Raw genomic sequence first — 144179 nt, 5'->3', positions numbered from 1 at the left:
TAAATCTGAATTATTTTCAGCGGCATGTTCTTTATTGATGTACATGCAGGTAGGCATTAATTTTGTGTGTGTGTGTGTGTTTATCACTATCATGTGTGTGGTACTGTCTTTCTTCCTATGTACATTGTTTTAAAGTGTTTTTATGTATTAAGTACTAGTAATTTTTGCTACAATTATGTGTATGCACCTTCTTCCAACAAATCCTTCCATATTTCCTCTCAGATGTTGTCCACATTTACAAAATCATGTATCATCCTCAGGGCTGCCAACTCTCACTCATTGAGAGTGAGACTCACTCATTTTGGTCCTTTCTCACTCTAAAACTTTATTTCATTTGCATGCATTTCTATTGATCTCACTCATTTTGACTCCGAAATTATAGCATTGGCCTATGGGAGTCTCACTCTCAAGTAGTTTCCAATGTTGGCAGCCCTGCATCCTTCTCACACATTCCAATAGCAGCATCACTTTCCTCAATGATTGCCTCTTCCAACTCGGTGCACATCAATCGTACAGAAACGCATAAACAGAAGTATGCATCCCACTGAAACTACGGTCACAGAAGTCCTTACGAACACTGTAAAAATGACCGATTTGTACAGCCCCAAATGGACAAAAATCTTTGTACGGCATTTGCAGGGATATCTGTGACCGTAGCTCTAATTCCGAGAGAAGTAATATTAGATTCTAGTTCACAAGTTAACAGAGGGATGATCTGCATGATTGAGTGCTTTGATTTCTACTTGAATTTTATTATAATTTAGAGTTTAAATGTTAGTGTTACTTAAATACGGTGTTATTCATTCAGCTTTGCTGGCCATGGTCATTGCTGAATTCATAACTAGGAATAGAAAATTTCATAACAAACACATTCCTGCTTATGATTTTTATGAAGAAGTTAATCGCATGTGCTACCAAAATCGCAAAAACAACGCGCAAAATCACAAGCTTCACACCCGGGCCTCACACATTCACAAACACAATCACAGGCTCCGCTCAGCTTTCTACCAACTGCTATGGTCCACCGCCCGGGCCGACCTGGCCGGGCCGAACCTCGAGCTCGGCCTCGACAGAGACGCGCCGCAGAGTCCAATCAAAACCACATCATGTCAGACCGTTACATTGTTATGATTATTTTACTCATTTAAACAAAACATTAAGATGTTTGTAAGAAATACAACATTCAAATATGATTATCACGAATGAAATTTCATCAAACTTCCTACTTACCAAATCACACAGCACGAGAATCCCAGCTGGCAAAATTGACTGCGGCCGCACAGCGTCACATGCAAACCAACAACAACGCACGAAATCCTGAATCTCACGTATCCACGCACGCATCCCCATGTTACGGGAAAAGAAATGACGTCATTTTCAAATGTTTCGCTGACTACAATTTTCTATTCCAAACCCTGTAGAAACAAGTTGATTTCTCAAAAAGTACAGGTGGAATCAAGCGAAAACTTTCACCATACATGGATTGAGGCCTGATGAACTTATGTTGCCAATTTCGGACACATTGGAGCCCGGCCATGGTCCAGTCGTAAAAAAACAGAGAGCATGTTTTGCGAGAGGTGATTTTCAAAAAGCTTTAATATCTCAAGTTCTAGTGCAGCAAATTTCATAATTTTTTCATCAAAAGGAAGATTTTTAAAAACTTAGATAGTGTGGGAAGTTTGAATTTACTAGCGGCACGCATAGCGGCACAAGGAGAAGGTAAAGATTTGACTTTTTCATGCACTCAGTTTCGGGCAGCCGTGGATGCCCGTTGGAAATTCAAATAGAACGGGGCGATAATGAGATGCAAATTGGGGTGCTCCACCGCGCCTGGTTGATACATGGCACCATTATCCCTGGATATTTATATTACTCTTTTTCGGAAATTTTTCATGTTTGCCACCTAAAATATGCATTCATCATTGGTGTAATTGTCAACTTGCGCAAAAAAAAATGTTTATTGTCTTCTTCCGGCATTAGGACATCTTCATAAAAGAAAAATGACAACTATGACAGCCATTTTGGAAAATGGCTGCAATTACCGTTATTAGCAATTTTTTCTTCTTGAAAATTTGCGAAGGAACAATTTCTACAGTTAATGCAACCTAGATATTATATTGTTTGATTTTAAATATGATTTTCAATTTATGTACACATTTGTTGACTTTTTTTCTGAAATTACCATTTTTTAAAACAAAAATGATTACGACAATGGCAGCCATTTTGGAATATGGCGGTAATGGCCGTTGAGGGCAGTATTATAATTATCTAATACAAATATTTATTATAATAATCTAATACAAATATTTATTTCAAACATGATTTTCAAATTGTCTGCAAAATCTTATTGACTTTTCCTTTTGTGAAATCAGGAAATAAGAAATAATGGAATCCATGGTGGCCATTTTGAAAAATGGCTGCAATTGCCATTGAAGGCGCTATTTACAATAATGTAATACATAGGCGCAAGATATATTTCAAACGAAATTTTTAAATTGAGTGCAAGATCTTATTGACTTTTCTTGTGGAATTAGTAAATTCAGAGAAAAAAAAATTGCATTTATGGCCAATATGGCCCAATATTTAAATCTATTTTAAATGTTATTTCCCACTCGTTTGCAAAATCTTATCGATTTTTTATTCTGAAATTTGTAAATTTTTACGAAAAATGGCATTTATGGCAGCCATTTTTAAAAATGGCTGCCATGGCCGCTGAGGGCGCTATTTACGATGGCCCAATATCTCAATTTATTTCAAATGTCATTGTCAACATGTGTGCGAAATTTGGTGCTTTTATCATAAAATGCACAATTCCTCTAATTTTTCAAGCTATGCCGCTCCACTAATCTAAATAAATGAACAAACGCCAAACATGCCGTAATCATTTTGCCGATCCACTGAGGCTCGCAGCCGCTTTGGAGAATAATACAGTGTATTTAACCTCCAAATGACGTACACTTCAGCTTTAATTCCGCAGTTGTCTTTTAAAAGGCACCATAAAACGCAAGCCAAGTGTGACGTTATTACAACTGGAGATTGCTAAAAAAAAAAAAAAAAGCGTGGCGTTTTATTATTATTTAGCGGTAGTAACTCGTGTCATGTGCATGACCACAAATTAGGTCTAATCACCAGTCCGAATCACATACAGGGCACTGGGTTGGGAAACTGACCCGCTACACAACAAACACTCAGTTTACACATTATTTGTTTGGCATCATACATGCAGGCCAGCGTTATGGTCAACAATCATGACCTGTATATCCCTTTCTGTGCCAGTGGGTCAAATGTGCACATATTATTTCACACACAAACCTATGGACTTCAAATAACCGTGGCACACAAAGGGATCACAGATAGGTCAGATTGGGTTTGAAGACAGGGTTCCACAGAGCCGAACACGCTGTGTTCTGTACAATTCAACATCGTATTCAAGTTTGCTTTGATAAACTGTGTAAATAGTGTAAAAACTGAACGGCAGAACTTTACATCAGAATCGGACCGTTTAATAGGCAACCTATAGGTACATGGAAGAGTAATGTTTACCCCAATTAATGATATCAGTGGCAAAATTGGTTAACCGACTCTTCTCCCATGGGTTAGCAATGAAAAATTTATCAATATCATGAAAATCATACTTCGGTCAATAATCTAGTAGTTTCTTATCAAGAAGTCACTATACTGCCACCTTATTGCAACGTAACAACATCGTTGCAAAGGTTGCCCGTTTGCCTGTTTATGTTTTCTTATTTCGATCCTGCACAAGGACATATTTTAGTAATGATGGCCATGTTACATCATTGTCTTCTTTTGTTTGCATACTTACATGTCATTTCTGTTACTTCCGCTAAAAGGTGAAAAATCAGAATTTCGCACTTTCTTATATCTTTACTTCCGATTTTGACGGAACCACTCCCATTTTGATCTTATACTCTACTTACTATTAAAGCCATACAAACTTGAACATGTTTTGGTTTACCAGGTATACATTACTGTGGATGCCGGAGGGGGGGTGGTGGGGGCTGACTATCGTCGATAGAGGGCCCCACGAATAACAACTCGGGGAGTGTAAAACATGACAGTCCACTCCATTATTCAAGTTGACTCTAATAAATGCACCTAAATGTAATACAAATTAAAACAATACAATGTAAAAGGTAGAAGTTTGATTGAAATCGGACATTGGATAGAGGATTATGGGATTTTTTTTAGCTTCACGAAATAGACAGCTATTCCTCTCAGCTCTCATATTTGGTTACGTATAAACATCAGGGGCGTATCCAGGAATTCCGTATAAAGGGGAGGCGCCTGTGCAAAATTAAAGGGGAGGCGCCTGTGCAAAATTTAAGGGGAGGGGCGCACGTGCCCCACATTTTTCTTTCTATTTCTTTTGTTTTAACCAAAAAATAAAAAATAAAGAGGGGGCGCGCGCCCGGTGCGCCCCCTCTGGATCCGCTACTGAGCATCAAAGTTATCCAAAACAAATCTTGTTTTGGTCGATGTTTTATAGAACCCTACTTATAGCAAGTAAGATATATACTGCTCCTGAAAGAAAGAGAAATTGTTATTGATATATCATTACGACACTACATTTTAGTTAGATTTAAGGCACAAGACACTCTTTACGATTGAAGCTCAGAAAACTTATGTAGGTATGCAGATGAATGATTGACTTATGAGGCAATACGGCATACCACAAAATGGATGGGACCAATACCAGCGGGAAAAAAGTGAAACTTGCAGATAACATTCAATCCTGTGCTTTGTCCGTTTTTTTATAAAGCTATCATTTATATCCTTTTTCATCTCAATTTTTAAAAGCCAAAGGTTAACGTGCAGAGATATTCCCTTTAAATGACTGAGACCACCTTAAAGAGAGTTCATGCTGCCCATATTGTTCAATTCTAATATTGAGGTATAAAAAAAGTATTACACTCCTCAACAGACCACTCACACAAATGACGTAGGGCCAGGAATGCTCTTTCTTTGTTTTGTTTTTGTTTTCTTGTTTTGCTTTGTTTTCTTTCTTTTTTTTTTTTTAACGGAAGAGCGTCTGTCGCGTGTGTGCGAAGTTGCCAAATATACTCGCTCTCAACCAGGGCCATATTATACTCACGCCACATTGTTCCTCTTATTTTCTTCTTTTTGAGTAATGACAATTCAAAGTAGAACCAACACATTATTCAATAGGAAATCCATTCAGCATCCACCAAGCACATCTTCCAGGCAATTTACTTCAAACAATGAAAGGTATCGATCCCTCTGTGTGGGGCATACTGCAGACGAAGACAAACATAATGGGAAGAAAATCAATCGATTGATCGCTGCGTAATGATTCCCTTGTGATCGCGCTTCTCTGGTCTGAACCATATTGTGCGAAGGGGTGTTTTAGGGAACTGATCTTCATAATAGTGTATAGATATGTCTTAATTCAAAAGAAGCATAAACCCAAAGCGGAAACCAAAACATTAATGCTTATCATAAAAGCATACAATCCCGGCATACAATTTACCCTTTCCGTGTGTCATTTTAAACACCTGAATAACATCACTGCAATATAACGTCCCTTTTAAAATGGATGCTACTTTTTTTGCTTGACTAAGGATTCATTGTTACTTATTTTTACTCTTCTCAAGACACATGCACGGTAGTGCATTAATCTACTGAGGGAGAAGTGTAGATAATAGATATTATCTAGGTTCGCCGATAGGCTTCTTATACAGCGAACCTGATGCCGACTCGAATGATGGATTCTTACTTTCTTCTGTGCAAGTGAGAATGATTGGATATTCAGAATGGCATACTCTCAACAACTATAGCAAGCTGAAGAAACGTCTAACCCAGGTAAGACTCAAAGGCATTGGTTTTTTTTTTTCTCGTTAGAGATACGCAGATGCTATATAACACGTCAAGTTGAATTTCAATGTTTTCCTTAAAAGACAAATACTATAATTAATGAAAAAAAAATCATCAAGAGGGCATGATGAAAACACGTTTCATTGCCGGTATACTAGTGAAGAAATTTTCCAAAATTTTGTGAAAAGTTAGAAACCTGCAGGAATTCATGTTTCGATAATATCATATCGACTTGCAGTATAGTCCTTTAAACTGCAACCTCATCAATTCTGTTTCTGATTGTTTTTTATTGAATAAGGACTTAGGTTTATTAGATGGAGAAATAGAAGTTGTCTATATGAAAATTATCATCAGGATCAAGTCCTTCATGCTGAAGTCAGGTGTGATCATAGTCGACTGGTTCTGAGATTACTGATTTTTAAAAAAAAAAAAAATCTAAATGCTGTTTCTCTATAACAATGTCTCGAGAAACAAGATCAATTAGAAGAATGACAAATATTATACCCGGTTTCAATATATCTTGTTTGATACTTTGTAATGTTTCCGAAGACTAACATGAAAATGATCATCACTCAGGATAACCAATTTGTACGATACCTCCATGCACGTTTTGATTTGGCTTTTTCGCAAAAATCCTGAAAGTGTAAGACTACTCAACCCACGTTTAGGTTGATTTAAACGAAAAAAAAAAACAAAAACAATCAGTAAGTTTGCACATTAAAGGGGATGGCTAGTAACCGATCGGTGGGAATCAGTGGGAATGCCGAGGGATGATTGTTCCAATCCTTGTGGGATTCATTTAAGAGTACATTATATACCTACTGTTGTGTGAAAATTATTTGCTTCAGAACGGTCTCATATTCAAGTAATGTGCAGATTAATGCCCCGTCACTGACCAGGGACGCTTACCTGGAAACATTAAACTGCACATTACTTGAATATGAGACCATTCTGAAGCAAATAATTTTCACACAAGAATAGATATATAATGTACTCTTAAATGAACCCCACAAGGATTGGAACAATCATCCTCCAGCATTCCCATTGATTCCCACTGATCAGTTACTAGCCATCCCCTTTAAATGTGTAAATCACAGAATTTCAAAATTCTATTATTTTCACGGAAAAGTGGCAACCATGTGTGCAAATTAGTCACGTGTGCAAATTGGAAGAGGTATTAAGTCATCCAGTCATAACTCTTCTATTGATTTCAGCACAAATATTATTTATTGTAAAATCGTGTTTTTGACCTATACAGAAACTGGAAGTTTTCCACTTTAAGACTCAGTTACTGCTTGATCATTTCAACACATACACACACAAAGAAGATAATTTTATTTTGATGGAGAATTTATGTCTTTTTTTTTCTTTTTCGTACAAAAAAGAGGCAACTTAAGGACGATTTTTGTGAATATAACAGACTTGTGAAACTATAACATTGTGTCCTCATCCGATATAATTATGTCGTTGCTACTAATTTCACTGTTTCCGGAAAACGCGTGAAATTTGCAATTACAATTACAAATAACTTTTAATTTCATTCTTTTTTTTTTGCGGTTTTTTCGAAATTTCTACTTTCAGTATGAAAATCCGACTTTGATGCATATTCTAACATTGGGTTTACTTTATTTTATTCATATGTAAATATCGAAGCCTACTTTAATATGCTGTGGGATTGAACTACAAGGGTATATACCAGATTGCAGCTGTTCTGCCCTGACGTTTGCAACTATCTATGTTGAGTACTGGGATTACCTTGAATTACCTTGGCTACAATTATGTGTAAATGTAGGCAGTGCATCATCTGTAAAATCTGTAGGGAATTATCACTGAAGGCCTGAATCAAAGCCCCATTAGTGACAGATACACAACTATAGATAACAGCAATGAACAGAAACAAATGTGATCTTTCAAACAATCAAGTTTGTTTCGATGTGGTTCTAGCTATATCGGGAGCCTGTAAACTGGACTCTGCTTTCTAATGCATTACGAGAAACGGCACCAGTTGCAGGGCCGCCCCGGGTGTGTGTGCATGGGTGTGTATGGGGCTAAAGCCACCATTTGCCAACCTTCGATAACCTTGCAATCGATAGCCGTATATCTGGATCTTTGTGATGGTAACAAGGGGAACTGAGTTGCCGTAGGAAAGAATGCCCAGGGTTTTTCTGTCGATCATGGATCGATATCCGAGCAGATCTCACCCAAACGAGTTTCGGGGGAGGGTGGGAAAATAGCCGTAGTCTGTAAATACTGCCCCCAAGCCATCATGCCTCGAGGCGTTACCCCCTCGACTCTCAGCCCTAATGTAGTCTGAAAGGACGATTCGATAGATTGTTGTTTTGTTTTGCTCGTGTTTTCGCGTTTTCTCCCTATTTACAATTATCTCTGAATGCGACCGATCGAGGTGTCGATGCAAACGTTAAAGTGTATCGAGGGTACGGCGTCTCTTTATATATCATACAATGTCACAAACAGAAACAAGAGATGGGGAGGAAGATGAGAAGAAGAGGAATGCGACATTCAATAGACATAGGGGAATTGAGATGAAATGGGCGGGACGAAATGGGGATGAGGAACAAGAAACTGTACAGTAAACTTCCGTCAGCTATTCGTAGTTTTGCAATTTCTAATGATCACTTCATCACCAAGAGAACGAGACAAAAAAAGCAACAACAACAAACATAACAAGTGCATTCTTCGAAGATGTTTGATAAAATAAGATGCAATGATCAGTGATACTATTTTCCATAGTAATTAATGATTATGGTATCATCGTCTGCCAGAGTTATGATGATGGTAAATATGATCAACATTAATGAAATTGTTATGATAACACCTCAGTACTGCATATGTGTAAAAAGGCTCGAAATTTCTAAGCATGCAGTGATAGCTTTTGAAATCAGCCATATGCGATCTTAACTCTATCAAGAAAGAATAGGCCCTACTGCAAACATAATCAATAAGATTTTAAGCGTTTTGTAAAGATAAGTTTAAAACATCTTGTTATGACTTATCTAAGTAACGTCATTTGTCATAATGTATATACGATATGTATATTATACACTGAACTTTGGTGTATATATATATATATATATATATATACACCTCTACTTGGGGTCATGAAGTTGGGGAAGACAATTACTCTTGATGTCTATATTCATTTCCACGCTTAGGCATGTCATAAGACCAAAGAAATGTTAGAAAAGTGTCTACTATGCTGTCTTGGTGAAAAGAAAAGCGCGTTATAATCTATCCATCTGTAATGACATTTATTTTTGTGTTGTCTTATGCAGGACATCAAAAGAATACTTGCTCCATCCCAAAGTCGTAAGCAGTGGAGGATAAATTGTCAAGAGGTGGTGTGACTTACCCTAATATAACAGAGAAATGTCGACAAAACCTAGTTAAAGAAGGGGAGAATGTCTCGGGCGTCCTCTTCAAAACACGATTCATCGTCCCAACTTGTCGATCCCTCGCCTTACATCATGCTCCGCCGTTCGTGTCGTTTCATAACTTGAAAACATTACTTTGGGAAGCACCTCAGGTCTTGCTCTAATTAAGATGTAGGTGGAATCCTTTGAGGTCCAATGACTATGGACTAAAAATAGAATGTTTATAATCTTAACGCTTATATGGCTTCACACATCACATTAATACTGTTATGACGACTTTTCTCCAGCGCGTTTAATAGTGCCTGCTGTCGCGTCTCGTGAAGTCTCCTTCGCGTATCGCTATCCGACATCATCATTCGTGAGGACCCGTTTTCTCGTGCGCACCTGAACTCCCTAAAACAACTTCTGGTTTCTTCAGGGACTGAAGATACTCGTCACTACGTGTAAATAAGACATAGTTTTTGACATCTCTCGCAGAGATTGTCTCGCCAAAACTGTAGAGTTGGTTCTTCAAGCTGCGTATTGACAGCTTTCTTGTCACACGAGTTAGACCCCTCCGACAACGCCAGAACTATCACTCTGTCTTTCCGGCTGCAGAAAGCATCATATAAAGTAAGCCATCGCCACAGCTATTCAAGCTCATAGTGTGTCAATATGACTTCATTTAAGGGCAAAATTCTTGTAGATCAGGAGACAGGTGAGAGTAGACTGAACTACAATAATAATAAGAATGGAATGGCGCGAAGATTTCACCTTGCTGGCGCCAAAAGTAAGGCAGACGACGCGCAGGTGGAAGACCACGCCAAGAACGTCGAGCTGGAAAGCATTTCCAACTTCAAGCCGAGGTTCGGAACGGTCGGAGGTGAAGTGTCCTCGAGGTCGCCGAAGTCGTTGAGCGACGTGACGCTCGGTGAGGTAGACGGACTACCTTCGACGCGGCTCGGGAGGGATGCAAAGTTTCTCGGCAACTACTCGCACAATTTCCGCAATGATGAGTCAAAGAAACAAAAGGACTGGTGGTCTCCAAAGTAAGTTCTTAATACCATCGTGACCACAGGATGGGACCATGCTCCTTCGAGAGCCTTGGGATGCGACAGAGGTGGTTTCTGGATATCAGTCTATTGTTTTGTTCAGGGTCATTAATTTACGTGAGGAATATTCAGAATGCTCCTTGGTTCTGGTCAATGGAAAGTTCAGTGGAAAGCTTTTGACTTATAGGGAGGTGCTAACGTTATACAGAATCGTTGGATACCATGGGAATATTGAATGGAGAAGCGACACTTTGTCGGGGCGTAGTTTGCAGCCATTGCTTCCTCTAACACCTTAATCAGTCATGTTTCAGACAGTACTTACGTCTAGAAAATCCCAACTTTATATAACTTATATAGGTTCTATCTTTGATAAAATGTGTAATGATCCTGAGCAATCTAAATAGATTCTGGACAATGTTGAAAACAAAATTAACTCCCCAAAATTGACGGAGTTAGAAATGAAACCAGCATCCCTTTTGAGATATTATCTCCTGAGCTGCAAACTGTGGTAAATAGTGCCTTTGTATGGTGGATGTGGTGAGGAAGTCATTGAATGCAACGGAAATGTATGTACTGAAAGAAAAAAAAAATGTGGTCGCAACGTCATTGCATTGAATAGACCTATATCATACCCAACCAATGCAGCGTCGATCTCTGGACAGTGACTGACATAGTATTACGATTAAATTTTTTTTTTTTGCAACTAACGCTACTAGTTTTATATCAACAAATGAAAGTCATTTGATTTGCTGTAATGCCCTTATATGGTAATTACAGTATCCATGATCATAGCGTGTCTCACTATAGGTACATGCATATACAAAGTCTTAAAAGTTAATAGAATTATAAAATCTGCGTACAAATTAGCTTACGCACAATTGAGAGGCAACTAAATAACAAAATAGTATCGATTTATTGAAATGTTTCCTTTAATTTGTTTTTATTTTCCCGGAGCCTGTGACCTTCGTCTTGTCACATTGATCATGACGATGGCCAAAAAAAAAAAAAAAAAAAAAAAAAAAAAAAGCTCACACAAAAACGTTCTACTAGTATTCTCAAGTTTGTGCGTCCCCTTTGCACCCTGAAAATTAGATTCCTATCATAAACTTAGAATATTGTATATAAAACTCTGAGGTGTACTATATAGCAACTGACTGACAAATGCCCTTCATCGACAAAAGCATTGAATAAATTGATCAGTGTTTCAGTAGTGATGATAAAAGAAATCATAGGCATACATACTCGAGCAGGATCGAGCAGTCGATGTAGGGCACTTTATCAATCAGATGCAATAAAAACATCTCGACGAGAGAATTTCATCAATCTTAGGTGTATTCACATTATTCTTCAACCATGCAAAATTCTGATGACGATTGCAAAAGGGACGTAAATATTACGATCTTTAACTCTCGTGTATGTTTACTGCACAGACAAGCATGATTGCATTTGTATACAATTAGCATATTTGCTGCACGACTTTTCTGCTCGGTTTTGTTCAGTAGTGTTTTCAGTCTTTTTAATGAGCGTGGTCTCAATGGTGTTGAAAACAGACAGAATATAACGAATCATGCTCTGTCTCGATTCAGGTTTGGTTATTTTGAAATATTACATGGCTAGGCTACATGATAGTGAAGATGATATGTCTCATTGTGGAAATCGATTGCCAGTTAACCTCTTTCTTGCGAGTTCTACGTTAGATTCTCATAGTGAATTAAATGATAAGGTCACCCAAATATGCAGCAGCTTAGAAAGCATCAGTGAAAGTTTGAGGAAAATCGCACAATCCGTTCAAGAGTTATGAATTTTTGAAATTTAAGTGCCGCGTCATTAATGGACGAGAAAACTGCGACAGTTTATTACGTCAGCAAAGAAATAATATGAGATAATTCAACACTATAATTTTCATATTTCTGACAAAATGCAGAACCTCTTGACTTACCTCTTTCAGAAAGCATGAGGGGGAACAATACTATCCTTAACATGTATGTGTCAATAGCAAGTCAAGGGAATGTGATTTTCATTAAAAAATGAAAGTTTATGAAATTTAAAAAATGTTTGATGATGAAGATGATGGTGATGATGATGATGGTTAATATTATTAGTACTGTTACTGTCATTATAACAACAATATTATTGTCACTTGATAATGGCACCTAGGTTAATCTGGGAGAGTTTGCATGTGTGTAGAATCTTGCCACCATAGTTCACCAAAAATGTATCTGTTCTAGTTACGACTTAATTGTGTTATAAGAACGTTTGTATAATGAGGGTATAGCAAGGAATTACTGTACTTGTATTTTTCTCAAAAGTGCTATTTATGTTCGTTTGTGTATGACAAATATTTGCCAAAAGTGTACTTTGTAAAAATTATGATTTCAAGAATTTCACATGTGATGTACGATATTGTAAATTACTTTGTGTACATCATACTGTAACTTCGTGTGTTTTTTTTTAAGTTGATTATGGTGCAGTCTTATGTTTCACCGGATCCTTACCCCTAAACAATGTTGAATCATGAGTGGATCAATTTCTATGACCCGAAGACCAGAATAAAATGATAAGAGGAGAAGAAGAAGAAAAAAACAATATTCTAAGAAAAAAAAAGAAGAGTAAAAAGGTAGAAGCAGCAGATGAAGGAGGAGACGGAGGGAAGAATAAAAAAAATATAAGAGGAAATTATGATGATGTGGTAGACAGAATATTATGGAAAGAAGAGAGATGAGAAGGGGAGCAAATTTAAGTCATATCCTATGTGTAGCATCATACTTTGATGACGTGTATTACAATGAAACGACCCAATGCTGACGACGGTGTCATGTTAAGATAATGTTTGTTGTTTGTCTTTGTTATCATTCGTGATTGTCGAGACGAAATGTGAATAAAGTCAGTGTAATCATTATGTGGTCATGTTGAAATGTTGCAAGATAAAAGGAAAATGAAGTATAGCTTTCCATTACGAAAACGAGGGAAAGAGAGAGGAGAACCTTTCCGTCTATTAGCACACACACACACACACACACACACAAGCACACACACACACACACACACACATATATATATATATATATATATATATATATATAAACATACATGTATATAACAAACAATCCAGAAATAAACTAGTAATGAATTTTCTTTGCCAATAAAGAATGAGTTTATTGTACTCGAATTTTCGGTGGCCTCCACCTTCTTTAGGAGTCTCCAAGAAAATACATTACTAGTTTATATTCTCAACATGTTTATATATATATATATATATATATTGTTACGACCAAAATCACTCTGAGAATGATCGCACAAAAGAAACAATCAACTGATGTTCAGGCGGTTTATTAACAGTGATATTGTGGGTACAGACTCGTAATCGGTTTTCACATCAGTACAATAATGATCAATAGAAACAATTACAAATCGGTAATAGAATCACTTACATATTCTGTTATCAAGTAGTCCTTTGAAAATGTTCAGATACGATGTTCGATGCACCGATGAATGATCCTTGACGCACCGATGAATGATTCCTCCGACGTAACTCCAAAGGCACAGGTTGCATTAATCCACAGTATAAATCCGGGGTAAAATCCACGATAGATGTCCACAGCAAAACGTGTAGAATCCAAACGTTATGACGACCACGTCCAGTTGCGGCGTTGAATGATGATTCACTTTATAATGTCCAGCAAGGACTCCAGCCCGTCACAGCTTTGCCGTAACAATGTCCATTGACACTAAAATATGGAGTCTATCTCCAATGTAGGCAAATTAATTCTCTGCAGGCAAAATGTCTCCCAGGCCTTATCTCCACAAACACAGTTTGTATGGCAGGTCAGCAGGTAACACAGGACTGACTAACAAGTCGCTTCAGAGCCAGAAGTGACGTAACTCTCAGAGCAGAGGTGTTGGGTACTCTGCCTACTGCAGAATTTCTCCGGCTTATATACTATCCATTCACCCCTTTCTAGTACATTCTGTAATTTTCTCCAACCTGGGGCCACATACCTGAACATACTAGCAAGTCCAAGTTCCAGGAATCCTGGATGACTCACTGCCTAATATGTGCATAACATCATTGCCAAAATTAACTACCAATCACATTGGGTTACAAGGGCAGTGCCTCACTCAGCCAGCACTTCCTAGAATTTTCTGGAATGGGTTAAATCATTCTAGATTGAGTGAGCTATAATGTATTTCCTGTCACATGCATACATGTACTGTAGCTACATTGTATACCACGTAGAAAATTCTCCACTGATCTGGTCAGCCTGTATGCACTATATCTATATCATATAGAATGTTCTCCATTATTCTGGTCTACCTGTATACATACAATGTACACATTAAAACAACCATGCATACAGCCATGATACATGTACATAACTACTTGTGTGTACATTTGTGACAATATATATATATATATATATACATATGGGCATTTCCACGGTAACTCACGTTACATTTTGAACTCAAAATTAGGTCGTTGAGATCAATATCCTTAAAACCTAATTAGTGATATGAGTTACTATATGTGAATGAGTATCATGCACCTCCATCCTACCTCACAGCAACATTACATCCACAGACTCTTATGAGAACTATGAGAAAAAAACACTACAAATGTTGGTAACTCACGTTACATAATTTAGACATGCAAAAAATTTGGCATGTCTTATATTCAAAAGTTTCCTCAAACAAGAAACAGAGAGACTTTAAAGTCTATTGTGTCAAAGTCATGGACTAACAACATACATCACCGAGTATGGTAAAAATTCAAATTGTCTTACATTCTCCAGGTATCGTCATGTGAAGCGGTAACTCACGTTACGGTAACTCACGTTACAGTTTGTCCACATGATCACAAGACGATTTTTTTGTCTTAATAATCCAAAGAAAACTTACCAAGACAACTTTTTTTCACAAACAAACTCCATGAATAAAGAATCTAAATTGATTTGAACATTGATCTGACAGTAATTAATCCCATTTTATCCATGAGATTACCAAAAGGCAGGAAACTTTACATTTAGAATACCAACTTGAAGATAAATTTCATTTTTAATTGAGTCGTGTTCCAAGCTTTCATTTGTACTGAGACAAAAATTGTATTCAACAAAATGATATAAAACAGAGTCTATTTCATTAAATTACACTCTTTTCCAGTTAACAAATGCATCAGAAATTGAAGATTTGATTGAGAATTTGATTTGATTGTGTTTTTTTTTATTTTACTAAATGGATTTCAGGCTATCTAGATAAAACAAGTCATCCATAAACTATTCCATTTAATACACTGAGTCACGAGACTAGAGACCTGTACATGTAGTCTGTGGAGAGTTTAAAGGTTCAGAAATGAATATTTCAATAAATCTTTTAACTTTTAAACAATGCAATTTATATTCCAATTATTTGATAATTGTTTGAATTACTCAATAATCAATTGTTTGTATGTTTGATTTGTTTACAAATTCTTATACTAAACTGGTACAGAAATTAGAATTGAATTACAGAAACTGCAGATAAATTTTAGTTATCTGCTACCAGTATTGATCAGTTTAATAAAACATGTTCATAAATGTTTAAGCCTTAAAAAACAATGGTTTTGGTCTATGAAATGTCAAGTACCCATTATTTAAATTGTACATACATGTAAAAAGTATACCAGTATCTTCTAGAGTAATCAAGCAGACTGAAGCAGTAAATCCCAATGAAAAACATGAATCAATAGTAAATATTTTGTGATCAGGAGGCTAACTATTAATATCACAAAATGTTGATAGTTTGCTTTAAGGTACATTTTTGTACATGACTGTCCAGCTCTTAAAGAAAATGTCTGATAATGAGGTTCACATTCAACAAGTTTTTGGTAATAGATCAGCATGTAAAGTAAATTACAGAAAACATGGAAAAGTTTCATTGTAGGATTTTGCAACAATATAGCTAAAACCTCAGAGTAGAATAGTATAAAACACATTTAAAAGCGTGTCAAATTCACAATGTTCAGTTCTCAAAAATCTCAGAAAAAACAGCAGGAAGCGAGCTCCAATCTTAAAATTCTGTTCATACATGTAAATGTTTCAGCCTCATAAACAATGGCTTTGGTCTATATAGGTAGGTATAAACTATGAAATGTCAAATAGTAATCACTTGAATTACAAAAACTTTTCAAGAATAATCATGCAGTGATTATCCCAATCAGGAGGCTATTAATAGTTATCACAAAATTTTGATAATTTGCTGGAACAAGGTCCATGCAGCTTTAGAAGAATTGCAGGCTTTCAAGTGGCCCTACTTTTCCTACTTTTTCCTACTTTTTTACTGCTGTCCCTACTTTTCCTACTTTTTTGCTCAAAATCCTACTTTTTCCTACTTTTTTGGTGAAAAATCCCGCCAAAAAAAAAAAAAAAAAAAAATGTGCAAGGCTACCCGGTACTTGAATAGTTTATATTCAGAAATGATGAGTAGACTCCAGTTGCAGATTCTTACTGGTGGGGAGAGCCTCTTCAGCATGAAAGAGGGATAACACAAACCAATCAACCACAAGACTGCTGCCAGCCTCAGTTTTTGCTCCTGTGCAGATGTGATTGATCCCACTTATATTGCAGCCTAGGACTTGGAGCAGCGCTCAACAAGCTCTCATCATCGCTCAAAATTACCAGGTAAGCTTGCCATATACTTAAAAGTAGAATTTGACATGTGACTTCCAAAGAATACAACTGAGGGAAAAATGCTGCCTACAGCCACTTTTAATGGATGTAGAGTTCAAGCATATCATGTCTAATGCATGTGCTGGAATGCAAATCCTCAGAAACCAGAAATTTCCTTTGCTAAAATATGGTTTACTACGTAAATCGTAAAGGTCATGTCAAAACAAGAAATGACACCTTCAGATCCCCTTTGCCTGAAATCCTTCAATAATATATGTTTTGATAATAATTAACAGTGATTGCAATATGAAAAACTTAATATAAAAGTAAGTGTTTCACCACAGAAACTAGATCTGGTTGATGTGAGGATGAGTTATTCCCAAGAAAGCATGGATTGGTAGGGACCCATTTGTATGAAACTTGCATATTACTGAGGCTAAATCAAAAGCACTGCTCCCAAAGGTAAACTGGACCTTTAACATGAGACATATGACTTGTGATATCTATTTGAATCATGGGCAGATGGTAGATATGACTACTAAAAACCTTAATTCATCTGAAGGTAAACAGCTGAGGAAAGTTAGTTGCTGAAAAATCAGATGAACAAAAAAGAAATGTTTAATTAACAGATCCCACAAATTGTTAACAAGGAGTGAGAACAACAGTAATTACTTAGCCATCGTGAAAGATAAAGACTAATAGAGCAGAAACCTCTTTATGGACAATCTTAAAAGTTGATGGCGTGTATACATCTTGCAAGTATTGTTTAAGAGGTTGAATTGTATCATAGGTAAGACATATACATTACCTCGAAGAACTTAAAAGAAAGTAGGAAATGGAGGAACTTCACAGAAAACGAACACAAAAATAATAATTCAGTAACGTTTAAAGATTGATTGAAGTTTAAACCATGAGACTTTGAAGTTCACTTCCTGACGACACTTACAAACTATCAGGAATATGTAGAGAGAAAAACCATCTAGAGCATTTAGGAAAGATAATGAATGCATATTCCACAAATAAGAGCAAGTGTGTGGATGTTTTAAGTTGAACCGCCAAGAACAGTTTGTTAAGTTTGGAGGAAACAACTTGCAGAAAAAGTAGAAGCCATGATGTCTTTTTATTCCACAGATCTTGCAAATTTTAGTTAACGCTGAACATCTTTTTATTACCCAGCTAGTTTGAACAAGATGTGAGAAAATGGTAGAACAGAAATCTCGTAATGAAAGTAGTCAAAGTGTGATGAGTCATTTGAAGTGACATATCCAAAATATTGAACCGTCTGAAAGAGTCTTGGTAAAATGTGAGACAGGGAAACTTTTTAAAGAAGAAAAAAGTGAATGGATGGATGTGTATGCCAATTGTGTCAACATACAAAACTGCAAGTTGAAGGTGAAAACCAACAGAACAGTGGAGAGTATCAAAATTGAAAGGGCACAAATACACTGTATTTAAGGGGGGGGGGGAATGGGAACTGCATGGTAAATATACAGATTTTCTAGAGTGTATTTGCTCTCAAACAACCAGAGAAATCAGAGAAGCTAGCAAGGACTGAAATGATAATGACAGTCACTGTTTATTTATTCTCCAGATCTTGCAAAGAGTAGTTTATAAGATTAACATGCTGAAATACTGAGCCAGCAAAATATCTGGAGAATGAAAAGCAGAATCTCAACCATGCAAAATTTCAAAGGCGGAAGGATGTAATATTCTCAAAATATATGAAGAAGTTTGATTTCAAGAATATTGAATGAACTTAAAAGTGCCTGGAATAATTGCAAAATGGAGAATCTTCTTGAAAAGGTCAAATAGCTGTATGTGTATTCACGGTCATGATGAGCTGAAAAAACAGTTGAATGTAAAGAACTATTAACTATCTCCAGTAAATGTGGCAAATATTGCAAACAGTACAGGTAGTAAGTCATTGGAAAGTACAGAATGATTATTTTCTACACCTCTTTCTAAATTAACAAATGTAAGTTGATTCAAAAATTGATGGAATCTAGCATCAACAGAACACCAAAGAAATGAAAACATATTTATTTGTTATCTACAGAAAATTATCAAAAAATAGAGTCATTTTTGCTCCCTATAAAGTCGGTAAGACTACAGATAGTGAGAAACAAAAAGCAGTATGTACATGTATGCTCCTCACATCTTGTAAAGTGGAGTCATTTGGTTATATTGCAGTGTTATGTTACTCTACATGCAAGAATACTACATTTCCCTGATGCTGAAATGTAAAGTATTTACTTTTTTTCTCTCTCTCTCTTTGGATATTTTGTGTTCTATTGGTTTAAGTGTTTTAAATTGAGCTTGCCTTGTGTTTCCATCTATATCATATGATTATGAAGATAATCTATATCACTTGAAATTCAGTTGTGGACACTGTGCCATAAACTCACAGTATCTGAGTGTGTAGATTTGTAGTGGGCCAGGATTTGCAAAATAAAGATGTCAATGCATTGGTAGATCTTTCACTTCGTAAGGCCTCACTGTCATGAGACAACCCATTCTTCATGCATGTCTTGCTAGAAATGTAATATGATAACACATGCTCTCAGAGACTAATACTGAGTGCTACATATAAGTAGTTTAAATTATCCTGTTATTTTGAAATGTTTGAACACATGTTAAGTGCTTACATGTATTTGAAATTGAATGTCTCTTGGAAAGATATAATTTCACTTCATAAGGCCTCACTGTCATGAGACAACCCATTCTTCATGCATGTCTTGCTAGAAATGTAATATGATAACACATGCTCTCAGCATGGAGCTACTGTTAGTAGCTCCATGCTCTCAGAGACTAATACTGAGTGCTACATATAAGTAGTTTACATTATCCTGTTATTTTGAAATGTTTGAACACATGTTAAGTGCTTACATGTATTTGAAATTGAAAGTCTCTTGGAAAGTAAGTATATTTCTTATCTCATGGTCATTCAGCTGGAACTTGAAAGCATACTAAGTTGTTGTGAGCATCACTTAATAGCTTTGTCAAACATCCTTATATCCTTATATCCATTATATCCACACTTTTAAAGGAAACATATCTCCACAACTTCAAATGAATGTAGATAAAAGTGTCATCTTTTTTAAAATTGCTTTTGTCAAATATCCTTATTTCCAATCTTTTTTACATTTTGGAATGAAACACATATCTTCACAACTTCAAAACATTCAAATGAATGTAGATAAAAGATGCCATCTTTTAATTATGGAAGTGTATAACATACCTTTGGCATAAATGTATAACTTACACATCATGGAATGTTTATGTCATATTTTGTGGGATGATATGTGACCGTCCATCACAAAACCAACAAAAAGTCGCATGCACTGATTTTGTATTAGGACTGAAAATAGATGATATGGGCCAATCCAGCCAGTCTTGAGTTTTTCATATTTTCTGAAAGGGCAAGTCTTCTTATATATTATAATAAAGTTTGGGATCATAAAACGAAAAGGAAATTGTGTTTTTTAGCAGTTTTTTTTTTTTTTTTCTGGAACATGCACTTTTTGGTAGAATAATGTGATTAGGTGTTTCTCATAGTCATTTTTTCATTTCTTAAAAACCCTGTCCATACTTTTAACTTTCAACTCCAATAACTTTAGAAAGGACGATGCTTCTGCTTTGAAAGTTGGCATTGATCACCTACAGAATGTGTTAATAAAGCATGCACAGCTTAATCTGATAATCTCTTCATTGTTGTAGCTCCAGTGGTTAACATTCTGTTATTTGTTCCATTCATTGCACAGCTAGCACGGCTTGATAAAGATTGAGCGCTTGAATAAACGCTATACTTCAGGAGCCCCTTTTCTCAGTTCACATTTTCTGGAGTGTGTGCTTTCATTCCAATATTAGGATCGGTTAGGAGAGTCCATTTGAATCGAGATATACATCATTTTCATCTTTAAGTTTGTTCTTTCAGAATCTGCTCTTAATTAAAAATCCATGTTTGGCAACTTTTTGTTGGTGTTGCGATGCAGGATCACATATATGGTAGGTGTTCATGTCAATCACAAAATTATGTCTTTTCTATACATGTACCAAAAGTATTGTAATAAGTGATCAAGATTCATACTGACTGTACGGTTGAACATGCATTTGTGCTTGTTACCTGACATTGTTCTAACGAACGTCTGCCTTTGTTGTATTTTTCAGGCTCTCCCAGGAGCAATAGTGAGGCTGAGGCAGCAGGGTTGTGAGTACAAATTAAGATTTACATGTAACATCAAGAGTTCTGGTGAGTATTGACGAAAACTACTCCAAAAAGCCTGCACATGTCCTCATTTATTCCTACTTTTTTTCTTTAATGCCCTACTTTTTTCCTCTCATGTCCTACTTTTTCCTACTTTTTGAAAGATTTTGTTCCTACTTTATTCCTACTTTTTTACGTTATCCTGCTTGAAAGCCTGGAATTGTCTTTTAACAACTTTCGTAACAGATCAGTATACATGCACTGTAATATTAAATAGTAAATATGGAACAGTTTCTTTCGGAAGTTAACATGTGATGAACAAGTGATGTGTAATTAATACATTGTACATGTAGACCAGTTGGTTTGGTGACAGAGAGAGAGACCAAGAGAATAACAATCTACTGGAAATAGACCACAAGAGTTCAGTAATCATGTACTCATTGGTTACTTACAATCACAACCTTCATATCATTTCTTGGTATTAAAGAAAAATCATGTCGGTAACTCACATTACATTGTGGTAACTCACGTTACATGGTACTGAGTAACTCACGTTACAATTTTAAGACCTCTGTTATGAGAATTTGAAGCAAAGACTATAAGTCCCATCATATTTCTTGGATGTGTGCTGCATAGTCATTTGATAATCCAAAATACCATGTCTCAGTTGGGCATAGTAAAATTGCTAGGTTAAAAAGTTCATGTTTCGGTAACTCACGTTACAGCAGCTTCTCGAGCTATGTAAGAGCACGCTGGTGTCCGAAGTAATATCTTATATCGAGGTCTCCACTTTATTTACTGCTAGATTAATATATTTTTGATTTGTAAAACCAAACAAAGTTTGATTTGAGCCTCAAATATAAAAATTAATTGCAAAGAGCAACAAAAATGCATTTTTAGGGATTTTTAGGTCAAAAAATGCTTTCTGGTTTCAAAAGGTATGAAAATGCACAAAAGAGAACTTTTCTTAAATGTAAAGTTGGTTTCACACACTTCAAACTATGGCTAACAAAGTAAGATCATCAGTTGTCCTGAAATATGTGGGTAAAATTTTGGTGGTCATGTCGCACAACTCACGGAAATGCCCATATATATATATATATATTGAGTAAGTATAGTCCATGTATTGGTGCAATAATTAAGAAAAAAAAAAAAGAAGTTCATGGTGTTATTACCAAGAGTTTATTTTGGCATATATAAATTATATATTATATATAATATATAGTATATATATATATATATATAATTGGCAGCAAAACTTGCACATGCATAGACGTGGCTGATGTTGGGTTGCACCCCTTTATTCAAGCTTTCGGGCGAGATGCCCTTCTTCAGGATCTAAACAGTCAATGACAACAACGTATAAACACAATCAACCTAAATATTGGATCATACTAATCTTAACTAACCTTCAATATTATACATTCCAAAATATTCAATAAATACAATAAATACAAAACATACATAATTACAACACATTTTTAACAAAAAACAAACGATCATACTATTACTATATACAATCTCGGAACAAAACTTACTGTATTGGTGCTGAGTGCGGTCTTGTGATGTCTGTGTAAAAGTTATGGTCGGGTGTATCTTATATGTGTTTGTGTGTATGGGGGGGGGGGCGTTTCTATACTGAGGCTCGTTCTCAATTAATCAATCAAAAACTACCAATACTCAATTTTCCAACCATGCGGCAATATAAAAACTTCCAAATTGCGGTTACAATTTCTACATATTCATACACTTCTGATAATACATACATACATACATACATACATACACATCCGCGTACATAAATAATTCATACACGTAAATCTGTTTGACCAAATACCTACTTACATCCACATTACTTTAACAATTCAACCTTCCCAATAATACATATATCATTATTACATTACATATTATATCTACATATGTTTACAATTCCAATCTACATTTATAACGTTCTTACCATCTCAAATACAAAATATTTTTATGTACATTTAAGTTATCTCTACTCATCTATATCTATATGATATACATTCATACAATATCTACTCAATACTTCCCAATAATTCAAATAATTAGTTACAACACACAATATATTTACATACATCCATACTTACATCTACTTCTACAATTACTCATACATATCAATTTCTGACAATCAATTGTGGTGAATGAGGTAATGTGAAGTGGTGTATATCGGTGCCCTTTCAAACAAAAATAAATTCTTATACGTTTGGTGAAAATCTGTCATAGGCAAAAAGGAACTGAAAATGTGAGTTTTGCTTCAACCCCCTTCCCCCTCCACGTGCAGGGCACCCCTGGAGCCGCCATATGTAAACGTGAAACTAATAATCATACATCGTATCTTGTATAGCTATTTAGCTCTAGTCTTTTTTTATGTGTGTGTGTGTGTGTCTACAGAGAAATATAAAAACTCCATAGTTTAGATTTAAAAAATAAAAAAAATAATTTAGGGACTGTGAGGAGCGATTCCCCCTCCCCTCATGATGGTCCGGGGGGGGGGGGGTGCTCATGTAAACATTTTCTATCCAACACCCTATATTATGACATGCTATCTTCTAAGTTGGTGAAAAAGTAGAACCGTCATAGGGTTTTCAATAAGGAGCTGAAAGTGTGAAGGTTTTGCCCTATCGATCCTCGACGCCCCCTCCCCCCCCCCCCCCCCCCAACAACACAGGGCACCCCTGGATCCACCATAAGCAATCTTGCGAAACTATACGGCCTACAGTCATTTTACATCTTAATAGAACTAACTTAGTTTTAACTTCTTTTTTTTTTTGTTCTAAAGAACAAGATAAAAACAATCCATAGTTTAGGGACTTTTAAGTGAGGCTCCATTTCCACCCCCCCCCCCTCCTCCGTACTCACTGTAATTTCAAACAAATTGCGAATGATGAGATCCTAAGGATATGCTAACAAGTTTGGTGAAGACCGGGGATGAAAATCCGTTAGGGGGAGAAAAATGAAAACGGTTAAAGGTTCATGCGCAGTTTGATACAGATCTGATCAAGATTTCATACAGTTTTTTACATTTCCCGTTATCACTGAACGTTTGTACATTTTCCGTTGATGCAATTATAGAGATTTGTACTTTTCCGGCGAGACGTTTGTACATTTCCAGCTCCACATACTCCACCCCCCCCCCCCCCGCCCCCGCCCCGTCCCCGCCCCCATCCTGTATCGCTATGAGCGATCATGATAATGCTGGTAGATTACTCTGCACCCCTAATAATGTACCTGGTAGTGGATGAGCAGTAAGCCGTACCGATGTCGTTTTTCACATCCTGAATCGTCGACGCACGCAGCTACCTGTCGACTAAAGCCACAGTACATCTGCAGCATGCTGCATGCTATTTACAGTACTTCGACTCATGAACCTGTTTATACATTCATTACTCGATCAACCGTAAGTACATGTTCTACTACTGGAATCGCCTTCCACCGCCGCCAGCTTACAAAGAGAATTTGGTCGCTGATCACTGGAAAAAATGGTGAGTCCATCCCTTGATATTATTTGTGTATAAAATTGAGATTGCTCTTGATCAATCGTTTGGAGAGCACAATTCTGAACCGAGTCTTATCTCATCACGGATTCTCTGGGAAGCCGAGAGTTAATATGCACTCGGATTCTTGTTAATTATGTTAGTCTACAGCTAGCGAGGAGGAAGATTTTCCTAGCACTACAACTAAAAAAGGCAATCTGCACTTGCAGGAACTAGAGGACGGACTTCGTCGCTTGCCTCTACGGGGCTGTCCCACTTCACTATTATAGTACTCCACATCACAGTGAATAGCTAAAAAAAACACGCAACCCGGAAACACGGAGTCACCGACACTGGTATCGGTTGGTAGTACACACTACAGATTGAAGTACAAACCAAGTACAGTTCGTGGTATCAGGCAGGAGTGTAGCTGCATTCTGTCTTTGCTGCATGTTTTGTAATCGTTCCGATGTCGAAGTGCTTCCAGTTGGATAGACTTATGACCCTTGTGGGCTAAGCCTCTACTTGGGTGATCTACTATGGTGTAGACATCTCAAGGCCATATGCATTTTGTATGACGTTGTAGTAACTTATTGTGATTCATAATAATACTTATAGACCTATGTGATGCCGTCTATTACAATACTCAGTAAGTTACTTGGCATTCCGATCACCGCAACGGTATAGATTTACCGTGTAGGCCTGCTTATAATAACCCTGTGTAGTCACTGTTCCAATCTTCAGCATGTGAGTTTATGAAAAATTGATAATCACTGTATTGTACCATGGTGTATGAATGTCCATTTACTTAGAGTGAACAGCAAGAGTAATACAGGTTATGCAATTTGGAAACTAGCCATTTGAGGCACTCTAACCATTACTATGAGTTGTTTGTTTCTTTGGTTGGTTGGTTGATTTTCACTGAAAAGTACAATCTGCAGAGGCAAACCAAATCTGAAAATAATTGTATATTCATATGAAGTTGGTGCACAACAGTTTTCCTTTCTGTACCCCTGTGCCACACGCTTGGCATAAAAAAAAAGAATGGGCAGTTTTATTGGGCACAATGTACTACAGGGAAGAAAAAAAGTTTTGACCCAATATCTAATCTCTTCCCTTTACTAGCTAGTATATAAGGGATTTTTTTTTTTTTTTGGTTGAAAATAAAACACCACAGCTGTCTGGTAAACAATAGAGATATGACATTTCTAATTGTTTGAGCTAAGATCTCTGCAGTATTGCAAAAATAGACATATGAAACCTACATGTACATAATTATGCACCCACTAATACACTCAATTCACTGCTAACAACATTATGTAGCAACATTTTTGCAAATGCTATTATTATTATTATTATTAGTAGTAGTAGTAGTATCATTGTTATTATTATTATTATTATTATTATTATTATTATCATTATTTTCATCATCATCATCATCATTTATATTCAGCCAGATGAAAATGACAATAACAGTTACATAACTTACATCCACATGGCACAGTTGACATACGGTACAACACAAAGCATGAACAGGGAAGCAAACCTTATTATGCATATGTGTATGTCAAGTTTGTGGTCATATATAGTACTGTATATCTAATATTCAATGTTTAATGATTCACCTGTATAAATTTGCTGTGTGCATCCATCAATTATTCAGATGCTATGTTGGAGGTTCTTGCTACCTTCTGGCTGCTGGTGACAGTCGCCGCTCCTTGCTGTTTGGCAAAATGTCCCTTTCAGTCGGCCGAGTGTAATAAAGACTTCCCTCAACTGACTTGTGATGGTAAGTGTGGAAGGGTATGATTGGTACAATTTTTATATCGCGTTTAAATACAGTTTTTTGTTGTATTTTATGTTGAAATGCCAATGAATAGATAAATAGATTAATTGATAATAATAATAATAATAATAATAATAATAATAATAATAATAATAATAATTATTATTATTATTATTATTATTATTATTATATTGTTATAATTATAATAATCATTATTATTATCATTATTATATTATTATTATTATTATTATTATTATTAATATTATTGGTTTACATGAGAGATATAGAATAGAAAGGTGCATAAACAGAGTCATATGAAGAAATACCAGGTATATAGTATGTTCTTGACTGTAGGAGGTCTACAGAATTTGTTTCAGCACCATGTGGTTTGACAGCTTCACATCCAGATATGTAAATGTCCACTTAGGAGTTTGAATAATCTGAAAGCATGTGCATACATGACAATTTCCATGTGTGTTTCCATACTTTAATACTATTTTGGACCCACTGTTCACTTTCAACACATGGACCATGATTGAAAAATAAGAGCATGTACAGTACAGATCTCTTTATCATTTGTAAGCAAAAGACAGAATTATTATTGTTCACATAACATTATTATAAAATTTTTCTGTGATTTGCAGAGCTCAACCATAAAAATGCAGCAATATAGCATAATGTAATATTGTTGCTTTTGACTTTTGAAGTTTTTAAATGTCTTTTACGAATTGTTACCAGTACTGCTATCAGTAGCAATGTTTTTGTAAAGCACATAGGAAACATTGATTTGCTATATGTACTATACCAAAGCTCAGCTAGTACTATTATTCATGTCACTGTGAAGATATTCGTGTTGAATATTAGGTCAAATATATGAAGTACAGTCAAACCTGTCTATAGCGGCCACCCAAGGGAGATGGAAAAAGTGGCTGTTATAGACAGGTGGCTGCTATAGACAGGTAATCCAACTTTGTGTGCCTTGCTTACATATAGTGTACATGTATCATCGTTGTATCAATCCTTACATGTACACGTATGTGTGTACGTATGCGCACACCGTGTGTTTCGTGCATTTAACCATGCCGGTGTACATTAAATTGTTGCACAGTAGTATGTGTACTGCCGTGAAGAAAGCTTAACACTTGTGCATTATTATGACTGAATGAGGGATGAATGCAGCGGTGGCGATCACTGAACGTTGCCCGCACGGCTTACAAAACAGACAAACACCCTGAATTATCGGCTCGGCTGTGGCTACAATAGTGTACATTTGGTTTTTGGCCGCTATAGACGGGTTAAAATGTACCGCGGGAAACAAAATTTGTGGCCGCTGCCGCGTTAGACAGGTGGCCGCTATACACAGGGTCTTTAACAGGGCTTTTCTCTCGGGGGATTTTGCAGTGGCCGCTATAGACAGGTGGTCGCTATAGACAGGTGGCCGATAAGGCAGATTTGACTGTATATTAATTATGTAGCAGTTGTACATGTATTAAGCAATATTTATAGAATACAGGTTGTATAGTATCAATTGTTTTATGTATTCATTAACTCCTCTTGTAGTGATGTGTTGATTATCATCACCAGTTGTCATAGTTTTCACACATCTCATTTTCAGCCTCCAGATCTCCTAAATTCTGCCATTCCTCATACAACGCAGAGGTCGGTGTTGAAGTTGGGGGATTTCTCTTGCTGGATTGCTCGGCAAATAACTTCTGCACCATTGAATGGAGAAAGGAAGGGTAATTATTATGTGTTCCTAAATCCATGCCAAAACATTTTGAACCATGTTTCCAGGTTAACGTGTCTGGTCAGTGACAGGGCTTTAATCTGCACATTACTTGAATATGAGACTGTTCTGAAGCAAATAATTTTCACACAACAGTAGATATATAATGTACTCTTAAGTGGATCCCACAAGGATTGGAACAATCATCCCTCAGCATTCCCACTGATTCCCACTAATCGGTTACTAGCCATCTCCTTTAAAGCACTAATGCTGGGTTTTTGTTTCATCTCCAAATGGTAAATTATGCCTTTAAGTGTGTACATAATTCAGGAAGTCAAAGCCCAAAGTAAAAGTGGCTTGAGTGAAAGCTGCAATATGAATAGCAGAACACAGCAATGAAAGTTTGAGGAAAATCGACAATCAATTCAAAAGTTGTGAAATTTTAAAGTTTCAGTGCTGTCATTGTTGGATAAGGAGACTGCTACTCTTCATGATGTCTCTTTGGACAACAATATGAAGAAAATATAAGAAAAAGTCCGCAAAATTGCATTTTTCATGAAAAGTAAACATTCCATTGATTTGTTACTGACTGCTCTCTGAAATTGGTAAGTCAATTGCTCTTTTATGGGAGTCTTCCATTATGCTAGAAAAGTGAAAACATGATTTTCTTCATATTGTTGTCCATAATGAACTTCAGTAGTCTCATTATCCAGTGATAATGACACCTAAATTTTAAAACTGCATAAGTTTTGAAATCAGTTGTCTGATTTTCCTCCAATTCACACTGATTTGTTCTACTGATGTGACTGTCCATTTAAAATCCACAAAAAGTAGGCCAAATGAATTTCCACTTTCACATTTTTTAAAGAGCATAAGCTCTTTGCTTTAGGATTATATATAACTTATTGAAATTTGCAGTTCCATAAGAAAAGGGAGAAAAGAGGATGTAAGATTAGGGTCAGTTAAGCCCGCCGCACACTGTACGACTCACGACCTTACGACTGACAGACTTTGGATCTGAAATAAACAAGCGGTGTTTATTCTGAGGATACTGTGATTTATTTCGGATCTAAAGTCTGTCAGTCGTAAGGTCGTGAGTCGTATAGTGTGTGGCGGGCTTTAGACGTGCTGTGCAGAAGCAACAATGAAGGTCAAGGATCAGAATGAAAGCAGTGCTTGTCAAAAAAGAAAAATAGTCCGCGATAACTGCTAGTATCTTGATTTTTGGATTTGATTTCTAGAGGAGATGACTCTCTCAAGGAAGACAAACTTTAAAAAAATTGATTCATTCCACCCAAATGACTATTTTGGTCCATTAATGAGAATCCCAATCTGCACCTTTTTTTTATGGGTTTTAAGCCGGATGGTCAGTACATATGGCTGCTTTCACTCAATCCTTATTTTTATGTGGGCTTTGCATGGTTTCCTTTTGTGTTTTCTGTCCATTGTTTAATGTTTGTATAGAATCCACATTAGGTTTTCTTGTCATTGCACAGAATGTGCATGGCAGCAGAAAGACTTAGCATACTTTGAAGCATGCAAAATGAGAATTTTCCAAATCCTATTGAAATTAAATGTTTCTCTTTGAAAACTTGAAAAATGGGATTTCTGCTACCATCTTTATCAGTTGGTATGAGACATTACTGCCTTTCAATAAGACAATGTGTATTTATGTTTCATGCATTTTGTATGGTTGATTATGGCTATTTCTATTTGTTCCAGACTTTTTTCTCAAAACAGAACTGTGTCATAATCCAAAAACTCGCTAAAGACAATTTTCACCTGAACATGCTAACAGGGATGTGGATTCATGGGACTACATCAGTTATTAGTGAGGTTCGGTGGTACACTTTTCTAGGAAAACAAAAAACAAAAAAACAGGAAGCAAAACTGGAACTACATGTAGTGACTTCATTAATTGTCAAAATGTATGTGGAAGTGCTCTTGTGGAATACCAGTTTCTGTAGTTTTACAGTATTCAGATGTAATAAAGGATGAATGTTTTCTAAAGGACTGAAATATTTGTAAAACTTTAAAGGGATGGTGTAGTGTTGGTTGAGAAGATGATTCAGCTTTTAGTTTTTTGCAAGATGCTTAGAAACCATTTTATGAAATGCTGAAGAGCTTACATTTCTCTGAGGAATTCAGATTTTATTTGGTGAAAATCAGTTTTAAATGACAGATATATTCAAAAGCAAACTAAAACAAAGCAATTCTAATAAAACATGGGTCCCACCTTCTATTAGGGTCACTTTGTTTTGGATATCTCAGCCATTTCAAAATCAGTTTTTATCAAATAAACTTTTAATTCCTCGTAGAATTATATGCTCTTTCATATTTCTTAAATGGATTCTCATTACTGAAAAAAATGATCATAAAAAAGTTAAAAACTCAAAGTCCCATCCCATCCAGGACTATACCATCCCTTTAAATATTCTTGTTACCATGGGTTCTCCACCCCCCCCCCCCCATCACATCATCAAACTTGCCTGCTAGGTCAGATGTGGACTTACGATCTCTTTGCATTTTGCCTCCTTTATGGCTGTGCATTTCATCATGGATAAACATAACATCATGTATGTATATGTGTATTTTTTGCCCGCCAGCATTCTGTACCCGTTTAATCTTACTATATACGGTAGTTTACTTGAGCTGGAATTGTCAGAGTGCAACCAGACGCTCAGGTTTAGTCAAACATGGAGGGATGCTGCGGGGAATTACACCTGCATCGTGTCCAATGGGGTGCAGTCTGTTCAGAGACACTTTCATGTCAAAGTGCAAGGTTGGTATTGTGGTTTCTCTATTCTAAGTGCTTGCTGTGTGCTAGAAGCTTGAATACAAAGATGTGTGGCAGATCGTGATTGAAGCTTGACAAGGGTTCTGTTTCATAAAACTTGTTATCAGTAACAACTGCCACATTTCTGTGACAAATTTGCTCTCAGTCAATCAGATACAAGGATTTTTGTAGCTTATTGGAACTATCATAACTTGTTATTGATAACACGTTTATGAAATCCGGGGCTCTGGAGTCCAGATGCTCTCAGCATTATCCCTTTTTGCACCCAGGCACTCAGCATTAATAGCTTGCCATCGTGTTCAAATATCCACCTTAACTTGACCTAAGTTGTAGATTAGGAAGCCCACTCGGGTGTAGCAATATTCCTCTATCCAACAGGAAGGCCAAGGTGACAAAATTAACTAGTTGAAGACTAGTCCCAAGTGGTATTGACCGATTCGGGTTCGTTGAGGGCAGCAGACATTTTATGGCACTGGGCGCAGCCATGAGCTCAAATTGCGGTGTCTCAGTCGACCCCCCCTGCTCTCCCCCACCCCACGGGCAACATGTTTATCGCGCACTTGTAACAAAGGTTCGCGCACTAAGCAAGCATTCGCGCACTCAGTACGAGATGCCCATTGGCTAAAACAACCATGCATCAGTTTTTCATTCTGCGCGCGTGAGAGGGGTGGGGAGAGAGGAGGGGGGGTCGGCTGAGACACCGCAGTAATGGCGCTGCCCATGCCAAAAATACACATAGCGCGTCACAGAATCGGTCAATACTTGGGCAGGAGTCTATTGGAAATGCGTGTTGTAGCAAAATCAGCCCGTCCTCGAGGGGTTTAAAGGATTAGCAGAACTAGATACTGGCAATCTCTATTAATCTTTATGCATCATGGTGTAAGCCCCCTGTGTGCTGCATTATTCTGAGACTGCAATGCAGGTGTGCTATAGGAAAACATTCTGTTTTTCATTTCATATAACTATTTATAGATCTTTGATTTGATTAATATGAAATAAGCAGACATACTTTTTTCAATATATTCCAATCATTTGAGTGAATGTGTATTGTATGACTACAGTTTGTGACTTATCAACTTTCCAACTTACAAAAGTGCATGTGTTGCTTGTTTTGCTGAAACCCCTCCCCCTCCCCCCTCCCCCCCCCCAAAAAAAAAAAAAACATATAGAGAAGCCATATACAGGCAATTTCATCATACCCAGAACCCCAAACTGCACTGACAAGGCAGTGGCGCCAGGCCAGAATGTCCACTTCTTCTGCGAGTTCTGTGCAGGTGACAAAGCGCAGCAGTCTGATGTGCAGTGGTTCTTCAACAACAGTGGAACCCTTGTACCGATTCCAGAACTTTCTATGAGAAGCCGAGAGAATGATTACAGCAACAACTACACAACCCAGCTGGAGTATGGTCATAGCTGCTTTACAGATAAGTGAGTTGATGGCCATGTTACAGAAGCATTAAGTGGGTAAAAGGGTAATGAAACCCAAATATTCAATCATGTGGAATGAGTGAATGCAACACTATCAATTCTTCATGTGCCATGTTCGCATGGCTGACTTCTTATATTCTGCTCAAATCGCACAAAGCCGCCCAAACCAATCAATAAATCACCAAATGCCACAGGACAATGGAAGCGTTTCTCTTGATTCCATTCCTGTCACAGGTAGCTGGATTTTATGTGGTGATTGGCTAACAAGTGGTGTTTCCTACTGGATTTGCAAGTAAATTCTAAGTTTTTGGCACTGTTTTGTGTGCCAAAAGTCATACCTCTACAATAATTCAGCTACTGGTCATTTGAAAGAAAAAAGATCATAAATTTGTCATACAATGTACATCAGAGCAAAGCTTGGCATTTTCTCTACAACTTTGCTCATTACATGTCCAGGGTAACAAAGATTAATTTAACCTACAGAGTTTTCAAAAGCAGAAAAGCAAACCTCTCAAATTAAGGAATATTTACAAATCTTCTTCCCTAATAACCAGAAGTGATAAAGCTACTTGTAAGTTGATACTATGAGTTAGTACATGAATGACTGTAATTTCAAGTTTGTTCATTGCAGAGCCTGGGGGAAGAATGGGGAGAGAGGGGGAGGGATCCAAATATGTGCCAAAATGTGCATTTTAATCCTTGAAATCCCTTGATGGATTTTCACCAAACTTGGCAAGTGGCATTCCTAGGGAAATAGGATCTCAATTTGTTCGAATAGATATCATGCTCCCTTTGGAAGCCCCAGGGGGCCCAAACCTCCCAAATTAGGGAATATTAAAAAATATTCTTCTCTAGAATAAGATTTTATGAGCTTTAAATCTTTTTCTTCTTTATTTTTCAAACTGCATTGTCAAACTTTGCAAGTTACCATTGTGATGGAGTATGCAAGTGGACACCATGCCCCTAGCTCTCAAAGCTGCCCCCTGCCCAAGAATGTGTGGAAGGTGAACTTGTGATACTCAAGTGAGCGCGAGATCCCCGTTCTCTTGTTTTAGTTCCATCTTCTCAATGTTCACTGCGATCATCAAATGTAATGATTACGAGCCTGGCTTCCTCTCTCTCTCTTCATTCCACAGCATTGGAGTGCAGTCTGTTGGTATACACCTTTTCATCGGAAACATAACTGAAGAAGCTCTAGGAAAGTATGTCATTGCTGCAAATTACACCCTGGATGGAAGAATCATAGCCAACAGCACAAGTGTCAACCTGTCTTTTAGTAAGAGAATAATAATATCCATGGTTCTATGACAAATACTCCCCCCCCCCCCCCTCCTTGACAATTACCCCAGAGGGGTATAAATGTCCTTGGAGGGTTATTGTCCTGATACAGTGGACTCCTGTTATAACGAAGTTCTCGGAAGCGGCAGTTTTCTTTCTTTTTATCAAAATTTCGTTATCACCGAACAAATAAACAATTAAAAAACATAGAGCTGAGAATGTTGCGGTCTGGATTTTCACTTCGTTGTAACCAGAATTTCATGTTAACCATGTTTGTTGTAACAGAAGTACACTGTACGCCTATTCATGTCAGGTTCGTGTTTATGTCTATCTTTGTAATTTCTTTCCATTTCAAAACAACTTTCATTAAGTAATTTTTTGTTGCAAGCAATCTATCTGATATAGTACACGTGGCACATCCCATCTTAACCCATGAATTGAAAAGTTATATGATATATCATTACAATAAAAAAGATGAAGTTACTGTGCATATATTGGTAACAAGATTAGTGCAGTCTGCATCAGTGATTTTCAAAAGGCTTTCTGACTACTGTCGCAGTAAGCAAACCTGAACTTGGCACACTGCTCTGCATGAGAAAAGTATGAGTGTGGCAAATCAAGCCTTATTGAAATTTGATTGCAACTTTCGTAAGGCGCCCAGTCCATGCTTCTTGTTCCTCTCTCTTTAGAGTGCATTGAAAGCTGTTTCACTGTTATGTGCATGTTCATATGCTCTTCTGTAATATTAATAGCTTCACTAATTTTCCAGTGTTGAATGCAGTGTTGAATGCAGTAGAGGTTTTTGTAATACTTTCCTTGATGCATGCAAAAACTTACAGAATTATGACCATTTCTGTTACTCCTTCCTGATGCTATCATTGATTGCAGGCATTACCACAAGATGATATCAAAAAGATTCTCCCCACCCAAATATCCATTAGTATGTACTGTTGATGATTAATTGATTAGTATATTGGACTCTACAAGAATATACAAGACTGGGTCAATTTATCGCATTGCTGTTGCCCTCACAATGAACAACTGAAATGAAATATGGCTTCAGAAAAAAAAAAATTGAACCATTTGCCGTACATTTTTAAACCAGATTAAAACATTACATAGAGACAAAATGCAAGAGGGTAAAAAATGTAAACATTTTTTTAGGCCACTCCCTTTATGTATCCACCACCTGTGACAATATTGTAAGGCTTTTGACAAAACCATCAGACCCAATCACTTGTGAAAAAACGAAATGATTGAAGATTAAACATATTTCATGTATCTCATTTGTTGTTTTCCATGGCAGAGCCTGGTCCAATTATCAGTGTGAGGCTGACCATTGCCATAGTGATGTCACTGGTCTCTGTGGTTGCCCTGGTAGCCACGGTAACCATCACATGCTATATGCATCATCTGACTCTTCAGCTGTGGTGGAAGAATCGGTATGGCAAGCTGGAGGAAAATGGTACGTCTGTGTGATGCTGGTGTAGGGGTAGTTTGGATGTTGCATGTTGAATCTGAAACAAGGATTTTACTTTCCACTGTAGTGCAGTTCTTTCATGAGTCTATATCAACCTGGAAAAGACTTTTATACTTTCAGTTAAAGCTTCCAGTGTTATTCAGGATGAAAATTGAAGATTGTTGCATGTTGATTCTGAAACAAGGATTTTACTTTTCACTGTAAGTGCAGTTCTTTCACGAGTCTATTTTAACCTGAAGAATATGGGAAAATTTTTACTTTCAGTTAAAGCTTCAAGTGTTATTTAGGATGAAAATTGAAGATTGTGTATTTTAACTAATGTTTTCTAGAAGTATTTTCACTTCGTATACTCGGATGGTTATTTCTCTTTCATTCTTATTCTAATGGCATATAAATGCACTCGGTAAACATGTTGTACATAAACCTGTACTATATGTAACATTACATGTATATCCATACCAGCGTTCATAATTGACGCCTTATACATATGTATATGAAGTTTTTTCATTATAACACTGCCTTTTCTTTGATATTGTTACGACCAAAATCACTCTGAGAATGATCGCACAAAAGAAACAATCAACTAATGTTCAGGCGGTTTATTAACAGTAATATTGTGGGTACAGACTCGTAATCGGTTTTCACATTGGGATCAGTACAATAATGATCAATACAACAATTATAAATCGGTAGTGAAATCACTTACAGCCAAATTTGAAAGCAAGTAATCCTTTGACAGTGTCCAGATACGATGTTCGATGCACCGATGAATGATCCTTGACGCACCGATGAATGGTTCCTCCGACGAAACTCCAAAGGCACTGGTTGCAATAATCCACTTTATAAATCCGGGGTAAAGTCCACGATAAACAAGGTGTATGTCCACGGCGAAACGTGCAAAATCCAAACGTTATGACGACCACGTCCAGTTGATGCGTTGAATGATGATTCACTTTATAATGTCCAGCAAGGAATCCAGCCCGTCACAGCTTTGCCGTAATAATGTTCGTTGACACTAAAATATGGAGTCTATCTCCAACGTAGGCAAATTAATTCTCTGCAGGCAAAATGTCTCCCAGGCCTTATCTCCACAAACACAGTTTGTATAGCAGGTCAGCAGGTAACACAGGACTGACTATAACAAGTCGCTTCAGAGCCAGAAGTGACGTAACTCTCAGAGCAGAGGTGTTGGGTACTCTGCCTACTGCAGAATTTCTCCAGCTTATATACTATCCATTCACCCCTTTCTAGTACATTCTGTAATTTTCTCCAACCTGGGGCCACATACCTGAACATACTAGCAAGTCCAAATTCCAGGAATCCTGGATTACTTGTACTGCCTAATATGTGCATAACATCATTGCCAAAATTAACTACCAATCACATTGGGCTACAAGGGCAGTGCCTCACTCAGCCAGCACTTCCTAGAATTTTCTGGAATGGGTGAAATCATTCTAGATTGAATGAGCTATAATGTATTTCCTGTCACATGCATACATGTACTGTAGCTACATTGTATACCACATAGAAAATTCTCCACTGATCTGGTCAGCCTGTATGTACTATATCTATATCATATGGAACGTTCTCCATTATTCTGGTCCACCTGTGTACATACACATTAAACAACCATGCATACAGCCTTGATACATGTACATAACTACTTGTGTGTACATTTGTGACAATATTTTATTTGTCTGTATTCCGTAGGAGGTCTACATTTTACAAGCAGTGCTTCTTAGTAGTCCCCTTGACATTTGTGATTATATTAAAAAAAAGTCACAATATTTTTTATATTTTACTCTGTATATTAATGATATAATGACCACTATGTGGAATATGAATTTCAGTACATTTCACTGAAAAAAAAATACCAATAACCTTTTTAGGCTGCCGTATACAATTATTTCACACTCTATCATGCACTGTACTGGATTTATTGTAGAACGATAAATACAAAATTATCCTGAGTCACGTTTTATTTCACACTGGCTGCAGGCTGAGGTGAAATAGAACTGCAATAGGGATAATTTAGTATTTGGAGTTCTATAGTCCAGTACTGGTGATCAATAGAACATGCACTAATTGTTATAGTAAATAGGTCCCTCGATCTACATGTATTTTCCGTAGGTCTAGGCCCTAGATCTAACATTAGACTCACCGTACCAGCACTGATTTCTTGCACGCAGAGTTAACTGCAACCTTGTTTACCTACACATCCACAGCGCGCGACACTAGTACAGCCGCGTATGTGATTGCACATCACAGAGCAGACTCGCGTATAATAAACTGCTGCATTCTGCGTAGTGCTCTACGCGTGCATACATTGAAATGCTTGGCCTTGTCCTACTATGTCCCTCCCTGCGCGAATCTCTGCGTACATAAAGCGTAGGCGCGCACTGTAAGCGTTCGGTATAGTGGCACGGCCGTTCACTATACCAAAGTTTTTACACAATCATGTGATGCAATCCAACCAGTCACAATGCAAATTTTACTCTACCTATTTACTAGTAATATGATGTGATGTGATGTGATGTGAAGTGATGTGGCGTGACGTGACGTGACGTGACGTGATATTATACAAATAGTGCATGCTCTATAATGCACTATACTGGATTATAGCATGAAAAATTCTAAATTATCCAGAGTGCCATTTTGTTTCACACTGGCTGCAGGCTGAGGTGAAATAGAACTGCAAGAGGGATAATTTAGTATTTGGAGTTCTATTGTCCAGTGCTTGTGCATCAGTAGAACATGGCCTAACTGTTGTAGTAAATGAACCCTTTGATCTACATGTATTTTTCATAGGTCTAGGCCCTACAAGATCTGCTATTGATTTCATGCAGGCAGAGTATAAGAATAATCTTGTGTGCTTATGAACAGTGGTGTAGTGCAGTGCTGAGCAAACTTGGGTATGAACTCATACTTTCTGTGTCTTGTGCTCTATGCATTATATGCTGAAAGTATTGTAGACTTTGCCCTACGTCCCCCACTGCATAGTATTGCTGCAAAGTATTTCTGCGAAGGCACGCCTTAAAGGGATTGTACAGTTATGGTTGAGACCTATACTTTCAGGTTTCTAATATTTTTTGGGGAGATAATGAGAAACCTCTTATAAAATGTGAAGGAGCATGTAATTCTATGAGGAATTCAACGTTTATTTGATGAAAATTGGTTTTGAAATGGCTGAGATATCAAAAACAGTGATTCTAACAAAGTGTGTGACCCACACTTTATTACGATCACTTTGTTTTACTTTGTTTTTGGATGTTTCAGTCATTCCAAACCTGATTTTCGTCAAATAAACTTTGAATTCCTCTTAAAATGGTATGTTCCGTACTATATCATAGGTGTTTTCTTAGTATCTCGCAAAAAGTTAAAAACCCAATTCTCATCTTCACCAAAACTGTACTATCCCTTTAAACGTTTCAGTATAGGGCATGACCGTGCACCATACTGAGTTTTTCACAAGATTACGCAATGCAATCTAACCAATCACAGCACATATTATACTTGACCTATTTACAAGGCCATGATGACACGGGAGGGATAAGGAGGAATAGGTAATCTCTATTCATTGGTGATTTGTTTCCAAGACACTAGTAACAATAGGTGTAAAAAAACTTAGAAAGGGCTAATGTATGTTACATCATTACGATAATTAACATGACTCTTTGAAAATGTAGAAGTAGTTTATTGACCTGTATGTTTATTGTCACAGATGGACATCGGTGTGACGCATTCATCAGCTACAGTGACACAGCAGATGACTTGCAGTTTGCCATATTCCTGAAGACCTTTCTAGAGGGCAAGAACTACACAGTCTGGCTTAAAGATATTGATGCTGCTGTGAGCAATGGTGAGAAATGCCCCTCAAAAATGATTTATTAACGAAATCCAATTCCTTTTCTTAGATTGGGCCAACTTGTCACTTTTCTAATGAAGTGAACATGGAAAATTTCAGATTTTATCTGTGCAGATGTCCATATGTATGAATATATATATATATATATATATATATATATATATATATATATGATATATGAATGGCTGTGCATTGTGTATGCATGTACAAACATAGTATGTTCAAATCAATGAAATTCTTGCATTGAGTTGTTTAAATTGCAACTGATTGACAAATTGTCCTACAATGACGTAAATTAGCACCAGATTAATCAGTGTTCAGTAGTAGCCACAATGACATTTTGGTGGCCTGAAATAAATGGAAATATAGAAATTTATTCTGAAGCCATAGCTGCCTGATCGGGCCACGGAGAGACAGTCTTTTTAAAAATTTGATGGCCCGATGCTAAGTTTTAGTTGCGCTCAGCCACCGGACAATCGCTTATGTTGAGCCTTGTATAATACAATATATATATGCATGCTTGTGTATAATACAATATATATATGCATGCTTGTGTATGATAATGTGTTCATATACGTACGCCTCCTATGTATCATCTTACAAGTGAAAGTTGGATACACCTACTTCAATTTCACACTTTTCATCTCAAAATACTACAAAACAACTCAATATCCTGGCAAATCCTGTCAGCCAGACAAGTTTCTTTGGTAGGGCCTTCCAATATATTGCAAGCAAATTCTAAATGATGGAAGATGAATTTTGAGTCCTGAGTACTATGCTTTAGCTTTAATAATGCCATGGTCATGAGAGTATTTCAAATGAATCCCTTTTACTTTTTATATGCAGCCCTCATAACTGAAGAGATAGACTACATGAAACAGAGTAGGCGGTGTGTTCTCATTATCTCCAAAGAGTACTCAAACTCCAGACACAGTCGGTTGCTGGTAAGTTACGTTCAAACTAATTTAAATTTATAGGCAAAGTGGGTACAGGCATCACACACACTCTCGAAAACTTGCAAACATAAGTGTTTGGGCTGGAGATCTGTTTTCAGTTATTGATATATCATAATCCTTCAACTAAATATGAAAACTGGAAACCTAATTTCAGTTTCAGTGATTTTTTTTTCACAAGTTTTGTAGATTGATGTCTGTTTGATCCAAATTTGGTTTTCTCTTACTTTTGGGTCCTCTGTTTTGACCTACAGAAGGTACATGCATTGCATAAGATTGTGTGTGTGAAACCCTTCAAATGCCTTTTCAGAACAGTTGGCAGTGCAATACTTTTAATCCGTTGAGGACAAGTCCCGAGTATACGCGGGCAGGGGTCTATGGAAAATGCGTGTTGTAGCAAAATCAGCCCCTCCTCAACGGGTTTAAAAAAAACAAGAAAAAAAGTAGAATGTGTTTTATGAGTATGCCAAGTTTGAGAATAATCTTATCCCTCATAGGAGTTGCTATGGAGTTCAAAGTGAGAATCCTTGCAAGTGCCAAGTAGACTGTTTACGCTGTATATTTCACTGTGTTTTTATTCTTTGCGAATTTTGTGACTCGACTGATATTTGTGATAGTAACAACTGGTGAAAATGTTGCCTACCAGTAATGTAAAACAAATGCATTGAATATCATACCCATGGTGGAAATTTGCCAACTTTTCCCTTCATATGTGATAATACATGTACTTCTTTCTCATACCGTCAATGCGATTCTTGATCCGGAATTCAACCTCTCAGGAAATTGTCCTGCAAGTCACATTTTTTGAAATAAATGTTGCAAAAAAAGATTGCAGGAAAAAAATAAAATCTCCAAATATTATACCTGTGGAATAGGTGGCATTTACAGTAGAATACATACAAATCAACAAACAAAACTGTGACAATTCAGCTACTTTAGAGCTTGTTGAATATTTTCTGCACTTTGCTTTTGTGTTCACATCAAAATGTATGCCAGTTGTACAAATTGAAAATTAAATAAACAGCATCAAATTAGTGCTATGTCTAGGTTAGGTTTACTTTTTTTTGTCCCCAGTTCTGTTTTTCTTTTTCTTTTTCTTTTTCAGCAATTGAATATCTTCAGGTGTTCCAAAGCAAACTTGCACCTAGAGTTCACATGTTGAAGTTTGATGCATGTTCACTCCAAATATTGGCCTGTATTAGCCCTGCTGTTACATATATTATATCTATCTATATATATATATATCTATATCTATCTATTTATCTATCTATCTATCTATCTATATATATATATATATATATATATATATATATATATATATATATATATGTGTGTGTGTGTGTGTATATATGTGTATATATATATATATATATATATATATCTTAATTTAGACTTTGCAGAGGCAGAGAAGTCTGTTGAATAAGAGAAAATGACCAAGTTTGTTTTGCACACTGATATTTCAAGTTTGCACTGATGTTGTTGTTCAGCTTGTCAAATTTTGTTGATGACTCTTTGATGGGAATTACAGAATGAACTTGCCACGGATCAGATCCTGAGAGGAGAGATCAAAGTCATACCCATTCTCTATGGGAACGTCACTAATGCCGACCTGAAGACAGACCAGCAGCTCACCAGAATCGTCCAACTGTCTCCCTGCATCATCTGGAAGGAGAAACCTCAGGGGGATAACAATGCCCCCCAGAGGGCGGGGGGAGAGGGAGAGCCACACCCTGGAGTGGAAGAGGAGGGGAGCGGCAGACTGGAGGACCATCTCGTAGCCGAGGACACAGCGAAGAGCAGGAGGCAGAAAAAATTGCAAGCAAAATGTGAGAAGAAACTTCTGCTCCAGATGCCGGCCACTCGCACAGAAAACGCTAGAAATAGAGTGGTCTAGCCCAGTCTGTGAGACCTCAAACTAACAATTTTAGAAGTTGTTATAGAATTCACTTACTAAACTGCGCTCAAACATGCAGAACTTTTGAAAACTATGCAGTCACAATCAAGTATAACATCCTAGTAGCCATTTTACATGAAAAACCTGTTCAAGGTAGGAAAAGAAAAGTGTATAGGGTCAGCTATGTTTAATTCATGTTTTTGGAGATTTTCTGGAGGATTTATCCTGCTGCTTGCAAGTTTGGAGAATATAGATCTAAGGATAGGCAGTGTTTGAAGCCCCATCTTATGAGGAAAATTGTTGGTGCTCTGGTGCTGTGGGGTCACATTATGGCATTATAATACTCAAGTCTCTTTCGCAACCCCTCCCAATATCAGTGGGAGCTTGTCTTCAGATGACATCATGATGCACATTCAGCAGTGAGTTTTGTTTGTTTTTTGTTTGTTTGTTCATATCCATCTGAGAAGATGGCTGGATAGCCCATATTCAGTCTTCCATGGTGTCCAGTTGGATGTGAGGTGGGACCACTTTACCCTCTTTGCGATGAATAAATGAAGCGGGATCTTTTACGTGCATGAGTTGTGACTTTCTTATACACGGGACCTCCATTTTATGTCCTATCCAAGGGACAGAGTGTTTTGCCTCTTGCTAGAGGGGACGGTATGATTACACACAACATTGCTCAGTCCAGACTCGGGTTTGAACCCGGGCCGTTAGGATTGTAAGGCAGACGCGCTACCGACTGAGCCAACTCACAGCACACTGTGGATTCTTTCTTGGATGTGAGTGTGGTCCTGATAAGAACCTACTCAGTTTCAGTGTTTCATTAAGCATGGTCCTGTTGTCCTCAGGAGAATTTGCATCTATGTAGGTCCTGTATGCCCAGTTATAATCATGTCTTATTGATATCTCAGGACCACTCTTGCATCCAAGAATGAATAAATGGTGTACAACATGTACCATGAAACCATCTACCACTACACGTCCTGCTGCAATGGAAATCCTCAATACATCATAAATCACACTTATGTCACAACTGTAAGTGCACAGTTCATTCAAGGGTCAGCAGAAAGAGAAGGCAATTTTCTGAGTCCACTTTGCTCTTAGTTTAGAATCATTAAGTTTCCTCCAACTTCCTTCAAACCGAAGGGCTTGATTTACAGGGTGAATACATGTACTCACTATTTTAGCAATAAGTAGCCATTGGTGTGTAACAAATTGAGCATTCAATGCTGAAGTTAGGCACTGGAGCAAAGGGAAATGTTTCCACAGAGACTATCTTGTTATCATGCTTCTCAATATCTAGCAATAAATGCACATGTGACTTTTGGTGTGTGAAAAGGAAAAGTATGTTCTTTTGTCATCTCAGGAATCCCACATGCTGTCAGTGGGAATATCATATATCTCTGAAGATGTCCTGTATGTCTCTTTGAAAATGCTTTGCGTTGTTTCAAATCATGTATTAGACTGTTTTTATCATTGTTATTATTATTATTATTATTGTGATCATTAATGTCATTGTATCATTGTCATTATGACGAGTATGATGATTGAGATAGATAGATAGTCATGATTAGTATTTGTATGAACATTATCACAGTTATTATTATCTATTATATAATGCCTGAAGAGATCCTTGTCATTTGTTTGGTTGTTTGACATTGATCATTCAGCCCATTTCACTATGATGTCATCACCCGTTCAACTGCGGCTCCATCTACCGTGCAATTTTGGATCCATACGATTTGCTCCATTGCACGCTCGCTGAGAGCCCGGCACACTTACTACGCGTTTGCAGTGTGTGTATATGTGACAGCGCGCTAGCGTAAGCGTAAAGCGCTAGCACTCTCGCGATCTCAGATTCTCTCTTGTTTCTAGATTAATAAAACATCAAATGAGAAGGATCTATTTTAGGCGTTATCTAAAACAAATAATAAATGTTTTTCATTCGTGCTAAGGACAGAATATTTCATTCGGTGAAAGATGAAATGTAGAACCATTCAATGGATCATTTCATCTTTCACCTCATGAAATATTCTGTCCATTGCACTCATAAACATTCATTATTTGTATACTGTTGTTATCATCACCTCTGCAATTTCATTTATCTATTTTTGCTGGTGTGTGTGTGTGTATGTGTGTGTGTGGGTTTTTTTTTTTTAGCAAGAAAAGGCATGTACTACTGTAGATGTTCTTTTTTGACATTCTTCTTGTCATGGTGCTGGTCAGTCAATGAACTCTGGTAGTACATTGACTTTCACTGGGGCATGTAGTAATGGGCAGGTGTACACTGTAGATGAATTGTGAGTTATGTAGGCCTACATGGATCTAATGCGTAGAATTGGGTAGAAGCCTTTTGTATTTGTGTAGAGAGCCAAAGCTGGATATTCATATTGTAAGTACATTGTACTGATCGACTCTTCCTTTGTTCCTTGGGGAGTAAACTATGAAATTGATTGATCTTGTTTGTAGACGTGGCAACTGTTATGCAGTACTGCTGGATGCAAAGAGCTAGGGCACTGTTATGACTGATATGAATTCGTATTTGTTGATAACTTGATTATGGGTAGTCTTTAATCCAGGCTGCTGATGAGAGTGAAGCATCCCATCCAATCACTCCAATATCTGCACTGCCAACATGATCTCACTGGTATGTTGGTGCTATAAGTAGCAAAGTATCTCTTAACTTCATCTTTACCTGTCATTACTAGTAACCATGCTTAGATACAGACATTATTCAAAATAATGATGTTCATATGCCAGTGTAAAAGACACACATGCTAACTTTGTTGCATACTTCTTTCATCAACATGATCTATGCCAGGCAACCTCTATATCAGCACCAGGGGTCTGTTTCATGAAGTCATCACATAAGAGTCTTTACATAAATCTCAGAAAGGCCAAAGGTGCTCATATGTAGCTATATGAAAGACTTTCAAAGAGATGTACATTCCATTTCATCAAGTCTCTCATAAGTGTGTCTTATGACCGAAAAGTCTCTCATAAGATTGTCATGAAATGGACTCCAAAGCTTTGCATGACTCATTTGAAGGTGGTGTCTACAAAAGCTTTCCAGCTGAAGAAAAGACTTAACGAACTTGAAAGACAGCTTAACACTCGCAATCAAATCAGTGAAATGGGTTAAATCACTAAACTAGTCTGTAGTTAGCATAGAATTCTGCAATTTCCTGTTTAAACGAATTGTCCAACTTTCCTCTTTCTCTGGGGGGCATTTCATGAAGGAACTTGTCGGATAAAATGTCCGACAAGTCAATTATATCCGACAAGTTTTGAGAAATCAGCCAATCAGACTAAAGAGTTTCTCAAAACATGTCGGATATAATTGACTTGTCAGATATTTTATCCGACAAGTTCGTTCATGAAATGCCCCCCAGATGTGTTCTACTAATATTGCTACATTCACTCAATCCACATGAGTTGAACTTGTCCTTTAAGTACTCTTTGCATACTTTGATGAGAACATTGTCATTGACTTGTCAAAATGAATTAATTTGTACAAGTAGAGAAATAGATATGAACTCAGTGAAACTGAAAGTGTAGCTTCCTCAAGGCTTGTCCAGGGTGGCAATGACTGACTCGTACAAATGAAACTGAATTGCAAGTGTGAAAATGGGTCTAATAATTTGCATACTGTAAAACAAGGAATGTTTGCGTGCATTTTAATCTCGCGAGCGCCAAGATTCGCGAAATTAAAATGCATGCGAAAGTTCTCGTGTACACTACATGCATTAAATGCCACTGGCAATTTGCGAAAATTTCATACCGCAAAAAAGGCCGTCTTCTCCAATTTGCGAAAATTTCATGCTGCAAATATATTATGTTTTACAGCATATTAGTAAAAATGGCTTGTTCTTGTCAGGGCAGTGGTAACTACTGGTACATGTATTGTTTTTCAAGCAGGATTGTGGTCTTTGTCGTAGGCCTAGATAATGTAAAATCAAGGTGATTTTTACTGAAATGTATATCTCTTGTCTATGTTGATGATATTTTGTTTGTAGAATGATTGACTCGTTTGCCATATGCCTATAGTGTCTTTACTATGAATTCTTTAAACAATGTGAAAATCATGTGAAATAGAGAGTACATTGTACCTGTTTCATTTATTTGTATACATATGTATGTATGTCATCATGCTGAGTGTTAGAGGACCTCTGCAATGCAAATGCATATTGAATTTTGTTGATGTATCCAACCCTGATCATCACTTATATGACCAAAATGGTACCTAAATATGTGTCATATATTTTATGATTTTTGTATTGCTTTTCTTAAGATTGCTCGGATACGTCCACAAATGGATTCCATCGACTGTCGATCACAGCTTGACCACTATTTTAAATACAAACATTAAAATGCACTTCCTTCTAAACTAAGAGTTATTTGCATGTTTCCATAGCACAAATAATGATTAACAAAAAGGCACTGTATAGAAGCATGTAAGTTATGCTCAGTTCAGGGAAGGTGCATTCCAATGGCTTTTTGTGAATCAAATCATTAATTGATTTTGACAGATGATGTCATAGACAGAATCTTTATTTGAAAAGTTTATGTGTGGGCATATCCAGGTAATTTGAGAGAACACTAGCAGAAAAATTGTCATAAGATATATGGGACATATTTGTGTACCATGCATTCTCTTGTATATTAGTAATGATCAGAGAGTTCCATAAATCAACACGAGGCAACATGTATTTGCATTGCATGTCTTTTAAGTCAATTGGATGAAACAACATGCGCAGTGAAAAATGTGTTTTGTGTTGGAGAGTAAACCTGATAAGTGTTATTTCTGAAGAATGCGCATAATAGGTAACATTGCGATCGGCAAGTACTGCAAGACTGAATGCTGAGTTTACTTCAGCTGCAGGCTACATAACAGTAATAGAAACAACCAGGAAATAAGAGCAGATGCAATCAAATATGCAGACATTTGAATTATTTTATTTTTTGAATCATTTCAATGACGGTCAGATGACTAGGGTCTCACAATTCTTGCATTCTCAATTTTCTCTGTGGGTTATAGATTTGCTCACCTATACAATATAGTATAATGTATTTTCTATATCGAATTTTGTTGTTTAACACAATTCTGTCCAGGTAAGCCGAATTAAAGCCGGGTCTTTCCCGCGCTGATAGGTACATGTCATGATGATAAGAGTTTATATAATCTCCCTCAAAGGGCACAATACTGCAAGGTATACATATAATCCTTGTCTCCACAAAGTCAGATGTTAGAAAAAACAAAGACAATAAATAAATAAGTGATGACAATCGTACACACTTTTGTTTATGATCTCTTCCCTGCCTTGCAGTTTCTGAATTTCTCTGCGCAAGACTGAAGGATCAAATCCGAGATAATCTGATGAAGAATTGGGATGACATCATGGCATGATTCACTAAGCTACAATTGAACGTCCCTGATTATTATCTCTCTTTTTTTTTTCTCTCATGCGTCGTTTTGTTATATCTTTCCGTTTGTTGTTGCTCCGGTTTGACCACGTAGATTAGGCATATTTCACAATGTCTCTTAGCATTTTATTCATTCCTCTGGCTTGATAGTAGACCCATACTCCATAGCCATGTCTGCCACCCAGGCCCGGGTTCGCTGCTCATTCCCCATGTTCTTGTAGTAGCTGGCCCCTCTCACGGTGTCACTAACCTTCCGCTCCAGTCGGTAGGCCACACCCCAACTCTCCTAACACGAACACGAATGATAATGATAATAAAAATGATAATGATAATGATGATAATGATAGTAATAATAATAATAATAATGATAATGATAATAATAATAATAATAATGATAATGATGATAATGATAATAACGATAATGATAAAATGATAATGAAAATAATAACATGACAGCCATTTTACATCCCTTCGAAAATATCCATACCTGTGGACTAATTCTTGCATGCAGTTAGCAAACTTACATAGCAAACTTTGTTCATTCCCTTACAGCAAGTGTAGTAGGCCTACACATCAACAACCAAATATCTTAATCGTATAGCAAAAACGTCTGTGAGGTAACCAGATTCCATTTCTTTTTTTCAGTACACTCATTCAGTAGGGACCTTAAAGACAATCTTGAGCAAGCGTTGTACATGTACATGAGGAGGAGTTCTGGCTCTTTGGATAAGACCACAGATTGTCAAATGTGAGGTTTGCGGTTCGATTCCCATTGGCAGCAGCGGTTGTGTTCCTAGGCAGGGCTAGTTTGCAGGCACAAACCCTTGTTGGTTGTAAAGGAGTCTGCGCCAAGACTACTACATGCACCACTTTGGCACTGTCCCATAGGCCCTGTGTTGAAGCTTCTTGGGAGAGGCTGCAGTGTACAGTTGTAGTGGTGCGTGTATCAGTCTTGGCGCATGCAGACTCCTATACGACCAACAAGGGTTTGTACCTGGATCTGGATCTGGATCTGGTGATCTGGATCTGGATCTGGATCTGGATCTGGTGAGATACTGCACAAACTCCACATCAGGGATATAAACGTGCAGGCGTGGTCGAGTGAGCGGAGTGTTTATATTTTGTAATGTGCTTTTTGGATAATTTTCCCCAAGTCAAATAAGTGTAACTTCCGTTTGAATGAGTTTAGACTGGGAGCTTCTCTGATATCCGGTGGAAGGAGATTCCATTCAGCACAGGTTCACCTGCAAACTAAGGCAGGGCACTGTGTCCTAATTGCCTAGTATGAGGGGGGGGGGGGGGATTTAAAGCCAGACTTAGGTTACGTAAGCCCTGTTTTAACAGACCTTACCCCGACACACGTCGGGACAACGTCCGGAGAACAAAATGCCTCGACTCGGGCAATATTAAAAACCGCAGGAGAGGGCGAGGGGTGTGTTACGGCACATTTTGGTGAATTGCCTATTTTGGTAAATTACCAAAATGTGCAGTTACCAAAATGTGCCGTAACTGTGTTACGGCACATTTTGGTAACTGCACATTTTGGTGAATTTACCAAAATGTGCAGGACATTGACGGCACATTTGGGTAACTTTCTGCTCCTCCACAATCATCACAAAAACAAATTGTAAGTGCAGTTGGTTTTTGTCCCACCGATTGAGTTCGGCAGCCTGAAGACCGTGTCACACGTTTCCGGGCAAGCTACGCGGGCTTGTTGCGAATAAGGTTTTCCCAGCGCGCAGGAAAGCTATCTCGCCTGTAGTTGCCCGGAGCTGCGCACGCAAGTCCGATTTACCCGCAGCCAAAGTTTGAGCAGCACCTCGCAGGTAACTCCCACGCAGGTACTTCGCAGTCCCCGTATGCGGTCAACGCGGCCAAGATAATGACATTCTGTCATTTTTGTTGGACTTCTGTCATTCCTTCAGATGAATTTCTGAGTTGTCAGCCCCCACGCGCCGGGCACGCAGGTCACACAGAATACCTGCAAGAAGAACATAAGTAGCACGCATCCAGCAAGTAAGACACATAATATGCACAACTCGCGCAAATCCTTGTCCGCCCTCAGAAATTGTGCGGTATGCTGGAAAATCCCCACACGCAACAAGCCCGCGTAGCTTGCTCGGAAAGGTGTGACAAGACCTTGACATGGGACATGGTTACGGGTAAAAAAAAAAAAAAAAAAAAAAGGATTTGCGTGCGCACCTCCGGGCGACTACGGGTGAGATACGTGCTAGGTACTGTTACGTGCAGGTCATCTTCGGGGACCTCTGGGTAGTAAAAACTGTTCTTCGCAAGTCGCACGCAAGGCTTGCCCGGAAAGACGTGACACGGCTATGGCTAAGGCCGTGTCACGCCTTTCCGGGCAAGCTTGTTGCGAGTAGGGACTTTTTCAGCAAGCAGGAAAATTTTCAGCGGGCGGACAAGAATGTTTACGAGTTTCGTACAGTTTCGTACTTGTGTCTTATTTGCTAGACGTGTGCTACTTACCTTCTACTTGCGTGTGTTCCGTTTGACCTGCGTGAGAACTTAGAAACCGATCCGTTTTCTGTTACAGGCGACTTACGGGTACTGCGAAGTACCTGCGTTGGAGTTGTCTGCAAGATGCTGCCGGTAAGGGTCTCCTACTGGTGTTCTGCGTGTACCCCCGTAACTCACTCGGAACATATTCTGAACATGCTCAAGGCCTTGTCATACCGTATCTGGGGAAGTTTGACTTGCGGGGAAGCAAATTTGCTACCCGGAGCTCTCCGCAGTTGGTCCGCACCTGACAGTACCTAGCGCGTATCTCGCCTGTATTTGCCCGGAGGTGCGCACGCAAGTCCGATTTACCAGCAGCTAAGTTTACAGAATGACCAAAACTTTTTCCGGGTGAGGACAGTCGGAATTGCCCGCAGAGGTACACGCAGAACGCCAGTATAGGAGGCCCTTAGCGGCAGCACCTCGCAGGCAGCTCACACGCATGTATTTCGCAGTCCCCGTATGCGGCCAAATTAATGACATTCTGTGGTACTTCTGCCATTCCTTCAGAGGAATTCCTTCACTGAGTTGTCGGCCCCACGCACCTGGCACGCAGGTCACACAGCATACCCGCACGAAAAGCAATCGCAATAGCTTACTCGAGCCTTCAGCTCGAGTGAGCTAAATAAGTGTCTTACCTGTCTTTACTGCTGCAGCAGGACCATATCACCTTAACTCCTTGACCGTATTATAAATCTCAAGCCCATCCATGGGTTTGCCCATCCATGGGTTTTTAGTTCAGTTACCAAAATGTGCAGATTGTCCAAAATGTGCAGGCAAATCCACTTTTAACTGCACATTTTGTTAACAGTTGATCCCGTCAGGTATAGGTGCACTATCGGCACATTTTGGTAAATTACCAAAATGTGCAGTTACCAAAATGTGCCGTCACATAGTGATGGCACATTTTGGTAATTTGCACATTTTGTTAATTTACCAAAATGTGCCGATTTACCAAAATGTGCTGTAACAAGGTGCCGTTTTAATAGACACACACCGAAAACCTCCGGATAGGTTTCCATAACAACCTACCCGTTCATGCGTGAAGGGAGTGTGGTTACAATCCATGAACGTGATCGGCGAGCGGTGGGTTACTCTTTTTGGACTATTGCGCATGCGTGTTGAGTGTATCAAAGGAATGTTGCCGCGAGAACAGAAGAGTTTAATACATGTAGAAGAGTTGAACAGAAGAGTTGTCGGGATAATGTCTGAGTAATTACCCAAGCTACTTAGAGTAGAATTTGGCAAAAGTTACCGCGACTTACGTCCGAGCAACATTTTGCGGGGACCATTTTAACAGGCAGGGTAAAAAAAGATTGCCCAGACGTTGTCGTGGTGACTCTTGTTTGAAAGGCTCTACTAAATCGGGGCTTTAGCTTCCTCGGTGGCAACGAAACGCCTCCCTGGTGGCCGCATTAAATTTAAACGCTGCTCAGTGGCGGACAAAATGACATTGTATATAATACCTCTATGATAGGGACAGGTTTAACTGAAAGGATCATTTCTAGATCATCGGGGAAGAAAATCTCAAATTGTAACCATGAGCACGGCGGGCTATAGAATCTATTGTACACGCCTATAATGACAGTGTTGCAGAGGATCGCCTAGAATTGCTGCAAGCCTGCTTGCCACAGCACATGGCTTCAAAATGAATGACTATGATAATCAATTTGGTACCATTAAGCTCTGAATGCGTGAAACTTACGTCATCCACCTGGGTGTGCGTTCCGTTCTTCACGCGCGTCGCGGTTGCCTCTCCACCACCACGCCCACTACCAACTCCTCCTCCGCCACCACTACCTCCGCCTCCTCCTCCTCTCCTTTCATCACCGATTCCTTCCACTCCTTTCCGTTCTCTTACTCCCGCTGGGTCCTTACTGGAAGCAGGAGAAGCAGGAGAAGTTGGGTTGTGGAAAGCTGTTGGTGGAATGGTCTCAAGGATGTTGAACAAGTTTTCTTTCGGCGTGTCGATTCGGGGCACCGGGCTTGTATTCGGGACGATCAAGGCTGTTCGGACCAGACACGAGTAAAATGTGATAAACTGACTGACAGAAACTGACCTTGAAAACAGATTTAAAAAATAGTTCGTTTCATCATCAAAACCCTTGCATTTGCCTAATGCGATCGCAGAAGGCAGCGTCACATTGTCCAGAAATAGACACAAGATGGACACACGATAACGGAAATGTTCAAATTAGGCTTTGATCGTATAAACATTGGTCTATTCGTGAGGGCATCTTAATCCGTCGTATGACCGCCGATGGAGTTTCTCAGGCTCCATGCAACAAATTTGTATGCAGCGGCAAAATTCGTGGCAAGCCAACAAATCACCCCCAAATCTTGCAATGGTTCAATTTATGATAAAGATTCACATCTTTATGCAGTCTTCTATTGTTGTTCGGATGTCGTCGCGTTTCCTTATGTAGGTATCGACTTTGCTTCGGCTGTTGATTGGCTTTTAAAATAAGATCGGCGCCAACTTAGTTCGATATTAAAAATTCCATATTCTTCTTATATATTGCTATCTTGTGACAATTTCGGGACAGTGTGACGCCATCTTTAATCATTTAATACACGAACTTTAATTTGCTCCTTCCTCCATCTTTTATTTTGTCATTCTTTCTTCTTGCGACTTATTCCTTGGTCTACTTCCCCTCAAGTCTTACCGCGTACACGACTTCTACTTCTCACCCCTAGCACACGCAGAAATAACGAGCAATTATGAAACGCAAAATGTTTCAGGTGTAGTCCGATTGCTTTTAAAAAATGTGGATTTATGACGTCTGTATTTCTGATGTCAGAGTCAGCAAATTTGGTTTTGGAGGAGGGGAAAAGACACTAAATAACAAATCCAAGAGTGAAAATCAAGCGACTGAGAACAACAAAGTTGATCGAAATGGCAATGAATGTAGAGATGGATAGAAAAAGATGGAAGATAAAGAAATAGGAAGGACTGAAAGGGAAAGGAGGAGGATGAAGAGGAAGAGTAGCCAGACAGACGAGGCAAAGAGGAATAGAAGCAAGAGTTCTTCGTACTTGTGCCTTTATCTTCATGTCGGATTGAATGGATGGGGACGTAGCGCGTGTACGTCTCGTAGGCTGGTGACCGCCGCTGCGTGCTGCTCTTCTCGCTAAAGTGACGCTGAGCGGTCTTGAGAAGGTCTCCACCCAACTCGAAATCCTTGCCCTTCTGTGAAATAATGACGAAAACACGACAGTCACTTCATAGTCAACGACTGTAATTAACAAAAATAGAAATGACAGGGCCTTGTAGAAGAGTAGTACCAACATTGAAGAAGTCACGACAATGTATTGATAAATCAGACCTGTCACTATTTCCATTATTATTTATACCGGTGTATCATAATTTATCATGTTATTATCATCAATAGTAATCCCTAGGGCAAAGGGCTGTTATTGATTCATCACCTTCCTTAAGTTACTAACGTATTTTAGTCAGTATTTTATGAAAGAATTACTTCATCAGGAGAGTTCATGAATATAGCTGTTAATATAGTTATGATTTATGGTGGCTGCAAGAGTGTATTTAAATTCAGAATGATCCCGTTTTATTACTATTTCAGACCTCTTCCAATTGTGTTAGGCGCTTGTTAAAAAGAGGCTTTAATTTTATTGCTTTATAAATTTATTTAAGGTCTGAATACAAACCTAGTCAACACTTTGGTCTGAATGTGATAAAGAGAAGACAATAAACAAAACAGACTTGTTCAAGTGTGAGAAAGAGTTAGAGTTAGTTTGAATTATTGCACCCGATTGGATGTTACAAGACGTAACGCAATCACGAACCGCTTCGTCGTTAAAGTACAGTTTCACCCGATGTGCAAGTTGGATTTGATATGATATTATAGAGAGTGACGTCATCAAATTAATAAAATGGAAGAAGTTTCATGAAAGTCGGACATTTAATATTAAAGTCTGTGGGATTTTCACATTTTCTAGCGATTTGACGGACCAATACTTAAAGTTACAACGATATGTTATACATAAAAGATGAGGTGACACTGTTATCGCCCCAAATGTTTCCTTCTCCGTACTTGTACAGAAATTATTACTCATCCTCGTCATACTTTTTTTTTTCTTAATTAGACTGAAACTTGACGGAAACTGAAACTTGAATCTTTCGTATTTACCAGTTACTAAATTGTAGTATTATTACCTTTTCTCTACTCGGTTTATTAACCAAACTGTTCATAGCTTGTTCGGATATGTCGACAATGCGTCTAAGTGGACTCGTCGACTTGGAAGGAGGGGTGCGCAGCCTGCCAGGACTGGGCGAACGACCCACTGGCGGGTAAGTAAAAAAGAAGAATGATGGTTGACTGTGCACACTCATGAAATAGAAAAGAAGATTGGTGTAAGAGATTAAGCATTGATAACGTCATGTATTATGCAGAGTTGTGTAATGCGAGCACGAGCAAGCAGACAGTGACGTTAGAAAAAAAGAAAAGAAAAGAAAGATAATGGATAGGGGAAGAAGCGCAAGGTTCCTCGATAGTCTCAGACTTTTAGAATGATAAGGAAAATATTTCCAATACGACACTATTTCAAGGAATAAGATTAACGGACAGAGAAACATAAACATACCACTACAAAAATGTGAGGCATGGAATGAACGATACACAGGTCTATAAGCGGAAATTGGTACAAATAGTTAAGGGAAATTAAAATGGAAGAGAAGAAATGATTTGGGGAAAGGTGGATCAATCGGAAAACATAATGAATGTTATTCGCCATGATGGAAAGATGAATGTGTAAATAATAGCTGAGAAGTAGAGATAGTGAGCAGTGATGGGGTCAGATGACGAAACACTGAGGCAGTAGTACTTTAATCTTAAAACAATTTGATCAGCATTGGTTGAAGTCTTCACCTCGCCCCCCCCCCCTTCCCGTCCGAAAGGACCGTACCACACTGATATTTCTGTTACTGTAGTCTTTGAGCTCTAAAAGCGCCCAACGTTCACGCCATCTTGGGCATGTACAGCAGCTCGCACATAATTGAATACCGCGACGCGTTAGTCTCTCAATTTCCATCCTATGTCCGCAAGATATTCCCTATAAATGCGGTCTCCGCAAGCAAAGTTAAAACACAGTCCTTCAATTTTCCATCGACAAATAGGCGTTAAAATCCCAGTGAAATTCGAATCAAATGATACCGGGTGATTGCTCAGTAATCTCATCAGTCGACCTTACCCCAATCGACTGTGAAAGGAATACCTGAAAATTTATCCTTGGTGTAGCTGAAGGCTGATGGCACACGACATTCCCTGTGGCTGTCCCTGCTGACCGGTGACTGCCTTCTGGCGCCAAATTTCTGGATGAACTTGGAAGGTCCGTCATCCGTTTTCAGTACGCGCGCATTGACACGAGAAGAGCGCGTGTCGCGTGATTGGCCCTGCGCGTTAGATTTGGCGGAGGATTTCGGTGACCATCTGCAAGAATATTGGTGAAATTAATATAAAACCGTAGAGAGGCATGGAAATCGCAACAGATGGGAAGGCGCATAGTACAGGTGCGTTGATATAATCTTATGACGTAAGAAAGGAATGAAGGTAATTTTCAACAGTGGGATTAGTGGGACTAAGTAAAAAAGAAAGAAAGAAAGAAAATTAATGTTGAAATGGGTAGTAGTAATGATGTAACTAAGAAGTACCTCGTGAATCTCTTGTGATGCATCCTCTGCGGCATGCCACTAAACATAGCAAACCTTTGACCTCTGACCGAAGCTCCGCTTCGCATGAACTCGACGTTGGTGCTCCTGCATACTCTAGCTTCGGCCGACTTCGCGGGAACCTTCGCTTTGTCACTCTCCTTCTGCTTATCCGAGTCACAAGCTTTTACTCGCGGTGGGATATTCTTTGGTTTCTTCGAGATATCAGCTTTGTCAGTGCATCGCAGTTGGGTAAGATGACTCAAGATGGCGGCGGATTCAGTTTGACCGTGAATGGAAGCGATGGACGGATGCAGTATCGGTCGAGGAGACGAGACCACCGTTGCTGACGATGTTATACTCGTTGAGTCGACGGAACGACGTGATGCAGTCTTTGATTGGAAAGCTGGTCTGTGCGCGTGGGTATATCGCTTCAAAGGCGACTGAGAGGTGACGTTATCCGTTCCAGCCTTACTCTCCCCACTCTCGTCTGAGCATGGATATCGCTTGGCAACCAACGAGAATTTGTTACCCGCTATGTTTGTATGTCTTGCGCCGTATGGTGAAGAAGCGGAACGACTCGTAGTTGGCGCTCGGCTGTCTCGCAGGAATTCTCGATGGGCTATGCATAGACGAACTTCCTTCGTTTTACATCTCTGTGCATCTGATTTCCCTGAAACCTGTAGGCAGTTTTCAAGCTGTGCTGGCTCTGTTATCGCTGTCTCCTTTGTGTGGTAACCATGGTAATTCTGTTTCGTTGTCAAAGACGTTGCCATGTCAACGATTTTAAGCTCCCGTGAATCCTGGACGTTGTGGTCCGTGTGCGCCGAAATGCTGTCTACCTCCGAAGGCGGCCGCGATTCCTTCTCTTCATGTTTGGCTGGAGTCAAGAAAGAAACTCGAACATTCTTGATAGGTTTTGGCGTTTTTTGTCTGTTTGCGCAGCCGGCGGATTTGGCTTTCCCGCCATTGCTGACACGTTTTGGAGGATGTACTTTTTCAACGGGCTGCTCACAGGCGCCCAGCGCAAATTCAGGCTGACTGGTCGGCTGGCTTTCGAAAGACGGCGCCGGCACGAGAATGTGAATGGCAGACGTGTGGACCAAATCGACGTTCGTGTAGTCCTGGCTGTGGTCTGATGTTGGGAGATACACATTTGGCGAGCTTTTCTTGGACGCCCGCGCCTTGACGCGATTTACGGTCGTGGCGTTACCAAGCTGTCGGCTCTTCTGCAGAGAAGAGAAAGTAGCAGGAGGCATAGTATAGATCATATTCCAAATAAGGTTTGCACAATTTCATAATGTTGTAGGCATTTTGATTGGCTGATCGTTTTGTTCTCGTAACCGAAGAATGGCCCTACATGGGATACACATTTTTATTTCAAACAAAGCTGTTGGTATAGTTTTTCTTATCATGTATGAAATCCCCCGAACGACTTAATACAACTCAACACTTGATTATCTTATTTCATTCTCAATGAAGGCACGAATAAATGAGGAAACAAAATAAAAAGATAAGTCAATTGGAAACCAAAGGGACTTAATCTAAACAACATTTATGACGCTCAGGGACGTTGGTAGTAATATTACATCGATCCGTCGATATGTTAATCTTGAACTTATGATGTCGTGGTCTCGTTGCTATACCAAATGCTTCTGATATATCAAATATATTTTACAGTTTTCTAGTGTCGCTGGTTTCTTTGGTCCAAGTTATGTCCTTATACACGGCCTTGAAAAATTATATTCACACTGTGCGAATTTATCTAGCATATACAATATTGTGACAATATCAAAATCCTTTCAAGTACGGGTTGTAAAAGCGTTCTTGCGCCATCTACTGTCCTATGAGATGCTGCCTGTTACTTACTTTGGCCCATGCTGGTGGAAACGTAGGTTTCACCCTGTGGGGGAAAAAAGAAGTCAAAATCACGAGCTAAATACAATAACCATGGTCACATTTTTCCGTTTTGTTGATCGTGGAAACGTAATAGAAGATACTAAAGCAAAAGCAATGTTCTTGCCGGTATAATATGCCAAAGGGAATGAAAGCAAGAAAAGAAACTGATGGAATATCATTTCTGCTTTTTCTTTCTATCAATGCTGCCACATCTACGACCGTTCACTTTTGGTATACTTCTATATACATCTACTACTGATACGATGGCAATTTACACATGTCATCATTTTATATAAGTTATAGTGAAAATACGATAAGGAGATATCTCACCCCGTCCTGTCACTCGATGAGTCGTCAACCTTCTCAACGACATCCAGTTCGAAGTCGACTGTCTCAGGCTTTTTCCTACAAGGAGAGAATATTATGTTATCACTCTTTTTTTAAGTCTTACACTTAACTCTTAATTGGCGTGGTCCTCTTCGGGCAATTTACACTTTGGCATACCAAAAATGCTCAATTTTTATAACAGCTACTTGGCTGTGGTTGGTTTGAATCTCGTATAAATTTCATCACATTCTATTTGGAGGGCGGAGGTATCTTTCTGCATATTAAAGGTGTATTCCAACGTACAGTATAACTTCTACGCATTCAGCAGCCTCTGTCCTGCTGAAACAATCCAGAGATTTGAAATTGCGATGTTTTAATTCTATCTTGTCTGTGCATTACCAGGGGCATAAGTATGTGGACAACCTGTCGTGCGCTTAAGCACGTAGGATTTGCAGACAGGTCATATTTTTCTGTTTTACCTCATCTTCAAGAAGTAATATTATACGGGGGGGGGGTATGACTACTGCTAAGACAGTGTGTTGATAAAACTTGATTCTAGGACCTCGTAACGTAAACGTAAAAGCCATTCAAAGGTAAGCTCAATCTGACCAATGAGTATTTGGGGCTAAGATAGAATTAATGTGATCAAGTTTTAATCATGTCCAACAAGCTAGTTCGACGTTACATTTTGCGCATGAGCAGAATGTCCTCAAGAAAAAAAGAAACCAACATAATGAGACACAGAGTTTATAATAAACAACATGTCACGGACAACGCGTGAACGGTTTCTTCACGTTACAGTGAAAGAACATTTTCTAACTAATCAAGAGAGCTTGTTGACCTATAAATGCAAGTTAGATCACGCAAGTGGGTAATATCTGATTTTACTACTACTGTTTTGTTTCGTGGTATAAAATTCGGAGCCATTATTTGAACCATCACTAACTGTGAACTGGTCTATTATTCGTCAACTTACTTCTCAGGGGATTTCATACTTGGGCGTACCATAGATACGATAGTCGGCGTTCTGGCGCCCTCTGTGGTGTCTGTACGATGAAAAATAAGAATCGGAAAGACAGAAGTTATGTCAAGCAAAGAGCTTTCATGAGTGTATTTGATGCACGTGTATCTATTTAGCCATAACGATAATAGTGATGACGGTAGAAGGTAGAGGAAAGGTAGAGGATAATATGGAAATGCTACTTGGTCGTGTACTTCAGAGCTAAACGTGAAAAACAAGACAGTAATACTATAGTGAAACCCACCATCCACTTGGCATCAGGTAGCAATGAAGCTCGCTCGCTCTTTCTCAATTGTAACATCGGCAATAAATATTTCAGCGAAATATCAGATCAGTATAATTATGAACGCACGTGGAAAGGTTTAAGCGTCTGGCCATCGTGAGGCAATGCCATAATGTGAACCATCGTGGAGTGTTCTGCCTCTAAATGACGTAACGACCGCGAACATGGAGGACGCATGAGTCTTGAGCTCTCCCACCACCACTGGTTCTTCGCCAACTTTAAGAAGCCAGCAACAACAAACGTATGTACTGAACGTATATACTGAACTGTCTTTACTTCAACTTCAGGCGTAAGAACATTTGAAACCAAATTTTTGCTCGCTTCTGATGGAAAACTCCTACAACTTGAGAAGTAAATCTCACCAAACAGCTATGCCGAACGATAACCAACGCCCTGCACAGCAACGCGCAGCTACCACTGCAGCAGTCGGTGACAAAGGCACGTTCACACTCGCTGATGTCATGAGCTCACTCAAGGATTCGGAAACCAGAGTGTGTGCCAAAATCGAGCAAATGCATGCGGACATAACTGCGGTCAACCAGAAGGTAAACGATCTACAAGTGGCTGTGCAAGACAACTCGGCAAGAGTCCTAGAGATTGAAAACGGCAAGATACCGGAGGTAGAAGCTAAGCTTCAAGCCAGAATTGCTGACCTGGAAAAGAAGATCATGGCTGCCGAGATTTACCAGCGGAAGGCCAATCTCCTCTTCTATGGTGTGCAGACCACGGCCAACGAGGATGTCGACATCGTTATTCGACACACGTTCACTCACCTCGGCATTCCCAAGGATGACGCCGATACCATCAGCCTTGTGAACGTCCATCGACTTCCGCAGCGCGAGGGAGACGACAGACCCCCACCGATCATCGCCAAATTTGTTTACATGTCTCAGCGTAACCTCGTCCTCACGGCATTCGAATCTGCTAGCAAGACGGGTGGAAACGCGCCTACCACCGGAAAGAGGATCACCGTCCGAACTGACCTCCCCCCAGCCCTAAAAGCCAAACGGAGCAAGCTCGCCAACACTGCGTTCACACTTCGCAGGGAAAAAAACCTGTCAACGAAGATAGCAGTCGTCGGCACCAACGTGGTCTTGTTTTGCAAGGAAAAAGGTACGAGGAAATGGGAACCATACAGAGATTAGTTCTCTTAAACTTGTCTAATGTGTATGGTAGTGAATAATACAAATCTGTTTTTTTTTTTCATCTGGTATAAATTCATTTGATAATCTAAATTCAGGTTCAGTATTATCCTTTTTATTATTATTTTTTGCTTGTTGGCATTGATAACCTCCTTTACGAGAGAAATTTTGTGAGTAAACCATGCGTTTGTATATTCGGTTAAAATCCTGCTCCGAATTTGTCGTCTGAATATCATTGCCGACTTTTCTCTTTTCTCAATGTCAGAACATGTTTCATACGTACATGTTTTATAGAACAAGCGGAAAGAGAATGTAAATCAATGTAAATCAATGCATTTCCCTGGTATGTGGTTTGGTCCCATGTCAGTGAACGTGGTGGTGGTGGGATTTCATTCCAGCCCAACTCAGGTCCTGTAGTTCTGTTTACGTTATTATATCAGTCACACCAGATGTGCGTTCACAGTTCCATTATTCTGTAGCTCTTGCTTTCATCATATTGTTCCATTTATTCGTAGCGTTAGTCAGTGTATACACAACACCGAGTCTGTTTCTCTGTAAACTGAGAATTCATGAAAGTTGTACGCCACATTTTTCTCATGCCTCCCTTTTTGTATCACGTCTTGTCGAGAGCATTGTTCTTGAGCTTTGGTATTCCCAAGTCACCCGTGCGACGCATCATGCGACTTATCATGTACTAAGTATTCAATTGTATGCCATGTCTCTTCAGCACAAACCATATCCAGTCTTTTCTCCTTACATAGTGATTGTTGTCTTGTTAATGAAATGGATGGTGGTGGAGTTCTGTTCCTTTTCCCCCCAAATCCAATGTTGTAGCTTTTCATCGATCACACCAAACAAATGGTTACTATTCCTTAATCTTGTCGCCTTCGGCTTCTTTAAAAAGTCCTATGTATTCACAGCTACTGTATTCTTAAAACTGAGTTTATGTTTGTGGAAATCGAGTCGTCAGTTCAGTGATAGTGCAAAGTTGCATTTTTCTCATGCTTTCTCTTTTGGAACATGTGCATACTGTCGTGTGCATTGCCCTACGGCTCTGATGGTGCCAAGTCACCCTTGCGATACTCGTACTATGTGCGTCTTCATAGGCATTTCAGATTGTAACAAATTGGTTGAGCAAACTGAGATATCTGATGTTATTGTATTCTCTTCTGAGGATGATCCCAAGTTACACCACCTTATTACCTTACCCATGTATGTCTGTTAAAAATGTTAGGTAGTGTATCCAACGATATTGATGATATCAATACTCTTAATGATGATATGCCTAATCTTGACCTCATTCATGATGACCATGACGCTTCATTCCATCCGAAACTAACAACATCTTGTTATATTCTACCGCAACACGTAGCACAGCTTAAGTCTTTCAGAGCGGAGTATACTTTCTCAGTTTTGCATTATAATACAAGGAGTTTGATTAAAAATTTTGACCAGTTACAATTATTTCTTGACACTTTGAATGTAAAACTGTCAGTTTTGGGATTATGTGAAACTTGGCTGACTGAAAATTTCACTTCCCTTGTACAATTAGATGGTTACACACTGGTAACAAATAACAGAGTTTGTAAACGAGGTGGAGGCGTGGCATTTTATGTGAAGAATAATTTGAAATTTGAAATGATAACCCAGTTAAATTATATGTCTGATTCAATTGAAAGTATTTTCATTGACATAAGTATGCCAGGTGGTAAAAAAGTAGTGATAGGAGAAATTTACAAGCCCCCAAATTGTAATTATTCTGATTTCATCTCAAACGTAGAAATTATTTTAGATTCGCCCTATCTCCGCAACAAACAAGTGTACATAATGGGAGATTTTAATTTAGACTTACTTGATTATGGTAAGCCACAAACACGTGATTTTCTTGATACTATGGTATCATCCTCTTTCACTCCTTGTATCACTAAGCCTACAAGATTATTTGGAGCCTCCGCAACACTGATTGATAACATATTTTTAAACAGCTATGATTATGATGATCAATGTATCGCTGTTTCGGACATATCAGATCATTTTCCCGTTATAGTTTCTTCCATTTCTTCCATTTCTTCCATTTCTTCCCGTTATAGTTTCTTCCATACCTGAATCGCATAAACAAAAGGTGTGTAAAGATTTATCGCAATTACGAGTGTTCTCCGATCATAATATCCAGCTGTTCAAACAAAGTTTATCCGAAATTGATTGGAATGAGGTTTTAAACTCCACTGATCCGAATGATGCGTACGACAGATTTATGAATATTTTGGTACCTTTATATCACTTGCATTTCCCTTTGAGAAATCAAAGAGGAAACTGCAAAACAGTTCCGCGCTCACCCTGGATAACAAAAGCTTTACTTAGATCCATAAACAGAAAAAATACTTTATTTTACAGATATAAATCATGTAATACAGTTTTAAATAAATCAAAGTACATTAAATATCGGAATGCTCTCACGTCCCTGTTACGTAAAGCAAAGAAAGATTATTTTTGTTCTCTGTTTGAACAGCACAAGTCAGATGCAAAATCTACCTGGCATGTAATAAATAGTGTTATTCATAAACGTGCAAATAAGGGTAGTATTGATAATATCCTTTGTGAAGGGAAGAATTTAACAGATGATGTGGAAATTGCGGAAGCATTCAACTCTTTTTTTGTTAATATTGGTCCGAATCTGGCCCGCAATATTTCATCTGTACACAGACCCTTTCATTCTTACCTTTTAAATTCCAATCCACAGTCCTTATTTTTTCTCCCAGTACTTGAAACAGAGGTCGTAGATATTGTCAATTCTTTTAGCCCCAAGAAGAGTACAGGTCATGATGGGATTTCTAATCACCTCATGAAAAGTATTGTAAACGAAATACTATCACCCTTAGTTCACATCTTGAATTTATCTTTATTGACTGGTATTGTGCCCATTAAAATGAAAATTGCTAAAGTTATCCCAATCTATAAGAAAGGCAGAGAGGATGAGTTGGGAAATTATCGACCAATATCGCTTCTGTCATCCTTTTCTAAATGACTTGAGAAGGTGATTTATAATCGTTTAATCAAATTTGTAAACGATTGTGATATTTTAGCTGATAATCAATTCGGATTCCGGAAAAAACATGCAACCACCCATGCTATATTACTTCTGGTTGAGAAAGTTGTAAGAGCTATAGACACAAAGTCGCATACAGTCGGTCTGTTTCTGGACTACTCCAAGGCCTTTGACACAATAGATCACGAAATTCTTTTGTATAAACTAAATCATTACGGTATTCGTGGAAAGGCCTTGGAGTGGTTCAGAAGTTATCTTACCGGTCGATCTCAATTTGTTTCCGTAAATAATCATGAATCTGATACAAACTCGATTTGTTGTGGTGTTCCACAGGGCTCCCTCTTAGGTCCTCTTTTATTCATTTTATACATCAATGACTTCCGTAACTCATCCTCTCTGCTGTCTTTTCTTCTGTTCGCAGATGATACAAGTCTCTTTTATTCTCACTCAGATCCTTATGTTTTGCTCGATTCTCTGAATAATGAATTTAAGTTGGTGTTTGAGTGGATTCAGGCAAATAAATTGTCGCTTAACATAAATAAGACCAATTATATGGTTTTCAGTAGCACAATAACATCTCTTCCAGGTTTAGTTTTAATGAACGGTTTACAATTAAATCAAATAGATTCAACAAAATTTTTAGGCATTTATATTGACAGTAACCTTTCTTGGAAGGTACATGTTGATTATTTATGTAAATTGTTGTGCAAGAATGTTGGAATTATTCACAAACTGAAATATCTCTTCCCAAAGCCAATATTGCATTCTCTTTATACAACTTTATTATTACCTTACTTGAATTACGGAATATTAGCCTGGGGGAATTGCTCAAAGACTAAAATTGATTCGTTATTTTTGGTTCAGAAAAAGGCCTTGCGGATTATAAATCGAGCACAATTTTTTGATCATACTGATGAATTGTTTGTTTCAAGTAAATTGTTAAAAATTTCTGATTTGTATTTATATCATGTTGGAATTTTTATGTATAAGTTGAATACTGGTGACCTTCCTAGTATATTTTCCTCAATGTTTGTGAAAAACAGTGATATTCATACTTACCCTACAAGACACAGTGAATCCTATCATTTTTCTCCTGTTCGTACAGTTTTAGCCCTTAAGACAATTACATCTACCGGCCCTTCTTTCTGGAATGAGTTAGATTCGGTTCGGTTGCACTCAAGTTCTTTAAGCTCTTTTAAGAAAAATCTCAAAGCCAATTTTCTAAAATCCTATGTGTAATTATTTCGCCGTAATCGCTTAATTTTTTTTTTTTTTTTTTTTTTGCATATACATTGTACTTAAATGATGCCTCGCTCGGATGACCTCACCAGTTTGATTAACTTGCTACTATTTTAAGCATTTATACCATAAGTTAATCATAAAACATTATATACTATACTTTGTACATCCCGTAAACATTGTAATATTCTCGATATCTTGAATTTTGCATGTTACGTCACTTCTGACTTTGATACACTGTACTAAAACCGTATGTTATATTTTTGGAACCCACATCCTACAAGCTTTGCTTTTTAGTGGGTTCCTCATATTACACGTTAATTATATGTCCTTATACATTTGTGCATTATTGGTTCAAACTGACCATTGTGTGAAAAAAAACTTTTCTGCTTCAAATCAAATGGAATATAAAACTTGTACGAAATGTGGAATATGGAACGTGAATAAAAAAAAAAATCCCTATGTCCATGAGATAATTATGTCCAAATCATCATCCATGTATCTTCTTCTTTATACACTTCAAACAAAAGGTTAATGTGACTTGTGATTGGTTTTGACTGATGAATGTTCGGTAATGAATCAGTGAGACATCTATTTGCTCTTAAAGCCTTAAACCACAGGTGACTCCGTTATATTCGACAACTTTATACCTTTTTTTCTCTGAAAATAGATTATTAAATTTTGTACTTTTTCATCGACAGAAGTGTGAAATATTTTTGAGTATACCTGAATAGGCACTATTCGGGCGGTGATCAGCAGTCCGGCTTGGTGTCCGTTCATCCTTACTGCGCCGCGCGCTGGCGGGCAAAGTGACATCTGGATCTGGTGGTTGTCTTGTATGGTCGCCGTCCCAAAGGCCTTGTTCGGCCAGCTCCTGGTCGAGGAGGATGTTGAAGATGGCGCTGATGTTGTCGAGACGGTCTTCCCTCACCACGTCCTGGATCTGGTCGGGACTGACCTTGAGGCGCACGGCCATGTCCTCAATCACCTGAGGAGAGGTTTTATGACGTGGAGTTGGTGTTCTATTTCTGTCTCTATCATTATCTCATGTTGTTTGGAGTGGTTCTGAAAGGACCATTCACGTGATTTTCAGGAATAAATGGAAAAACAAAACCAACAAAACACACACACACACACACAACAACAGCAACTACAACCCACCAACTTTTGAAACCTCTCTCAAAGACTGATACATAGAATAGAACTATAATAGGTAATGCACACATTGCGTATAATGTCATGATGATGCATACACTTTAAGAATTAAGCGTCAGCTTTTATCCATACACATGACTTTTACAGAAAATGGAAAAAGTCGTCTTCTAAACAAGTATAATTTTCAAGTGGAGGATAAATTACTTGATTTCGCGGATAGATAATTGATCAGATAATTTTCGATAGTCACACTTGTCCTGCAAACGAAATGTGCAGGTGGTATAATAATTAAGTTTTAAAAGCCTGCAATAATAGATGTGAGACAACTAGAGTGAAGTTTTGAAGAGTGACAGAATCAGGTGCTCCTCTCATGAAGATTACGAACTTCCCACTCTCGTACCTGAGCGCGTAGTGTCAGGTCCTGGGATAGGCCCCGGAACGGAGTAAACTGTTCCTGGCCCTCGCTGGTGATCCACGAATGCGTCTCGATGTCCAGGAGTGGTGATCGATCTTCTGGTACAGGATCGATACATCGACGCAGGAGATCTTTACAATCTGCAGACAACACAAGCGAGAGAGAGAGAGAGAAGGTTGAGTATATTTCCACTCTGTAAATTTTACCCAGATGAAATACGCAGTGAATAAAACAAATATGTCAAGGATACAATTATGAAATGCAAAACTTTGCTTTTCAGTATAAATAAATTGGGAGGAGATCGAGGGGGAGGAAAGGAGGGGGAGGAAACAGAAACTCGGAATTTTGATAGAATACACAACACATTTAATATAATATCTCATTCGCGTACTAGTATTTCCTCCTTTCGTTTCATCGAATTCAGCAGTGCCGTATATTATACGGCACTGGAATTCAGGAGGTAAGGACGCCCCCTACCGTCAGTGAGGTGCTCCATCTCCTTGTCGTGCACCTCCAGAAGTCCCTTCCTGATCTGTCGGAGCAGGTGCTGTCGGCGGTTCTCGGAGTAGGGCGTGGTGAAGGGCAGTTTCCCCGTTACCATGGCAAACATGCACACGCCCCTTTGAGTGGGTCAATATGGAAAATGATGAAGAGAAACAGAGAACCTCATGCATCAATGAGATTTGTTGGCCAATATAATCTTATCATAAACTTTGATTGACGTTTTACATCCAGTAAGCCTGAAACGACGTTAATCAGAAGTTTTAATCAAATTTTGGTTGAGAGTTTATTATGCTGCGTGCACGCCAAGATGTGAGTAAGGGACATAATGTAGTGCGTTTCCTCGAATTTGAATTGTTATGTGCTATCGCGTCGCTCCTCTTCACGTTCGAGAGAATACATGTAACAAAACTTCACTCTGTTAAACAAGCCACTTGCTTTTCTGTACTGTACGTACAAGCTCCAGATGTCCACCTCGGGCCCATAGTCCCTGCCAGCGATGTAGAGTTCTGGCGCCGCGTACTCTGGCGACCCGCAGTGCGTCTTGTACAGCTCGTCAGGGTCACACTGGTTGCTGAGTCCGAAGTCTGGTGGGTCGAGTAAACAGAGGACGATACAAAACACTAACGACAGTTGACATTTCGCTGTGCCTCAAAACTCTAGCAAGCTAATGAGAAATATATCGTATTGAACCCTGTTTTGTAAAAACGATCCTGCGACTTCGCACAATGGTAATTTCAACTTCGGTTCAGGTGACAGTATAATGAAAATTTGTAATCATGGTTTCTAGCATGGACCTTAAAAAAACTATTTGAATATCAATATTCTCAGGGGAATATACCATTATGGCATCAGCATCATTTTAGTTTGTATCGAATCAATGTGTGCTAAGGAGTACGTGTATGATACATTGTATCGTGTGTGCATGTGGAGGGGGATAAAGTTTTGACGAGATTTTCCTTTTTTTCTCCTCAGATACACAAACAAACAGACTAACAAAACAAACGGGCAACCACACATCGAATCACACCAAAATAAAAAGAACAAGAAAAAAAAAAAGCTTACCAATAATTTTGACAGTTTCATGCTTGTGGTCGAGCATGATGTTTTCCATTTTAAGATCCCTGCATGTGGGGAAAACAGACAGATAAACGTTTATAGTTAAAAGCTATATGAATTCACTGTGGTCTGTGAATAAGACGGTTTCAGTTCGTTATTCCGAAGGTTCGTTAATCCGAAAACGAGATGAGATTCGTAATTCCAAACGTTCGGTAGAATGCTTTTTAGGCCCTGTGGAGAACCTGTGTACTTCGGAATAACGAACCTCCGGAATAGCGGACATCACACACTATATACATGTGCTATAATCATAGGACGAGATGTTTTCCAACAGTTCTTAGTCCGTTCGACCCTGGTGTATACATGGCTATCTGGCAAGGCTAAAGTCAATGACCAGGGCTCTATGGCAATAGCCCTGGGCAATAGCAGGGCTAACACTGAAGAGGTATACCTGAGGGTGAGTGAGATTGCATTATAAGAAGTAGGCTTACATCCAGTCAGAAGCTACAAGCTTTTACACCCCAAAGAGTATAACATATACTTTATAGAACAAACACCATAAATTATTTTCTACAATAATCTTGCCATATCGCTCTCCGTGATGAGATAATATGATATTGCGCTTGTCTAACGACAAATTAAAAGCAGGTGAAAATTTGTGGACAGAAGAGCACACATTATACTGGTTCCATACAGTGTTAAACTGATTAAAGAAGATTCCTGCAATTAGCTACAATCTCGATCATTTCTTCTTGATTATTTAGACTGTTTTCATTCATATCTGACTTTTTTTTTTACCATGGTGAAATCTGCAGCTGAATTTTTGTATCAAAATTGTAGCGTGTACATTTCTACCACAGTATTGCTTGCATCTGAGGACTTTGATGTAGATCAGCATGCTAATCGATCTATCCTGAAGATATTTTGATAGGTGAAATAAATAAATTTGTGTTCTGACTATAATAGCATATTTATTCAAGCAACATCAGGGAATGACCAAACATACTGACTGATTATTGGTGGATCTCTACCAGACGGTAAATGATCAACACTGGACGAAAGGTGTGCAGGAGCCTAAATACTGATTGAGGTTAAAAGATAATTATACCGTCCAAGCACCGTTAAGACTTGTGAAGTATGAAAATATTTTTGTTTCAATGTATCAATATTTTTGCAGTTGAGCTAACCTGCGAGTCTTCACAAACGGTAGGTCGCAAGCAATAGTCCAAATTCTTCAAGCAAACACCGACATGAATACTTCGTAGAGTGGGCTGTTATATTTTGATGTGTGATTTACACGGATATCTATTTTCCTAGTCCAAACAGACCGCCGCAGATACACCCCGCTAATCACTCGAGGCATTGGTATTGAATTTGTTGCGATCGTGGAACGTATTCTATCGCAATTAGCTTTCATATCTGACAAAGACCGTAGTCGCATTCGGTAGGATAGATGGATATAAACCACACGTGATACATTACACACAATTGCACAGATTTATGGACGCCCAGGCTACATGAAGTGAGGTAGAATTGCGAAGACGATTTATTATTTATTTATTTATTTATTTATTTATTTATTCATTTATTTATTTATTTATTTATTTATTTATTCATTCATTTATTTATTTATTTATTTATTTATTTATTTATTTATTTATTTATTTATTAACTTATGCAAAGCATTTTTGTACTTCTGAGTAGGCCAGTCCTGCAGGATAATATTAAGAAAACAAATGGATGAGTTTTAATGTATGTATCAGATAAGTTTCAGAATGGGGCCATAAAACACTGCATATAAGTGAACACGAGAGGACGTGAATATTAGATGGCTGAAGTCAAGGGGATATACGGATAAGAAGTCAAAACAACCCCTTGATTTGAAATGCTAATGAGGTAAACATTGAAAACACTTAATATGATGGGGAAAGTTACAGGATTACATTAGAAATGTCAAATAAAAATATATAATAGGGCGTACAAAAGGCAGTTAAAATAATTTATATAACAGTTGGATGATACAGCTCTGGATCATTGAACCGCATGCGTTAATATTAAAGCGATGAGAGCATTCACTCTGTTGTCAAGTTAACTTAAAGGCATAGTTTACCATTTGCAGATGAAACAAAAACCCAGCATTAGTGCTTTAAACTAGTTCTAAATGCGAGTTAGGGATAGAAACAACCACTGTAAAAAAATGAATCCGTATAATCGATGTTAAGTATTGTTGAATACACAAAATGGGAACAATAATTATAATGAGAATACTTCCAGATTAAACCGTCTACAGTTACGGTTTACTGAGAAAAATACTGATATCTACTTATATTTTAGGCTTTATTGCAAAAATGTTATATGGTAGGTCGTTTTGTGATACAACAGACCTACACATGCATCAAATGTGATATCTTGAACATTTTTAAAATCATTGCTCCCAAAGGTAAACTGGACCTTTAATTGGACGCATGACACTGACAACGTGATTAAATAAACAGAAAGGCGGAAGTCTCGTTAAAATTAATCCATCGTGTTCTCACGGAGCAATGGTAATGGTCACAGCTAGATACTTATAATCAAATCATAGAAGAGCGAATGATGTCATTACCTCACACGTCTTTCTACTCCCTGATCCTCTTCTACTGTGCTGTTTGTTTCATTTTACTAATTCGCCAGTCAATTTTTTTAAAATGGAGTGGTAGTTTATTTGTAAACATGGAGTAATGATGAGGACAAAAAAAAAAAAAAATATGCTAAAAGCATGCCCTAAACATTCCTGGACATGATTTCCGTGCCCAAAAAGTGTCAACCGTGAGCAATCTCGCGAAAAAAAGAAAATCAGAGCTTTAAAATCTACCACAAGTGAAAATAATAGGGACAAACAGTAAACAGTAGATAGGAAATATTTCCTTCTTTTAGCCTGCATCATTAACACTGCTGCTGATCTCTGTTATAACTTCATTTGATGGTTCATTTATAACTTCAAAAAGGAAAACAAACTGTAACTTCAATATTTTGTTGTTGTTGTCGCAAGGAATGTCGTATAGTCACCTACAACTGGCTTCAGATTTCAGAAAGTGCCTGCATATTTTACATGAATACAACCTTTGAATGCTTTATGAGAAATTATATTTCCTTTATGCGCATTACGAAAACATTCGTGGACAACTTTAAGCAGTCGGCCAAATTACGCTCCAAAGTTGTCAAACTTTTCACCACAATGTTGCGACAGCTATATCGCGACATGATTACTCATTATTTAATCCCTTGATCCATGCGTTATGCATTCGAAGAAACATAGAGTCAGGAAAGGTTAGAGAATTACATCTTTCCCAAAAAACTGCACTTTTCGTCGTGCCGCGTGAAATACCATCATGCCCTGCACCCGCTAAGCAGCCAGAGGGCGCAAGTCAAAAGTTCAAGCGTTGCTCATCGACAGTTGTCGGACCCAAACCTCAGGCCGTCGTGGTTTTGTTAGCGACAGAACAGAGCTGTCAAAATACGGATGTCTCGTGGGACAAACAACCACCCCAGGGTGGGGCACTCGTCGATTCAGGCCCTGGGAATGTTAAAGAGTCACCAGTCCCTATGAAAACACAAAACGAGAACGAAATATTAAAACTATCCATTTCACTTTTTGTTACAGATGGAAAACGGTCCTGGCGATGACGACGATCAAAGCATAATAAGTTGTACTGTTACTTATGTTGGTGTTGCTGCTTTCCTATTAAAGTCGATGCTAAACATAATAATTGTAGAAGTGTTGACGGGATTGTGGTTGTTGCTGCTGCTGGATGTCATAATGACGACTGGAGACGTCGACGATTAAAGTTGTTGGTGGTGACGGAACTGACAATGCATAGAGTAGTGATGGCATTTCACACAAAAAAAAAAGAAAAAAAAAAACCAAGCCGATATATTTTTATTGTATTTGTATTATCAAACCAGTGACCGAAAAGGTGAAATCTAAAAAGACAAAATTTTGGTTTAAAGACAGAATCGTGCTCCGAGTGACGGGAATTCCGTCCTTTGTTTAATATGGTATATGGTTGCAGATTTGTAGATGTCATCATCATTTTATACGGAACATCCACACTCGTGACAAGTCCCCTGCTGAAATATTCATATGAAATAGTCAATTATTAATCCTCCATATGCTATTTGACTCTAACATTCTTTGGTAGAGCGTGCATGGCACACCCTGGTGGTCAAAATCTTATTTGTCTGGCGTAAATTTGCGGTTACTTCTCTTCATACTGATTATAACAATGCCAACGAAATGTGGTTTATCATGATTTGTAGAACAACTCTCTTCAGACGTCATCGGTCATGAATGAGAAAGATGACTTGGACGAGTTTAACCCTTCTTTTTCGTGCCACAACCGTTCCTCGTTTGACGGTGGCGGTGCAGAACATACATTCGGAATGTCCTTTAATTCTGGAGGATGTTTTTCAGGGAAGGGCGTGAGCGAGCCTCGAAAAAAAAAAAGTGGAGTAAGAGTGAGGAGAAACAGCCACCGGCGGAGGGGTGTAGTTGCGATATAATATGATGGCATAAGTGTCGTGCAGCAGAGGTCGCAGAGCTTGCCATACATGAGTGACGTGAATGACCGGGAAAAATTCGGAAGAATGTGGGGTAAGGTACTGGCAAGCGGGATTGCTCCACGGGCTCCTCCTAAAACTTACTCTCTTACTCCAATACAAAGTGCTAAATCCAGAGACGATTCCTACTGATAGGTGTAAAACGAATTTGTTCAGACCAATTTATCCGTAGGCACTCCTACGGAGATAAGCTAATTGTGTTGAATCTTCCAACCCGTTGAGACTACACACAACATCCATTCACCTGAGATGAGCAGGTCGTGGCTACACGTACGAACTCAAGGGAGTGGCGTGGAATATCAACCTGTGACACGGGTGTCGATGGGCAAGTTTGGGCGTTTAGATTGTTAGGATGAGCGTTACCATAAAGGCTGGTTTAGTGTTGACGCCTTAGCCATAAGACTTAAGTGACAACATTCCTCACTCTAAGTACACATGACACATTTTAAACGTGCCCTCTTGAGACAATGCGCAATACAATTCAATATAACAAGACAACCGACTTTCTGAACTAATAATATGTTGTACTTATCCCCAGCCTTTAAATCCTTCTGGGAGTTAACGCCCTGAAAATATCAACAGATTACTAAGCATCATTTTATGGATACTGAACCGATATAATATCTTTGACAACGAATAAAAGTGAGGCGTACAACACCGGGCTTTGGACTTGTAACCTAGCGTCAATACTCTTTAAAAAAGCACTGGTGGCGTCGAAATTTATCAACAGCTAGGATAAATATTGATTCTTCCGTAATTCCAATGAGGTATCGTGTGCGATAACTCCTTGGTGATTCTATTCAGGTTTTATTGATGTTGCTAAATAGATTGTACGCGCAATAGAATATGCGCCATAATTAGATACTTATTTTTACAAGATTTATCTTCAGTATTACATGCAATCGTCATGAACATTACAATGTCACATTAATCGTCATCATGACACTAGTCATGCGCTTCATCATCTGCTTCTCCTCCCTTGCTTTTATCACCATCATCACTATCGTCATCACAGTAATTATCGTCACCATAACCTTTCTCGGCGTCGACGTTACTGTCACCATCACTGTAGTCGTCAACAAAATCCTCGACATCACCGTAGCCATCGGCATAAGCATGTCGTCATCATTGTCAGCATTATCAAAGGCGTCGTCACAGTCCCCTTCGTCATCAGTAACGACTCAGTCCTCTTCTTCAAAATGCTGTCATTGTCATCAGGGTCGACATTATCGGCAACGTTATCATTATAATTGTAACAAACATCGTCATCCTCGTCACTGATGGCCTCATCGTCGCCTATGTCATCATCATCGTCGTCATAGATATTGTAACCATTATCTGTGTCGTCATAGTCACCACCTGTCATGATCATTGTCGTCACTGTTATCTTCGTCGACATCCTCATCACCATCATCGCCGTCCACCTAGTCGTCGCCATTCTAATTTTCGTCACCGTCATTATTGTCGACATCAAAGACATCCACATCTTTTTCGACATCTTGCTCATCATTGCCGTCATCATCTTCATCATCGTTATCACACAGTCATCATCATCACTACCTATACCACCACCATTAATTAAAGTCACCTTCATCGCCACTTGATACACAGGAAACTGAATGATATCCAGACGCCCACTGACTAAACCATCGGTTACAAACTTTGAGAAGGCACTAGGAGGGTTTGGAGTGGGGAAGGGAATGATGTGGAAGTGGGAAGAATGCTAAGCTCGTGAAAGGAAATAGAAAATGCGTTTATTCTCATCTTTGGCCAACTCAACATTTGGAAGACCTGGCTCCCATTTCATAGAACTTGTTATCAGTAACAACTGCCACATTTCTATGACAAATTTGCTCTCAGCCAACCAGATGCAAGGATTTCAGTAGCTCATAACAACTATCGTAACTTGTCATTGATAACAAGTTTTATGAAACGGGTCCCAGATATTTCTGATGAATATATTTGCTGTGGTTTTGCTTGCCTAACACGCCTTTTCTTCATGCGCATTTTTGTTGAAACTCGTTCTAAGAAATTCGTTGATCCAAGAAAATATACTGGCGAGACCTTTGCTTGTGGTACTTAATATTATTGGTGAGAAATAGAAGATTTGCGTCACAATGATAATACATTAAGAAAATAGCAACACAATTTCATCAAGATGAAACAAATGAGAAGCAAAAAAAGAAAAAAAAAGAAAAAAGGACACACAGGACACACAATAGGGCCTACATGGAGTGGAGCTGTCGGCCTCATTCTACTTGACTCACTTTTTGAACAGTTGGAATTACAAGTGAGCAATGTCGAGACTTAACATGAACTTTAAGACCAATTTATATCCGTGGAGCGGGGGCCTCGCGATCTGCCCCCAAACCGCTTCTTATCAACATTACAGCACGAATTACTTCTCCGTTACCATGACAACGATTCCGAGGGAGGTCTCGCTGGCTGCCACACTATATCTATCAAGAATGTGAATTTCAGTTTCGGGTTCGACGCAATATTGCGTGAGGTCAGCAGCGGCGATTTTCCGTCACCTTTCGGGCGAGATCTGATGGCGGGAAAAGTATGCCCGTTTGTCACGTATGCCTCCGCGTCCTGACGGCTTCAGCGGGGGCCGAGAAATTGGGGCGAATCTCTCGCGCCCTATTGGGATCGCCGGGGAAACTGACAGCTAACAGTTATGATTTGGATGATTTACACCTAAAAGGCATACTTCTATTTTTTGAGGTTGGCGCGAATGATACGTCTGAGAAACATTTCGAGACCAGCCCGGGCTATAATCTTGTCGAAGGAGGTAAATAGGCACTAGCTGCGCTTCATATCACGTCGAGAATGACTTCTGAAATAGATTTCAAGTCATTACTGAAAGTGGAATTGCAAGATTTTTTTTTTTTTTTTGTGTGTGTGTGATACTATTTCTCGGGTTCCTTACACCTTATAATTTAATGAAAGAAAAAAATCACATTGTCGGGACACTATATAGTAAATGGTGATCATCATGTACATTCCACTAAGGCAAAAAACAACAACAACAAAACAAAACCAACAAACAACAACAACAACAAAATCATATGATTTGCCCAGCAATTACACTTTTAGAATGTAATACATCTATACTGAATCTAATCAATGAATATTTACGAACAAACAACACATATACCATGATGGGTAAGGAGGCAAGCGAACAATAATTTAAAGGGAGTGAAGATGCTTAAAATGCGACTGTTGAACAGAGGATAAATAGATAGCAAGACATACCCACATACATACATGTGTACATGCATATTCTAGAAACAGACAGTGTGATAGAAAGGAATCGTGAAGATAAAAATATCGCTAGGATAGAGGGTAATTAGGGGAAAAGAAAGCCCTAAAGAAATACATAAGCATCTGTTTAAGTAATTTCTCAGAACGATATAGTATCAGATCAAGTAATCGAGAATTTCAACGTCGCCGTTTGTTAATCTTCATAATGAATGTAGCTCGTTTAAGAGTGGAAAGTATTCTCATCTCAGTTTACGCAGTCATCTGATACATTTTCCATTCCTCCTCTTTCATGTCATTCGTGAAGTGAATATTCAAACGGATGACAAATTTCCATGGTATGTGCAGATTTGCATATATTCCCGCCATAAACCATTTGAGCACTTGTACTTTCTTCTGCAACTTTATGTCCTGTGCACCAGCTCATAGAGGAAGTTCCAAAGTAAGGCGTTCTTGTCAGTTGTCTGTAGAATTTAACTCTCAAAATTACGAGCTTCATAATTGCTCTGCCAGCAGCATTAGCTAATTACAGGATGTGTTGATAAGAAAATAAACCGAAGTAGAATACCACTGGGAACTGAAAATTTGCTATTATAAGGCCCCTTGACAATAGAAATTCACATTTGATTATAAATTTGATAGCCTCGTAACTCAGTAGCTAACAGCGAATTGAATGATTTTATGCTCAATTCAAGTCGTTATTGTTCAGGGCCTTGGACTGACCTTTCGTCACGATCATTAACAAACTTTAATGTCTTTCGTAAATGTTGCACAATGTCGTGTCATTTTACCATGCATTCAAACAAGAGAATCGTGTTACACCTTTAGCACAGGATAACATGTAATGTACTTGAAACAATTAATTCCTCGTGTTACTGGATTCAAAATGATGTAGCCTAGCTTCAGATTATAGCGCATCGAATTTGCTGGTAAGTTTAGTTACTGCGATCACGAAGTTTACACAGAATTGCCAGCCTTCTTTCAATCAGCCTTTATGAAGGTTTCCCGATGACTTTCTGATGAAGGGGAAAAGATCCATGAACCATCTGTAGCGATACCGCGAGTTCATGTCCCACATATGCGAACAATTAAAATTCTGTTTGAGCCAATGTCATCACGATTCATTAAAATCTCCTCTCTTAATTAGATCACGAGGGTTTCTTTTAATTCTACATAATACACATGGTCACTGCCTCAGCCGTTTATAAACAGTGGACACGAAAACTTTGATACCCGTAGACAATCAGTGGCGCTGTATGCTCCTAGTCTCTACTTTCACTGTCCATTGATAGCGCGTCAACCTGGACCGTAAATGACAAGGGACATTAATGAGTCTGCGATAGCTGCGCCGGGTCAAAATGTGAGCGCAGACGACCGACGTGGCTCGCCAGCTGCGAAAATGAAATCGATTAGCCCGATTTACGCCGATCGTGAGATTGACGGGCTGTCTGGTTGCTGGCCATGTCGCTCCGTTGTCGAAGATCGCTTTCCCCCTGCAGTTTCCTGGACGTTCAGATTTAGGCGTGATCATGATAGCATAATCTGTACCTCCCTTGATGGCTAAGCTCCCAAAGTCTAGTGCAGTCACCATCACTCCTAGTGCTATCAACACGACAACCAGCATTACTTTCCTTGATTTGATTACTGACAACTGACTGACGTCTGCATCCATCTCCACCGTATTCCAAACCTTATGTCTATTTCATTGGCGTAACGACACAAACTTTCAAGTATCATCATTGTCATCACCACCACCATTACTAACATCATCATCATCATCATCATTATCATCATCATTATCATCATCATCATTATTATCGTCTTCATCACCACCATTACTGACATCAACATCATTACCATCATCATCATCACCATCATTCTGAGCGGGATTCATCTAATAGCCATGAAAAACAATCCATTCTCCTTGGAGTTTTTCAAATGACTTCTTTTGTATCGCGATCACCATTATCGATAACACCTGCAGTACCGGCGAGTGCAGCGCACGGGCGCGCGCACACACACACACACACACACACACACTCACACACAAATAAATATCTTAAACTTTACAATGTCATCAACCATCATCTTTAAGCCCTCAGTGACTAAAGGGTCCAATGCACAAAACCTCCGATTCAGCATTTTCTGTAAGGCCTTGTTCTCTCCATTTAGCTATCACATTATTATTATTATTATTATTATTATTCATTCGGCTTTCATTCACAAATATCATAATACATATTTCGAAATCAGAACATACACCCGAGTGGTAAGGGTGCACCAGGTTGGGTAGCCCGGGTCTGGCATTCATGTAAAGGAGCCGTTGTGAATTAGAGGATAAAAGATCACCATTTGTCAATCTATAGTTCTTTGGTTCAAGTTCGCGGTTTTTGCATAATGTACTCCTTCGGAGGGTAGCTTCGTAGCTTGCTCGTAAGCATAGAAGTGGCTCCTTCGGGTATACAGAAATTAAATCCGAACACACATAGACCAGGGAGGTGTCTCACCTCCCTGCATAGACACTACTAAAGTCCTGGCAATGGTCTCAATCGGAGAACTACCTGATTGCCGAATAGACTGTTTTATGACCTGATTTTGAAGTTTTGAAAACATAGTAAACGAACAATAATCGATTAATTAAAAAAATCATATTTGATTAAACAAATAAAACAAGCGAAATGATAAAGAAAAAAGAACCGGATCCCTGTTACCTCGAACATGTACCTTGTAACACACACACACACACACAAACACACACACACACACACACAAACACACACACAAACAAACAAACAAACACACACACACTCACTCAACAAGTGATGAAGCGTAGGTCCTAGTAGAAGAATGGACTCGGCTGACTCTTGGCGTCTATTCTCGCCAGTATATTTTCCGGTCTAGCGCCCTCTCATGGGCACTACATCTCTCCCTCCCTTGCCAAGTCTTTATACATGATACGCACGCAATGGACCTTTCTGGATCAAAGACACGAAAATTAGTAAGGCAGGGAATGTAATTGCGTTACAAAATGTTGTATTCACTAGTTCAACTACTATACAGTAAATGACCTTAGGTCTACATTCAGCGGGTTGCAGTGATTGCTTTGTTTTTGTTTTGTTTTTCCCAAAAAAAATATAACTGCATGATATAGAACGTCTTTCAGGGCGCACCTGAACGACAGTCATGGCTGCAAAGTTAGCTAGAGGCAGGGAAGTGTATAGTAGGATATCCGCTACATAATTTGGACGACTGACAACTGAACTTCTGGAAGCTAGACTAACAGGACCGAGACCACTCCTCTTAGACCACTTCGACCCCCTTTTGCTCGGTTGATATTTCATTTGAAATCTGCCTCTGCCTGGCCAGGGGAGTACAGGAATCAGTGGGGCGTCCATACAGTGTCCTATACCTATCACCACCCTCGGGCAGTTCATACCACGAGTCTGTTTGATGAAAGAAGGCCGATATATAATATTGTAATGCTGAAAGTGTCGGAATTTTGATCCGTAAAAAAAAAAAAGGAGGAGAAATATTTGCCACTCCCGCCTGTCCGCTTATCGTGTTTATCTCAAAGTAGGAATACTACTAATAGGTAATCAGACGTAGTGTATATAATAGATGAGAAAATACTAACACGAATAAAGACTAATTCCGACTAGCATTGGGCATTATGTCCAGGTCCAGGACGACCATATACTTTAGTTCTAGTCGGACTGGACGACGCATTACTCAGTTTCAACGGGTCTTTTGTGAGACTAATTGCAAGAAAATTATGTGGTGTGAGTTTGGGCTCTAACAAGCGCATTGTGTTTTGTGACATGAAATGACAAATTATTGCACTAATGACGTGTTTAATTATTGGAAACATGACGACATGGATAGAATTTCCTAGGACAGACTCCGCTCCCTCTCCAATTCCCTCCTCCTCCCCCCCCCCCCCCCCCCCCCGCGCGGAAGAATCTCCGGACGGAACTCTCGGAGAGTCGTGGGTTTGCAATTCGATGTTGTTGTTGTTGTTGTTGTTGTTGTTGTTGTTGTTGTTGTTGTTGTTGTTGTTGTTGTTGTTGTTGTTTGAAGAGCCAAAACTGTTTGGGGCAGCAGCCCCCTCTCCACCCCCCCCCCCATTCCGTTTTATCGGCCCCTGTAAAGTACAATCCCCAATACTAAACACTAGTGACACAAGCGTTTCTTTATTACCGTTATCATTATCATTGACTATTTTTGCCAGTTTAGGGTTGAATTGTATCAATGAGAAAGGGAATCTACTACTAGTATTCCGTTTAGTGTTTGTGTGGCAACGCGATTCTCGTACGCCATTGTAGTGCATTGGGCTGAAGGCTAGACGTGACATGATGAAGGAGAGTACAACGGAGCTATAAATGCATAAATGCCAAGTTTACGGGTGAATGACAGTAACACAACCCTACATGAATTGTTATTTTCGAGAAAGATAACGAACGGGTTGACAGCGAGAGGAGAACTTGGTGTTCTGCTTTGCTCTCTACGAGAATCAATTCTTCTTTTTCCGATACAAGGTCATGATAGGGACTGGGATCGGCGAGCTCAGGAGCTGCCAACTGACCTCGAGCAAGTAGGACTTTCCAACTCCCTCCCCCTGGATCTGGGGTGCGAATCACTTGACATATCGCTACGGTTCAGCTGCTTTAAAGCGCGTGTCTACGGCCTACTATAGGCGCTCGTGCGCGCGTGCGTACGTGCCCTTTGACCATGGATCTAGAGGGTAGCTCCATCACTGTCGCGACGTTCCGGCAGGTCCGACCAACGAAGTACATTACTAGACCAAATCTTTCATACGGTGGACAACAATATTACTGGAGAAAGAAGTGATGCAAAGATGTCTTTATGACCGTTTTCATGTAGGCCTAAACAGTTCTGGTGCAGGACACTGAATTTTGGTAGAATGTGCCAAAAAACGGAATATCGAACCAAATGGAGAACAGCGGTAGATTTCGGCTGGTTAGAGACTTGCTGAATGGTTAACGGGAACTCAAGTCAAATCCATGATTGAGATGACGTTTATAAATGAAATAAAAAAGCAAAGTAACAAAAGTTTCACTAATATACCAGTCAAGAAAAACCAAAGTGATGTGATATAAGAGTTCAAAGCCAAAACATAGTTCTCTTGTGCCATGCAGAATTGTCGATTTTGCTCTATTACACATGCCTACAAGAAGTATGTTGGACAACGCTGTCATAATACGATTTCAAGTAGGTAACGGCGAAAATGCGAGGTATTAGGCAGCAAAAAGCTTCGCCGGAAGTACTACAATCTCAGAACTTACCCGATCGTGGTTGCGACGTGATTTTTACATTCGATTACATTGATTGCAATACATCTGGCCACAGCACACCGCGCGCGAGTCTGTAGGCAATTCAATACCACTGCCACTGACTGCGTTGACACGGTTCGGTCATCACGTAGTATACTATACCTCATAATGAAGATTAATATCACTGATTGGTAAAAAGTATATCATGTGATATGATATCCTTTAAGAACTTGGGGTGATAGAAGGGTCGGTATGAAAAGCACCTTGGGAGTGATAATTTCCACCAAAATTCTTACAAGCAGTCAATATTGTATACAAGCACCGTTCTACATTTTAATACGCACTGCTGAACGGGGAGGGCGCTTCAGGAATAAAAGTCGGTGTACCGACTTTTATCATTTCACATTTGTGATCTCAAAATACTACAAGACAACTCATCATCGGCAAATCGGTGTGTGCAGTTCTGGTCGAGGTGAGGATTTAGCTTTTTCGTTTTGCAAGATATTCAGAAACCACTCTATGAGATGTCAAAGAGCATGCAGTTCTCAGGGGTATCAAAAGTTTATTCGATGAAAATCGGTTTTGAAATGGCTGAGATATTCAAACACAAGGTGAAACAAAGAGATCCTGATTAAGTTGTGGCATGTCGCCTTTTATTATTAGCACTTTTTTGGATATCTCAGCCATTTGAAAACCAATTTTCATCAAATTTTCATCTAATAATTAATTACCAAACAACTTAATTTTTGCCCAAGCTTGATGTTCATAGTCTGCAACTTCACACGCGACTACTTTGGTGCATTCATCCCTCCCCCCCCCCCACATCTCTCTCTATGTCTCTCTTTCTAATGTGGCTAATAACAGTGTGTCAGACGCTGAACTTTACCCCACCTAGGCAAAGATATGTGTCGTTGAACTCTTCTATTGGGTGGGGGCAGGTGCAACCGTGTGCCGAGTTTTTATTCTGCACCATGGTTGGTGGTCGGTTCAGTCCAAGTTTAAAGGTCACTTCGTTCTCACCCGCCTCTTTCTTTATACGAGAGTGAATAGCCGTCTCTCTCCTCCACATGAAAATATGATGTCTTCATGTTGTGCATGTACGGAATGGCAGGAGGATGAACGCAATAGTAGTTCGAGAAAGCCTCCAGCTTTCTGCCTTATTTCCCCCCTGACATCGTAATTTGGAACGTCAACAATACATTTTGCTGCCAGGTGTGTCTGTAGTATGCAGACATGTTGGCTAAATGGATAACTTTCCGTTCGACGGAGGAATAAGGGGAAAAGAGTGAGAAATGGGACTCCAAGAAGAAGAAGAAGAAGAAAACAAGAAGAAGAAGAAGAAGAAGAAGAAGAAGAAGAAGAAGAAGAAGAATGAGGAGGAGGAGGAGGAGGAGGAGGAGGATGAAGAGGGGAAGAAGAAAAAGGAGGAGAAGAAGAGAGAGTAGAACGTGAAGAGGAATATAGCAAGGAGAAAACGAAAAGAAAAAAAGCAGAAGAAACAGATAGGAAAAGAAGCAGAGTGAAAAGAAGAAAGAAGAGGAAGAAGGCGAAAAAGAAGAAGAAAAAGAAGACGAAAATTTAGGGAAAAGAAGGAGAAGGAGTAGAAAAGGATGAAAACGTGTAAAACGAAGAAGAACAAGAAGAGCACATGGAGTAAAAGAAGAAGAAGAAGAAGACGGAGAAGAATGAGAAGGTATTAATAATAAGAAGGAGAAAACGACGATGCAAGGGAAGATAAGGAAGAGGAGGAGGAGGAGCAGGAGAAGGATAAGGGTTGTAGGAAGTGGAAGAAAGGTAACGAGTACCTTTCAATGAAACCGCACAGAGAAATACAATACCGCAAATAACAAGCACGGGCGGGCGGTATTCTTCGTTAAAATGTCACAGTAAGTTCAAGGCTTTGCATGAAAGGAGGAAGAAAGAATAATACTTTTGCAAGAGCTAAGGCGCTATTATAATGTAGGGTTTGCTGGGCCAAACGGCACAATAGGTCACTGAAATGCAGAGAGAGAGAGAAAAGAGAAAAAGCCAGGAAAATTCAGAAAGATAAAGAGAGGAGGGGAGGAGGACGGAACGAGAGCTACAATGATGCCAATAAATGAATGATAAGAAAGATGGTAGAAACCATTTTTACCAGATTGCAATTTAAGTGTAAAAATTCCACATTGAAGAGTGGTAAACCTTTGGAAAGGGCTATAATGCCAAATTCGATCAATGCCTCGTCACTGCGAAGATGTCGCGGTGCCGTTTCTTTCCTTTAGAGACACCGCTCCGCGAAATGACCTATGACCCCGCAAATGGGGATGACACGCGACGAGTTTCAACCGTGGTTTTAACTTTAAGCTATCGTGACGCATATGATCATAATCATCTAGTTCTTCGTTCATTGTAAGTTGATCTTGGAATTGCTAGTTTCGTCGTTCCAGAGCACAACTCAGATCTTATTAGAGGCTATTTTAAAGATTCTACAATTTTCATATTCAATTTTAAAGGACAAGTTCACCTTCATTAACATAAGGATTGAGAGAATGTAGCAATATTAGTAGAACACATCATTGAAAGTTTGAGGAAAATCGGACATTCCGTTCAAAAGTTATGAATTTTTGAAGTTTTTGTGCAGTCACCGCTGGATGAGAAGACTACTGCGTGCGTACAACAATATAAGGAAAATATAAAGAGAATTTCACAAAATGTCATCTTTTGAAAAAAGTACACATTCCCTCGACTCGTTACTGACAGAATGTTATGGGTAATATTCCCATTGCCTTTAGAAAGAGGCAAGTCAAGTGTTCCTTTATTATGCGAAAAAAAGTGAAAATATGTTGAATTTTCTTAACATTTTCTTTATACTGTTGTACTCATATGACATCGCGTGCCTTAGTCTCCTCATCCAGCGGTTCCAACACAACAATTTTAAAAATTCATAACTTTTGCATCGATTGTCCAATTTCCCTCAAACTTTCACTGATGTGTTCTGCTAATATACATATGAAGGTGAACCTGTCCTTTAACCTCTCTGTGGTACTGAACTTCAGTAAAATCTCACTGGCAATGTTTATGAGAGGGCGAATGTACAACATGGTGGTGGATGATTCTTATTGATCAGAGTGTGGTGAAATGAAATGATAATGAAATGAAATGAAATTTACTTATCAATCTACAACATCGTTAACAAGCATGATAGCAATCACAAAATGGTAAGAAGTAAGCGAGCATAATACTATATAGCTGGTTAAAAAAAAAAAGAATCAGGAAAGCAAGCATACTACCCGAGGCCAGTCTTTTCACAATACAATAATGATATACATGTCATTATATATCATTTTAAGGAGCATTTGCAGTATTTACATTAGTGATATTTCAACATTTATAATTATTAGCAATCATTTTTTTTTAATGTGGAATCATGATGGACTTGATGGCAAAGGGCAATATGGATGAACCTTTAGTAACAGCCTGATAGGTAAGAAAGAAGAAAGTTTACGGAAGCTACTTCTGAGCGATGTGACGGTTATAAACTCCCATCCACAACCGGTTCGACAAGAAAAGAAACTGCCTTGATCAGAGGCTAAGCGGTATGGACGATAAACTTTTATCATCGCCCTTCCGTCGGCATGAAAATACAGATCGAAAAAAGCAAGATGATTAGTGATGATGATATTAAACATACGTACACATTTAGCCTAATGATAAACATACTCGCAAAAGGCAAGTGAAGACGGGCCGGACGAAACGTAACTTCAATGCCCTTTTGAAATTGACGGTTTGCATGCACTTTTTGACGCAACCGCAAACCTTGGAAACGGTTTTAATGGCACAATGTTTCCCCCTTCTGATAAATCGCATCCCATTCACCAATCGTCTTCAAATTCTCTTTCGGAACTACGGAAGGACACGAAAATAACTTCTGAAATTATTAGCGTACCATTGTACACCGCCATAAAATACCATCTCATGGTCTAAACATCCCATCAAATAGCAAATAACCCCCTCCAGTCAAATAGAATCGCCAGAGGAAGATCCACGGAGATTGCGAATGATGACAAAAGCACGCTCGCTCGCGTGGTTGCGTTTCACAATTCGCGTGCCGATAATAATAGGGTGCGAAGAAATCTCTCTTTAGTAGAAATCAAAGTTGGACCTCTGATAATGGCTTCAGGCCGGAGGGCGGCGATTTCAGAGTCTATCTACTCCAAGAGCAACCTCTTTGTTATTTTATATTTGTTATCTAGTCATAGGACAGATATTTACATTTGCAAAAGTGCCATCACTATAATTTCATATACATGCGTCATCTATCAGAGCTCATCTCAAGACTGACAGAGCGTCGGGCGGGGTCAAGTAAAGTTTGGGGGTCAACCGGAAGAATGATAGTAAAGAACACGAGGAAATCGTTGTATCGCCGTCTCCATGCTGAACCTGTCCTGTTGTTATTTCAATGAGCAAAACTTGAAAAGTTGTAGCGTGAATATGACAAGGCCATTTGGCATCGAAAGACGGCAGCATAATCTTTTGCTTCCTCAAAAACAGAGCAGATACGGTTTGGAACGAGGTATTATCAGAAAATAGTCAACTAAGATCAGCTCATAGGCCTATATTATTATCAAATCTTTGGCGTCTAATCAAAGTTTCTAAACCTTCAGTTAGTTGTATTGCTTTTTGTTTTGTATTGCTTTGTTGTGTTTGTTTGTTTTTTAGTTATCTGAGTATTTAAGCATTATTATCACCGTATCATGATTCTGATAAAAACCAAGGGAAGTATCGATACCTCTTTGTGGAAAAAAGTGTGTATCGCGTATTTCCTCGGCAAAATACAAAACTATGTATGTTTTAATATGACATTAACAAGGACCCATCAAAATTGAGAATGACTGTTGTATTTCTACATCGAAGGTTCCGTGTGAAATCTTTCCTACATTTGAAAGTTTACTATGGCTCAAGTACCCTTTCTTTTTTTTTTTTCACTTGTAAAAGGCATCATCGTCACTTGCGACATAGCTAGAGCATCCCGAACTGAATTTGGTTTCATACAAAATCTTTTTATTACTTTCATACAAAGACTCGAGAGGCAGGCAAAACATTATTGCTTCAAAATCCAACTAATGGTTTTGGATAATGATTGTAAACCGATTACATCAGACCAAAACCACGATGTCCTGAATACGTAGAAACGTCAGCATTTTTTTTTTCCTGATTCTGGAATGACTTGTCCGCCTACCACTAAATGTTGTGAATATGAGCTGAAAGGTTTTGCACAGGGACGGCTTCTGGCCTCAGTAGTCTTCATTACCCAGATATAAATAACGGACATAGTCCTTACACTTTTTCTCAGATATCATAGCCATAGATCAATCAAAATGATGATTATTTCTACCTAATGAGTAATCTCTCTCGATTGCCAAGACTCCCCACATGAGTTTGCTAATACCCTGTTCCTCACCTGAACCCCCCCCCCCCCCCACACACACACACACGCTCCGAAGCCTAGGGACCAGGGAGTGGGTTCAAATCCCAAGCTCGCGCTGATCGAGATCGAAATGTCGGCAGAACCCTGCGACATGTTTGACGGGTTGACAAATGCGGGCAGATGTAGGAAGATTCGAGACAAAAAAAAAAAGGAAAAGAAAGATATGGACTAAACTCCGTACCACAGTGTCTCGTGTGTTCGTAAAAATAACCAATCTTATCTCGTTCTCGCAGCTTGAACACACAAACAGGAAACGACGTCGTCAATGACGTCATACCCGTGTTACCACTAGGCGCCCTTTGACCCCGAGGTCTTACTCCGGGTTCATCATGCTCTATCAAAATAGGCGATACACGGTAAGAGACTGTGATAAGGAATTTGATTATGATATACGACAACACCACTGATTTCTCTCTTTTTTATTTAGAGGGAGGGGAGGGGGGGGGGAAGGATTATAGTGAAAACAAATGCGGACATGACAGTAGCGACATACGAAGGACATCACATTATTTTTTTATACGTATGAGGACATCATATAATGTGAACAAATAACCATTATTGTTTGTTCAGATATTGGTCATAACTTGTAAACGCTTGAGGGGATAGGTACATCTTGATTGGATAAGTCGTTCGCACTAAGGAAACAGTTGGGCAAATAAACAACCTGTGAACGATTGGGATCGTTATTCCAGAATGCGTAAAATTTCTTCATAATAATAATAATAATAATGATAATAATAATAATAATAATAATAATAATAATAATGATAATAATAATAATAATAATAATAATAATAATAATAATAATAATAATAATGATAATGATAATAATAACAATAATAATAATAATAATAATAATAGTAAGAATAATAATTATGATAATAATAATAATAGTGTTGAATATCACTCGATATCCGCTTTAAGCAAACATGTTGAATAATTTAGGTGTCTTTAGGCTTCTAGTCAGTGAATGAGACGAAACGAACGTTGGTCGATCATCTTGGCTGGGAAATTATGTCAGCGTATTATGGCTAGATTCGACAGTGGTTAATCTACGCATGGATTAATATGATATAATGACATTAACATCACAATTGTCACTCCTAAACGTAAAAAGAAGTAACACGTCAGGGCAAGTGGAAGGTACTTTGAAGCCGTTGAGGAAATCAATAAGAAGGTCAATTTGAATGAATCTTGAACACCTGTTACCAAGTGTCAATATCAAGACAGTGCCAATGCTAAAAATACAATTTTGTGGATCTAGAAAGGCTCGCCCACGACCGAACGAGAGTGATTTCTCCCCAGTGATATAGTCTCCTTTCTCTACCTGTGAATGATTGATATACTGACGGAATTAGGAAATAAAGATAATGTTTGAATCCCTTACACTCGGGTAACGGGATTGTGTCATGAGGAATTTCGTGCTATCATTTAATCTCACATTTATTTCTGCGAATTCCGACAAGGAAGTAGGACACCTGAATGACCTCCGAGGGGAAAATACCTTGTTTGTTTGTTTCTGTGTTGTTGTTTTAGTGGCAGACGCGACATTCACTCATTATTGTTTCTCCAGAGAAAATATTGCTTAGCTAGCAATCCGTCAGGTCACCCGACGCTGCTTTGAGTGAAAAACGGGGAAAATCTTTGCGTTAATTGACCCTTGACCTTGGCACGCGACTCGCGTGTCATCCGTGGCTGCCGTCTGCCTCCTATCGCGCTACATGTGGGGGAGAGGTCGTGGAGATGGGAAAGGTCACGCTATCAACTATCAAAGGATGCCTGATATAGGTGTTATCAGAGTTTATTGCTGTGTTAGTTATTCCTCGTCACACTTACCTGCCTCAAGGCCGAGTAGAGCTGGGGGAAAACTGCAGAAGAGCAAGTTTCAATGATTTTTTTTTTCATATTTTTTTTTTCTCAAAACTACTTCGCTGTCTTCTGATTTCTTCTTAGAAACGAAGTACGGGCATCAATTCAACATGTAAGAAAATCTTTTTCAATGTCAACATTTTGGACAGTAACAAATATTCCCTGTTGCTTTTTTTCGGGGGTGGGGGTAGGGGAGGGGGTATTGTGCCATCTCACGTATCAAAATCCGTCTCGGTACCTTCTTATTGCTCGCACAAAGTGATTCATGCCATTTCTTTCTTTTTATGTTGTCTTTCATCAATTAATATCAATCAAAAATTGTGAAAAATCACGACTATATTATATGGCAATGTCATTCCCGGTCTAAACTTAACAAGACGGGAAAACTGAAATTGAAAGGCATACGTGACTACGTCGATATTTTGATGTAAAAGACTTAGTCATGTTTTTTTAAAAGAAACTTTACAGTGAATATACTATTTGTACATGGTACTGAAATGCCCGCTGGTGGTCTGAGCATCATACTCCTCCACGCGAGCCTGACCCCTCCCAAAAACTCGGTGAACCTGTTCCTGTAATCATATCAACGGAGCGACCCGCTCTTTTGCTTGTGATCTTGAACTTTTATGGCCACGTGTCATTTCTAGTTTGATGGCATTCCTTTACATGGCCCCCTTAATCATCACCTCCCCCACTCATCTTCAGTTTTCATTGGACGTCTCGGTAGAGGGCGTGCTCTCACAGGTTCACGTGTGGCTAGCTTGTGACATTATTTTATGGTTGTAGGGGGGACATGTTCTGAGGCGGTACCTATGAGTTAGTATTAATAATCTACGAAAATTTTGTACCACTGTGCACTCAACAAAATTCCCTATGTCATCGCATACAAAATTCAAATCTCAATGCTTACTTGATGGCTTTAAAAGTAATGTTTGGCAATCTTTCACAATAGAATGCTTGTTTAATCATTGTGCATGTTTATGCTGGCATGTGACATAGAATGGAACTCCTGTTATGTATATCAACAAACTAGATGTAAACAAGTTAGCAAGTTGGTGGAACTTAGACCAAAAGACTGTAGAGACTGTAGACCAAAACACAATTAGACAGACATATAGATAGAGACAAATAATTGTATAAAGGGGTAAAAGGTAGACAGATTGACATATAAATATGTAGCTGAAAAATAGGCATAATATCGAAGGACAGGTGGATAGAAATATAGAGGAATAAACAGAGATTAAGATAGATAGACAAGGCTAGATAGAATGTAGACAGAGAGAGAGAGAGAGAGAGAGAACAGCCACAAACATTAAAGGTTAGAAAAGCATCTACTGTTTTTGTCCTCTGACGGATTTGCGAAAAAACAAAAGACGTCGAAAGATCAAAATTCAACTTTTATGTCATTCCGACTGAACTTCACAAGGTGCTCAGTTTGACCACTTATGACTCAGGTTAGTATTCCTCTGTAAAACAATCTTTGGCAATGCTGGAATGAAGGAATAGGCTATGACGCCGAGACTCCCAAATTTATCAGGAGACTACAAGAAGAAATGAAGAGCTAATAACCACAAAAAGTTGACAAGAAAATGAATGGCCCTCACGGACCGGCGTTTTCACATGTTTGCTTAGACAATCTGCCTTGTAAATCGATCCAGCGCCTATATTGGAATCGTTACGGATAGCGCTGTGATTGATCGATACGTAAAATGAAATCATGGTATCGTATTTCCGCGCGCGTTTGGTAATACATCAGTTTTACACCTTAGTCACGTCGTTAATATTCTCTACTCAACACCAGTATGCAGTCTTAATGTCTGTCTCTTTTTCCCAATACGAAATTGGCGACATTTTTTTTCTTTCTTTTCTTCTAAGACCTGGCTGATTAATTTAGCTAATGTGTGAAAGTGCCGTCTGATTGTCTCTTACCATGTCAGTCTCGACGTCGCCTGCTGTTACGAGTAATATTGTCGGTTAATTCGGTTTGTGTCAATGCATGATCTTAGGTTTGCGTTATGAATGCTGTTCTATCAAGAGGTAAAATCACAAGTCGGGGGTAGGAAAGTGTCGGAATCTGTTTTGGAGTTCGCTGTTTCTTTGATTTTGCCTTTTTTGTCCTTTTGTCCCTTTCACTGTTGCGAATGTTGCTATCAGTGCCAACAGTCCTCTTCTAAGCATTCTGTTGTAGCCTCAAACACACAACGGAGAATCAGAAAAAAAAAGCCACAACAAATCACAACAAAACAAAAGAAAAACATAGAACATAGCCTAAGGCCTGTTTTATAGGATATAAACCACCTAGATAAACAGCTAAATCTCGCCTGAACCCATTTTGTATGTCTTCCTAATACATGATTTGGCTGTTGTTGTTGTTGTTGTTGTTGTTGTTGTTGTTGTTGCTGTTGTTTTGTTGTTGTTTTTTTGTTGTTGTTTTTTTTTTGTTTTCCCAGGGGCCTTTTACATGGCGTGTCCGGACAATTTCCTCTACAAGCAGGACTTCGCTGGACAAGTATCGCGGGTTGGGACAACCCGCTGTCACAGCATATAGGGAACGATGTAAATGAATTATGAAGAATTGTCCACGAGTAATTTGTTCAAAGGCAATTTTCCAGGACCCTTGGGCCCAGGACCACGGTTCTCGTCTGTGATATGTGCCCTTCCCGAAGGAACTTGGTCTACTAATGACCTTAATTGGCAGACTCTTTGCATTTATTGATAACCGGTAACTATACCATCCCATTTGCTCATTTCCTATCCCAGAAAGTTTGTCAAAGTTTATTCTCCTGTTGTCAAGCTGAGATGTGACCTAACACGATATGAGATAAATGTTGTCATCTTATTATTTGTAACAGTTAAACATGAATTTTGATAAGAATATAATGAATGAATGAAATAATAGAGTAACACTTGAAATAGCACGTCTTAGCTTAGCAAGACGGGTGATTGTAAGGATCAGTGATCCCCGTGTGCTAAAAACGGGGAATATCTCAAACGGAAAAAGGTTCATTTCGCTGAAAGCACACAAAAACCAATACATTGTATTTGGCTATCAGAGAAAAACCGAAAAAAAAATCTAAGGATGGTTTGATATTTCACGTCAAGAGCGCCCATGGTTCGGTAAACAGCGAGACGTATATACTTGTTTAGAATGCGGATCCCGAGCGCCATCATTAACTAAACTGATGCACAGTAGATGTTGGACAATTTTTCAAAGTAGGGCAAGTTATTTTCCACAAAAGAATAAAAATAAAAAGAATGTATATAAACTATATATTTCAAAGCGAGATTATTGATTGGAGGAATAAACTGCACTAATACAAGCGATCAGAGAGAGAGAGAGAGAGAGAGACAGACAGACAGACAGACAGACCATATTGCAGACAGATAAGCTGAAAATCATTCAGAATAATAATCATCCATAGAGTATACTATAATTAGAAGATTGGTTGGTTTCTGTGGTTTCTGTGTACTTTTCAGTCATTCTTACAATATAGGCCTACATTATTCGATTGTTCTTTGTTTTGCGTGTAAAATATGATTTCGTTTCCCGTAACATGACAGAGGCACATTATGAGCTGTAAGTTGCTCGTGTTTGATTTTCACCGCGCTAGAAAGAAAGAAAGAAAGAAAGAATAACAGCCAAAAAAAAAAAATGGTTTAAGAATAACGTGTTAAGTGCAATTACGAACGAACAGATCAATGAAAGACGCTACGGATTGGTTCGTCTTGATGTAGGTGATACAAGACATAAATAAAACCGCGACTGTATGGCTGACGCCACAGGGCAGCGCCATGTCGCATCTTCCAAATGCAGCTCCCAGGGGGTCGCAAAGTCTTCGCGCCTTTAAACTCGCGCCATCATTTTCGCTGACACCTACTCCACAGTTTCGCAATTGTCGCGCCGTTAACGGATACGTTCAACCCCGCGACGCGCAGCCAAGAAATTGGCGTCTAAACTCGCTACTCTGCATATCAAGAAGGAATTAAAAAAAAGATAAAGAAAAGACAGAAAGCATCTGATTAAGTCGAGATTTTTCTTGCAAATAGAGATATTGACTGTCTCGCTCCTGCCCTACACTCTCTCTTCACTCGTTGGTCACCCCCAATCTGCGGTGATCCGACAGTAGCCGCAGAGCTGGCGATATTGATCACCAAACCTTTACGGCCCAGGGGGATGCAATCGGTATGGATTGAACATCAAGCCCCGTTTCTTAATCAGCGAGATGCAACTATAGCGATGATTTTGTTACACGTTCCTTAGCTCAATATTTTGCTTCTGAGATTTCGGAATAAAATGAAACGTGCTCCGAATGGGCAATGTATGAATTGTTATAAGACCGGAAGAGGGGAAAAAATGCCGCGAAGAAGCGGAAACTCGAAACTGCTTGTAGACGGAAATTTTACCGTCGGGATTTTCTCGCCACGGTGACTTCGCCAACGAGTGCCGGGTGTCTACGGGAGGAAAGCCGGTGCCGCCGGGGGCTAAAAATGTCCCAGCGTCCGACTGTCTGATAGCCTGTCATTAGACCTGACATTGATACTTATTGGCTAGAGAGGGGAGCAAGAGACATCGGGGAATGACGCTATTCATGCAGAAAGACACTATATGTGTCGTAACGACAACGAGAATAAAGAAACAACAACAGCAACAACTCTGGCACGATCGAGGAGGTCGATACGAATCGATGTTGGGTGGAAGTTGGAGTTTTCATCTTGGCAAAATGTTTCAAAATGTAAAACAAAGGTGGAGCTAAATGAGGTATGGGGAACTAGATGACAAGCACGAAAACGTTGTGGGATGGGAAAAGAGTATGGCATCTTTCAGCAAAAATTGTTTCCTTTTTAAGTTTGTTTTAGTTTTTCATGCACGATCGATATCATAATTGGACTTTGCGTAATCGACTATCCGGAACGAAATTTCTGGTTTGATTTCTCCAGTTTCGCTCAATTTTGTTATCAGAGCCGCGTGACCCGGACCTCACTGTACTGCCAATTTATCCTATCATTCCTATACCAATTCAAAATCAGAATTGAAATTGAATCACGAGATGGGGAATACTTTGTCCTATCAACGTCTGTGTGAAAATATTGGTTTTTCATGTCACTCGTTGTAATTGAAACCGATGATATTGATCTATATTATAGCTCGATATTGCGTGATATTTTATTGGATGTAAGATGAATATACCTCTGCTGAAACTACGGATGGACCGTTACTAACGTTCTGTCTTTCCGGTTTTTTTTTTTCGAGGACATTATAAGCATGAAATATCAGTAGGTATGCATTTTCTTTGACAGATCACTCTCGGGCAAATTAGTTTTATCAGTAGTTCTGACGTTATGCGGATCAAGATCCCCCTTTTTCGTTTTCATGCTGAACAGAAGCTGTCTATATACCCCATAGATACATTCAATATCCACGGTAATAGAGAATGCGGAAGAATAATAAATGGGGGGTTTAGGAAGTAACAAATTTCGCGACAATGCTTACAATGCTTACAACGTTATCTATGAAGATTCTTCGAAAAATAAATCAAACATGATCATTCAAAATACAATAAGCTTTAAGTTTAGTTTACATGCCCATAGATGCGGCAATGTTTTTTACCCTGTATATCTAAAGACCAAACTTCCTGCATGGGTCGAGGTGGCAAACATTCGTCAATGCAGAAAGTTGACAACTGAAATTATGCTTAGGACATTCCGTTTTATCTATGGCTGACAGTCTCAAGAAGTCTCAACAAGTGTCAAGTACACTGTATGATATTTTACCAGTGGAAAAAATGAGCAATGAAAATGGGATTCCATCAGGATATATTGTAAGTATATATTTTCGTGGTTTTGTTTGAAATGAAAATGAATGAATTCGAGTTGAATGACAAGAAAAAGAGCGACAATATTATGTGACAATTGTTCGTCCACTCTTCCCGCCTATTTGACGACATGCAGAGCAGCAGACGATAGCCGACATCTTCTCCTAGAAGGCAGCGTTGTCCCCATGGCGACACTCTCCAAGCTACGATTTGTTTTTCATGCAGAAAAACCCGTTTCCATCCATAGAACTGATCATTCTGGAGGGAAGTTTTCTGTTCAAAAGCCACACAATAGTCTTGAGATCATCTACGATATGCTTGTATGTCAGTTATCATAATAATTATGCACGTGTATAGTGAAGACACCTCCCTGGTGAAGGTAAGCAGACCATTGCTGAGACTTCTTGCCTCCAGCTCGGGTAAAGTTTGCGGAGCAACGCGCCCCAATCATCCATGGCTTTCCCGCTGTCATCAACCAGATTATTTTTGATGTTATATCTTCTTTTTAATATCATGGTATATTTGGCACAACATTTTTGAAAAGATCTGGAACGGATGCATAACTGCATGTCCATGTGACACTGTACGTTGCGCGCCTGCGCAGTTTATTCCTGAATGTCATGACGCAAACATCTAAGCAGAGTGTCACAACCATCCAATCACCTCCTTCCTCTTTCAAATTTTAAGCTTGAAGTGAAAACATTTAGTATAGTCAGACAGTTGGATGGGATATTGCAAAAGAAGCATAGTCTTATTGAATATATTGTGTATTGTAGATACGTGGTGTTTTTTAATAACTTTTCAAAACCTTTTTCTGACACATCTCTATGTGTGAGACCACCTTGCAACATTGTGGAAGCATGCCACCTCTTGTATATAGCGAAAGACGCATTGGTAGATCTGGGCCCCATTTCATAAAAGATGTTAGGAAAGCAACTCTTGCTGAAATGGCAACTTCCCATAGCAACAGCCAATCAGGAAGCTGGATTCTTGTCGTTATCATGACAATTGCCATTCCAGCAAGAGTTGCTATCATATCAACTTTTTTTTTAATGAAATGTGTCCGGGTCCACTCGATCCTCTCTTCAATTCTCATCGAAAACTGAGTATCTGTGGGCTGTAAGTGGGATGATCGCTCTATTCAGGAGTCAGGTCATCAATGAAAGCCAACTTGTAGAGTCATGAAAATATACGTTACAGAATGTATACACCGGATTAAAGGTAGCATACCTGCCAGTATGTCGCTCCCCCTCCCCCTCCCTCCCCCCTCTCTCTCTAGGCCTACATGCGTGTGAAAAGTATACGAATGCTGTTAATTGAATGAATACTTGCGAAATCAGTGACAAAAGAGTGTCTCCAGCAACACGTGCCTTCACAACACACACAAGACATATAAAAAAAAGAAACAGCCATAGTGTGCAGTTGGATGAAACAGCGAATTCTACTCAGGGAATACAATCGTTCTTGCTCGCTTTTTATGATGTGGATAAGTTGCGGTTTTCCAGCCGCTCTTGCAGATTTACCCCCGGTACGCAATTCATCTATAGATGCTGTCATTAGCCAACGCCCCCTTAAAGCTCCAAGGTTGAATGACACTGTGTGTTCACATTGCGTGTGGCCTTGTTACATCCGTCCAAAGGTGCTAGAGGGTTAAAGTCTCTTATTTCATAGTCATTTCTATGACAAAGCACCATGGAATACACGAGAATATAAAGCTCTGTATGGCCGTGACAAAAACCAACACAACAACAACAACAACAACAACAACAATAACAAACAACATTAAAAACAAAGCCAGGAGATTGGGATCATATTACATAACTTACATAAATCGTGAACAAAAGATGTAAACACAAACTATGGCGCGTTGTCATCAAAAACACAAACGTTCGTAGTATGTAGGCCTTCATATCAGTAGGCCTACGTCGTCAGACAGATCAATATCTGAGTAGACTCCACATACTGTCAGACATTCAACAACTTCTGTTGAGTACTGCTGACTCTTTCCGGTTTCAAATCTTATTTTCGTACATTCTGGACATTGACATCACAAACATTACAAACGGACTTTAAAAAAAAAATTGTTTATCAACACCGTTTCCGGACTTTAAAACCGTACGTAATAATATGACCTCAGTCCGAAGAGGTCACAGCTCACTCATCTAATCGGAAGACTGCGGTATTCCCGCCCTGAGATTTCCACGAAAATTACCTTGACAGGAACAAATCAAGTCTTGTCCGAGCGATAATCACCCTGGTCAATCGCATTTGCCAGACACTTAAGTGATAAATATAGAGTTAAGCAGACCGTGTGGTCAGAAAAAGTCTAACTCATCGGTAACACTGTGACTGTAAATCTCTCCACGAGTAGATTGACTCAAGTCAATCAATACGAGACCTCTCCCCCACCCCCCCCCCCTCCACCCCGTCAAAAAATAAACAAAATCAGGAACAACACAAAACAGTGCATGATCTCTCATGATGAAGGATCCATTGTCAAATTATTGTAGTCGACTTGTCGGACATTTAATGTCGCTCAAGAACAACGTAGACTCCTTTTAAAGAGGAGATCCATCCCAAAAATACATTGTAAATAAACTCTAAAAGAAGGAAAATAATCACACAGAAGGTTACAAAAATGACAAAAATTGGTTAAAAATAAGGAAGATATGACATTTCACATTTATTCGGAAAACATTTCTTGACCAGTCCTTATGAATATCCAAATGAGCAAGTTGATGATGTCATACCCTTACAATTTTCCATTTATGCTATATCATTTATATGAAATCCAGAAAAAAATATATATATTCTTACCTAATACAGGTAAACGTATATGAACTCCCACACCAAATTATATCAGAGTTAACATTTTATATTCATACTGCTGAAATATGAGATTTTTGTCATTTCTGTATATGAAATGAATAAGAAAATTGTGAGAGCATGATATCATAAACTTGCTGATTTTGATATGCATAACAACTGGTCAAGAGGTGTTTTCAGACAAAAAAATGAAATTCCAGAATGTCATAACTTCCTTATTTCTTATCCGACTATGATTTGTTCTGCAGGGAATGCTTTTCTTTTTCTAATGAAATTGATAAAATTCTTGAATGGATTTCTTCTTTAGCATTGTGGTGGCTATATTCTCCCCCCCCCCTGCAAAAAAAAAACCAAAACAAAACAAAAAAACAAAACAAAAAAACAAAAAACAAACAAACCTAACTTAGCTGTGGAATGATTGCAGAAACGATTAGAAGACAGTTACGTAACTGTGTTGCTCGGGTGACAAGGAGTCTTGTAAACGCGTTACAGGTGGCTACTTTGTATTTCGCTATGCTTTCGTATATTTTATTCCTTTCTTTTGCTCTTTTTGCTCTCTTTTCTTTTACGTCCCTTTCCTTCCTTTCATAGTTTTCGTTTCTAGGTTGTTTAAGAAGACCAACACTTTCATATATACAGGGACCTATACATTACAAGCTTTGCTTTTTAGTAGGTCCCCACATTTCATGTTTGTTAAATTGTCTTCTCTTGTATTTTTTGTAATTTACGACGCTATGTTCAATCTTATGTTCAATCGATCGTATCATGTTTGATGTTTTGAAATGTGGAACAATAAAATCAAATCAATCAAATCAAATCAAGACTTGCAGGCATACTAGATTTAATCTTATAGGTAATGCTGTCACCGCCACTGTAAAAATATAAGATATGAACAAAATCAATACCACTATACGCTTTAACAGACCGTCAGAAATCGTCTGTCCAGTGAGATGGGAAGCCACCTCCCTGGTATGTTTCTGGGAAACTGGACTATGGTATAATCACTGGTGACACCAAGTCATTGATTTTTCACATGTTTGAAGAATTTAGCGATCATGTTCTTAAAACAGCATAACGCTTACACAACATCAGAGAGACGTCGTAGCATGTGGTTGTAGGATCATTTAAATCATAGATAGGCCTACAGTATTTGTGTGTCTTGGACTGGGGCAAATGTGAAACAGCTCCTTTAGAGTTAGATCATAATATTGTGATGAGTATTTTTCCCTCACACACTATCTCCAAAGGACAGGGGAGATGGACAGCGTGTGTGTGTGTGTGTGTGTGTGTGTGTGTGTGTGTGTGTGTGGTTCTGATAAATAGAGATAGATAGATAGATAGAGAGAGAGAGAGAGAGAGAGAGAGAGAGAGAGAGAGAGAGATGGATGGATAATCAGGATAAACAAAAAAGGAAAAAGACAGAGCTAGAATAAGATATCGAATGACGGGAGAGGGAGGGAGAGCGGAAGAGATGGAAAAGGAGAAAGAGAGGTAAAAGAATCTACCTTCTGAACCGATCGATTGCAACCAAATCCGAACTCGAAGTAGTCTAGATTCTACACTGTTTTATATTGTTCCTCCCCGTTGGAATAGGGAGACATACTAATTACTATCCCAAGAATCTGTCCATCCGAGAAACGGGCACAATACCGGGATTACAAGAGCTCGTCGCATTTTAACTACGGAAAAAAATTAAATGAAACACGTTCAGAATCGAAGTAAACTCGAAGGTGTGATGTCGCATTTCGGTGCACGGGCAAAAGTCGTTGCCAAGGGCAACTAAGTGATGACACGTCTTCGTGAACGCGTTGGTCACCGCTGGTATGGGGAGCAGTGACCACTAATCCGTCTGGTATGACTTACGAAGACCGAGAGAGAATGGCAAGGTGATGAAAGAGGGACTTGCTTGGATTGGCCAGACCAGAAAATCTCAATTTCTCTACAAACTTCAAGATGCATCTTCCTATTCATCAACCACATCCTTATCGATATCGTCGAAGAGATTCAATTCCGAATTACTCTAAAAAGAATATAAGAACAAATATTTTGAAGTAATCCTTTTTTTTTTGGTCCAAGTCAGTGCGACATCACTGACTTGGACAACAGTGATGTGTAGATATTTCAGCTAGTTAATGACAAGCATGCTGGTATTAGTTTCTGTGCATAAAATATAAATCTTGTATTAAGTGCAAGCTAACATCTTTGATGTACCCACACCGCTTTATTACTCAAAAGATTCAGTTATCTAAAGTACACATAATTTTCATCAAGTTTGATGGCTTTTGTTTATTTGTTCGTTGCTGTTTTCTGTTTGTTTTGGTGTTTGAAACTCAATGTCGGGTAACTAAACAAGAAAAGAGATGTCTTATTAGTGATAGTGCGTAGTTTCATGATAAATCGAAAGGATATTAACGTAAATCTAGACATTTCTGAGCGATATCTGTGTGTTATTTACATGTAAGATTCAAATTGTGTTATATTAATACGTGGAGAATCCAACATCTTCCAGGGACTCCATGAGAAAAGCGTGTAAACCCATTGGGGCGTGCCTTAGAATATTCCACGCAATTACTGCTTTTTCTTCACTTTCAGAAAGGAAAGTTGAGAAAACTTCTTTGATCTATCTTTGCTTTGAGAGGCAGTGATAAATTTGATTGGATTATTTTGGATGCTTTTGGAGCAAGTTGGCCCATTATGCTGGCATTCCAGCAGTCAAATAACGTATACAATGATACTTCGATGTATTCAGATTGTTCACAATCGCATCTTGTTTACCTTCACCAATATTGGCAAAGAACAGTCTACTACACAATTCCACGTAAGGCGATGCCCTCAAGAAAAGACAAAAAACAAACAAACAAACAAGCAAACAAACAAACAAACAAACAAACAAACCGAGTCGATCAAACGCAATCAAGGTTGTTGGGAATGCTCGTTTTTCTACAGATTATCAAGTTTGGAGTATTTCGAAAACCCGTCGATAAGTGACTCACTTCTCTTGGAATTCTCACCACACTGATAAATGCTCCTTGGTTCATTTTATGTCCCTGACACATCACCAAACTGCTCCACGTTTTACAAGCAAAACCTTGATAACTATCTACGAGAGTACTCGAATAATCACCAAGTTTGGCGGTTTTAAGGCGCGGTTTTCACAACAAAACGCCCTAATATTATCGTTTCTCATCACGGAATTACGTGAGTGACTGGCAGTTTGATGGACAGAGCAGTCAACGTCTACTTCTGCGTGATTTATGATGGCGTGCGTACGAGCTTTTCTCATCTACCATGACTTGTGTCAACCATGCGGGTCCATTTCCCACCTAGTCCTGGGGCAAGAAATTTATCTTCGACGCCGGTGAGTAGCGTGAGATGAATGTTTGATTGTCCGTCAAGCATGAGATACTATGCAAACTATGCTATCCATATCATTTAGTCTGTGCCTCTGCAGGTGCTCATGACGCCCTCCCCGTCTTACAAGTTGTAAGAATAAGAAGTCCAATCCAAAAGTACGAAAGTTGGCACGTATATTCATTAGGTAGTATCGTGCTGGCCAAAGCTGCAAATATGGCCATAAACTGTACGAGCAACAGCACTGAAAGACTGATCTTAAGTGTCAAGAACACGAATATAGAATATGAGTATGATAACAGTTTTGATAGCACTGGAGCAATAATGAATACTGTACAACAAAGCTGGTATTTTTATCAAAATATGACACCCAAACCATGATAGGAGGAGCAATTAAGAGGGACAACATTGATTTTGAATGTTCATTTTGATATGATATAAATGTATTTGTTGTACATGACCGAGAAGGAAACAGTAAATGCTCATAAGCAAGAAACCACGAGAGTGGTATCCTTTCCGAAGGGCTAGTAAATGAGTATACAGTGTCTTGCCTCGGAGCACAACAGGTGCAGCCATGTTACTCGAACCATAAACCCCATGGTCTTACCATTGAACAACAACTATAGCTCCTTATATACGACAAGATGGATTGTTGTGATGGTAATTACGGTTTAACGGCTGAAAAGAACAATGTTTTTAGACACATAATTTTAAAACTGATAGACCGAATATGAAATCTATTCTCAGAGGAAAAGCAATAAGGGGGAGATAGAGAGATAGCAGATCAAATGCCGCTAAAAGGCGAGATGGAAAGGAAACGTAATATCCCCGCAAGAAGACGTCAAACCATCAAATACAATCCAGGGGAAATACTGGACAATATTTTGAGAGCAGACACATGTCATTTTCTGTGACTCCGAAATGAGTGAGAGTTCACAGGGCAAAATGCGGTTATCTCTTGACGAGTGGGATGCCTTTTTCTAGGTCATTTAAGCCCATGTCAACACAGAGAGGTCGAGCGCGTTACGACCTTCTGCGCAGCCAGGAGAAATGTTATATCATACACGAGATCCCTTCATCTGATTCGGAACATGAGGTGATATATAAATCGCCTTCCCTTGCCAACAGCATGATGTATTTCTTGAAGAGCTCCATCGTCCCGTTGCTATGGATACTGCGTGCGCCGCCAACGCGGAGCGACGGAGTCATTCGATGACATAAATCTAGACGCTTTGACGGTTGATTGACGGCTGCTTATCACAAGTGACTGACAAGCCAGCAATTTTCCTGTCGTCAGCCGACCACAGGGGGCGCGATGATTTTCTTTACCCTCCTTCCCTTTACTTCTTTTTTTTTTTTCAAATCAAGAAGCAATCGCACCGTGACTCCAAAACCTTGACATTACCACGATATCCTCTTATTTCATTCTGTCTGTCTGTCTGTCTGTCCGTCTGTCTGTCTATCTCTCCATCTCTATCTATCTATATATGTCTGTCTCTCTGTGTGTCTAATTTTATCCTCCCCTCTCCCCCTCTCACCCGCACACACACTCTGAAGTTCACAGTCTGGCAGCCAAGACAAGCTTTTCTACCACCATTTATACATTTTGGCTTAATAATTGCAACAGGATGACATAAATTGAGAGTACAAGCAGCGAATATCCCTCTGCATTCATACCAGTACCATTTGTCACCGACTTTCTTCCTACCACTCATCAGCATTTCCTATACTTGGATCATAAGGAGAAGGAACGAGGCTGAGCGTAAAGTTGGAAGAAGGGAGGAGGAACAGAAAAAGAAAAGAGCGATGAAATATCGAATACGAAGAAAAAGGACGGAGAAGGAGAAGAAGGAGGAAAAGAAGTGAAAACAACCTCAGAGCGAGTATCGAGAAGCTAAAGCAAAAAATTTGTTGGTGTTTTTACTTCAAGGAATCATACTTGAAATGGGAAAGATAAACCACAAACGAACAAACAGACAACGATAAAGGATTGATTGCTTTGGACATTTCACTTGGGTGGTAGCAAAATCATAAAATAAGATGTAATGTCAAAACAGAAACTAAGCCCCTGGTTATTGGTAGTTTTCGAACGTTGTTTTCCGTTGACACACCCCTCGACGACAGAGAGAGATGGGGGGGGGGGGGCAAAACTAATCCCGCAAAGCATAACATTCCTTCACAAAGATTTACTTCCAAGAAAATAATATCCCTCGAGTTGTCAATAAAGTCAGCGATAAAAGAATATTCTAAAATCCTGATCGAATGGAGGGCCCCCTCTGTTGAACGCGCGGTACAGACTTATCCAAAGACATCATACAAGGGGATCATACTATGCTCGTAGGGGTCGGCATGAGTCATATTTTTCAGATCTTTTCAAATGTCAGCATTAGTCAGAGGAATGAAAATAGAACAAATTACAAATTCATACTCATATGCTTAGATCAAAGTTACCTACTGAAATTCCAGGATTTTGGCTATTTTTTTCGCCTCAGATTAAACGGCAAGAACGAAGATACGTACGTATTTTGATTTGAATTTTGCTTGCGCTTAATTTTAATAGATTAGTACTGGAGATGCACATTATTGCACTTTATATTTCATAATCAAGATAAACGAATGTAGAACAGAAATATTAATAGAGACAGATAGAAATATAAGTAGAGAGATATAGATTAAAACAGAGAGGGAGATAATTTTCAATAAACAGAAGCAGAATGCAGAACCCAGAGAAGCATTATTACGAGAAAAAAGAAAAGAAAGAGGGGTAGGAGGAGGAGAAGGACGAAGAGGAAGAAAAGGAGGTGGAGAAGCAGGAGGAAGATGAGGAAGATGAGGAAGAAGAAGAAGAGGAGGAGGAGGAAGAAGAGGCGGAGGAGGAAGAAGAAGAGGGGGAGGAAGAGGAGGAGGAGGAGGAGGAAGAAGAAGAGGAGGAGGAAGAGGAGAGAGAGAGGGGGGGGGGGGGGAGGACATAGAGGACATGGACACAAGAAGAAAAGCGATGGGGAAACCGAGATGATAATGTAGCTTGAAAGGATGAGGAGGAGAGGGAGGAAGAAGAGGAGGAGGAGGAAGAAGAAGAGGAGGAGGAGGAAGAAGAAGAGGAGGAAGAAGAGGTGGAGGAGGAAGAAGAAGAAGAGGAGGAGGAAGAGGAGGAGGAGGAAGAAGAAGAAGAGGAGGAAGAAGAAGTGGAGGAGGAGGAGGAGAGGGAGAAAGAAGAGGAAGAGGAAGAGGCGGAAGTGGAGGAAGAAGAGGAGGAGGAAGAGGAGAAGGAGGAGGAAGAAGAAGAGGAGGAGGAAGAAAAAGAGGAGGAAGAGGAGGAAGAAGAGGAGGAGGAGGAAGAGGAGGAAGAAGAAGAGGAGGAGGAGGAAGAAGAAGAGGAGGAGGAGGAAAAAGAAGAAAAGGAGGAGAAGGAAGAGGAGGAGGAGGAAGAGGAGACAGAGAGGGGGGAGGACATATAGAGGACATGGACACAAGAAGAAAAGCGATGGGGAAACTGAGATGATAATGTAGCTTGAAAGTAAGAACGCGCCACCCAGTTTGCCATACCAAGAATCATTCAAGAGATTCTTGACGTGAAATGACCATAACCAAGGCAGCTCGTGCATGGGCTGCACATTTTCATTCGTGCTGGCTATAGTCGTTTGATAGTGGGAATTCTCTCCATCACCGCCCCGTCTCACAAAAAAGAGGAAAACAAAGAAAAACAACAAAGGTGATGTCGGCCCCTGGTGAGCAGTAAGTTCAATGCAAGATTTTAGAACATTAACTTGGTACACGAGGGTTGAGGGTTAAAAACGCATGGCTACGCCCACGTATAGCACTTATGACGGATGAACATCAAACCAAATTTACACTGAAACAAAACACTCTTCTGTATAATCATAATGTGCTCAGAGGTAGATAAATTGATCAATCGATAGATAGATAGATAGATAGATGGATAGATAGATAGATGGATGGATGGATAGATAGATAGACAGATAAATAAATAGATGGGTACATAGATAGCTAGGTATAGATAGACAGATACAGATATATTGATACATCAATACTTGATTAGATAGGTAGATAAGTATAAAGAAAGAAAGAGAAAGAATAAAAAAAAGAGTAAGATCAATAATCATCAACATAACCAAGGAGTGTACGTGTCTCCTTGGTACAAACATTTAAATATGCCAGGAAATTCATCCAAACAAAATTCTTCTCCTCAGAAAGCCTTTACGAAATAAATTCTTTTCCATCCTTTCAGTGAAAGATGGGTAAATGTAAGAATGAGGAGATTTCTACTTACAGAAACCTGCGAGATATGTTAATTCTTGCACAAAATGTACATTTTCTTTCGCTTTCCATCACGAATCAGGGTTGAAATAAGCGTGTCATTGTTTTAATCAAACGTGATGGTTGAAAAGCCCATGACAGATTTCATTCATCGTGACTGATGAGGAGGAAAAATTTCTTTTAGTCGAGCAATGCAGCAGCTTTAGCATGGCTGCCTGAGTTGTAGATATCGAATTAATACCGACAATAAACTGCTATTCACTTTGTTTGAAAGCGTGATGTCCACACACGAACGTGTCTATGCTATAAAGTGTCTGCTTTATTTCACTAGAGGGGATTATTTACAACTGGTGTGCAAACCACACCATGCACGTTTCGTTCTATCATTCGTCGCAATTGAATTGAAAGAGAACATTAGGCATTAGTTTACTAGATGCTTTTAATCGGAGCACCTGCCGCTGCCTCAAACAACGTTAACAATTCCAACGGCAGTGCTGCTTGTGTCACTGTTCGCTTGTATTTCATTCCCTGTATTCACAGGCGTTGAAAAAAAAGGAAACCTTTTCCCCCTTCTCTTCCTCTCTTTTGAATGACTTTCAGACAACATTTGAACACGGTGCAACATTAATGATATATCTAAGGGTGTCATTTACGGCAGTGCTTATGATGTTTTCTCGGTAGATAACGATTTTTGTATATATTCGTGTCGAACTCGTGGGCTTCGTTTGCCTAATGTCGAATTTGTAGGCCTTGTTTGTTTAGTGTCGAAATCGTGGCCCTTGTTTGCCTAGTGTCGGATTCAAGGACCTCATTGCCTAGTGTCGAACTCATGGGATGTATGACTTGTGGGCTGTATGACACACAGACCTTTATTCAATGTCGAAGTCGTGGGCCGTATGACTCGTTTTTGGTGTCGGTCTCGTGGGATGACCCCAAATCAATCTTGGAATGTAAGACATAAGTTCGAGATTGATTGATGGTATGAAAAATTGACGTTTCAGGTATGAATATTCATCGAGATGGGAGTAAAGATTCAATAGATTAATTGTATCCACTAGCCATGCTTAGAGCGAAACTTTGAATGACGTCACTGAGTTGTGAATAAGTCATACATGCTTACTATTTGTTCATTAAGCATGTTAAGCAAAATCTACAATAGAAACATTCTTTCTGCCTCATGATTCTTTGATACAGTTGTATAAGGATGGTGTTCGTAGCCTTTATGTCTCTGACATCTGCAAATCATTCTACGCACACCCTATATTGGCCCAGACTAGCTGGAGGCAGCAGTAAGCAGTACATTTGCCCCGCCGTGTATCTTTACTCTATTTTTGAAATTTTATGTTTTCAGACGCCATATCCAACAGCTGCATTTGGACAGGAACCTGACATCATTGTTTGCTAACACATGGATAGATTGTTTGTTTCCACTTTTGCCATTTGCGGTTAGGGTGGATAGCGAACCTCCCACAACGCGAGGCACTGTATGGGCATCAACGAGACGCGAACTGGAGTACGTATTGTCTCCAGAATGATTGTTTTTCAGTCCCGTAATTCAAGTCCGACGAGAGATTTAGCAAAACAACATGGAATGTGCAGAGAAAGCATAGGATTTGGAGTTTGCAAGGCTCAGCGACCAGATAGTGCGACGACATCGTCGCATAACAATAGTTATGTCATGTTTATCTACCTGTGAACATTCGAAATGACAGGTGCTAGGAATCTCTATATGACTACGTTTATTTAGTGTCGCTTGCATCAAACCCTTTTCTATGAGCATTGCATTGATATGGTGGTTACTACAGTAACAAGAACCTCTCAGTTTTCGGAATTAACAACTTAATCATTGACACATCCTAAAGAGACACCACTACAACAATGACAAAAAAAAAAAAAAAAAATCGCGTAACTAATACAAGACAGACAAGGTTTCGGGTACACGGGATATCTACGGGAGATGTGTAGGTCGCCAGAATGTATTGATCGTAACACCTGATCAAAAGAGGGCGTCTTTGTTTTTTTTTCAACACTCATCCTGTGACCATGGGGCTCCATGCTCCATGCTCGAACACGGGAAGCGTGAATCTCACGCCTCAACTTGCTGGAATGACACCGACATCGCACTCGGCTATCGTCCTTTCAGTAGTATTGTTATATTCAAATTATTGTTGAACTTGTTTTAGCACTATGGCCTCTACCTTTGAAGACTTTTGAGGAGTTTGCAGCTAAATGCGTTCAGCAGATGAAACAGTGTTCTCAAAACTCGGTCTGTCCACAGCTACAGCGACGTAATAAACTTGAAATGCAGTTGACGAAAATATGTTGTACGTAAAGACACTACACTTCCTTCCAGGCACTTCGCATGAATTTGAGTTAAGTAGAACACCTTCTGGTACTTTCAGTAGAAATTAATATTTGTATCTTTTCCTGTACGTTATGGAATTGAGAATGGTAATCTTTTCTTCTTTTTTTTTCGTTATAAACCAAAACTCATAACTAATTTCCTGTGGTGGCTCGTATGATATTTTAATGAAGCCAGTGAGAGAGGCCACTTCTCCAGGCAATAATTAATGTCATAAGACTAAAGATGTAAGAGAAATGCAAAAAGTCTTGAAACGAATTATGGATAAGAAATCAAGTGCCATGAAAGGCAAAAATATGAAATTTCCACTACAGACATTACTTGTTGCATTATTTTGATCTTAAACATTCTGTCATAGAGTCTGGAACTGAGACGAATCTGTTGCCAAACTTTCAAAGTTTAACGACAACAGGATAGGGAAAGTCATTAAAACGCGATTGCATGTAGCGGATGTCTTTCATTTTCTGCCAATAAATTGCGGTCGTGGCGAACGACTTCGATATATCAAGCTTTTATTAATCTTGATCGCTTTTGCATGGCTGCATTTACAAACAACTATAAACAAACAAGCACAAAAACTGATATCTATGCTGCAATCATGTTATCTCAAGGATGAAAAACAATTGACTTTCGACCCGACTTTCGAATGCTACCAATTACCTTTTAACCTGATTTCAGGTATAATGTTGGTATAGGGGAAGCTTTTGTTTTCCTTAATTACTCATTTATCTGTTTATGTTTTCTGTAATTTTTTTGAAAAAAAAAGACTTCTGTTGTTCTCTTCTCTCTAGAGTGGAAGTGCACTTTTAAAGGGATCCGAAAGTTTTGGTTGAGACCAACTTTAGGTTTCTAACATTTTTGGTGAGATAATGAGAAGCCTCTTATGGAATATGAATGAATATATAATTCCTAAAGAAATTCAACGTTTATTTGATGAACATTGGTTTTGAAATGACCGACATATCCAAAACAGAGCAATCCTAATAAAAGGTGGGACCCACCTTTTATTGCGATCGCTTTGTCTTACTTTGTTTTTGGATATCCCAGTCTTTCCAAAACCGATTTTTCATCAAATAAACTTTGAATTCCTCTTAGAATGGTATGTTCTGTACTATTTCATAGTCATGTGGTTTTTTGGTACAGTATCTTGCAAAGAGCAAGTTCAATCCTCATCTCCACCAAAACTATCAATCCCTTTAACATTTTAGTCCAATCGCCAAGGATTTATCCTTCTATAGGAGCACTCTAACAGAGTTTTTCTGTCGTTCATGTAGTTCGAGCAAGTGAGATATTTCTTTCCACTCTGCAATATCTCCATCGCATCCCTGATATATATCAAAATCCGGCTTAATACTATGTTTGATCTACCGACAGAATATACAGATCTATACGAAAGAGGAAAAAAGAATAGGAGGTGTTAGTGTCGGGGTCAGTCAGAGGAGACGGGATTTTTGTTTTCTCATTCAACAGTCATCAAAAAATAAGATTTTTTACTGAATCATCCGACGGGAAGGAGCTTAAAGAAGAAATCTACCCCAAAATTTTATCAATTTCATAAGAAGAAGAAAAAATTTCCTTGCAGAACAGTGCAAAAAAAATGATCAAAATGGGATAGAAATAAGGGAGATATGACATTCCGAAATTTCACAATTTTTAGGAAGACACTTCTTGACCAGTTGTTATGGATATTCAAATTAGTAAGTTGATGATGTCATGCTGTCATAACTTCTAATCAATTTCGTATACAGAAATTACAAAAATCTCATATTTCAACTGCATGAATACAAAACTTGCCTTAAACATGTTAAAAGCACCCAAACTAAAAGAGGAACAAGTGTTAACTTAGAATGGGAACATGCTCTTACTTGTATTAGCTAAAAATAACAATTTTTCCAATTTTCATATATGACGTATTTCAAAAATTTTGAGGGTATGATATCATCATCTCGCTCAGTTGAATATTCATAAGGACTGGTCAAGAAATATTTTCCGAAAAAGTGTGAAATTTCAAAATGTCATATCTTCCTCATTTCTTATCCGATTTTTTTTTGTCATTTCTGTATCGTTCTGTAGGGAACACTTTTCTCTTTCCTTTGAAGTTTATTCATTTTTGGGGTGGATTTCCTCTTTAAAAGAATAGGAGATGTTATTTTATTGTGATTGTATGATTCTTTCCCTCGCTTCCCTGCCTTTTCTTAAAAGTGTTGTTGACGTTAATCGAATATTGGTGAGCGTGCTTTTAAGTTCATTCCTCGCCGAGCTCCCAACATTGGTCTTTCTGGGGAGTGGTGGACGGTCGCTGTGAAGCAGCTGTTTTTCAACATGTTTCTGTTCTCACAAAAGGTCAGTAAATATACCTTACTTCGCATCCGGCTCAATATTCCGGCCAACAATTTCATAAACAAACCTTCAAATACCGAAGGGTTATACGATCAAATAATGAAGAAATATTGGTCCGTCCTCGTGAAAGCTTCCTCAAGCCCCCACGCAATGCTAAAGTGGAATGCCTTTGTCGGCTCTACACTATATTGCTTGCTGATATTTGGACGTAAGAAGATAAGTAAAGGCGGAGACCTGGGCGATGACATGCGGAACGAGTGGACAGGACAAATTTCAGTTTTGATTTAGAGCGGAATGGGGCAGTGTAATAACCGCATGTGTCCGTTCGACGCCCTCTGAGGTAGCAGCGGAGAGGAGGAGGAGGAGGAGGAGGAGGAAAAGGAGGAGGAGGTGGAGGAGGTGGAGGAGGTGGAGGAGGAGGAAGGGGAGGAGGAGAAGGAGGAGGAGGAGGAGAAGGTGGAAGATGAGGAGGAAGAGGAGTAGGAGGAGGAGAAGGAGGTGGTGGTGGAGGAAGTGGTGGAAGAGGAGGAGGAAGAGGAAGAGGAGGAGGAGGAGGAAGGGGAGGAGGAAGAGAAGGAGGAGGTGGTGGTGGCGGAGGAGGTGGAGGAGGAGGAGGAGGAGGAGGAGGAGGAGGGAGAGGATTGGAGGAAGAGAAGGAAGAGGAGGAAGAGATGGAAAAGGAGAAAATAAAGGAGGAAGTCAAGAGGAAGATGGAGAAGATGGCGAGGAGGAAGGAGGGATCGAGGAAAGAGAAAGATAAAGGAATGGGAAAAGAGAACGTTAACATCGTTACAAGTCGAATGGGTGGACGACTGTGAGCTTTAGGAGGAAGATGGGGAATATGAGGAGGGTGAAGATAGGAGGATGGGAGAAAGAGATCGTAGGGGATTAGAAGTAGGAGATGAAAGAGGGCAGTAGACTTTGGTAAACGAGGATGAAGATATTATGGGAGTTCAGACAAGGGTCGTCGATCAAGATGAAAAGAGGAGTGACAAAAAAAAAAAAAAAAAGAGAGACCATGGTACATAACAGATATTTTGGAAGTCTATAGGGAGAAAGTGATTAGTACCAGCTGATAAGAGGAATTATTTCCTAACAAAGGTCGAAAACGAAGATGACTAATAGCCAGATGGAAGTAGCAAATTGTGAGTGGAGAACGCAGACAAGAAAAGGACGTTTACTATGCTGCTGGGTTTTAGTCTTTCCCGATTACGAGCAATCCATTTGTCTCACCGTCGCGGCACGCTGTAATTGACAACTTGATTGCTCAGAAGTCAACCCGGATGAAAGGTTTACTTCACACTGGCTTGAGACAGCTAGAAACTGACTTTGACGAGGCAATGACCTGTGTTGCGAGTTCGAGTCAGTTGGTTTGTCCTTCCCCAGCTTTTAACGTCCTTCTCTGATTCGGAGAACCGAAAATTCCCTGACCCGCCGTAATAATCTTTTCCCGGGCACGGATCATTACACTGATCATATTTTCTACAGTGATACCTCACCCCGTCCCTGGACATCAATTTGTGCGCATGCGTTACATTGTCATCTCGACCAATCGAGCTGTCGGAAATGGACATTCGTACCTGTGAACGATGCCGAGTTGGTGCATATGGTGCAAGGCCGAAACCAGCTGCCGGACGAACTTCCTTGCGATCCCTTCCTTCAGCTTGCCTCCCGTCTGACCCCGAACGAACTGCAAGAGGTCACCACCGGGCACAAATTCCATGACCAGGCAGTAGAGTGATGACGACTACTCCACGCGAATGGTCGAAAACAGAAATAGTTTATTCACTTTATGAAGGAAAAGATAACAGTTTTATTTATGAAGAAACAAACAAAAATTCAGCTTTTGATTATACTTATGCTATCATAAAATCATTATGATATAATTATACGATACTGTTGTCTGCTTGGATGCAGTCGTCCTCAACAATCATGATCATCACGATGGCGACACGATTATATTCATGTTACTACATTGTACGTGTATTATAATTGACTAATATAATGATAAACATAATGTCCATAACAGCAGTAATAATAAAACAGCAATGATAATAAATTGTTAGCAATACTATCATCCCTACTGGTAATAATGATAACAATAATAGTAATAGTAGTACTAATGATCATGACAGCAATAACCATGTCCAGGATAGCTACTTCGTTTACAACTTTTATTCTCTATAATCATCTCATGTGTATTCGGTTATGAGTACCTGATAACGCTACAGGGTAATGATAAAAAGATAGGGCCCTCTGATAGAACAATATTAGAGAGGCTAACCTGGATAAAGAAGACCATTTTTATTATTATCATTATTATTTTATATCATCATTATTATTATTGTTGTTATTGTTATGATCACCATCATCATCATCATCATCATATAGAACCATATAACATTCTCACTACCCTCGGCAATGTCAGGCCCCATTCTTACACCTGGATCAAGAGTGACATTGTTGGACAAACATCTGGTGCCAGGATCTTTGTATCGGAAAGGATTCGAACCCATGACCTTCCATCCATGTATCCATCCTCCATACCACAGACCTCATTAACTATAATTAAAACAATGACGACAGTTTTGACATTATAAGTAATGAAAATAACATTTTGTACTGAAAACGTGAGTTGAGATAACACCCAACAGCAAGCAAGATCTTCACGACAAGAATGACTTACCGCAATAGTTTCGTAGAGACGAGCAATGTTTGGATGTTGTAATTGTGACATCATGCGTGCCTCCCTGGTGAGATTCTTCTTGATGTAAGACTTTGTAATCTTCCGTTTGTCGATAACCTTGAGCGCGACCTTTGACATTGAAAGAAGAAAAAGCACAAAATGTTGGTTATCGCAATATCCCTTTGGCAGAGAATCTTGAGACTTTGATGTTTACTTTTATAGGAAACATTGATTTTTCCAGTACTTTTTTTTCAAGGCACATATGCATGTTGTAGTGTATATATTGGGGCATTATTTACAAGGACAGAAGAAGTCTATGTCTTTATGTAAATAAAAAAAAATATCAGAGTTTGATAATTTTCTGTACAATAAGCAGGTAACGTCAAATTTGCGGGGCTATTTCACATGAGTAATGTTCAAACCGAATACTTTTTTTGAGTTTTTTTTTTTTATGAAAAGGGTTTCATTTTGATTTTCACTGATTCATTGCATTTTTTACTGCACCGTCATGTAAAATAATTATCCATTTAATTAAACCTCCTGCAAGGCTAAAGTAACGAAGAGAAATGGAAGTTTTATTACAAGGAAAGCAGGCTATATTCAATTCTGAATATTTGAGTTTTAGCCATTGAATAGAAGAGATTAAAGCGACATCCCATATAACTGCGGAAGACCGCGAATACTAGATACAAAGGGTGTGCAGAGATTCAGTAAATCCAGAGTCACCGCATTTTTCGCAAATTTTACTGTCTGAATCTAAACTTGTTTTAATAATGAATTGTGTCGTCTTAGATATCACTGTACAACATAATATTTCCAACACTCTTCGGCACCGAGGCATAAAAACGTACAAATGACTTTTTTTTTTTTAAATGAAACGGCTGTCAGTATCTGATGACGTCACGGTTTGATAAATTCTTAAAACTTCATAATATATGCACGTATATGCAGGTGATCATGTTTGATAACAATGCAAAGATCATTGTACATCTAGATTGTCCTGAAAATGCCGATCGATCATATATTTCGTCGTGTACAATGTTCGCCAGATCTGGGTTGTGTGTCAGACAGTATACTCTTCTTCGTCGTCTTCTTCTTCTTCTTGGGAAGTACAGTCCATTCTTGTTTTCGACAGACCTAGATGAAAAATAGCGGTGCTGATGATGACGATGGAGAAGAGGAGGAGGAGGATGTCGGTGTTGTTGGTAGTGGAAGTGTTGATTAAATCTGTACTATTTGTGCGAGAGATGACACTGCCAAAACACCAGTCTAAACTTTGATGCCTACACCAGGTGACAAGAGTATATCCTCATGGTGTCCTAAATTGACACCAAGCACTATTGATGGTATTGCAGCCGCTAGGAACAAGCATTGGTCGCCCAAATACAACCCCAGGAAAAAGAAAAAGCTAAAGAAGAAAACGAAATAACGGCACGCTCCATCATGCCCAAACATGGGCAAAGGACCAAAGAGTGGAACACGGGATAGACCTCCTTCAAGGACAACCTCCTAGCGAGGACCCCCTCCGTACATTTTTCGACTGGTGTCACAAAAATCACTCACCAAATCTCTGTTTTTCACCACTCCCACTCATCGAATTAAAGGGAAAATTTGACTTTGACCTCTCACTGGGAAAAAAAAAGTTTGCCTCACAGGAAGCAAAAGTTCTCCCATTTTGCAGAATGGTAGTTCACTACCATTATTTCGCCCTCCCATAGATTTGGCACGTGGGGTCAGAATGACTCGTGAAACTAGTGACATGTTCAGCATCACAAACTTTAAATGGCTGATGGGTCTGATGCTACCAATGATGGATTCTTTGTACACATTATCAATCACTCTCTATGGATGGTGGTGTGGAGGGGGTTATCTGATTGCTCAAAGCGACATCCAGTTGCATTTTACTAGGTATAAGAGGCTATACATCGAATGACTAGTCAAACAGTACGCACATCTATATTTGTAATTTGAACTCCTAAACAGGCCATCGATTTCCATCCGCAGTGAACCCATTTACGATATGTTTGCGATTCTCAAGAATGTTTCGGTTATGACGGATGCGACAATTAACTCTCTTGGCAGAACCAGTGTAAAAATACCACGTACATCTTATGCAGAATGGGTTCCAGTGTTAATGAAAGGGTTAAGTGACAAGCATAGTACAGTCAACAGGAACCAAAACATATCTTGTTGCTGCTCTTGACTGCTTCCGTCTCACCATGAATGACTCAAATCCGTAAATCATATTTTGGGCGGCACAGCTCAAGGAAGTGAGAAAGTGTTGGCATTGCTCTCAATGCAGCGCAACGTTGGGTTCTCACACAGAACAAGCCTTAATTTCTCTGGTTTAAAGGGACACTTCAGACTTAATGAATAAATGTGACATTTTACCTTTAATTATATTTTAGGGGGATTCAAATTGCATTGTCATTTTCATCTGCTGGAGAAACCTTCCGGATGAAATAAATGAAGAAGGGTGTATGTGGTGAAGGAGGAGAAGACGATATTGGTTTGGAAGATTTTCCACAAAAACAAAAAACAAAACTGCACATGTGTATTGAGAACCCTCAAGTAAATGGGAGTTAACGAGTGAAGGTACCAGGACTTTCCAACAAGCTTTCACTGATAGATAGAAAGGTACACAACCTCATTTACTTGCATGCGGGATGGATTTACATTGTTCAAAACGGGATCTGAAAGAAAACATTTTTTTTTTCTCTCATCAAGGTTGTTACCAGGTTGAAGGCAGGAAACACTTTCACTCTTTTCATTAGCTTTGTGTACTTTCTTGATGCTGTATTGCACTTAAAGTGAAGACTCACGTATAAGCATGTTGTGACGCCGAAAATGCAGGGCATCTCACCATATATCTGTCAATCCTCTGGTAGTTTGAACGGTTTTCATGGCAGCATGGGTGCTATGATTATTAAGATGTGTAGGAGAACAAAGGATTAAACAGAAAGAACAAGATGACTGATAAAAGTTACCAGGAAGAAGGGAAAATGTTGATTTTTAAATGTTTTATCTGGCATAAAGCAAGATTATGTACAGGAAATTAACCCCCCAAAAACACAACAACCCACACTTATAGGTCAAAACAATAATACGGGTATGAATATAATCGCAAATACAAATTTCTTTGCTCAGAAGTAGATTAGATTTCTCTAGGAAGTACAAGATCATCGTCGAGTGACGGGAAGTGTATGAGATGCTCAAAGGAAGGGATAGGAGGAGAGAAGGAAGGAGGAAGGTAATAGCCACTTGGATACGGTCACGTGATGCTATGGGCCACGGGCTGGGGAGAAGCTTCAACACAGGGCCTATGGGACAGTGCCAAAGTGGTGCATGTAGTAGTCTTGGCGCAGACTCCTTTACGACCAACAAGGGTTTGTGCCTGCAAACTACGTTGACCCTGGGACGGAGGCACGAGCGGGCGATCGAACGTTCAAGTTATAGAGCCCTGAAAATAATCCCATATATTATGAGCTGTATGCAGTAGTACCTGAGCTTAGGCAGCCGGTAAGTGAAGCCCTAGTTGTTCTGAAATTATATTCCACAACGTGCGTCTTTCTACTACACATGTAGTACTTGTACAATTTGTATTCGAGACTCATGGCGAGGCAATGGGCTAAGAGGCGAAATATTCCAGCTACTCGGTTGCCCGTTCACTCCTTTCCTGGCCGTTCTACAAGTCGCGCGGAGTGGAATAAACCTGAGCCAGGTCTGACAAGAGGTTAGAAAGGAGAGGGATCTGTCCTTCCTCCCTGGGAGACCAACAAGAGTGACAACAAGTTCATGTCTATCTTCGGAAGTATCGCATGGAGTCCTGCCTATCCTCACCAAGATAGGCAAAACTCAGAAGGATATCCGGATGTCGACTTTGGTGCTGCGCCGTTGTCGCAATGTGAAGCAATACTTTGTTGTATTGATTCTTTATTTTCTTGTTTGACAACGTAGACCCTCATGTTATCGCAACCAGATCCAAACTTGAACCAAAAAAACTGGTGTGTTTCCTGTTCCACTTACTATTCTTCTAGACATCATGAAAGTGCATTCTCCTTTCGGTATTCAAATTTTCTATTGTTTGTTTCTGTTCTAAACAAATTATTTTCGATGAAGTGGTACACTGGAGTAATGATAGCATGAGCTCATCACCGAGAGTTGTGGTCCATTTGATGTGACAAGCCCCCCCCCCCCCCCCCCCCCCCCCTCTTGCAAAGTGAACGAAAATCTAAGAGAGTGCGGACATGAGATTTTGGAAAGCAGTGCATGATGGTGAAACCAAAGATGGCAGCAAGATGAATAAACAGTCATCCTCAAATTCGCCATCTCGCTTTTCTTCCTAACAGATAACACTATGTAGACTGCACAAAACGAACATCGGTGATCTACGATTAGTATGTCAAGTGTGAGTACCGAGTGTACTGACGTTGTCTTCACTTACTGATCACATGTAAAATAATGAATTACGCTGTATTTTTATTTCATTTACTTATCTTTATTATTTTTTTTTTTTGCTTTGGTGAGCACGTTTGTAAAGTTAACAATTAACAAGGAACATTTTTCACCAAGTTTACAAAATATGTTTCGACTTCCATACAAGGAATTATACCCATTTTTATGTCAGTGATACGAGAGAAACTCAAAGTCCTTGAGGCGATATCATACATCGAAATAAATACAAACTACCACAAAATATTGCTTGCCATATCCAATCCGCATATTAATCTACTGAAGGGGCAGAAACTTGATACATGGTATAAAGTGCGGCGTCGCTAAACATTTCTACACCCGTGGTATCGCTCTCCGTGGACCATAAACTCGCGGAAAAGTTACAACATGTTCTTTTAGCGTCAGAGTTTCGATGGCTCTCCTGTTTGCTGTGATTTTGAATTAGGAAGGAAATACAGGCTAACAGTCATGCTGAAGTGGTTTGCTCCAGGACAGCTGCATGACTTTTTTTTTCTTTCCCAATTTTCATATTCAAAATAGCAGGAACACCAAAGAGCGTCCTCAAAACACTCAATATCCCACATCTCTCGCATGTATCTTTCACTTTCAACAGTATATACGCGTCAATAATTTTCTCACGACTCATCAACGGGGCAACGATTAAAAACAAAAACAAAACATAATGTATCTTCTTCAAACACGTAACTATTACTCATAACGTTCATTATAATATAATGCAGGTTCTTATGATGCAGTACAACAATAAAGCCACATAGAGGGTTAAGTTACAACAATGAAGATTGATGCTTAGTTGCTCATCATCGTGATGTAGGCCTAAGTAGGCCTACTTTAGAGCAACCCATCCTTGGAAAACTTGAAAACGAATTTAAAAAGAATATATCAAAATGTCTTTCTTTTAGGTAGTAGAGTATAAACTTATTCCTCCCCCCCCCCGAAAAAAAAGTAATCAGTACAACTTTTGTAATTTCTTCCCTTGTTTTTTTTTTGTTTGTTTGTTTTAATCAATCCATATTGCAGTTCATAATGAAGCGATAATATATCCGTGATTAAACTACTTGTGTAAAAAGCAGCCCATCCTTTGAAAGCTTGAAAAGTCTTCTTTTTTTATATACGCATATAAAATGAATCATGATATTATGCTTTCCTTCTGGGTAATTTAGCATCTGTATCTCCACCATATATAGAGAAAAATATTAGGCTGCTAGTAAGGTCTTCTTTTTTAGAGATTAAATCCAAAGAAATTGAATTTAGTGAAGATTTGTGCAGAAGTCGGAGTGATGCATATGTATACAAAAAAAAAAATACAATTACGCTTTCTTCATTTTGTTACTCTTTATCACATGTATTTTGTTAATTTACATTTTTACCATTATTACAGATATGTTCTGCTTATATATTGTATTTTATGATTTTTTTTTGTTTATTTGATGGCAATGAAAATAAATTTGAACTTTGAACTTTGAGAGAGACTCGATGATACTCAGTGGAGGATGACGTCATTGCTTCATAAAATTGCCTTTGAGATTGTGACCGGTATCACTTTCTATGAAAATACGAGGAACTTAACAATGCCCAAGTTTTCTCACTTTCATCTCAGTTTTGCTGAATAAAGCCATCTTTAAATCAAAATGGATTTTACCCTTTTGGTGTCATCATAAATAGTTGGATTTTACTAAATTTATCAGAGTCGCATAGTGTCACCGTGATTCAGCACATTCGAAGGCAACAATGAAATATACATAAGGGCTTTACAGAATCTAATCTCACGTACATGTCATGGTATCTAAGCTTTGTTCAAGCCCATTACTGATAGACACGCCTATGTGAAATCCTTCTCAACCGTACACACGCCCCCCCCCCCACAAACTCACACACACATGTTTACACTCCCATTTCACTATCATGATGGGGATTGCTTTCTTACAGATAATTACAATCATGCACACTCTCTTGTTCTTTTCTTACCTTAGGATTTTCCTGGTACATTTTCATTTTGTTTCATTTTGTTTCGAGGCGAATATCCTAGTGAAGTATAGCTTGTGACTTTAGTCTCCTACATTTTAATTACATGTATTTTGTTCTCCCTTGGCAGGATACAATGAATTTGTTGCAATATTGTTATAAAGTGTCTTAGAATATTCGTCTCATGAAGTTACCCGCCATATTCTAAGTTTAGATGATAATTCTTCTGTTACTATAAAGTTTATTCACATCATCAAGTTGTATGCAACTTCATTATGTTTTGTTCATGTGTTTGGAGAATACTGCTGAAAGAAGACAGAAGACTGAAGAAAGAAACAAGAAAAATAGAACAAACAGTCTTTTCAGAAAGTACGCGCACGTTTCGTGATCTTCCTTACAGGCCATGAATTGAGTGGTAGAGGGCTAAACGGTGCACCACGTATTCTTTTTAGGGTATGTGTTTGGCCCTGAACGAGGGCCTACCCAGTCCCGACGTTTCAGCAAGCATGTTCTCGCCGTTCTCAAGGAAACGTCGGGACTGGGTAGGCCCTTTTCAGGGCCAAACACATACCCTAGAAAGAATACGTGGCATGCACCTAACGTTCTACCGCCACGGAAGCCTTCAAAGATTTCAGTCCATGGATTTTTATGAAAGTACGCCACCGTACGACGACCATGTGGCATGCAGTTGAGCTTCGTCAATCATGGAGCATGCACATTATACATAATAATGATAATAATAGTGAGACTCTTAAAGCGCTCATTTCTACCTAAAAAAGATACTCAAGGCGCTATATAACAGAGTACATTATTGTGTCACGTTACAACAGTATCACAGAAAATAATAAGAGCAACATACCAACAAACAATATATACGTACACATATACATACAGGTATACAATTGTCAATTTAAATTGAAAAGGTAGGTCTTGAGATTCTTTTTGAAACCGTCAATGGAAGATGCTTCTCTAAGAGATTTTGGTAGGCCATTCCATAGTTTTAGGCCCATATATGAAAAAGCCCGATCCCCCAATTATGCTTGATTCGAGGTACCTGTAATTTTATCGAGTATGATGAACGGAGATTACGTGGTGGTTGGTGAAGATGAAGAGTATTTTGAAAGTAGACAGGGGCAAATTTGTGCAATGTACGGTAAACAAGAAGAAGAATCTTGAAGTTAATACGTTTTTCTACAGGGAGCCAGTATAGGGACCGAAGTATTAGGGTAGCATGCACAGTTTTCTTCGTGAAAGTAAGTAATCTAGTGGCACAATTCTGAAGACGTTGCAGTTTACTGAGTTCTTTTTGTGGAAGGCTGCAAAACAGAGAATTGCAGAATCTAGACGAGACGAAATAAGAGCATGCATCAGTTTTTTCTGCTGCTGATCTATCTCCGAATTGAGCCCAGGTTACGCAAATGAAATCTTACAGATTGGGATACATATCAAATGTGGTCTTTGAATGTTAGATTTGCATCATAAACAACACCAAGATTACGAACTTTGTTCGAAGGCTTGATATTACTATTGCCAATTCTAACATAACATGTATCAGAATTCACTTCAGACAACATCTGTTTGGATTCTATCAGAATAAATTCTGACTTACTGTCATTAAATTTCAGACCATTTCTTTCCATCCATTCCTTAACATCATCAATACATACTGTAATTCTAATCGTTTTACAGCTTCAGAGAGTTCAGTCCTGGTTGGTGAAAAAGATACAAATATTTGTATATCATCTGCATAGCTGTGATACTGAATGTTGTGTCTTTCAAAAATGTGTCTAATCCTTGAAAGATATAGAGAGAATAGAAGTGGTTCACCTACAGACCCTTGCGGGACACCGCAAGTAAGTGCAGCCGGATCAGAGTTACTGTCATTGATCTTAACATATTGTGAACGGCTGGTAAGGTAAGATTGAAACCACTCTAGAAGCATGTGTACCAAGTTCATTCAGCGATATTCTTGTTAGTCGGGGAGGGGGAGGGTCAGTAACTTTATTCCAAACTAAAGGTTGGTAGACCAAGTAAGGCCAAAATAGCAGATGATGGCCCCATACCAGCAGCCCTTATACATGAAACAACTGGAGACATCATTTTGATTGATGTTATATCTGATTCAAGCGCAGTCAATCGAGCATACCTGGATTCACCTCGACATGTCGTGGAATCCATATAAACAGATAACGAACTGAAGACGAGCAAAATGCCCACGGTGTATATCACAGAAACTCTGGTGAGGTCCATGAACGATGGATAAGTTTGAACGGTGTCTAATTAGTGTTCAGATTAGGTTAACACATGGGCACTGTCTCACAGTTTGTTTGTTTGTTGCCAGAATAGGCTATAATATAATCACATCTTATCAGAGGTGATTGTGTCGATACAGGATGAGAACAGCTGAGAAATAGAGAAATGATAAGATGAGGATCTGCCCCCTGTCTTTAAACAGGAACCGGACGTTACGGACCACCCGGATCAAATTCCTAGACACCTCCTGGTTCCTGACTTCTGGTGAGTCTTGCCAAGTAGTACCTCCCTGGTCCAGGGACCACTTCACTGGTCTTGGCAACGACACCAGGATTCAATTTGGCCATGTAACAGCATGAAAATCATTTGGCCATCCATTTCCCCTATATTCCGTACATGGTAAGAAGGACTAGGCGAAACGTGCATTATTCAACAGTTTTCTATCTAAATATTACTCAAACGGCACAATCACTGCAAAGTTTTGTATAAGTCTGTATTGATTGCCTTGGGTTTATGTGTGCTGGAGAGAATGTGAAGAAAGAGTTGGTGCGACTTGAGTTAAGGCCAATGGTAATATTTTTTTTCGGAACGAGACAGAGAATTATAAAAAAAAAAAGAGATAGAGAGGGAAAGATAAAGAGATATATAGACAGATAGATAAAGAGATAGATAGATAGATAGATAGATAGATAGATAGATAGATAGATAGATAAAGAGATAGATAGATAAAGAGATAGATAGATGGATAGATAAAGAAAGAAAGAGATAGATAGAAAGATAGAGAAAGAGAGAGAGAGAGAGAGAGAGATGGAATGAGGGGGAGAGGGAGAGGGAGGGAGGGGAGAGGGGGAGAGTGTTTTATAGTGAGAGGAAAAAAGCAACCCATGTGCAAATATTTGCTTGTGCTGATGACCCATTTCTTGTCCATCAGACTTGAACCTGTCCGGCCAACTGTGTAAGCCGGAGTGCAAAGATGACCAGAATAACTTTCTATGGCCTTCTTTCAGGCGTCAATATTCATCGCTTGGCTACTTTGTTCTCATATCACGTGGAGGTAAGACAAAAAAATAAATAAATAAATAAAACACACACACACAAATAAATAAATAAACACACACACACACAAACAAACAAACAAACACTTTAATCGCTCAGGAAAGAGAGAACTGCAGAAGGAAACTTTGTGGTTAATTATTATGAAGAGGGGGGAATATCTAATATTGCAAAATAAATCATACGTCAAATGAAAGCAGGCTATAATTTTTTTTTTTTTGGTTATTCTGCATAAAAATTTTGCACATTGTTTCATTACGTCGAGTGACACGTGGCCCATGTGTTACAAAATTCTTCAGCTTAAAGCAATTGACATAATTCATGCAGACAATGAATCAAAAGGTCTATGTAGAATTTCTCGGACACTCAGGTCCTAAAAATCAGTCCTTTGACGTGTATGCGTATTTTTTCAATTCCCTCTTTGAAACTTCTGCCATTGGAATTACATCAATCATTTTGAAGCGGACACAGAGACATCAACTCAGTAATGAAGGACCCTCACCCCCCCCCCCAAAAAAAAAAAAAATATCAAGTTCATGTCTTCGTCATTTTTCTGTTGAGAAGTAGCCGAGACTCTGGGTTTTTTTTATTCTTGTCTTTTCATCTTTAAATCTGTGAAATAAACTAATAGAACGTGAGTTTTGCATTTGGTTTTGCCTGTGCTTGTTACAACACCTAGAGCTTCGGGTCTTAGCTACAGTATCATTTACTGCCGCAAGCACACTTATATATAGTACAGAGCATACCATTTTAAGAGGAATTCAAGGTTTATTTGATGAAAATCGGGTTTGGTATGACTGAAACATCCTAAAACAAAGTAAAACAAAGCGATCATAATAAAGTATGGGTCCCACACTTTATTAGAATCGCTCTTCTTTTGATATCTCAGCCATTCCAAAACCAATTTTCATCAAATAAACATTGAATTCCTTATAGAATTACATGCTCTTTCATATTTCATAAGAGGTTTCTCATTATCTCTCTCTCTCACACACACACACACACACAAAATGTTAGAAACGTGAAGTTAGGTCTCAACCAGAACTTTACGATACCTTTAAGATGATAAGAGGTTTAACAGAAAAAGGGGCCCCCACAGGTAAAGAAACCGGACCTATGTACATGTACTAGATGGGTTTCTAAACTAATACAATCTATCATCATTCTATACATCGTTTGTCCAGCTTGGCTTAACAATTTCATAAAGTCGTGTAGAGAATAGTATACCAGTAACCTGATTTTTAGTTTCTCATTAAAAAAAAAAGAATGATTTTAACGGTAAGTTTGAGGAAAAGCGATAGTGCGTTTGCAACTTATCGACCACCTATTTTTAAATCTACAATGGCACCATCGCGCCATGGCTTTCTTGCATATACACTCAGCAAAAAAAAAAAAAAAGAAAAAAAGAAAAAAAAAAGGAAAAAACAAGAGAGTAAGCACTTTTTAAAGTTTATACTTCTCAAAGAATATTTGGCTAAAAGTTAATGTTTTATATACCATATTAAAGGTGATTTAATTGGCTATCAACCTGATAGGTCAGTAAAAATGGAAACTTTACGCATGAGTGAACATCTTTGTTTTTCTCTTCCTAAGCACAAAAGTAAAAATTGCAAAAATGAACAATTTGTCATTTATATATAAGAGCTCTTCCATATAACAATAAGAACAAAAGAAAAATTAATCACAATAAGAAACATGAGCTAATGTGCAAAGAAAAAAAAAATAAACCTATGATGGGACGGGGCGCAATCCGCTAGTTTATTCGAACGTAAATACAAATCGAAAGAAATGAGGAGGGTACAGGTAAATAACCTGAGGAAAAATGAGGGAAAAAATTGAAGAAAATCCTCATTAGTTAATACACATAATACTAATAGATCATAATACGTCTTTGTCATTCACTAGATTTACGTGCTTTATCAATGGAGAACAGGCAGTCAATGATGAGCTTGCACTGGCGCAAAGTAAATATGTCACTTGCGTTTGTCGCCGAGATTTCCGTGCGTGCGTATACGATATTGTCAACAATCTGTGAGTCCAGGATATGAATCTAAGGTATTTTCTACCATGGTGAAATGAAAGTAAGGTGAAACTGGAGAATATTTTCTAGAATACAAGGTATTTAATAAAAAAAAGGGGGGGCGATGAGAAGTAGCTAGGCCCAACAATACTCATGATATAAAGGAAACACACATCAAACCACACGTTTTTCGAACGAACCTTTGTTTTGGTGACGGTGTGTGTTCCCAACTCCACCACAGCAAAGTTTCCCTTCCCGATCCTCTTGTCCTCAACCGTGTACCTCCCGATGCTTCGAAGTCGCGTCATATTGAACTTCAACGTCGAAATTCAAGTTGTCGATCAAAATAAATGTTGTTGAAAGTCGAACAGTCCAGAATACTTTTCACGCGTTATGGTCGTCCGGAAGCGACAGGCATTATCGCCGTGACACGCAATAAATGGCCTCCTACGAAAGTCGTTGTGCCTCACTGAAGAAAATGGTTCCGTTAAAAAATCGGGTTATTTGTTCCCTCTGTTTCTTTTGAGCTATTTTTGTTTGCCTTGGGATTTTTCTGCCACTTTCGCGGAGAGCCTTGATTTGCCAGATTGCTCAAGATGAATAGAATAGCTTTCTCACTGCACGGCTTAGTGATCGCAATTGTTGCTTTCGGACGGAAAGAAGGTAACGCAAGAGAACAAAAATGCAAGGCCCTAAACTCTTGCCTCCTGTTGCATTTGACAAGCTGGATTACAAGGGCCTCAACAAGGTGTTCCTCTAGCAACCTCCTTTCTTCTTGGCCATCACCGCTCTCCGAATATCATCCGTCGGGATTCCGAAGCCTGAGGCGGGAAGGGTTATGCCCTGACTGTGTTTCCTTCTATGTCAAAAGTTGAAGTCAGTTATTCATGGAGTAAATAATTTTACTTGATACTAGTTGCGCGTTCCCCGGGCATTGCAATGCGCGTAGAGCCTGTATGCGCGCATGCCACCTAGCGCGAAGTTGCGCTTATAGAGGAAAAGATATGTGCGTGTGTGTGTGTGTGTGTGTGTGTGTTTGCGTGTGCCCCAAATAGATTTTATGTGCCCTCCGTATCCAATAAGTGGCTGTTATACAGAGTTCGTGATAGAAAAATGGCATGAAATATTTTGAACATCGTGGAATATATTACATATAATGGAAACTTTCAATTTCTGACATGTTGACATAATGATTTGTAATGTACAGGTACCTAATTAATGTGAATGATATCATCTTTTGTTGTAAATATTGACATACTAGTAAGCGTTAGAAAGGTGTGATATGTGGTCACATGGCATGAAAGAAAAAAAGAAAGAAGAAAGGCTAGAGAAGGAGTAACCAGCTACCTTGAAATGAAATGAAATGAAATGAAATGAAATGAAATGAAATGAAATGAAATGAAATTTTATTCATATTCCACATAGTGGACATTATATGATGAGATATACAGGGTATAACACATAGTGGATATAATATCAATACTATACAGAGTATATAACATGTATATACAAAATATCGTGATATTCTGAGATAAAATCACACCATGTACAAATGTGGAGGGGACTACTTAGAAGCACTGCTTGTTAAATGTAGTCCCCCTACATATTATAGACAAAATAGTATCAAAGATAAGGCTGAGTGGAATAACAAAAACACCATATATACACTATTTACAAGGGCACAATTATGAACCGTACTATGGATATACAATAAGTCATGTATATGTTACAAAGCACAGGTTTATGTATAAAGTGTTTACAGTGTACATTATATACCATTAGAATAATGAATGAAACAGAAGATAACCTTCCGAGTATACTTAATGAAAGTACTTCTAGAAAACATTGATTGAAGTATACATATACGTTTTATTACCATAAAACTGTTTATCAATACTTATCAAGAAACAAAGTTTTAAGCTTATACTTAAAGCTATTCAAGCTCTGAGCTTGTTTTAGTGAACGATCAAAGGAATTCCAAAGCTTAGGACCAGTAAACATGAAATTTCTGTTACCAAAACTAGTTCTATTTTTAGGAAGATGATAATCATTCGCATTCCTCGTTGAGTAATTATGTATAACATTATTTTTTCGAAACATTTCCTTAAATACAGCAGGGGTAGCGTTAATTTCTACATTGTACATAAAACAACCCAGCTGAAGACGATATAAATCAGTAATCTTAAGAATACGGTTTTCTTTAAACAAGACATCAGTGTGTGATCTATAAGCGGTATTGCATATTAAACGCATCGCTCTTTTCTGCAAGAGAAGTACCCTGTCCATTTTTGTTTGTATTGCATTTCCCCATGCCATTACGCCATAATTAAGGTAAGGAAGAATAAGAGTTGAATATAACATAAGAAGCACTGACTTGGGGAGAATCCGTTTAACGTGATTAATAATGCCAATATTTCTTGACACTATCTTACAAATATTATCAATATGACAATTCCAAGTTAGCTTATTGTCAATTGTAATACCGAGAAATTTTGTAGTCTTGACTTCTTTAATGACAGAATTATCAAATATCACTTGGTCAGGAAGTTGTTTAACAGAGTTACTAAATAACATGTAATTGGTTTTTTGTTTATTTAAAGATAATTTATTTGCTTTTATCCAATTTGTTACATGTGTAAGTTCTACATTTAAAACTTCTACTAACTTATTAGGATCACTGTGAGTATAGAATATGTTTGAATCATCAGCAAAAAGGATAAAAGAGAGAACACTCGAAGAACATCGAATGTCATTTACATAAATAGAGAATAACAGTGGACCAAGAAGGCTTCCTTGGGGAACTCCACACGTGATTGGTACCGTAGACGAATTATATCCATCAATGGTAACGAATTGCTTTCTTCCAGAAAGATAACTTTCGAACCATTCCAGAGCCTTACCTCTAATACCATAGTGCGCAAGTTTGTATAACAGAATGTCGTGATTTATAGTATCGAATGCTTTAGAAAAATCTAAGAACAAACCGATAGTATGACAGGATTTTTCGATTGAAGCTGAAATGGTATTTATTAAACTTAGAATGGCATGAGTTGTGTTATGTTTTTCTCTAAAGCCAAATTGGGAGTCAGATATGATGTTGTGAGATTCAAGGAAGGTAGTAGTCCTTGAATGAACAATTTTCTCTAAAATTTTTGATAACGAAGTTAACAAAGATATTGGGCGATAGTTGCTGATACATAATTTGTCTCCTTTCTTGAATATTGGAGTCACCTTTGCGAGTTTCATTTTAGATGGTACTTGACCAGATTGTAGTGAAAGGTTATATAAAAACAATAAAGGATCTGCTATACAATGTATAATGTCTTTGATAAGGACATTGCCAATGTCATCATAGCCAGGGGCTTTGTTTGCTTTGAGCTGAAGTACAATTTTGATTAATTCTTGCCTGTCAATTGGCTTGAAAAAAATTGAGTAGTCGTTTGGTGAGGAAAGAAATTCGTAAAATGATTTATCACTTGGAGTGATAGTTTGTGCTAATTTTGAACCTATTTTTGAAAAGTATGAGTTAAAAATCTCGGCAATTTCAGACTTGTCTTCAATGATAGTATTATCAACTTGAACTTTAGAAATGAGATTTACAGCCTTCCCACTATTCAAAACGGTATTTATTACTTTCCAAGTGTTCTTGATATCACATTTGAATTGACTCAATTGGTCCGCAAAATATTTCTTTTTAGCTAATCTGACTGTATTGGTAAGAATATTTTTGTATGAGATATATTTCATTCGAGAGGTTTCGTCACGGTTTTTGATAAAATTAACATATAAAGTACTCTTGCGATTTATTGAGCGTAAGAGTGTTTTGGAAACCCATGGTTGCTTGGGGATTCGTTTGTAATCCTGAGTACGACATTTCCTTAATGGAATGCATGCATCTAGGCAATTATTCAAAAGATAAAGAAAATTATCATATGCTTGGTCAATATTTTCATTTGCGTCATACACAATTGACCAGTCCACAGATTGAAGTTTTTCTTGAACTAGAGCGATGTTTTCAGGGGTGAATTTACGACGAAATACATGCCTTTGAATTGTACTTTGACTCCTTGGTCCAATATCAAAGTGACAAAATATCATAAAATGGTCTGATATATCGCTCACCACTATGCCAGATTTTGGAAAAGGTTTAAGGTTAGCAAAAATGTTATCAATAAGAGTAGCAGAATGACCAGTAATTCTTGTTGGTTTAGAAATAAGAGGCAGAAATGAGGCTTGTAAAATGTTATCAAGGAAGTTATCACAGGCAGCATTACTGCTTGACAAAAGATTTATATTGAAATCACCCATGATGATGCAATCCTTGTTGTGGAATGCATCGCTTCGACAAATATCGTTCATAATATTCATAAAATCATCATAATTAGATTGAGGAGGTCTGTATATAACTCCAAGCAGAATGTTTTTGCCCTTACAGACTGAAATTTCAATAAATAATGATTCTATTACATCATTCATATATTTCAGTTCTTCCTTTATAGCGTAATCATATATTCGGGGAACATATATAGCTACTCCACCACCTGGTCTATTTGATCTGTTGTTAATGACAATATCATAATCAGCAAGAACATTAATTGGACCTGACGCTGGAGTTTCAACAGACCACGTTTCAGAGAGGCCTATGATAGGTAACATGGGCAAATCAATATTATCAAGAAATAAGCGAAGCTTTTCAAAGTTTCGATTAGCACTTCTTATATTCAAATGGAAACAAAATAATTCGTCTCGTTCTAGCATTCGTAGATATTCTCTAAGGGTAGCTTCTGTAAAGTATGGCGATTGAGCAAGTTGACACGCTTCATCGTGGCTGTTAAACTCAATGTTAAGTTCGTCTAGATTGTCGGCTAAGATTCTAGTTGCAGTCCTATCAAACTTGGTGTTTCTAGCAGGTACATTTCGGTCTTTTTGAAATAAAGTAACAAAGTCATCATCTGTTAAGAGATTAAAAGGAAAAATATTGTTATCCAGCATTTAGCGGAAGGATCATAGTGGTAGACAACAAACAGAGGTATAATTCGTATATTTACTGTAGCTTTGACAGGTCCTCTTTCCTGTTGATGACACTGATTGCGCCTCCGTCGTTTTTCTTCACGTAGATTCGCCCGTTGTGGGTCCACAGGTACTTGTATCCGGCCAGCCTCCTTGCTCTGTTAGTTTCCTTCAGCAGCTCCCTGGTGGACGCGACAAGGTTTTCGTTGACGTAGATCCGTCCGTTGCCCTTAAAGCTGCTGCGGAGCCCGAAATCTTTCGTGGTGAAGTGCTGAAGCTTTCTTCGGCCGTCGTAGATCATGTTTCGTGAGCGTCGGTTGGTGAATCTCACGATTATCGGCCGTGGTCCCCGCTGATCATCCTCTTTTCCTATTCGATGAGCAATGTCGATGTCGCCAGCGCTCACATCTTCGGTGATCTTTTGAGCAATCTTTAAGACGATCTTTTCAGGGTTTTCACCCTTTTCTTCCGGCACGCCGGCGATTTCAAGGTTGACCCGACGGTGGTACTGATCAAGGTCATTAATTTGGTGAGTCAGATCGTCCACTCTTCCCTCCAGCTGCTGATTTTTTTGTTTGAGCTCGTGATTTTCTCCCTCCAGTCGCTCGGTGGTCTTTTTCATCTCCTCGAATTTGGCATTTAGAAAAGTAATAGAGTTCAATATGCCTTGCTGGCCCTCCTTGACCTCCGAGACCGCTTTCTCCAGTTGAGAAAATTTGCCGTTGAGAATACGTGAGAGATTTGCTACTTCATCTCTCAACGCGCTGAGATCCACTTCCTCAGCAGATTTCTTCTTCGGAGGCATCTTTTGATGATGTCACAAAAGCTCTTAACACTAAGCGCGAAATAAAGGGATGGTTGCTATGCGCGATGTGGTAGTGATGGAAGAGTACGCAGGAAGGATGCGTGGCCTACGCACCAGGTAAGTTTTGTTTGAATAGTCTCAAGCAAAATATCTTCCCAAAACAGCGAAAATGAGTGAAATAATCGCACTATACGCGAAGTAGAAGCACTTAATGCAGATGTCAATCAGATAACTAGATTCTTAGTCAAAAACGCCGTCATTTGATGTAAAAAACTCACAACAGGCAAAACTGAATCCGCATATACCGAGTGTCACTTGGGAGCTCCTCAAAAACACGTCTTCCTATGTTGACCGCCGGACATGATATAATGTGCATGAAGGTCTTTTGGAAATAGTTCAAATAACTAATGGTTAATTCCTTTTAAGTGGAATAAACAAACCATAAAAGAGGAGAAAATGCATATAAGCACGGTGTGTGTAGGTCCTATACAAGCGTTTTGGTTTGTCATAATTGCTATTAAGTGCAGACCAAAGGCAGGATAATTATCATTCTAATCCCAATGTAATTAGTTTTATGGCATGTAATTGCACGCCTGTAGTCAATTTAACCGTGTTCGTTACATAGCAATCAAATGCATAATATATAACCTCTGATTCCATCGGCATGATCAACAACAACAACAACAAAAAAAAAAAGATAAAGGAATAAATGTGATCATCTGAGCAAATCCCCAATCTATAGTGTCACTAACAATTCACGTGAAAGAAAAAAGGACTTGTGTATAATTCATTGCTACAGAAAGATGGAAAGAATTATCTATGGTTAAACATAATCAGTGATATACTCGCGAAGCTATGTATGATCTAATTCACCCATGCCTTGAAAAATCTTCCTTCCTTTGTGTTAGATGACTCTTGAGAAATGGATTGTGAGTTCAAATCCCTCGTACGACACTCACTTCACAATACTAGTAACCACTTTCTATCCCATGATGATCACATTCATAGACCGTATTTGGTTAAGACTTTACAGGTTTAGCAATGGAGCAAAATTAACTTCTGTTCCGAAACTCTTTCTATTTGAAAGCCATTTGGTTATACCTCTGAACCATTCTTCTGCAACTGAACAGCGAAATATAGTTATCGCCAGGTCGGGTGGTGACATATCACTTCAAAATGCTTTGAGCACAAAAAGAAAACGTAATCCATGATAATTCACATATAAGTATCACATTATGCGATGAGTTATAGCTAGCAAAGGTAAGTAAAATGCTGAGAAAAGGATTATTTGGACCAAAGCGAAGTTATGATTTAAGAGGACATACTTTGATATGGCTGTCGAGTTGTTTGTGTTATTTTGCTGCTCAGGTTTCATAGTACATACAAATGTGTTGGCGAAAGATTATTTATGTTTATTTCCATAAAAGATTATTCTGTAAATCATACATTTCCGCTGACATATACATGTGCAGCGTAAAAAATAAACGCTCAACCAAATCAAACATCAAATTTGACGTATGAATTCGCAGATTAGGAGAGGTCGTGGTTCAGGGGATAAAAGAAAATTGACTCGATCTCCATCTCGAATTCCTCGGTTCGACCAGGAAGAGGAAGCGACCTCGGATAGGACAACCGGTACACTGCCTGTCCGTTAGAGGAGGATTTTAATGCCGATCATCCTGTTCTAACCCTAAGTATATAAAAACACCAAGCCAAAAAAGGAGAAAATACCATGTCTCGTAATTATACAGTAAAATCAAAGTGACCGAATGACATATGTTTTATTGAAGTCAAACACAATGATAAAAAAATATGCATATATATGTTATGTATTACATAATAAAAATTACATTTTCGCAAAACAATTATTTCATGAAAGCAAGAAAATATTAAGTAGAGGGGTGAAGGTTGGGGTGTAGATTTTCTTCAATTTATCTCCCTCTTACAAATTAAATTTGTAAGATGGCAACTCCTTATCTGTAATCTAACAAACATGGGTTTGTTAGTGTCGCTGCCGGGAAAGCAGTAGATGACAGGATCGAGTCCCGTGGTTCCTTGTTTCGAACATGTTTGTTAAATCACAGATCAGCACTTGCGATCTTACAGGGAGACAAATTGAAGAAAATTCACACCTCAACAATTATTATTACATCGGTTAAAATCACGTCTTCAAACTGGACAAGGTGATGATTTTCATGACCTTACACGTAAATGTATCACGAATCTTTTTTTTTTCCCTTTTAGTAAGTAAGCAACCATAATTATACTGGCCTCCCTTCTATACTTCCATTATTGTGTCATTCATTTTCATGTGCATGTTTGTGTAAGGATTTTTGTATTTCATAACTTACTTCTTCTACTGCGCCTTGAGCACGTTAACTATGTGGAACTGGCGCATTAAGTACCCTGTATTATAATTATTATTATTATTATTATTATCATTATTATTATTATTATTATTATTATTATTATTATTATCATCACTATTATTATTATTATTATTATTATTATTATTATTATTATTATTATTATTATTATTATTATTATTATTATCATTATTATTATACAAAAAAGTGTACGTCGCTATAGGTCCTTATGTGTCAAGGTAATGACATACATTCAGGATCAAAGTGTGAGTTAAACGTTTGCCAGCTCTTCTGCGTCAATACGGCTTGAATATCATTTGACAATTAGCCCCAGAGAAAATAAGTCTTGTTTAATTCCTAGTTAATAATTGCTTTCTTGACCCGAAAACGTTCAGACGTTTTACCGCCGTAAAAGTAAAACGTTATCGTGCCGATCTCGCAAAGATTAGCTATAATAGGCAAAAGGATACCACAAATATCAACAGAGAAGACAACAAACCGTCGTTAATTTGCTTTAGAAACCGTTAGCTGAACATTATTCACTCAGCACAGCTCCGTTAATCTCAAGATCAATCAAATCATTCTAAAGACAGATGACTCGTTATCTTTCCCCATCGATCAGTAAACACGGTAAACAAACGATTATTCTCTTCGTTATCACACATCCCCTTTGCTATACAGGACCGTCGGTTTTGTTGTTGTTGGTTGAAATTCTACAGTTGGGTGCGTGGTGTAGATTTCGTCAGATCGTCAGCTATACCTCCATTTCGAGTGTAGGGCAAGTGTGAAGTTAGCTCTCAGTATCTCAGAAGCAGTGACGGTAACACCGAAATAATAATGTATTGTATACTCATAAGTGCTTGCTCCGTAAATCGCTTCAAGTAGTGACACATGTGGGCACTTATCGAATAGATGAACAGAAAACAAAAACTTAAATAGGTTCGAAAATATAGTGATCTTGATCTCCTTCTGAAGAGAAAATCAAATCGTCCAATGCTTTTTCTTTTGTTTTGACACATGACCAATTAGTTCCCTGAAGGCAATCCAAAGTTGCAAATACTGAACTACGAGAGATGTCTTATGGTATAGCTTTAAAGGTATTTAGTTGATTTAGAATACCGGTATCAAACAAACGTTCATTTGAGAAACCGTTTGCGGCATGTTTTTGCTCGATGGTACATAAATCCAGAAAGTTGCTTTTGGGAGAGGGGTGAGGTAAGAAGTGGCTTCAATCAAATCTATACGGTTGACCACTGGCCCCTGTGATCACAACAGCATTTATATATATATATATATATATATATTTTTTTTTTTTCCGGGCACATGTGGTGAATACAACAAATAGAGATCTGCGTTGACCCACTTTGCTTTCGACTCAAACAGACCACTCTATCAAGACCAGGTCCCATATACCGGGGTGACTCTAAACATTCGGGAAACAAATTGGAGTCTATTTGACCCCTGACATTAGAATTCCCAGATCAACCCAACCAGGCTTTGGAAAGGAAAGGCCACCTCCTCGGAAAGCGAAGTTCACCTCCAAATTTCGCATAGTTTACCCCTCGTAGGACCTACATCGATCTGTATCACATATCAATCGTTCCTTCTCTTCCCGGTACTATAAAGTGTTACTTCAAACGCCAATCCCATCCATGTCTCTGTGAGTCTGTCTGTCTGTACGTCTATTTGCCTGTCTGTCTGTCTGTCTGTCTCTCATTCAGATAATATCTGCGGTATACCGTTCAAATTTACAGTTTTATTCTTTCATTAAGAAATAAAAATCCACCTTTACCAAGTCATTGTCGGAAACACCATCACCGTTCATAACTTTTTGGTTCATAGCAAGTTTATACTTGAAGCCGTGCTTTTCTGTTCAATTCAGGTTTAGAAAAGCCCTGAAAATACAGACACACAAGTCGACATACAGACAGACGCACCTGTGTAAACGTGTACCCTCTTACCACACCGTGAAACCCATTGATTCCAGTTTGCTTTTTCAAGCGTCGTATCTCTTTGACCAACGTGACAGAAAATCCTGTCAGCTAATGATCAGTTTAATCAGGGAGGTGAGACTCACCTCCCTGGTTTAATAAAAGATAGAAAGAGAAACAGAGTGAGGAGAGAGAGAGAAAGGGAGGGATGGGGGGGGGGCAGGGTTGAGATCCCAAACTTTTAGCTGGTCTGGTGATCTCTCTCCCCCCCCCCCCCCCCCCGATTTACCTGCATCCTCCCGTTGGAACATCTGCGATCTTTTTGCGCTTTTTATCAGCCGCGTGCCACATTGTCACGGAAGATTAGCCGAGATGAAACAAACTCGGCCGCCCATCAGTCAAGTGGGGGAATGCCTGCCAGGCGATTCATTCGAATCGGGGAAAATCAATGAACCACATAAAAGGGAGCAGACCGCCATACATAGTGTAGTCGAATTGATCTTAGCATATAGCAACCTTCCCCTGTTTTGGTTTTATTTTCATTATCTGCTACGTGTATATTTGGCTTTGGTCAATCAAGATTGCGGCTAATTCATCACACATTGCCGTATATGTAAACAGCAACCTTGGTTATGAATAGACTGAAAATGATGTGGTATTTGCCGATGTTTTGACATTTTTTTAATGATTTAACCAAATTATTATGACGCAGTGTGTTGATGGGAATTTCCACCTTCCGCTGCACGGAGCAATGTTTCCATCCCAGCGGTGCAGTAATGTACTTAGTTTAGCTTATTTTCCCTCGACGCCATAATGCTATGCCCTTATATTTTGTGAATTTGCATAACTCTGAGGTCAACGAAGCATGTTATTCAGCACCACCTTTATTTTCTGGCAGGATAATGGACGAGGACAGAGCCAGTATTTGGGTTATCATCATCGATCAAGACGCAAAATTGTGATCATAATGATAATAAATGTGTGATTTGTCCCAGAATTGAAGTACAGTCGTTACAGCTAATAGTAATATGTCCATTTGTACGCTCTAATAATTACTGTACAAGTTAACGTGGACAAAAGGCGAGTTGGAAAACCACCCTCAAGAAAAAAAAAAGTTTGAATTGTTTCGTTTTTTCTTTAGAAATGAATCCATAAGTTTGTCCATCTGGTGCTACCAAAATATTTATGTTTGTTGCTTGAGGCAGGAGATGACAATATCCTTATCTAGATATCAAACTCAGAAAGGAACAACAATACATGCAGATATCAAGCTGCCCTCGTCTCTTTTCTACAGTTACCATGGTGATTATCGTCAAGAGCAGAGAAAGAGAGAGACGGGGGGATTTCACAGAGAGGGGGTGGGGAGGGGGGAGAGAAAGCAAATGATTGGTGGCAGTGGGTATGAGATTGCGTGGGGAGGAGGGGATGGGGAGGAACATATTGGCACTGAAGAGGTGTACTTGGAGGGGGTGGGGTTGTGGGAGATTTGACACATTTTACCTCTGACTCCATCCTTTAACTCATCCCTCTTTGTTTTCCTCTTTTTCCCCTCTTTTCTTTTTTTACAGCCATGCAGCCATGGAATTGATTGAATTCGCTATACTCCAGATTGACAGATTTCTGAATCTCCAAAGGACCATTGAACTCGTGTGAAGTGCACACATGAAGTGACAGATAAAATCATTAGTGCATCATGCGTATTGATGACGTAGTATAGTCATCACCCTCCACCCCCCCCCCCGCTCACCCATCCCCTTGTCTCTACCCCCCCCCCCCCTCCTCTCTGCTCCCCTTCTATAGTTATTTGCAAGGAATTTTGAAGGACAACCGTGTTTGATTTAGTATCTTCAGAGCACATCATCGACATCTGCACCACACAACACATACCTTTCGTGTCCAACCCACATTATGAGATGTACTGACGACCAACGACGTGAGATTTCATGATTGAAAGTGCGAGTCGTTGCTAAGCAACGATATGATTAGAGAGAACTTAATCCTACCTGGACAGCAAGTTGTAAAGTACGACTGAAATAGATCTCAACTGCGTGATTAGCTCTCAAAACCATGCCATACTTGCATCATTTTTCATTCCCAACTGTACAGTCCAGGTGACAGGCTTGCGCGGCGTGTACAGGTTGTATACCATATGAAAACTGTAAGTGAACAGATGTCGGCCACTTGACCGCCGTATATAAGTAGGCAAAAAGGCAGTTGTCAATACTGTGATTGTATCCCTTGTTATATTTCTTATCCGATGGTTTCACAGGTAAAATGATGTAACATGAATTAGTGAATTTCAATCATGGAGAAATCTCGGAAACGTGTATGCTTTCCAGCATCAGTCTCCTTTTCAGATGATGTTTGCCGTTTCTCATGGGTCATTTTCAAAATGCAATATGATAGATATGAATTCTGGGTGAATGAAACTTTCAATATGAGATATTATACTCGCTCTGTCAAATGTCAATGAGCAAATGTCAATGAGGTATGAATAAAAATGTATTCATTTTCAACGAAAATGTTTAATGACAAAATCACGTTATAAATATTACATTCTTGTTTATATAATTCCTACAGAAATGAAAGATTTTGAAGATTAGAATTATCCTCTTCATCTCTAACTTTAACATTCTGTGATGTTCGGAGTCAATGTTAGCAAGGCGAAGAGGGGTAGTTTAATTTGCCTAACATGTTGTTAGCTTTGGGATTGAAGGGTGATGCTGTCTTCATTCACTGACATGAAAAAAGTCCGTGGCAGCTCGCTGTGTCAGTCCAGGGAGGTGGTCAGTCAGAGGAAAGAGAGCCTGTACGTTTATCGTATTTAGGAAAGGGCAGAGGAATCTTTATTTAATGGTGAGCCATTATTCGCGCTTTCTGTTCGATAATCAACCAGCGTGGTTAACGAAAATGTGAGCGCATAAAAAAAAAAAAAAAAAACAGAATGTCGTGTACTAATTAGCAATACTGCCCCCTAGTGGTGTCTCATTGCACATTGTTCGTTGGTTTGTTGTCCGGTGGTGTACCACTGCATTATTTGTCCCTCCCTTTTGATAATCCGGGCAGGACGATCACTCATATCCTTGACCGATAGTTTGGGGTCGTCTGGAGTTCAGCCAGGCCTCCAGGGAAGATATTTTATTAGTATTATTATGGTTTTAGTCTTTGGATTCATACCACACTTTCCAGGTTTAGGGTAACAGCAGGGCGAAACAAATAAACAATTTCATATCAATGCGAACTTCTGAAACATTGTAGCGATGTGCAGGAATTGCTTATTAGTACCTACCGTACAAAATTTATATAAGATACGCATGCATGACACGTTCATGTCCCGGGAAAATGAAAGAATCCAGCTCATGGACACAATCTTCTGTGTGTTATCAGTGAAAAGTCGATATGGACGCCATCGAAAATCAAACACTCTAAAAGCGTTGCACGCAACTGTAGAACCCAAGTATTTCCGGTACACTGTGTCTCTGGTGTCTAATGTCTCTGGTCAACTGTCATTGACCATCTCATCAGCAGCACACGTGTCTTTCTCTCGAGGCGTTGTTTTAATGCCACAGTCGATTCCCGATGCGACACCGTTCGTCCGCCATACCACCATCTCCCCCACCCTTTCTCTCTTCTCTTCTCTCTCTCTCTCTCCTCTCCCTCTATCTATCTAGTCATCTATCCATTTTATCTATCTCCTCTTCTGGCTTTCTTCGCTTCATTTATTTTCAGTTCAGTGCGTACCTTTCTTCCTTTATTCTTTTTTCTTCCTTCCATCCTTCCCTATCTCTTCATCTGCCACACGCAGTTTCTCAAAATACATGTTGATTTGTTGCATCTCATAGAATCATCGGCGATGAGGAAGGAAGACAACGAGTAAAGACAGGGCAAGGTTTGTAACCGACTCCAATTAAGCACCCTGTCTTCCTGTTTGCTTACCGATTTCCGCATGTAGATCATTTCAACCTCCAAATTTAATGTAAATAATGAACTAGAGGAAAATTATCAATGCCTTTATCATACCGGGAAATATAAGGTATGTAAACATAAATATAATATTCACAGGATTGTTTGGAAAGAACTTTGCCCCACATCATAAAAAAATGCATCTGATTGTTAGTTTCGCTATCAATTGCAAAACTTTGTAACGGACTGCGTACTGATCAGAACTGCAGCCAGTTGTACTTTTGTATGCCACAGGGTTCTGAAATTGTAGACTACTACGAACTGACCTCTCTTGCAAAAGGTACATCGTGTTCGGAGAAGTTTGTACCAAAAAGGCCTTGTTGACATCGCCCTCTTCAGATGTAGCGCATGTTTACGTGAACTCACTCAAGTCTTGTCCATCGAGGGACTGAACAGGGATGCAGGGGGACAAAAAGATATGATTATTACATCTTCCTTGGGGACACAGCTCTCTCGGGTTTCTTTCGCAATAAAAGTCACCATGGGTATAAAAGTTGAATGGAAAACGAGAATATCCGTCATAAAGTTTGAAGAGCGTGATGTCTCGTTTGGAAAACGAGGAATTCTGTAATGGAATGTTCCGTCATTCGCAAACAACATTGTTCCCAAATTTATATTGACGTTTGAAGTTATCAAAATTCCGCGATTTCACAGCTTTTGAGAATGTCAAATGTGATTGTCATGATATATGGACATTATGCTATAATTCAGTCACTTTGTATTCATAATGGACGCTGCATTCATATTGTTGGTACTACTATTAGCTTGTTTGTTTGTTTGGTCCAGAGCACCAGTTTTTACGGTATTTTCAGAAAATTGCTTTGCGCGGCGTTAACACCACTAAATGATAATGATGGTAGTTATCGTATGTAAGTTAATGAACGTGGCCTAGAGAGGGAGAGAGAGAGAGAGGGGGGGGGGAGAGAAGAGCTGGAAAGGAGGGGAAACGGGAAGAAATTGAGGCAAATGAGAGGGAAGATCCAGATAACAACTGGAAAAAAGAGAAGGAAAGAAGGATGGAAGGAGAGAGAAAGATATGAGGATATGTATAGGAAGAAGATGATGGTGGCGGAGGAGGATACTGAAGAGGAGGAAAGCGGATAGTGATGGAGGTGGAAGAAGAGGAGGAGGAGGAGGAGGGAAAGGAAGGGATGTAATGAGGATTCAGTTAGAAGAGGAGGGGGTGGGAAGAGAGACTTAAGCAGAATATAAGTCGTGTTATGTACTTTATAAGTATTGTATATCTGAGGGGAATGATGCAGAGAGTACGAGACAGAAGATGTCAGAGGACATGGAGAATGATTGGGGGAAAGATGGAGGAGGGGGAGGGGGAGAGAAGAGCGAGAGATGGGTGGGGTGGGGACGTGGTTGGGCTTTTATCATCATTAGCTGACGTTTTTTTCGACACGAAGACCACCAAGACGATGGTTTCCCCCAAGCTTTCACCATCATGTCTTATCTCCTTTATTTTGAATTCACAGTCGATGGTGCGATGGATGGCGGCTGACAGGAGTGACCAAGACTTCCAGAGATTATGAGGTAGCACTGGAGCCATGACGGTCACGGTCACGTGATTTATGGCACTTCCATTCAGGGTTATGGAGAGTTCACCGGAGCGACCGAGAAATCATGCCAACCCTTGATTCTCAGGTGCAAGGCTGTTTGATTTCAAGAGAAGTGATTGCAGTTTGGATCAGGTCATATTTATTTACCATTCCTCCGATTCCTCCTTCTTACTATCCTCGTCCTCCTTCTCCTCCTCATCATTCTCTTGATCATCATCATGACTATCACCACCACCACCACCACCACCACCACCACCATCATCATCATCATCATTACCACCACCACCATCATCATCATCGTCATCATCACTATCAAAGTCATCACCACCATCAACAATCATTACCACAGCTATTGCCATGTTTTGTCATTAGAGGCATAATCATGTTCAATTTCTGTTACGCAAATTATTCCCTTCAGCAAGAACTTTTATTGCGACACTCTTTTTTTGTGATTATGTATTCTTCAGGTTGGCATTTACAAATAAAAAACAGCAACAGAATTGGTGTTATAATAACAGAGTGTAAAAAGGCGAGCTGTCTGGTTTGGCAGTATATACACTGATATTATGCAATAGCGGAGTTGCGCACTTTTTCCTTTTCTCTGTCTTTTATCATTCGGCAACGAATCTCGGCTACTTTCTGTGAGTGACCCCTTTTGATTCCGTGTTAAACAATTCAGTCAACCTTTTGAGGTGTCGAGAAACTTATACCCACGTCCCCAAACGTGCATTTCCTTGTCAAAATAGCTCGTATAAGGTATTAGAATGGACTCCAACCTGCAAAATAGTAATGCGGTATCACCCTTGCAGCGAAATCCTGTTCTGGGTCAGAACAGACAGACGGGACCAAACAGAATTAACATAATGTGTCTACAAAACGCGCCAAACCAAACATCCCACAAGTAATCCGCGTCGTGCCAAATACAACACCATTTGTATACATGTGGGACTGAGGTCAGGTTCTGTATATTTGCCTCCCACCTGACCCGCATTCGTTTCACTTGTAGTCTAGCAGCAAGGATAAAATGGAATTCCATTACTGTGTGTTGGCGTTTAGGATGGCCTTAAGTTGCAAATCTCTATCAAGGGAAGAAGTGAATCGTATCTATATATTGTCAAATTTTAATTTTCATCAAAGCAATTACAATTATGTAAATCAGACTTATTACTAAAACTTTAATGATTTTGAAGGGCTCATGGACAGTCTAGATTCGTTTCGAAGGCTTAGACTCGAGCCAGTAAAACTGTCGCCGAGTTGGAAGATTGTGATAAACATCGTAGTGGAATTTGAAATCAAATACGAGTGCCTTTTCATGTCAGAGCTCAAAATACTCGGAGAGGGCGAGAAATAGGTCGCGTTATATCCTCGGAGTGAGGATAGAAGAATGTGGCGCAATTTTTGGATCATTACGGAAGCATTCCGACAAGCTGTCTGACAGCGCGCACGTCTGTCAGCTTTAAGTGAGAGTGCTCTGGCAAACATTACATCCAATAAAGATCGGGAATGTGAAGTCTCGAAGGGGGTATCAATCCAAAGAGTGTCCTCCTGTCCTCTATTTGACCTTGGCCTTGCCTTCATCCCAAGGACGGTCATTCTCGGGATTATATCCAGCATGGACCCTCATCGAGATGACACGAGACGTTTATGTCCTTCCGCTTTGATCCTGTTTACAAACATCACAGAGTAATGGGGACAAATTCTCTCTCTCTGCCTCTCTCTTTGTCTCTCTCTCTCTCCATATATATATATATATATATATATATATATATATATATATATATATATATATATCTTTATGTATAATCGTGTTATGTTTACACATATTAAAGGGATAGTACAGTTTTGGTGGAGATGAGAAGTGGGACTTTAACTGTTTGCGACATACCAAGAAAACACTTATGATATAGTACAGAACATACCATTTTAAGAGGAATTCAAAGTTTATTTGATGAAAATCGGGTTTGGAATGACTGAAACATCAAAAAACAAAGTAAAACAAGGCGATCGTAATAAAGTGTGGGTCCCACACTTTATTAGAATCGCTCTTTTTTGATATCTCAGCCATTTCAAAACTAATTTTCATCAAATAAACGTTGAATTCCTCATAGAATTACATGCTCTTTCACATTTTATAAGAGGTTTCTCATTATCTCACCAAAAAATGTTAGAAACCTGAAATTAGGTCTCAACCATAACTGTACAATCCCTTTAATACCTTAACACATACATTTTACATACATTATATATATATATATATATATATATATATATATATATATATATATATATATAATTATAAGCATATTGCAAGCATCTTTCTAATCAAGTAGATGGTGACCTGATTCTTGTGAAAAGCTAGTGTTTATGGTTGATTAGTGTACACTTCTACCTCGAGTAAGATGTAGACAAAAGTTTTCTAATTAGTATAACTATATCACAGGTCTACTCTGGAATATTTCTGTGTATAGTACAGAACACACCGAGCTTTGTTCATTGTTCATTGTTCGCATTTTTTTTTTTTACCAGACAAAGAACTACAACATGAATGAAGAGGCGCATATGAAGTGTTTTCAAAGCGAATGTTTATTCAGATCCATCAATGCGCATGAAAGTACTTGACGAGACTTCCCTATTAGAGAGGTCCCGACCAGATGAAATCATGATCTTGATTAGGAGAATGTCATCATTTTGTTACCATCGTGTCTCCAAATCATTAATATTGCAATTATTATTTTTCTTTTTTTTTTCAAATAAAAACAAGTCAGACACTAAGTTGGTTAAGGCAGCGAGCCAACACAAACCAGACAATGATGTTGTCAAGTTTATTTAAAACTGAATTCGGCCAACAAGATTGTCGAATGATTGATCGTATTTACAAAGTTTATTCATCGAAACCATCCACGTGAAAGATCCTCATTTCGTTTATTTCTTCTTTTTTTTTTCTTTTTTTTTACAGTAGTTTGTAATTCAGTGGAACAAACCTATAATAAGCACCTATTACTCTATCCACGGAGCTGTAGCTTCATGCTTTATCAGAAAGCATTCGATCATCTCATCATGCCATTGTGATAAAAGACAAACATTTCTGTAAAGTCTCTTCATTGGAAATGTCATACTGTAGTTACCTCCATCCAACTGGATAGGATTCATGTTTCTCCAAAACTAGAAGTAAACTAGAGGGAAGAGGAAGAAGGAAACATCGTAGGGATTCGACGATATTTCAGTTTCTAAACGAATGAAAGCCCATAATTATTCTCTGACTTAGAATCTGTTTTCATAGAGATGAAAATACCCCGTCGTTGGAAGCATACTAAGACAGGTCCCGTCTCTTGCTGACCAACCTTTTGATTGAAGAGAATTGTTAGTTTTGTATATAGAAGGACATTACCTCTTTCACACGGGAAGAAAAACATGTTTGTTTGATGTTATTCAAGAAGTACAAGTAAGTTCTAATTCCCATTAAATAAATCACCACACACCATGTGTTTCTCCAGTTAATGCAGTAACCACAAACTCTCGTTATAGAAACTTTCTGCCAAACCAAACTGTACTCCTCTTTATGGAAATCACGGAGGACATTGTGGAATGGAATCATTGATAGATTGTTTAAACAGTATTAAAGCAATTTTGGAAAAATGTTATGAGAAAGTGAGAAAAATCAACAGACATATAATACAACATTCTTTCATCAAATTCGACTAAGAAAGTGAAAGACAACTGCAGCAAGACGTCAAATAGCTAGGACAATTCTTGAATTTCAGAGCAAACTTGAATTGCATCAGGCTCAAATGTAAATCTGTGATCGCAAAAACGATTTTTATTATCTAGACTATACATGTAGGGAAATATGGGTGACACTTGGAAAAAATTGACATTCCATTTTGTAGGCACTAATTCAAACTAGCAACATTTATTAAAGGGGATGGCTAGTAACTGATCAGTTGGAATCAGTGGGAATGCTGGGGGATGATTGTTCCAATCCTGGTAAGATTCATTAAGAGTACATTATATATCTATTGTTGTGTGAAAATTATTTGCTTCAGAATGGTCTCATATTCAAGTAATGTGCAGTTTAATGTTTCCAGGTTAGCGTGCCTGGTCAGTGACGGGGCATTAATCTGCACATTACCTGAATATGAGACCGTTCTGAAGCAAATAATTTTCACATGATGATGTCAGGATTTTCCGTTTGAAAGAGATAATGTTCGCTTTTGTCAAAAAATAAGGAAACGGATATCCCTACACCTGACTGAAGATTTTTTTCATAATTTCTTCCATCTACAGCTCAACTTCCATTCCAATATTTCCTATTATTGTCGAAGCCAGCGTATAGCTATATTTTACAAACGACTTAAGTAATCTATATTTAATATAAATGCTGTAAGAAAATAATAAAACAAACTTGAATAATATATTGCTTACTCATCAATTATCTAGGGATCCACGTCCTACAAGCTAAGCTTTTTTGTGGATCGCTATTTTCCAAAATTGAAGTTATTTTCTGAAAGCTCGCGAAGTATACATGTATACGGATCGTTCCTTCTGATTATTGTACATATGTTGATGCATATAATTTATTTCGTATATTACATGAACCTTTTGTAAAAGTGTAGACAATATCATTTTATGATATGTATACTTTGCATTACGTTTTGATTTTCTTTGATTGGAAATAAACTACGATTGAACTTGAACTTGAACTTGAAAACTTCAGAAGCACGTGTTTCTTCTGGGGGAAAACAAAACATGAGGACTATTTTGATAGGAGATGGGAGGGGAAAATACAGAGGAATATGGAGATGGAGGAGGAGGAGGAGGAGGAGGAAGAGGAGGAGGAGGAAGAGGAATCAACGAAGAAGACATAGAAGTAGAGAGATATCAATTGTAAAAGAAAAGATGAGAAAGATATAATGGAGAGAGAAAGATTCGAATCAAAGAAATGGAAGTAGGAGAAGAAGAAGGGAAGAAAAGGAAGAAGAAACTGTGGAGAAGAAGAACTGGAAAAGCAGAAGAAGCAGGGTCCATCGAGTCGAGTCCCACAGGGTTTTACGCATTGCTTACGATATTCTTGCAGTGAAATTCAAGAAATTTCCTGGACTTACTGTATG

General features: G+C 38.8%; 3 protein-coding genes across 4 annotated transcripts; 1 reads left to right on the top strand and 2 right to left on the bottom strand.

Annotated features, from left to right (window-relative positions):
- Positions 1 to 24367: 24367 nt before the first annotated feature.
- Positions 24368 to 41825, top strand: LOC140233846 (X-linked interleukin-1 receptor accessory protein-like 2). Its single transcript, XM_072313937.1, has 11 exons — positions 24368 to 24390; positions 24548 to 24627; positions 26282 to 26407; positions 28020 to 28143; positions 30737 to 30912; positions 32097 to 32355; positions 33492 to 33631; positions 34940 to 35098; positions 38835 to 38972; positions 39825 to 39922; positions 41460 to 41825. The coding sequence occupies exons 1-11, from the start codon at positions 24368 to 24370 to the stop codon at positions 41823 to 41825; spliced, it is 1689 nt and encodes a 562-aa protein (XP_072170038.1).
- Positions 41826 to 46742: 4917 nt separating this feature from the next.
- On the bottom strand, positions 46743 to 124283 carry LOC140234066 (uncharacterized). 2 transcript variants are annotated; one of them, XM_072314144.1, is made up of 17 exons: positions 123632 to 124283; positions 111671 to 111799; positions 110565 to 110731; positions 67531 to 67589; positions 66923 to 67052; positions 66442 to 66584; positions 65950 to 66104; positions 65121 to 65382; positions 58640 to 58709; positions 57667 to 57741; positions 57307 to 57340; positions 55441 to 56666; positions 55005 to 55219; positions 53947 to 54074; positions 52806 to 52959; positions 51475 to 51776; positions 46743 to 47538 (listed from the first exon to the last, which is right to left on the bottom strand). In XM_072314144.1, the coding sequence occupies exons 1-17, from the start codon at positions 123737 to 123739 to the stop codon at positions 47383 to 47385; spliced, it is 3513 nt and encodes a 1170-aa protein (XP_072170245.1). In that variant the 5' UTR covers positions 123740 to 124283; the 3' UTR covers positions 46743 to 47382. The 2 variants fall into 2 exon arrangements, with proteins under 2 accessions (XP_072170245.1, XP_072170246.1); XM_072314145.1 differs by having other exon boundaries at positions 52806 to 52956.
- Positions 124284 to 128475: 4192 nt separating this feature from the next.
- Positions 128476 to 129246, bottom strand: LOC140233844 (uncharacterized). Its single transcript, XM_072313936.1, has one exon. The coding sequence runs from the start codon at positions 129244 to 129246 to the stop codon at positions 128476 to 128478; it is 771 nt and encodes a 256-aa protein (XP_072170037.1).
- Between the last annotated feature and the right edge of the window lie 14933 nt (positions 129247 to 144179).

The sequence above is a fragment of the Diadema setosum genome, chromosome 10 (assembly GCF_964275005.1).
Source record: "Diadema setosum chromosome 10, eeDiaSeto1, whole genome shotgun sequence".
NCBI lineage: Eukaryota > Metazoa > Echinodermata > Echinoidea > Diadematoida > Diadematidae > Diadema > Diadema setosum.
This window is presented reverse-complemented; position numbering and strand designations above follow the sequence as displayed.

Bases quoted from the DNA above. Each gene is read 5' to 3' on its own strand.
- LOC140233846 (XM_072313937.1), top strand. From the start codon at position 24,368: ATGTACCTGGTAGTGGATGAGCA. The intron at 26,408-28,019 runs GTAAGTGTGGAA...TCTCATTTTCAG, and splicing joins CCCTCAACTGACTTGTGATG to CCTCCAGATCTCCTAAATTC. The intron at 33,632-34,939 runs GTAAGAGAATAA...TTTCCATGGCAG, and splicing joins AAGTGTCAACCTGTCTTTTA to AGCCTGGTCCAATTATCAGT.
- LOC140234066 (XM_072314144.1), bottom strand. From the start codon at position 123,739: ATGACGCGACTTCGAAGCATCGGGAGGTACACGGTTGAGGACAAGAGG. The intron at 56,667-57,306 runs GTAAGTAACAGG...TCTTCTCTGCAG, and splicing joins TTCCACCAGCATGGGCCAAA to AAGAGCCGACAGCTTGGTAA. The intron at 54,075-55,004 runs GTATTCCTTTCA...CTTACCCGCCAG, and splicing joins CACCAAGGATAAATTTTCAG to TGGGTCGTTCGCCCAGTCCT.
- LOC140233844 (XM_072313936.1), bottom strand. From the start codon at position 129,246: ATGCCTCCGAAGAAGAAATCTGCTGAGGAAGTGGATCTCAGCGCGTTG.